Genomic DNA, 122,331 nt, shown 5'->3' on the forward strand with positions numbered 1-122,331 from the left:
CATCATTAACTGCAAGAGGTCAGGGGTTTGTGCTTTGGTTTTTGGATTATTATATTAATTTTCTATTCTGTCACTTGGGGTCTTAGCTCTTTTCCACTTCACTTGGCCCCTTGCCAGGACTACAGTTTCCCTTTCTTAAAATAAACAAATAATGGCAGTTTAAAACTTCAAACTACTAAGCACATGAAGCACATAAGCTTGGTGCTTGATTTTTTTTAAAAAAAATGAATTTTAGTAAGTTTGCTTCAAAATATTTTATTAACAAAAGTCTTATATAAACAATAAAAGGAAAGAAAAGTATGCTTCACAATGAATAATACGCTGAGAGCATTGTGTGATTGTAGTTTCTAATAACAGACTAAAGGGAGAGTTAGAGTAAATATATTCATATACTTTGAAACATTTCAAGGTTAAAAAACATTGTGCCAATTTTTAAGGGCAAAGAAAGCACATAATAAAATAGACTTTAAAAATTACAAATGAAAATCTGTACATCAAGGATATTTTTAAGGCCTTCCCAGGTAAAGGGCACTCACTACGTAAGCCACAGCACTACGTAAAAAGAGATGAAGAACCACCAAGAATGTAACATCACATCAGGTATTGCAAGTCTGGCCCATCTCAGCTTGTAGGATCATCTCTTCTTTTCTCAAGGGGAAAGTGTCAATGAGGTTGAAGAGAGCCATGGGTGTCACTAGGGAGACATAGCGTTCTTTGTCCGTTCCATGCTTATCCACTAGCACCATGCTGAAGGAGTAGAGTGGGATTCGAAGCAACAGTCTGGAATAAATAAAAAAGAAGACTTGGCTGTGTTAAACCCTGACCTCCAAGACTTCTAGGGAGCAACCAGATCCCTCTGGTAATACTTTTCAGAGAAATGTTTGATGCCTTGATGCAATGAAGGAATGAATCATTTTTAGGCCCCCGCCACTCAAACTATGGACCTGGAACTCATAGCATCACTTGAAAACTGGTTCAGAAAGAACTTGTTCACGTCTGACCTTATACCTAACAAATTAGAATCTGTTTTATTAGTACTATTTCCAGATAATTGGTATTCAGAAGAAAAGTTGAGAAATTCTGCTTTAGATTATTGGGGCCTGAAAGATCTCAGACTATGGTACTATAATCCAAAGTTGCTACATAGCATGTAGAACAAGGTTAGATTTTGGGGAGCAGCAATGTCAGAGCAATAACAGTGATGATTATCCATCAAGGGTATTTGACCACTCGGAGAACATTTGCCCATGTCTAAACACACTTTTGGTTGCCCTAAGAAGGGAGTTAGCGACTACTGGTATCTAATTGATAAGTGTAAGACATACTGCTATATTTATCCTACAATACAGGCCAGCTTTCTAAACAGCAAACTCAGCCTCAAGTGTCCAAAGGGCCAAGGTTGAAAAGCCTGAGCAAGGTACACTTGATTAAAGTAACATTCAAAAAAATGATAGCGATGACTATTTCAGGAGTTAAATTAGAACTGTCTGGGCTACACCCAGACATTCCTATCTATTTGACTGTAATTAGTACCACAAATAAGTTTTAAAAGTATTCTGGCATGGTTTCAAATGTGTGGTATTTTTTCAACATATGCATTTCATTTATGTAGATGTTTTATATCAATACCAGCAAGTTGAAATGAGAAAGTCAAGAGGAAAGAAAGCAGACAGCTGAGCCCAGTGAAATAACAAGGCCACCCAATCTCCTCTCTTGCTTTTGTTCCAGCTGAAATGAAACAGGCAGAACAAACTCTGCCATATGAATTTAAAATGAATTTTTCCCCTTATGAATGGTTCCAAGATCTTTTAAAATTGTATAAAGAAAAAGTAGTGAGATGTGTAGGCCAGTCAGAGATAGGGGATGAATTAGAAGAAAACATAATAATATACATGCATGAAAATGCCTTAATTAAACCCATTCATTTTTTATGCTAACTTGAAAAATTAATAAAGATATTATTGCATAAAATATAAACTGACTGCACTTCTCAAAATGCAGTTTCATGAAATGAGGAAATAATTAGTATTTTCCCCAGTGGAAAACTGACTTGCTAATCCATATCTATTGACTAGAAATCCAAAGGAAGATGACTATACTGCCTCCACCAGGCACCCCACAGTCAAAGTATCCGAGGTAAGTTCAAGCACAAGAGGGTTCCGGGAAAGTAGAGGAGTGAGAAACTAAGCAGGGATAGAAGGAGAAAAATGCCAAGTGATGCCATGACTGGACCCTCGAGGAAAGATAGCTGGATGAAACACTGCTCCACGTGGTTTTAGAACAGTTCTGAGGCCCAAATGGCAACCTCCCCGTGCCTATTGCACACATTCTTCATGTGACTCTTGTACCTTGATTAACACAGAATATTAACAAAAAGGGGGGGGGCAACCGCTGTGGGAAAGGAGAAGTGGTCACATCATCAACAGCAACACAAGTGGGTCCCACTGGATCTGAGAGACCACAGACATCTCAGAGGTGGGTGGTAAAGTACCTCATGGATTGTGAGCTTGGTTTGAGGGTGAGGTTCTTAGAATTTCTGAACTACAAGATGACTGTTATCAGATTGGAAGAAACTCTTCCTGGCTCACCTTCCAGGGTGAAAATATTTGAAATAACTATTTTCAAGTCTGAAAATAATATGATTATTAAGGTGATGTCCATTTTGGTTCCTGTCTACTCTGTTCTTCATTTAACAGTTTAAATTACACCAAGAATTTATTATTGTTGTGTATGCATTTATCATGTATGTGTGTATCTGTGTCTACCACCTATTATTGTAAGAAAGTAATTTTAAAAACTGCAACAAATTGTATTTTTATGTATGAATGTGTTTGTGGTATATATGTGTCTGTGTTTGTGCTTGCATGTATGTGGTATGCATATATCATATATGTGCAGGTACATGTACATATGTATGGATGTGGGTGTGGTAGCCCAAGGTTGGCATCAGGAGACTGACTCAATGGCTCTCCATCTTATTCATCAAACTGAGAGCTCTCAGTTGAACTCAGAGCTCACTGACAAGGCTAATCTAGATAGCCAGCTTGCTCCAGAGATCCCTGTCTCTGTCTTCTAAGGCTGGAGTTACAGACAGGCCCACCATGCCATCTTAGACTTACTTAGGTGGCACTAGTGGGACATGGCAGACACTTTGAGAAGCAAGGTCTACCATGAGGATTTTGGGATATTTGGAGGCCTCTCCTCAAAATGGATTATGAAACCCTGGTCTCTTTGTCTCTCTATCTCCTGGCCCTTGATATAAGTAACTTACATGACCATGTGTTCCCTTCATGAGAGGTGACCTTCACTAGAGACTCAAAGCAATAGAGTTTCCCCATCTCTGATTGTAGCCACTAGAATTATGAGCAAAAGAAACAACTGTAGGAGTTGCTTGCCTCTGGTATTTTGATATAACAACAAGAACCTTACTAATACCGTTACTTACTTTTCTTTTCTTTCTTCCTCATTTTCAGAAAACTGAAAGAATGTGTGTGTTTCAGAAGTTAATGCAAAAGATAGTATAGAGAGAAAATAGAAAGTAGAGAGAGAGAGAGAGAGAGAGAGAGAGAGAGAGAGAGAGAGAGAATATGATGCTTGGTTGGAGGAGAAAGAAGAAAACATTAGCAATTTTCCACTGCATAATTCAGTTGAACATGCAGAAACACGTCAATTAGCATGATTATAATACTCCCAGAATAAAGTAATTAAACACTGAAGGTTGCCTGAATCAAATACTGAATAGAAAAAAATCAGGGAACCTGAGCGGGTACAAGAGCATCTATGGTTGATCCAAGTGTATTCACAGGGAATGACATTTAAAGAGAGAACAGCTCCTTACCTGAGCTGCAGAGCTAGAGCTGGAGGCATAATCTTTGCTCTGATCCTGCCGATGAGGGTCGGAAACACTCCCACCAGCTCCACCACTGTGACATGTCGAAGATCCAGGCCACACTGTGCTTGCTGGGGGTGGAAGCAATAGAGGAGGTGTGAGTATAACTAAGGAACTGCAGACTGGCACCCCAGCAATGGTCTTGTGGGTGCTTCTTTGCCCATTCCAAATTGTTCTGAAAACAGTTGAAAAACTAAGTCTAATCTGGTGCCTAGAAAATCTAAGTATCTTCCTAGTGGAATTATACAAAACAGCCGGGCAATGGGATTTTGAAATCCTAAACACAAAGATTACTCTAAGGTACTTCTAGACATGGTGAGACTTTACATGAGTCAAATTTCCTAAAACTCATCCAAGACACTACCCCATCCCCACCCGGAAGTTTCTATTCTCATTCTTATAAGGAATTAAGAAGGTTTTTCAGAGTTCCCCTTTCTTCACTAATTACCCATCCTCCACACACTGCTGCCCTATGCTCCCCATACCCAAACCCCAAGGAAACAAGGAGAAATTTGTAGCGGATGTGGCTCAGTCAACTACACGTTAGGAGGTTTCACAAGGAGTAGCAGTGACAAGCAAAACCAAAAACTTAACAGAAGACAAATACGATGAATCTGATTGAATGGGAAAGGGAAGTTTTAAATCCTGAACTTTTTCAACAGTACTATATGAAGCAATACAATTATTACTAAGTCAACCACGTCCTGGAAGATAAATATGAATGTGTTGGTAAGAAGAAAAATATAAGAATATCTAGATCCAAAATGCCATAGCCAACTAGTTAATCAGGAGTTTAACTGGGGCCTGAGGGAACAGGAATTGGCTAAGGTTGAGGGCTAACAATAGGCCAAATTTGGTCATGAGCCAAGGTTTACTGATACAGAAAAAATGTGAGTTTATGGGTTTATTCATTTTTTCAGAGATAAGGGCTCAAGACATGTGTGGCCAAGCCATGCTGCTATGCCGAGGACCATAATACCAGGTAAGTATATACATTTGCATTTTATGAGGAGCAAGGAGGTTGTGCTGGCTAGTTTTATGTCAACTTGACAAAAAGCTAATGTCATCTGAGAGGAGGAAACCTCAACTATGGAAATTATTTCATAAGAGTGGACAGTATGCAAGCCTGTAGTTTTCTTAATTAGTGATTGATGGGGGAGGGCCCAGCCTATTGTGAGTGGTGCCCTTCTTGGGCTGGTGGTGGTGTAGGCTGTATAAGAAAGTAGGCTGAGCAAATCATGAGGAGGAAGTCAGTAAGCAGCACCCCTCTATGACTTCTACATCAGCTCCTGCCTCCAGGCTCCTGTCCTGCTTGAATTCCTGTCCTGACTTCCCTCAGTGATGGACTATGAATGTGGAAGTGTAAGCCAAATCAACCATTGCTATCTAAGTTGCTTTTTGTCACGGTACTCCAACATAGCCCTAGTAACCCTAATTAAGACAGAGGTAGGTATACAATAGCAGGTAGGGTAAGAGGAATTTATGATACAGATTTAGTGAATTTGGTTCTTATCAAGGTAACCCAAACATTTCATGTGGCTCTTCACAGTTCGTGGGTGACCTGTTCAGATGGTAAAAAATAGTGGGAGAAAGACTTACTAGTCATTGCATTTACACTGATATGAGTAGTAAACTGCTGCCTTTGATTAAACCAAGATCGTTCTAAGAAGAATTAATGAATGAGAGATCCTAGAAAGGAAGTGCAGCAGATCCTGCTTCTTTAGCATTTGGTGAAGTTGACCAACCTCAAGACAAAAGCAGGAAACTTCTAGTATGATCCTTGCAGTTTCTACCTTCCCCCAACATGTTGAGTGTCTCATTGAGTAGCAGCAAAATTCACTTTCAGTAGAGTAGGGGAAATTCCCAGGGAGGGGTATGGTGCCTAGAGGCTCTCGGATGCTTTTTATCTCCTTAGTCAGTCTATCGGGAAGATAACTGATTGATCACCTCCAGTCTATGAATGTGCTGGACAGGATCAGCAAAGCCAATTGTTCTTTGGCTGGGCCTGGACAGCATGTCAATTAAGCTTATTAGCAAAGACAGACAAACCTCGATGGTTGGAGAATGATTGGGTTAACTCTGGGGAGTCAATGTTAATAAGGTTATACACCAGCACCAGAAATGAATGACTGTCTCTAAAGTGCTGGTCCCTTAAACTTGCCCTAAATGGATTAGGCATTGAGTCTGGCCTTTGCTTTTAGTGAACTGCTGGTCTTCTTCCTGTTAGAGGTCTCCCTCCCACCTTAGCTTTGCCACAAGGCCTCACCTGCAGCATCCCCAGCTGCAGTCTGTAGAGAAGGTTTCGAGCTGTGGGTGTGGACACAATGAGAAGTCTCCTTTTCTCGTAAAACTGATCCAGAAGTGCAGCTGCTGTTCTGACACCGACATTGACATTCATCGCTGTAATCAGAAATGGTCACATAAGTTCACCCCGTAAGTTCTGGCTTAGCTTAGCCAGACACACACACAAAAAAAACCCTAAGTAGACCCTGAGATGAGAATTCAAATTTAAGCAGTTGATTTGAGAAGTGAGTTCCTGAAACACCAGGAACAGACAGACGAGGCGCCCTAGCTTTCTCTTGTTGCTGTAACACATCACATTAAACTCAGTGCCTTAGTCTAACAGAAATTCATTGTTCTTTTGATATGGCCATGGAGAACATGAGCCAAGTTTAATTATAGTTCTTCCATGGAAACTGATCAATGACAAACAGCCCTAAATGATTGGCTCAGTACACAAAGCAGCAAACAGTCTGGCCCTGAAAAAGAAATTACAAGAGAAAAATGAGAACACTCTAGGTAGGTTGTATGAACTTGGTGCTAATATTTCAAACAAGGTTAGCTTTAAAATCATTTTTCATTACAATTTTCATCTGGTCAACTACACTGAGTGATAGTTATGTGTCGACTTCTGGACTATTGCTCTGAATGAGACACAGTTCTTATCTCTAACATCACCTTTAGAGCTCACAATCTAGGACAGTCTGGTCAATATAAATAGAATTTACATAAGTGTTCAATTTAAATTTTTCTAATAGCTTCATTAGAAATGTGCAAATAAATGTGACAAGAGTTTTATATGTCAACCCAATATATTCAAATATTTCAACATGTCACCAATACAAAAAGGTAGGGGTGCTTTATATGCTTTATTGTGCTAAGACTTTTTAAATCGGTGTATATTTTACACTGACCACATACCTGAATTTGGATTTATTTCAAGTACTTCATGCCCATATACTGTTAGCAGCTATATAGATTTATGAGATTATTTGACAATATGCTCCAGGCCTCAGTGTCACAAAAAATGGGCATTAAGTTCTTCTCTGAGAAACCTGAGACTTTTCTGTTTTAATATATTAAATAGAAGAGCTTCATCCACCTGCTCTGAATGGGGAGTTAAAGGAGGGGAAAAGGAGGAGATACCAGGGATTCAGACAATGGGAAGCATACAAAAAAAGTTAGTCTAGATTTCACACTCTCAGCCCAACTGCTGTTCATCAGTAAGACTGACTGGCATGCCAGGTGGTGGTCATGCACGCCTTCAATCCCAGCACTCGGGAGGCGGAGGCAGGCGGACCTCAGTGACTCTGAGGCCAGTCTGGTTTACAGAGCTAGTTCCCAGACAGCTAGGGCTGTTACACAGAGAAACCTTGTCTGTCTCGGGGTGGGGGGAACACTGGTACATTTTGAAGGCTGACCGTGTACCAGGAACTGTTCTATTACAACATTCAGTAGATGATCACATTTAAGAGAGGTATGATTTTCCTCATTTTACACAGGAGGAAGGATTTCAAATGCCCAAGATATATATATATATATATATATATATATATATATATATATATATATATATATATATATATATATATGGCGTTCAAGCCAATGATGCAACGCGGGAATTATACTGTCTAAACACAGCTAGCATTGAAAACTCGATCCTCCAGCTGTAAAGTAAGTAAACAGTCTATTGGCTTAATGTCACTAAAGGCTTGCCCTGAGTTCTGGCCTCCGGGTTATTTCTTAGAAGATGTGAAGTGGGGAACCAGAGAACAGACAAAGGCAAGACAAGGAGACAGGTGAGATGAGCTGCAGCATGGGTTTCTCACCTGCTCAGATGAGCAGAGCTGACGCTGAACTTTCGAACGTGTGGGAAATGAAGCTGCTTTTTCCTGCCCTGGAATCAGGGGACGTCAGCTTCTCATGCTACCTGGAGCAAGAACTGCACACATACCTGCACAGCTGGGTTCCGTGCCAGACCAGGCCAGATTGGATTGGCATACCCTGGCGGGACTACCCTGAAGTTCATAGCCACCGATACAGGAGAATTCACAGGTGGCCCCGTAGTTGTCACCGTCACTGGAACACTTCATGTAACCATTGTCTGGGGCATTGAGTTTGCCGCAGCGTCTGACTGTAGGGGACACAAACCCAGAATAGCCTTAGTCCCGAGGCCTCCTTCCTTAAAGTAACCAGAGAAGGTGAGGTTTCTCATGAAGTTATGCAACTAATGAAATGAGTGGGGGGCAAGGAAGACTATTATCTAATGCCCCATTATGGTCACCACCCATACCAATGGCATTCTTGAGATAGATAGCGGCATTAGCCACCTCATGTTATACATGAGGAGCCCGAGCCCCGAATAGTAAATGATACTACCTGTCCAAATCTTGAAACACGAAGTTTTCAAAAACAATTTTCTCAGACAGACCAAAAGAGGGGACTCCTAAGCACTCTGGTTATTTATCGCAGGTACTGGAGATATCAGCTCAGAGACAGAAACATTACTAAGGGGTAGTCTTCTTCGACAGACGGTGGTGGGCTCCTGTGAAGCTAGTCCCATTTCCTACATAACCCACCCATCCTGGCCCCGGTGGTAAGATGAGATGCTTCCATCAGCATCACCAAAGCCTAAGGCAAAGCTGGCAGTAGCTGTGCTACAAGGGGGCATGCAGAACAGTCTGGCTTGGGGGCCTGGCCCCTTCCTTTAACAGTCACAGGAAGCAACGGGCTCACCTCTTACTTTCACTCGAAACTTGCAGGTGCCCTTGTTCTCAGCTCTGTCATGGACTGTGTATTCAATCTTGTGGTCTCCTTCTGGAAAATTCGAGCCTGGAGGGAGGCCTTTTAGAATAACACTTAAGGAAGAAAGCAGAAATACCCAGGATTATGCTTCTGTACCTAAATAGCGGCTGTTGAGTCTGGAGTCTGCTTCACAGGACCAATTGGATCTTAGCTAAGATTCACACTTTTGTTCCTTCGTTTGTTTGTTGCTAAAGGATAGAACGGGGGATTGGGGAACTGAGCCTTCACGTCTTCCTTGCTGGGCAGACAACACAATACTTTATGAGGAAAATTCTTTCAGAGTACAGTTTAGTTGACCATTTGGCAATTTAGGCCTGCAATAGGTACTAGAATGTTCTTTTGCTTTTTCCATCTGGGTCAGTGAAGACCTTTCTGAGCAAATGATAAATTCTCTGTGAATCCTTGACTCTCCTAATACTATGTTAGTAAAAGTAAATTTTTATTGTCTACCTTATAAATCTTACATGTGTCGGGTATGGTTTATTATCTATGATTCAATTGAATACTCATAGAACTCCTATTAGGTAAGTAAAATTCTCCATTTTGCAGGAAAGGAAACCACGGTGACAAAAGGCTAAGGAACTTGACCAAGAATGCATATGTGACTATAACATCTGTCGTCTTAGCTATTTGAGAGCAACGTCAGTTGGTAAAACACAATCAACTGACAGCTTTCGGTTAGTTTTCAACGTATGGAAAACTCACCTATTCACTGTGTCCCCTAGGAGTGGTGATATTTGCTGATAATAGTCATATGAAATAATCGTTGTCACCACTGAGGAAAGCTTTACACATAGGTGGGACACACTTACAAGGCATGTGAACTAAGGAGTCTTTAGAAAGTATCAGACATCCCACCACTCAGAGGTGTCACTTTTGACTTTAGATGCCTTAGCAAATGTAAATTCAGATAAACCAGATAATCTTTCAAGTAGGGGTGATTGCTAATCTCTCTGAGACTATTTCATCATGAAAATAACAGGGGTCATCAAAGGGACTCAAAAGAAACACCTATGTCAGAACTTTTAGACAAAAGAGGTCCCATGGTGATCTGATATTTTACATTTTGAATTTGTTGTACAAGACTTCAACTGTTGCAGAAAGCTAAGAACTGGTTATATGCCAGAAACTGAGTCAGGCACTGTGCAAGACTGTAGTAACAAGTTAAGGATAAAGAGTGCCCAACCCCAAATTATGCCAATTCTGAAGTGATTTTTAAATTTATTTTATGTATGCACATATGCATATAGTATAGACTATATAGACTACCACAGTATATATAGTATAATGTATACGCACTTTATGTGTGTATAGTTAGTTGCTTTTTTCATATGACTTATTTTTAAACTCAATTCCATAAAGTTTCTCCTAGGGATTTTATGATCTGCATATATATCAAGAGTAAATGTTTTTAATAATCAAACTTTATCTTTGAGAAATTACACTTGAAAAAAACCTAATCCTGTTGTTTAAAGAAGAAGATATGCTGGGGATTATTAGAACATGGAAATAAAATATCCTGCTATGAATAAGAGACAATATCTATTACTTGTGAATGTTACATTATTGCTAAAAATTGTGCACAAAAATGCTCTGTCTTGAGCCCTGTAGGAATGACAAGATTCTAGAAATTCTGCTCCTGCCTAATGGCCCAAAATGACATAAGTCAGAAGCATCCTATTGTCCATATATGGAAACTCTCCCAGGAGGGCTAACTGAGTGATAAACTTTAATGCATAGATGAGCATACTGACATAATACAGTAGGGGTCTCCAGGGACATACTGTCAGGGTACATGTCTAAGTAGTACATTAGAACAACATGTGACCGACCTTCACTAATCGTGACTACCCATTGCTTAGCCGGACATCAAACTATGAATGTTGTGGCCCAGAAAAGCCGGCTTGAGGCAGGAAAGAGGTCAGAGGACAGCTTCACTTAGATCACAAGCTTTTCTAAGTGTTTGACATGCTCAAAAGTTTAAAAGCAAGAATGAAAAGTTTGGAAACAGGAACAGGCAACAGACAAGAAATAGAAAAGTTCTGCATCAAACTGTAACCACAGAATAACAAGGAGCACAGCATTTGGCTTAGCATGGGAGGCACAGAAGTCTTCCAAATGGGTATGAGGGCTTAGGAAGGCATGGGGACATGAGAAGGAGCCCTTTCTATAGCCAATGGGAGTGAGTAGATCCCTGAATTAACCACGGCCTTCTTGCCCCTTTATTCACCCTCTTTCTTACTTCCCTCTACCCTCTCTACTTTTCGTCCTGTCTTCCACCAATAAATATTAACTGAGTGCTAACTATGTGCCAGGTACAGTTCTTGCCCTTGGCACTAAGGTTCTGAATGTATTGTAGTAAAGACAGATAATAAAAATCTATAAATGCTATATATTTTATGCTTTTATTTACAAATAAACTATATAGCATGTTAGATGGTGATCAGAGTGACCAGATCTTAAACATAAGTAGAACAGCATAGATACACTCCACTTTGGGTAGTGAATGTCTCACATTTAGGAAATGACAGAACATTTCCTAAGAGACAACATAGACTTGTAATATAGTTCAACACTCATGCTTTCCTATAACATACAAGGAAAAGAGAGAGAGAGAGAGAGAGAGAGAGAGAGAGAGAGAGAGAGAGAGAGAGAAAGAGAGAGAATTCCAGCTGCCAAGTGTCATGTTCAACTTACTCAGTAAGAATGCCATCTGCTGTATCTCTTCCCTCTGGGGTTTCCCAGGACACCCGGACTGTCAGCTTATTTGGTTCAGCAATACGTTCTTTCACACTTGGGCACTTGATTCTCGGAGGTTCCATATCTTGAAAACATAATGCAGTCAAGAAATAATTTGTTGAACTGGTGGTCACCACTCAAAGTCTGACAAACCAAGACCTCTAGACACTGGCCATTTCCAAAGAGATTGCTCACTCTGGATTTCTCTCTCTTTTCACCCTGCCCTTTCTCTCTTGCTGAGTTTTAAAGGCCTTTTAGGACTCACCCACACAAAAACAGACCTGCCATTCTCTCCCATTGCTACATGTGCTGGGTGCATACATCCTAACTCTGCACACTAGACTTGGCACCAGCACAGTTATTCAGCTAAAGCCAGAAGTCATTCAGTTTTAGCGAGCCTGCCCTGATTTAAAGACAGTGTTGTAGTAGGCTAAGCAGAGGTACCAACACTATAACCTACTTTGATTCAACTCAACGCAATAAAACTTTTAAGAGTGCCAACCTTATCCAAGGGTGTCATTTTAATTTGAGGTGAAAGTGAATTTGATGCTAAAAATTTATCAGCATTTACAGTGTATTGGGGTGCTTATTTCACCAAAATTTACAACTATCAGGAGGCAGAGAACAAGACTGTTCTGGATAAGGCAAACTTGAATGTTATGGCTGCGTAATAGAGATACCTCTCTCAGTTTATATATGTCCACACTGAGGCTCACAGGGTTTATGTGCCTTATTTAAGTTACTCCACTCCCTTGCTATCAAGATGGGTTGATAATGAGGACTGGAAAAAAATGAGATGTTAATTCTGTTATGGTTTTTTTCCTCTTTAAGAGACAAGCCACGCCCACTTCTGGCGGCCCCTCCCTGATGCCACCATCTTAGATCACTTACTGTCCTCTCTTGGGGCATGCATGTCTCCCTGCTTCCCCTCTTCTCTGTCCCTTTCCTCCTCTTTTTCTCTTCTCCTTCTTCCCCCACACTCTCTCTCCTTTAAGTAATAAATATCCAATTCTATTCAGTACGATGTGTCTGCCCATGTGCTTTCCTTTTACCCTCCACCTGCACCCCCTTGCTGCGTGGCAGGACTGGCGACCATCCCGCCCTGCTGCAAGCTGCACTCCCAGGACCCGCCACAAGCAAAAAATTCATAAAATTGGTGCCGTGTGCAACTTGGATAGGCACTCCTGCCCAAAACTCATCCCAGGGTCAGGATCCTGAACCAGGTTCTTTTTCCATTCCCACCACCGCCTTCCCGGCGTCAATCAAGCTTCAATCAGCGAGTCTCCCCGTTCTGCTATGGTTGCCTTCCTTTACCGGAATCGTGTTTGGACTGACCCCGGTCAGTCCACCCGTGCGTTAGTACTGCACACTTCTCGTACAGTGTGTTCGACTGGAAACCCGGGGTCCCCTAGTTCCTTATCTTTTTTCCCCATTTCTTCTCTTTCCTTTTTTTTTTCTCCTCTCATCGTAACTGCCACACCAATTTGCATCCTGCCTATATTTCTCCGGAAGACATTCCGATATAGGCCTTGGGTGCCACTGCTTCACAGGTTTTAACGATTCTGGCTCTGGATAGCAACCACCCATGGCGGCTCCCCGGCTTTTAAAATTCCAGCCGGCTTTTCAATTCCAGCCATGGCATGGTGTATTTTTTTTTTGGTTCTAGCCTTTTGCCCCTTCTCTGCGGCTTATGGTATGACATGGCAGCTCAGCAACAGGGCAGATCATGCCTTTAGGTCCCTCTCATTAATCTTAAAATCCTTACAGCTCAAAAATTGCGACTTTTTTCATACAACATGTGGCTGCTGCCATTTTGACTGGGATCAGGTGACTTTATTGCCATCTTGACTGAGGGCCAGGTCAGGTGACCAAATTCCACCATCTTTACTGAAGTTTTACCTGCCGGGTTCTCCAGTGTTAACTTTATTACATGGGTGACCGTACTGCCATCTTGGCTGAGAGCCAGGTCAGGTGACCAAGCTCTCCCACTTTTACTTATGTATATCCTGCCTTGTCCCCTGATTTTCACTAAATTCCTCTTGTTAACTCTGTTACATGTGTTTTGCGCAGTGGCATGCCTTTGATAGGGCCCATCAAAAGCATCTACGTTGCCCAATTCCTGTTCACTCTTTCTGTGTATAATAATTGTTCATTACATCTCATTTCAGACCACAAAGTTAAAATCTCATATTTTAAACTGGTATGTACCTTTAAGTTTCTTAAAATATATTAATCTGTTATCCACCATCGTCAGTTCTGCCATTAACCTTATATTACAAGCAGTTTTTTCCTTCCTTCTGCCTTTTTACAAGTGTAAATCTTACCTGTTAAGAGCCAGTACAGTCAAGCTCAGACCCAACCTTCCAGACAGATCCTATACTGCAGCTATACCTAAAAACAGCTCTCAACTGCTCAAAGATCTGGGGAATATGACATTTAAATATTTAATTATTAAAAAACTTTTCATAACAAAAAGAGACAGGTTGGCTCCTAGCAGCAGCACTCTTATTCCCTCCAAAGAAGACAGAAGACACAGAACAACGTCCATCTGCAGTTCACTTTGACTGCCGAGCACTGACCATTGGGCAAAACTGTCTTTCACCTAAACTAAAGACCTTCAGACATGGACATAATCACTGGAATCAACAGCCTAGCTACTCAGGTCAAGGTAGGCCTGTCTTCCTACAGATTTCTTAGCCCACAGGGTCTTCTGGAGCCTGGCAGGCCTGGCGCTAAACAGCAAAGGTCAAGTGGAACCTTCAGCGACCACAGAGGACCCAAAAAAGAGTAGCTCTGGGTGCCAACCAAGTAAATTCCCTGTCATTTTTTTAATCAGTAACTCAAATAAAATCTTATCCTTCTCAAAGATCTCTGACAGTTTGATAGCTGAGAGGTTTTGCCAGGTTACCTCACCAAATAAATTTCAAATCAAATTTCTCTCTTATGCTGCCTTTCATAGTCTTAAAAATACTTTTCATTATACAAAAACATGCCACAGTCATTATGTGCCTAAAACTTCTGTTTTCACAAACCCAAGGAGTTCTTGTGAGTTCCAGGGAGCCCAATTAAAAAATCCACCTTAAACAGATCAGTTACATCCCCCTCAATTCCCTGGTCCTAAAATTTTTTTTTCCTTAATTTAACTTTGTTCTTTGTTCTGCCAATACCTTAAACAGGATAAGAGACACCAGACATTTCCAGGCCACAGACACCGGTTGGGAGCAAAGAGACCAGCTATGCCAGGGTATGGCCAGCACCCAGCCTTCTCAGGGTTCACACCCCCCAAAGATGATGCCCACAAATAAGCCGGAAGCAGTCTTGAGAATTCGCTGCCCCAATTCCGTTAAACAGTGGTGTCTAATCTCCTGCTTTTTATTATAATAAAGAGCTGGAAATGTTATGGTTTTCGTCTCTTTAAGAGACAAGCCACACCCACTCCCGGAGGCCCCTCCCTGCCTCCACCATCTTAGATCACTTACTGTCCTCTCTTGGGACATGCGCGTCTCCCCGCTTCCCCTCTTCTCTGTCCCTTTCCTCCACTTCTTCTCTTCTCCCTCTTCCCTCCAACTCTCTCCTTTAACTAATAAATATCCAATTCTATTCTGTACGATGTATCTGCCCATGTGCCTTCCTTTTACCCTCTGCCTGCACCTGCTTGCCTCATGGCAGGACTGGCAACCAGCCCGCCCCGCAGCAAGCTGCTCTCCCGGGACCATCCATGAGCGGCTTGCAGCGGGGGCCATGTGGTGGCAGGCAGTGGGCTCTGGGAACAACCCATCCCAGACAGAGATGGCCGCTGGTCCCTGCAAGATCCCTGGAGCGGTTGTTGGTCCTGGGCAGGGAGACGCATGGTGGGCGGGCAGGAGACAGAGACATGGATAGACACAACATGTAGAGTGAGGTTGAATATTTATTCAGGGGGTTATGGAGGGGAAAGGGAAAAGGGGGCAGAGAGGGGGGAGAAAGAGAGAGAGAAGGGGGGAAGCGGGGAGACGGGCGTGGCCTAAGAGAGGACAGTAAGTGACCTAAGATGGTGGAGGCAGGGAGGGGCCGTGGCTTGACTCTTAAAGAGACGAAAACCATAACAAATTCTACATTGGATTGTGTTGCCTGTAATCAAAACTGAAGTAAAGGCACAAAGGGGAAATTTGGAGGTTTATCAGTTCTCCTGATGTCAAGCAGGTAGAGAATGTATTTAAAGACAGCATATGGCAGCCCACTTTGCATCGTTTTACAAACCAGCCAGTAATTGCCTAAATGCTATTACAACTTAGGTAAAAATTTAATGTCCTTTCTGCTACTGAATCACATCTCTCAGAAACTGGATGCATCAAGTAAAACCCTTCACACACTTTCCCCCGCCTCTTACAAGATTCCTCATTTTATGTAGTGTAAGAAATAATGAATACTGAATGGTTTTTCAAATAGTTTTACCTTTATCTATCTAAATTTGCTTTTCTTCTAGGTTATGCTTCAATGGACTGTGAATTTGCAGCCTTATCACACAGATCTTAAGCTGAATAAATATCATATTTCATTGAACATAAGTCACGATAAACTATAAGATGCACCTTAGCTCCAGTGACATTAAAATATGAAAGCTATGCCTTAAGAATAAAATAATGTGTATTTGTCACGATGATATGGAATACAGTTAAATCTACCTGAAGTATCCATTTGTGACTCACTGAGTTCTTAAAAATAATTTTTTGTTACTATTCTAGTTAATAGAAGACATGCTTTAGTAATTCAGGTGAGCATGTCAACATTTTGGGTGAATCAGGTAAGTGTTGAATGTCTGCTGTCCACTTGTCAGAGAGAGTCAGCAATTGCTTTCTAGAAAATATGCTTACAGAGAAGGTAAAGCAAAAGAAGAGAGTTTGAGGATGGTGATTAGGTGGAAGCCCCATGTCTTTCTCCCCAGACCCTGCCCTCTCAGAAAGCCCTCCCCTCAGAAAGTCCGCCATTGGCAGCTCCTCTCCCAGAGATACCAGGGACCACATCAACCGGCTATTTAAAACCCTGCCCATAGATGTGCCATATGTGTCCTCATGTTCTATCCCCTGCCTTCCGGAGGGCCACCCAGGAGTGCTCTGCTTTGCATTGCTCTGTTTATTAAATCTGGATTTATTAATTCTGTCTGATTTGGCTTATTACATCAGTGGTGGAGGAATCCAGCAACCAGGGATTCCATACCTAACAGATGAGTTACTGATTTCTATGTAAAAGTCACACTATTTATGAGTGAAGAGAGATTCTTAGTCTCTGCATCAGGTAAACTAAATGTGGATGATACACTCTCTGTTTTCTTGTGTCAACTAGGTGAGCTGACAATGCAAGCTCACTCCCAAAGTGAGTGATCCAGGAGAGGTGGGGGGAGAGTCTCAGAGCTTCCCAAAGACAGCTTGTGTCTGCCTAACAATGACCAGTAAAAAGTGGCCTAGTTGTTCAGAAGGAGGACTTCTCTAAACATGAAACAAATATAAGGAATACCATATAGGAAGCAATATTTTCTGAACCCCATGTACCTGCCCACCCCAGCCTAAGAGCTCTCTTTGCATCAGTTCATTAAATTTTCACACCTAATGTTAAATACTCAGCAACAAAATAATGCTACTGGCGTTTCCCGTTTGTAAACTGGAAAGTGGGTCCTCTCTTTTGGAAGTTCCTTGTGTTTTGGTATTTTAATACACCATTCCATATTTTTAAAGTTTTCTAAGAACTCAAATGCTCCTCTCTCTCTCTCTCTCTCTCTCTCTCTCTCTCTCTCTCTCTCTCTCTCCCTCCCTCCCTCTGTGTATGTGTGTGTGTGTGTGTGTTGCTGTTGTTATTGGTGACCTGGTGTTTGATTCCAACCTTTCTATGTGTATTCTATGAGATTGTTTACCACAGCTTCCCTATAAATCCCAAAAGAGCATCAGAAAGACTGGATTCTAAAGCCTCCTTAAACAACTGTCCTCTCTGTCAGTTGATAAGATCAGCCTGTGGATGCTGGTGCTCGGGAGAGCTAAGCTTATTGTTCCCCAGTTACTCATGGCCACCATAGCTTCTAATAGTTATGATACATTTCCATGAATGAAACGGAGAATGTTACTATAGAGACATAGTTACTAATCCCCTTGAAGTCCAAATGTCTGCAATGTCAGTTATTGTGTGGAAATCCTCAAGCCTCTGTGAGACTCTTGTTCTTTGTATTCTGTCTCATTCACTGGAGATATTTGACAAATCATGTCCCTTCTCTATATTCCACTTTCATTTCTGAGTAGAAAATGCAATAATCAGATACACTGTGCTGGGCCAACGTTGGCAGCAGAACTATTTACCCAGGAATCTTGAACGTGTGTGTGAAACAAGGAAGAGTCACTGAGACAATGTCTTGGTCAACAACTAACAATAAACTGAAAGATCCTTTGTCAGTTTCAGACTTAGGCTGTTGTGGCAGAGTCTGGCACCTTCAGATTTCCCTAGCTTGGAGGCAGTTGTCACGTAAAGCAATTCAAACAGCTTTAGATCACAGCGGGTGGTAAGAAAAGAGGGGAGGGAGAAGATGGAGATCCAGTCAGAGTCTAGTCAATATAGCTTTCCTGAGTCTAATTGCTTTACATGTGCAGGAGGCTCATCTTGGATCATGCAGGCCCTTAATCATTATCACCTGAGCCACAATGGATCACAAAAAGCAGCCTTTTGCATAGAACGCTGCCCAAACTTCCAACCGACAGTATCTCTTTGGTCAATAATTTAGCAGTCTAAAACCACTGTGTTCCAGGTAGTCTGATGCACACAACGACGAGGGAGACAAATCTAAGAGTTTGAGAACTGGAGGGAAGGTACTGAAAGGGGCTGAAGGGAGGAAAGGTGGAAACTAAACAATTGTATTGCGAATACAAGTATACTTTTTAAAGGAATTTGAAAGTGATGACGGAGGCCAGAAACATCTATTTCCCCGGGCACATGAAGCAAATGACCGCCAAGGACAGAACAAAACTTGTCTTTGAAAACTTGCCCAATTGTTTTTCTTTCTCCAGCCAGAGGACAATCCCTGTGGATGCCTCTGGAAAGTGGTTCCATTTCTTTGGCACTACAAGATTTCAAGGAACTTTCCAAAGAGAGAGAGAGAGAGAGAGAGAGAGAGAGAGAGAGAGAGAGAGAGAGAGAGAGAGAGAGAGAGAGAGAGAGAGAGAGAGAAACAAGAAGGGGAGCAATGCGCAAGCTCCACAACCAAAGGTGCCCGACTAAAAACTCAAAATTTCTATTAGAGAAGGCCACACACTAAAAGTCAGCCTGTTCAGTTGCAGTGGTAAATCATGTGAGACAAAAATGGGACCAGTATTTCCATCAACCAAGTGGTAGTAAAACTGGAATTAGATTCCTGATGGTATGTGTATTTACCAGCCTGGGGAAAAATCATATAAAATAATCTTTAACAATGTACTGGTTCATTTATTCCTACCCCTGCTGATATTTGTAGCAATGGAATAATGACTTGAAGCCCAACAAATATCCCCATGGGCCACTGGTTAAACTAAATCATCAGATGGCAAAATGTTTGCCATCAATTTCTGTATCTTATTTCTCAAAGATATATTTTATTCCAGGTTTTTTAAATTTTATTTTATTATTATTATTATTGGTTTTTCGAGACAGGGTTTCCCTGTAGCTTTAGAACCTGTCCTGGAACCAGCTCTTATAGACCAGGCTGGCCTCGAACTCACAGAGATCCACCTGCCTTTGCCTCCCGAGTGCTGGGATTAAAGGTATGCACCAACACTGCCCAGCTTTATTCCAGGTTTTAACTTACATTATTGAATCACTGTCTACTCTACTCTGCAGAAGTCATAAAAAAGAAAGAGGAATTTTAGCAACCAAGCTGTTTGTATATTGTTCTTTGTTAAAGCAACAAAATGAGTATTCTCTTCATGACAAAAGGCATCTGCTAATTTTTCTTCATCCAAGTTTTTAAAACTGTATTTTTTTTTTCTTGTTTTGGAGGAGGAAAATGTTTTGGTCCATAGCAGAGAGATACGTCTACTTAAAATGAGATCTCTAAGTGAGGATTTGTGTTTACTCTTACTGTCCATTGTTCTATGGAACCAAATAAATAAAAAAATGACAAAAATTAAAATATCTCTGCACACAAGGTAGTTTTAGCGGATGGAGGAAAGGGCTTCTTAACATCTTCATACACCCCCCCCTGCAGCTTACAGTATGCTTTCTCTCCACCTACATGACCCTATTCATTTCGTAAAGAACTGAGCTTGATGTTAGTCTGAGGCAGAGAATGAATTCTGACTTGTGGCACTTACAAATGAGCCAGACCGCAGAACTGGCCACCTTGGAGTCAAAGACGGCCCAGCCTTCCCATTCCCTCCCAGTTTGTAGGAGAACTGGGTTAGCTTTCTCAGCACAGTTTGGGCCAAAATGTGCTGTTGAAGGTTGTGTGGAAACCTGGGAACAACTCAAGCTCCATGTGTCAGTTCCTAAAATAGGCTGAGGCTCTGAGTTATGCTCAAGGAAGCCTGTTCCTGCCAGCACACAAGCAACTTATTAATAAAGCCAAAGAAGTAAATGATAGCATTGGAGCAAAATTCACTGGGGACAAACTCCAGGTTGTCTGTCTCTGAAGGCACAGAAAGCACTGCCTGCTAACTCTGTCTGTCCTTTTCATTCACCTTGGAGCTCCAAGCTCTTGGGTACCCTGTACCCCACTTCCCATTCCCATTGAGTTGCATATACATTTTCATTTCTCCAATACACTTGAAACTTGTCTCAGCAAACGGTAAGATAAATTGCCTGAAATTGGGGTTCATTTCTTACTTCCTTCCCTCTCCCTCTGGGCAAGTTCCAGGGCCATCTGGGCTGGCTTTAGACATGCTTGCTGCTTTTTGAGAACAATCAGCATTTTCTTTCCATTGTTGTGCACAATCTGGAAATCTGAACAATATGTCCCCAGAGTGCTTGCCAAAGCTTGCTTAGCAGAAAGAGCTTTGGGCTTCTCCTCTCCCACACCGTGACCTCTGCTCCTTCCAATACAAGGGAACAGAGATTTGACTGATTTCCTTTGGTTTGTTTTCAAGGGCTAGTTTGCACACAGCAAAGCACAAGAAGATATATACCAAAGGCAGCATCTGTGAGGTGCTCTTCTGCTCTGAACACATGGGCTTAGTAATGTGCATGTCCAGATCTCACCACCACCACTGCCAGCACATTCTGTCTGTCCTCACCAAGGAGGACTTCCCAGCAGTGGAGACGCCACATCTTCAGAGAAAGGTGTGTCCGCCAAATACTTTGGTGGCACTCAGCTTTGTCATATTGTCCCCTTTGGGACCACCACTACATCTTAAAACAATAGCTGTGTAGATTCTTTTGCCGGCTGGGTGCCACACAGGTCTCACTGACATGAGATAGAGGGCAGGAAGGCAGTAGGAGCCATTATATTTCTGGTAGCACCTTCAATGATTATTGGCTGCTCTCCCTTCTCATCCATCACGGTGTCAATAACATGGGAGTGTAGAGTTGTGACCCACACTACCACTTCACTGTTGCTCTTCTAGCCTATGCTCAGCCCTCGTTCACAGAAAAGTGGGGAGTGAGGAGAAGTTGGGGTGAATGTGTTCAAAGAACATTGTATGAAAATCTCAAAGAATTAACAAAATCCACTTAAAAACAATGTGGGGTTTTGTTTTGATGTTCTCCTATGGCAGAGTCTGGCAGCTCCCACAGTTTAGGAATGAATGATCCTCTGTGACAGTGGTTCTCAAGGACTTCAAGAGGAACTTCAGTACAATACCAGCACTTCAGAGACTTGGGCTCCAGTGGCAGTCACTTGAAGAAAACACTGCCCTAGAATTGGCTGTCTCAATGTCTAAAGAAGCACCAGAATCCAAAGATGTATTTTGGTTTTCTACATCTGTGACCATTTCATGATTCTACGTTCCTTGGTCTTTCTCCTGGGGTTGATACAGCCTATCTAAGAACAGTATTTTTGAGTATAAAGATTTTAAACTCCTTCCTAAATTTGAATTCCTAAAGCAGGTTTTCTAACTTTGGCTCACAATGGAATTACCTTTGCTGGCTTTTAGAGAAGCAGATTATTGGGCACAACCTGGACTTTCTAAGCCTGCCTATCTCAGCTGGGCAGGGAATTTGCATTTTCCTTGGGGATTTCTAATGCTGCTTTCAGAGAGTGAGCCTAGCTCACCAGCAGGAATGTCACCTGAGCTGATTTTAGAACCCTATTGACCTCTTCCAACTGCCTTTATGTCATGTTAATTGAATCAGAATCTCTAAGGCAGGTCACGGAAGGTACCCAGCTGGCAATTACAGGTAGCTATGGTGAGAACCCACTGCCCCTAGGCATGTGGTTGTCAATGGAGGGGTAATTTTTCTTCCCCAGAGCCACTGAAAATATCTCTAGAGACATTTCTCATAGCCACGATTAGGTTGGGGCCAGGGCATGGAGACATTGTCTTTAAGTGCTTACTGGGTTAAAATCCAAGAGCACTGTCAGATATCACATGGTACAAAGAGTAAAGGATCACAGAAAAAATTGTCTGACCCCAAATGTCTGCTTTTCCAATGTTCATAAACCTTCTCTTACAGGATGAATTCCCCCAAGCCTGACTCCCAAGACCGACTGCGTTCAAATCTGCATTTTTCTCAAGGTTCCCAGAAAATTCCCAGGCACTGAAAACTTGCGAGGCAGTACATGAGTTTAGGGGCCTTCTATTTGAATACTTGAAACTCCCTAGAGGGTCTCTGAAAATGCAAAGTGCTCTTTGGCCCTACCTCCAGAATTTTCAATTCAAGAGAGTTCCAGTTTCTCATTAGTTCCCAGGGTGACGACAGCAGACCTAGGCACTGACAACAGTCAGCCTAAAGCAGGCTGTCTTGAAGTCAGCTAAGACAGAGGCCAGGTGTCTAGGCTGGGCCTAGGCACTGAGACACTACTGAATGCAATGCTGACTATTTAAATTGTTTCCCTTAATGTATACTATACCAACAAAGACCCACCGCCCCTCTCCCAAGATGTGGCTTCTGAGGTCTGTGACGTTTACTTACCCACACAGGAGGCTGGTGGGCCACTCCAGGTCTTGGTGTCCATACACGTGACTGTCCGCTCCCCTTTCAGTGTATATCCTGGTGAGCAATAGTACTCACAGCGAGAGTTAAAGTAGGCACCGTCGACACACTTAAACCCTCCATTTGCTGGCATGGCAAGGGTAGGGCATCGCTTTTCTGAAAAGAAAAGAATTGAGTATTCAATGTTTCTTAGTTTTTGACCACAAGTTCAGAACCTAGACACTCTGAAAGCATGCAGTGAACAGTTTGCTGCATTATAACACGTGGCATTAAACAATGGCTCCTTATGTGTCATACAGAAGACATGAGGTTTCATATCACAGTAGGTGGCTTTAGTATCCCAGCTGTAACTAGGTCTTAGACTGAATTCCCCAGAAGCAAACCCTGAGAGAAGGATTTGCATGCTATTACTTTTGGAAGAGACTGTTGTCAGGGGAGACCAGTGAAAAAGTCAGATAACAGGAGAATGATGAGGAGAGCGCCAACAAGGGGTGCTGGATAGCAGAGTCAGCCTCAGCTTGCTCCTTCAGGGGTACCCTGGGGGAAGCTGCCAGTTCCCATTCAACCCCCCACACCTGGAACCGCCATTTGTTACTCTATTATTGGACAGAACTGCCGTGGGAGAGCCTTTCCCTTGTAAACGTAAAATAAAATAAAATAAAATAAAATAAAATAAAATAAAATAAAATAAAAGCTGGCTGGTAGTTCACACTGGTGAAGGAGATTCAGGAAACTAACGCAGGACATCCTAGACTACAATAAATAACTACACAACCAGATAAACAAATAAGAAGCGGGTAGAAAAGCAGCAGTAAGGAAGAGTTTTCTACAAGAGGTTTTCTTCTTTCTCTGAAGACAGCAGAAGTGTGGACAAACGTGGCTGTGTCTGGTGACACAGGCCTTCCATCCCAGCTACTTAGGACACAGGCAGGAAAATGGCAAGTTCAAAGCTTGGGCTGGGCTACAAACTGAGATTCCATCAGCCTTTCAAGTTGGTGAGATCCTACCCCAAAATAAGAAGGGTTTTAGTTAGTTAGTTAGTTGGTTCATTAGTTCGTTCGTCCGTTATAATGCTAGGAATAAAGCTGAGTAGCAGATTTGCCCAGCATTTGCCGGGCATAGGCTCACATCCTAGTTCTAGGGTAACACAAAAACAAACAGGCAAAAAAAGAAAACCAATGATAAGGCATTCAGAAGTGGGGGAAGATACCAGGAACTAGGAACAGGATACAGGGAAACCTGGAGAAAGATTGCTAAGTGTATACTACACAGACCCAGTTACATCATCTACACATTCTGAGCCACGTGACTACAGTCCTGAGCTGTAGTTTCCCCAATCATGTCTATCATATACTGTGAAAAAACTTGAATGCATGTTAAAGACTTGGAAAACATTGGGCAATCAATAAGGCATGGCAACTTTGCATAATAAAGTCCCAAACTGGCTTCCCAATGCTGTACCATTCACAGCTTTAATATGGGAGGACTTGTCTTGAAGGTAGTCTGCCTGCCTCCAGAGTTAGCCAGCAAGTCAGGAACTATACAGAGCAGCTTTAAGACATTGCCCCTGCAATACATCAGCTTCTTCCCAGACCCACTCCCTCATCGATTTTCTTTTATTTAATCTATTATCAGGGGCCCCTGGTTTAGGGTCTTCCTTGTACCTAGGACATGGCTTCCACTTCTACCCAGTTACCTCTGTGGTATTCTGACAAGCCCTTGAAGTGTCTTATTTGCTTCTAAATCGCCAGCGACTCTTTGAAATCCTATATTTACTGAACAAGTAACCTGTACTGGGAAAAGTCTCTTGTCCATTCCTCTCCCCCCCCCCCCCCCCCGCCACCACAAAGGGCACCGTACCCTTCCTCAAAAAGATGCACACACCCCTCTGCTATAAAAGAGAAATCAACTGGCTTGAAAACTCCCTCTGTGAAAAGCTTCATATCATAGTCAAACAGCTTTGCCCCGGGAGACTCATCACAGGTCTGGTCTACTTACGTTTGCAGATGACCTTATCCGACCAGCGCTTGTTTGACTGGCAGATCAACTGGGAAGAGCCCTGAAGCTCGTAGCCCTTCCTGCAGCGAATGTCACACCTGGTCCCCAAGGCCGTTTTGTAGTATCCCCCCGGAGGGGCCCTGCAGTACACATCCCCATACTTCACCTTGATGGGGGAGCACCACGGAGTGTCTACAGGCAGAAACAAACGAAGGGAGACATAAGAAGTGACAGGTTTAGACAATGCAGCGCTTCATGCTTACAGTCTCAAACTGGCTACAGTCCAGATTCTGGACTTCCAATGGTGTCCTGGGCACTAGATATCTGTAGATAAGAAGGTAAGGCTGGGAGACTGCGTGTCAGACATAACTAAAGATGAATCCAAGTGCCTTTAATTAGCTGTGTGATGCAGACAAGCTACCTCAACTCTCTGAGTGAGTCCCTGTGCCAATGATAACAGGCAAGTACGATAAGATATAAAAAATTGCCTAGGACAGTGTTGAGCACAAAGTAAATGTTCAATAAGCACTTGTTCCTTCTAGCATGTCCCTTAACATGATATCCTAATCTCTTGGGACTAATTGATGCCATAGCGAGTTTTCACCTTAGCCATCTACGCACAACACAGTGCCAATTAACTGTGACTTCCTCCCAGCGATATGCAGGTTCTCTATAAAGAAAACTATTACTCTTGTTTGCTCATTTGAACTAAGCTACACCAGGGTTCACAACAGAGTTCCATTTTGGCTTACACTAATGGAACTATTGTTCCCCTCTTCTATACATCCCTAGTTAGGCCACATGTAGGTAAGGCAATGACACCCTCCTCAGGTGGAAAATTTGTAGAATGCTTTGATATTGGTCTCATAGTTGCTGTTTTGGTTAATTTTTGTGCACTTGACACAAACTGGAGTCATGGGGAGACAGAGCTTCAATTGAGGAAATGCCTCCATCAGATTGGCCTAGGAAAGTGGTTCTCAACCTTCTTACTGCTGTGACACTTTAACACAGTTCATCACATTGTGGTGACCCCCTAACCATAAAAATACTTTTTCTCACTACTTCTTAACTGCAATTTTGCCACTGTTCTGAATCATAATGTAAATATCGATATGCGACCCCCAAAGGGATCCCAACCCATAGGTTGAGAACAGCTGGCCTATGGACATGCCTTGCTTAATGATTGATGGGAAATGGCCCAGATCACAGGGATGGGTGGTGTCAACTCTGGGCAGGTGTAAAAGAAAGCAAGCTAAGCATGATATGAAGAACAAGCCAGTTAGCAGCGTCCCTGTGTATAGTCTCAGCTTCAGTTCCTGCCTTGGTTTTCCCTGACGATGGACTGTAATCTGTAAGTTAAAAAAAAAAAAAGCCTTTCCTCTGCAAGTTTCTTTGCTCAGTGTTTTATTACAGCAACAGGGAAGCAAACTAGGCCAGCTGGCCAGAGCATACCCAGGATGTCACTAATAATGATGAACTTCTCCCCTGTCTTTGGAAGGTACTCTCTGAGAGCCATGCTAAAGAAGGACAAGACTACCTTCTCAGTTGAGGACTTCCCGCAGCTGCCAGTCTATCAGTTCCCTTCACTATCTGGGGGCCAGCAATAAGCCCCCTCGTCTCAGGGTGGGGGTGGAGTTAATGTTACTTTCCTACAGTTCCCTGGCTCTTCATTTCCCAAAGGCACCTGTGCTGCCAGGAAATGGAGAAAGTTCGCCATCATGTGGCCAGAAAGGAACACAGGCCTTGTTCTGCTCTGCCCAGGAATTCTCTCCTAAGGCCATGTTTCTGATTGCTAGTCAGTCCTGCTAAAGTCCAGGGTTTGGCAACACAACAGTTTTTTACTCTAATGCTTTCAGGTTCCCTTTGGCTAATTTTTTTTATCATATAATGGTTTTCAGAAAGTGTCAAGTGAATCCGAAATTCAAGACTCAGTAACGTTCTTGGAACTCTTTCTTTCTGGAAGACTTTGTACATGCAGTCTTCGTGTACTATGTATATTTATGTTCTGTGTAAGTAAGATCAGTGTGTGCTTTCATGTATCAAAAATTTACATATTTGAATACAGCATGCAATGATCAGATATTTTTCTCCCTCATTTTGACTCTTCAAATTCTTCTATCATTGCTAAACACATTTCCAAAAGTTGGGCTGTTGCCACAGTGTGAAGAAAAAAATCTTGTATTCATTTATGTGCAAAAGACATTTTATTTTTTCTTGCTTTCCAGGATGGATCTTTGGAAAGTGTTTTAACAAGTTAACTAACAGCAATGGGAATGTGCAGGAATGACTTGGATGTAAAGGGTATGTAAGCACTATGGGTTAGTCAAGTAAATTAACAAATGTTTAACATAGAGGCTTTGAGGAAGGAAGATCGTATGCTGTTGAAGACAAGGTTTAGCAAGTAGGCATTCAAGTTGATTAATCAGGAAAGCCTCTGCACCCCTCCGGGTCAATGTCCTGAGAACTCAAGTTTAATAGAGTCTGCAGAGCAGGCAGCACAGTGCGACAGGCTAATGAGGAACTAGTAGTGCACTGCGGACGGGAGCCACAACAGCTGCGCAGACTTAAGTGCAGCATCTGTCAGCTGAGTAAGTGACACAGCACTGACTCGCTTCCTCCTCTCTAGAACCCTTGGTCCCCTCTTCTATTAACAGGGGATAATAATGACACATCACCATGTACCTTCTCCTTCCCTCAATTAGTGCGAATAGATTATGCTATCCCAAGTAAAACCATCAAGGCTGAGTTCCATCCACAGCACTCAAGTAAGTAAATAAAGAAAGACAAATCAATAAATAAGATGTCACATCCTAGGAACCCAATGTATTTTATTTAATCTTTTTCTCTTCTTTTAAATATGATCTAATTCAAATCAGTTATTGGTGATACACTCTGTGCCAGACACTGAGGAGCTTAGTATTCCAGAGCAAAGCTCACAGTTAATCATGGTTGACATCTAACTTTTAGCAGTAATGACACCTAAAAGCTGAAGTGTAACTCTTGAATAGAGCAGTTGTCTAGGATGAGTAAAGTCTGAGGTCCAATCCTTATCATAACAGTAATATGAAGAAGAAAAATCCTTAGCTCTCTATTGCAAAAACTGAAGGTACATAACATGTTTTGGCATATGTGTACATACATATGATGTATAGTGTGATGATTCCTGCCAGCAAGCTATTTAACTGACAACACAGATAATTTATCACTAAAAAAATTTATTCTTCAAAATCCAGGGAAGGTTCTGGGGTAGGCATAATTTTAGGTATATGATCTACTGTGACGTAACTGGGCACAATGTCCTAAGGACATGAGGCAACCCCTACTATAGTCTTTCTACATTGCGTGCATTTTAGGAACGTTTTCAAGTAGGGACTCAAAAAGACCTTTAAAAAACCTTTTGGAAAGTTTTATGAATCAAGGTATCTCCTTACCACAAACATCTGACTAGAACCTTTGTGCTTGATTGGATTACCTAATGCCCAAGACAGTGAGGATAGACATTATTTGACAAGTGAGCTTTTGTGTGCAGAAATCAAAGTAAATGTGGCAATACACCTGGGCATAGGCACCAGTCATTGTTTAGAAAACTTTCCCATTTCTCTGGAAAATTGAAGGACAGTCTTTAGGCAAAGGCTGACCAGAACTATTTTGATTCCCTGATAGCTCAGAAAAGTCACTGCAGTCTAGGGGAGTACTTTGGTTTTATTGCCAGGGTATGGATGAATTTTTGGACCAAATGCCAAAATGGAACTTTACCAGCCTATTTTCTTCAGCATTTTTCTCTACAGTAAGAAGGAGCAGTTTCACATAAAAAGCATTTAAATGTACCTTCGTTTCCACCCTGAGCTCCCTGCCTTCAAGGAAGCAGCAGAAAGAGTATTTGTGGATATACTTACCTGAGCCAGTATAGAAGCATCTGGGTTAGGCTGTATATACCTGCTTGGAGTGGATACTGCTGGAAATGTGTAGAGCTGGGTTGCTTACTATTAAGTTAAAATTCATTAGAGCAACAACACACTTCACCTATCATTTTAGGAGCCATGCTGGGCTCAGAAAGAGCGTGAGATGAGCTCATGAAAATCAAGTTTCTCATTCTCCATTTGCTCTGGACATTAGCAGCACTGAGTGCAGAGTTCACCTTGAGGGGTTTGCTCTGGACAGTTCTAGCTGTAATGTACGAATCAGCCTTGATTTTCACTTTCATCAGCTACAGCTTGCCTTTGCAGAAGTAAGGAGAGTAAAGAAATGTAGGAGAATAAAATGACCACGGGCTGCTGAAAGACAGCATTTCTGGGATGGCTTTTTCTTCCTTTTTTTTTTCCAGAAGGATGAGTGCCTGTGCACATTTATTTTTTAAATATTTATCTTCCTGGACAGATAATTAGAACTCCAATGTGTTGTCTGGTCACTTTATTACATTCTGCTCTGCAAAGCCTTAAAGATAAATTCTCCTGGCATCAGCAGGTCCTTGTCAGCACATAAGCAAAGCGTTCACCTTTATAGAGAGAGTGTGAATACCAGACTCCATCGTCTTCTAGTGGTGAGTCTCCAGATCCTACAATAAAAAAGAACAGAAACTGCAGCAAGAAAAGCCACAAGTATGGGTGCATTATTTCAAAGCATTGCTTTGGAATAATCCATGCAAGGGGTGCTATTAGAACGCAAACCAGAGCAGAAGCTTCGGGTGGCCATTCATGAAGGGACAGGAACCTCTCAGAGTGAACCTGGCTAGGCTATGCTGGCTAAAGCCAATCCAAATGAGCCTCAGGCTGCTTTTGGAATCACATGGGGCCACCTGAAATTATGGAATCAGGAAAGAGAGTCAACTTCACTCTGAGACGATGCCAATGTATAAGAAGCTCATGCCAGAGCAGACGCTGTAAAATGTGTGTGACTCAGACTCAACCCACAGGTCCTCCAGTAGACAAAGACAACCCAGTAGAAGCTAGTGTTTGTAGTACCTGAAATAGGTCCATCTGTTGAATTGAATGTGCACAGAAGTCAAGAAGGGAAGCAAATGTCTTATCTTAGTGACAAAAGAAATAGCTGCCTTGGGACATCTGTCGGAAATGAAGACTGAAATTGAAGACCTGGGTTTTTATTCAGAGTTTATCACCTAACTGAAGCTAAAGTAAATTTCTTAAGGCTTCTTACAACCATCAAAGCCTGTAGGCTCGGAGAAAGAAAAAAGATGGAATTATTTGTAATGAAGTCATTTGGTAGTTAAAGGCAAGTCATTTTGAGCATACTAGATAGTGAGTTCCTATAACTAGTGGATCCTTATCACTTATCCTTATCACTTGAAGCAGTAAGCAAATCTCAGACTTCAATACAAAACTCCTATATTTAAGTACCTCAGTTTGATCACCAGCCCTTAATCCAGCACCGTTTTCGCCACACATTTACTTCCCAGGTACCTTCCACTGAACTAGAAAAAGAATGTCCCTCCTAAGAGATTACTTAAACCTCTGTGCAGGGGGAGCTCATAATTAAATGGCCCTGTTTCACTGCTACTCTTGATGAGAGATGGATAATGTGGAAATAAGATGCGAGGAGTAGAGATCAGCTGAAATGTGACCATTTGGAAAATATTCCCCAGCCAGAGAACGCCATTGCTTTGTCCTGCTCAACTGCAGGTTTCCTCACTTGACCCCAGGCTACCCAGGCTATGCAAAGTTATGGACTTTTCTTGGTTCCATATAAAATAATGAATGAGTGAAGCTGAAACTTAAGAATGCAACCGAGAAACATAAAGCAAAAAAGTCTGGCTTTAGCCCCCTTGATCCAGTCATTTCAATGCTACAACTCTATCCCAAAGAAATAACAAAATTTCATGTAATGCAATCCCCGTCAAAATCCCATCAAACTTCTTCACAGTCCTTGAGGGAACATAATCAAGTTTATATGGCAAAACAAAAAACCTAGGATAGCCAAAACAATCTTATACAATAAAGGAACTTCTGGAGGCACTACCAGACTTCAAACTCTATTACAGAGCAACAGTATTGAAAATACCTTGGTATTGGCATAAGAACAGAGAAGTCAACCTATGGAATCGAATAGAAGACCCGGATATTAACCCACAAACCTATGAACACCTGATTTTCGACAAGGGAGCTAAAGGTATACAATGGAAGAAGGAAAGCATCTTTAACAAATGGTGCTGGCATAACTGGATGTCAACCTGTAGAAGAATGAAAGTAGATCCATATCTGTCACCATGCACAAAAATCAAGTCCAAATGGATTAAAGACATCAACATTAATCTGATCACTTTGAACCTGATAAAAGAGAAAGTGGGAAGTAGTCTACAAGACATAGGCACAGGAGACCACTTCCTAAGTAGAACCCCAGTAGCACAGACAATAAGAGAATCAATGAATAAATGGGACCTCCTGAAACTGAGAAGCTTCTGTAAAGCAAAGGACACTGTCAGTAAGACAAAAAGACTACCTTCTGACTGGGAGAAGATCTTCACCAACCCCTCATCAGACAAAGGTCTGATCTCCAAAATATACAAAGAACTCAAGAAACTAGATACTAAAACACTAATTAACCCAATTAAAAAATGGGGTACTAATCTGAACAGAGAATTCACAACAGATGAACTTCGAATGGCCAAAAGACACTTAAGGTCATGCTCAACCTCCTTAGCGATCAGGGAAATGCAAATCAAAACAACTTTGAGATACTATCTTACACCTGTCAGAATAGATAAACTCAAAAACACCAATGATAGCCTATGCTGGAGAGGATGTGGGGTGAGGGGAACACTCATTAATTGTTGGTGGGAATGCAATCTTGTACAGCCGCTGAGGAAATTAGTGTGGTGGTTTCTCAGGAAACTGGGAGTCAACCTTCCTCAGGTCCCAGCAATTCCATTCTTGGGAATATACCCAAGAGATGCCCTATCATACTACAAAAGCATTTGTTCAACTATGTTCATTGCTGCACTATTTGTAATAGCCAGAACCTCGAAACAACCTAGGTGCCCCTCAATAGAAGAATGGTTAAAGAAGGTGGAACATATACACATTAGAGTTTTACTCCGCAGTAAAAAACAATGACATCTTGAATTTTGCATGCAAATGGATGGAAATAGAAAACACTTTACTGAGTGAGGCAACCCAGACCCAAAAAGAGGAATATGGTATGTACTCACTCATAAGTGGATTCTAACCTTAATTAAAGGTCTTTGATCCTATAATTCGTGATCCTAGAGAAGCTAAATAAAAAGGTGAACCTGAAGAAAATCATCTAGTTATCCTCCTGGATATTGGAAGTAGACAAGACTACCAGGCAAATTTGGGTGCACGGGGGTGGGGGGAGAGTGGAAGTAAGGAAGTAAGGGGAGAGGGCTAGAGAGAAGGGAGAGGGGGAGGACTGGGGATAGCTTGGGGCAATGGGATGGGGGAGGGAGGAAGGATGGTTATGGGAGCAGGGAGGTATATATCTCAACTAAGGGAGCCATTTTAGGATTTGCATGAGACTTGATTCTGGAGGGGTTCCCAGGTCCAAGGATAGGTCCCCAGATTGTTCCCTGGGCAGCAGAGGAGAGGGTGCCTGAACTGGCCTTGGTCCATAACCATACTGATGAATATTTTGCATATCACCATAGAACCTTCATCTGGTGATGATGGATGGAGATCGGATGAGGGTTCCCTCTGATCCTGTCTTCCTTGCTCACGTTCTCCCTTCATCTGCTTCTCATTTGGACCTAGGGAGTTAAGTCCAGTGTTCCAATGTGTGTCTCTGTCTCTGTCTCCATCCATCGCCAGATGAAGGTTCTTTCTTTTCATCATGTATATCATAAAACGACCAGATGTTCAAGGCTTAGAGAACCAGAAACCACAAAGAGGTATTTCACAGTGGCCTGTTTTCAACCACAAATCCTTTGTGGAATAAGTTATCGTGGTGTAAATATCTATGATGAGATGAGCCGCACAAAACCTTGTTTAAGGGCTCTCCCGTTTACAAGCTCTTCTGTTCACTGCTTCTCGATGTTTGGAGGCAGGACGTTTACAAAGCACAGTCCTAGATTCCCCTACTCCTAGACTGGAAGGGAAAGCCTGCATTTTAGAGATTTGGAAGATGAAAAAGGAGGCATCACTCTTTATGTATTTGCTATTATTTGAGAATCTCATCTAAACGTGTAATGTGTTTTGATAAGATCCACCCATCCCCTCCCTTCCAATTCATCCTATATTTTCACTACCATTTTTCTCTTCCAACTTCATGTGATCTCTCCTCCTCCTTCTTCTTCTCCTTCTTTCTTCCCTCCATTCCCCGTTGACTCCATTTAGTGATGCATGCATGTGAATGGGTGAAGGCTCATCTACTGGAAGATGGGCAGCATCTCAGGGGCTGTATCCCTGATAAAAGAACGGAATCTTCCTCTCACAGAAGTTGTGGAATAAAATTTATTTAACCATGTAAAGATGTTTTGCACTCATTTGTGTTGCAGAATAATTGCTTAACTATAATACAGATGTGTTGCTTTTGTTTCTACTGCATTTATTTAACTGTGCAAAGATGTGTTGCTGTTTCACCTTGCCTGCCTAAGGCACCTGATTTGTCTAATAAAAAGCTGAATGGCCAATGGCTAGGTAATAGAGAGATAGATGGGGCTGGCAGGCAGAGAGAAAAGGTAAGACAGACAGACAACCCAGCCAACCAGACACTGAGGAAGCCAGAAAGCAAGGTGGACAGTATATAGATGAGGTAAGCAAGCCTGGGGCAGCACATTGATCGATAGAAATAGGTTAAGTTTTTTTAAAAAAAGCTAGCTAGAAACAAGCCTAAGCTAAGGCTGAGAATTCATAATTAATAATAAGTCTCTGAGTCATGATTTGGGGGGCTGGCAGGAAGTGTGCTAAAGGAACTCATCAATTGTAATAGCACTTCAGCTGGAGAAGAGTCCTCCCTCATCAGTGTTGACTGGATCTCGTGCATGCAGCAGCATCAGAAGTAAGTTCATGTGTGGAACAGCCTTGTAATGTCTCACAAATACTTCTTCACTGCAGACATCAACTATCCTGTGGCTTTGTGGGAGCACGGTCTCCCTGGGCTCTGGGGGGTTTTATATCGACTTGAAATAAGCTAGAATCATCACAGAGGAGGGAACCACAATTGAGAAAATGCCGCCATAAGATTTGGCAATAGGCAATCCTGTAGGGCATTTTCTTAATTAGCGATCAATGGGAGGGCTCAGTCTATTGTGAGTGGTGTCACCCCTGGCCTGGTAGCCCTGGGTTCTATAAGAAAGCAGGTTAAGCACGTCATGGGAAACACGCCAGTAAGCAGCTCCCCTCCATGGCCTCTACATCATTTACTGACTCTAGTTGAATTCCTACCTTCATTGCTTTTAATGATCCAAATGTTATATGGAATTGTGAATAGAATAAACCTCTTCCTCCCAAGTCATTTTTTGTCTTGGTGTTTCATCACAACAATAGTAACCCTAACTAAGACACCCTGTTATACATAGGGTAGCTCTAGTTAAACTCTTTATATAGGTACATACTATGGATAGATTTTACAGTAGTGGGTTTTCATATGACTTTCCAAAAAGTTTTCACATTAGTTATTCTCTCCTTTTATCCCTTCCTCTACCCTGCCTTTCTGTCCCCCATCCTATTTAGTCCCTCCCCCTTTGTACCACTGTATTTTAGCTGTTCCTCTTGAAACTCCCCACTATGGTCCCTTACTATACTCCTGAGTTCTTGAGACACTCCAGTTTCAGCACGCATATCTGAAAATGGTTTATCTCACCCAGAATGATTATTTCCAGCTCCAACCATTTACCTTTAAATGTCATAATTTCATTTGTCTTTATAGCTGAATAGTATTCCACGGGTAAATGTGCCACATTTTTATTTTTCATTCAATAATTGATGGGCATTAGGTTATTTTATTTTTCCAGCCATTGTAAATAGAGCAACAATGAATATATATGGTCAGGTATCTCTGTATTAAGATATAAAGTCCTCTGAGAGTATGGTGGTGATATAAGCAATTGCATGGTTGATATATGTCTAGCTCTTTGAGAAAACTCCACACTGACTCCCATAATGGTTGCATGAGTCTGTACTTCGAGCAGCAGTGAATCAATGCTCTCCTCTCCCTACACCCATGCCAATCTTTGCTGCTCTTTTTCTATCTTAGACATTTGGACTGGAGAAAGATGGAATTTCAATGCATTTTAAGTTTGTGTCACCCTGATAGATAAGGATGGTGAACATTTTTTTTTAAAAAAAAAATAGTTCTTGGCCATTTGTAGTTAAGAACTCTTTTAGTTCTTGGCCCCATATTTTATTGGATCACTTGTTTTCTTGATATTTAGCTGTTTAAGTTCTTTATATAATCTAGACTCTAACCCTCTATCGGATGTAAAGCTTTTTTTTCTCCCATTCTGTAGCTGCCTCTTTGCTCAAATAGTGTCTTTGCTGTCCAGAAGGTTTTAAGTTCTATGAAACCCCATTAGTTAACGGTTGCTCTTCAGGAAGATATTATTCTTTTCCTCAGTGTATATGCAGGAAATTGGCAGCAGTGAGATGCCATATCCCCTGTCCTCTCACCAGCATTGTGGGATGGACAGAATGTGATACTGGCAGTGGTGGCTATCAAAGAAACAAGTTTCCTAACCTTAGCATGACAAGATCATGGTGACCTTTGACCATTGCTACAGATTTTTTGACTTCCCTTATTAGAGTCCATCTGATTTTGTTATTCCTTCCATTTACTTTCCTTTTGCCCAAAATACCTAGTGAGGATTTTGTTCCGTATATTAAACATTGGCAAATATTTAAGCAAACCAACTCAGTGATGTGTGTATGTGTTTCTGCTGCAACAGTTAGGGTTTGAAATGTCCTTTAAGGCCTGTGTGTCTGAAAACCTGGTCCTCAGGGTGGCAAGGTTGGGAAGCTATAAAACTGTCAAGAAATGGAGCCCACTCGGAGGGTCCGTAGGTCATTAGTAGCGGGCCCTTGAAGAAGATTGCAGGACTGTGGGACTCCAGCCCTGCCCCCTCCCCAATTCTTGGATATTATGAAGTGAGGGGCCTTCTCTGCCTCACGTGCTTCTCAATAATATTCTGCCTTGCCCCAGGTCACCAAACAATGGAGGCAGCTGACCATGGACTGAAACTATGAGCTGAGAGAATCCTTTCATGCTTTAAGATGGTCTTTTCTCAAGCATTTTGCCACAGTGAGAGAGAGCTGAGCAGCTCTCTCCGAGTAACTGCTCCCACCTACAAATCTTTTGACAATGTGAGAGGGGACTTTTGTGCGTAGGCTGAGTTAGGATTTTGTTTTCTTTTATTTTTTTAATTCTTCTTTCTTACGTTATATCCCGACTGGAGTTTCCCGTCCCTCCAACTCTCCTTTCCTCCAGATCCACTCCTCCTCTGTTTCCCCCTTTTTTTAAAGGCATGCCGGGGGTGTTTTCCAGTTGGGCCAAGCTGGTGGCTGGGCTTGTTGAAGGACATCAGCTGTGGAATTTGTGATTTGGGCAAAGATTGAAGTCATGGCTGGTCCTGAAAGTGATGCCCAATTCCAGTTCACTGGTATTAAAAAGTACTTCAACTCTTACACACTCACGGGTAGAGTGAATTGTGTTCTGGCCACATATGGAGGCATTGCTTTGCTGCCCCTATACTTCAAGTTAAGGCCTAAAAAACCACCAGCTGTGAAAGCATCATAACTGGGTCTTTCAATGTCTGACCTCATCTGTTAAGTTCCATGCCTGAAGAAGCTGATGTCAACTCATCATGTAATATTCAATTTGTACAATAAATTATGGACCTGGGGGGGAAGGCATGTCTCCCAGTGGTATCAGCCAAACTCAGCATAACAAATACAGTAAGACTAGACATATACCTTCATATCAAGGCTGTAATAGGCAATCCAGTAGGAGAAAATAGGTTCCACAAGCAGGCAAAATAACCAGAGACACCCCTACCCCTACTCCAACAAAGTCTCCAAGCTAAAGAACCATAACCTATATGCAGAGGGTCTAGTGTAGACCCACAGGTTCCATGGTTGCAGCTTCAGTCTCTGTGAGCCCTTATGAGCCCTGCTTAGTTAATACTGTGGACTGCATACTCCTGGTATCCTCCACCTCTCTGGCTCCTACTATCCTTCCTACCCCTTTTCTGTGGGGTTCCCCAACTTCTGTCTAATGTTTGGGTGTGGATCTTTGCATCTGCTCCCATCAGTTGCTTACAGCCTTTTTGATGACTCTTGGGCTAGACAGCAATCTATGAGTATTGCAGAATATCTACAAGTTCTGTGACACCTTTACCTCAGTACATCTTGCAGGCAGGACAGATTGTAGGTGGAAGATTTTGTGGCTGGATTGATGTTCCAGTCTCACTGCTGGGAGTCTTGCCTGGTTATAAAGGTGGCCAGTTCGGGTTCCACATCCGCCATTAATAGTCGCCTTTCCTAGGGTTACCCTCATAGATTGCATGGAATTTCTACTGCACCAGGTTTCTATATCACTGTCCACCCCCGCAATTCCAGTAGTGTCTCCTGGTCCTCTCTCCCTCCATTTGCCATCCCCTCCTTCCTTACTTGATTTCTTCTGTTCCCATCTTTACCTGCCCCTAGTCCACCCACAAAATCTTAAGTGAGGATTTTAAAAGTAATTGAACTTTTCTTCTACTTCCTAACTAGTTTATCCTTTCATGTAACACCCAGATGTTTTCTGACCAACTGAATTCTCTGGGGAAGAGAAATAGCAAACACTGTGAGCCTATGACAGGTATTACTTCGACTACCTGTGCAAGGTTTTACAGTTAATGCGTGGTAAATTGGAGACTCAAATCTAGTTTGTCTGACCTTCAAACCCACCAGGCTATTTTCCTCAAGCCTTACTGCCTTCTACTCTTGCATTTTCACATGCAGGGTGGTGAACTTTGGGATTACTGACAGGCAAGTAGCCTCTTAATTAGTACCCAAGAAAGTACAAAAGGAACAAGATGAGAAGAGCAAGATGAAGGATCTGGGTATGGCAGGATCTGCTGAGCCAATGTTTAGTAGCCACGATCTTATTCCTTCTTTTCACTTTTCTTTTTTGTGCAGTTCTGAGGACCAAATACAAGACCGCTTGCTTACTAGTTGAATGATTGATTGATTCATTCATTCATTCATTCATCCATCCATTCATTCATTCATTCATTTTAATCCTGGAGATAAAACCTAGGGCCTTGTGTATGCTAGGGAAGCATTCTACCAGTGAGTTATATCTTCAATGTTGCTGGTTTTTTTTTAATTTTGAGACAGGATCTTGCTAAATTGTCCAAGTTAACCTTAAATTTGTTCTGTAGCCTGCAGAGACCTTGAACTTACAATCCTCTTGCTTCTGGTGCTTATCAAGCTGCTGGAGTTACAGGCGTGCAGCACCAGACCTGGCTAGTCATTTCTTCTTAACAAAAAATCAGAAGCTGTGTCAGCGCTAAGCTGCCTTTCCCTGGGGAAGAAATCGTGACTCCGTGTGAAAATAGATTGCCCTTTCCAATAATTGCTCAGGAATCATCATGGAAACTAGCATTAGGCAAATGAAAATAATTGTGTTTGTGGAGAATCATACTGTAAGGAAGTTCGTTTCCCATGAGAAAAGACACACTTTCAGAAGGACAACGAAAACAGTTCTGTTAGTGGAGGATCATACTACAAAGATATTCCCCAAGAGAACACACACGTGGAAAAGGACAAGATTCTCATCCCCTTTTTCTCCCTTCCTGTTTTGGAGGGCATTATGTATGAATAATAGTTGCGGCTGCTGCAGCCATTTTGTTAGCATGAAGTGCAGTCTTTTCATCTGAGAATGGTAGAAGAGGTGAGTAAAAAAAAATCCTGAAGTCTATGATGATCTCATTGGCTACTAAATAATCTTTAGACATCAGTGACCTCTGTGCTTATTTTGTCAACAATAAATGCCCTTTCAATCTAAGCCACGATGCACAGCACTGTTTGTTTCTGGCAGTTAATACATCCAAGCTGATACAAACATGAATTGGACTTAATATCTATTGTCAATTTTTAAAAGTTCAAAGAAAATAATTAGTTGTTGCTAACTATTATATTTATTAAATTATTTAAATGTATAAAATTATTAAAATTAGTTGTTGTTCCAAAAACATTTCCAGTGTCTATTCAACCTGAATATGTAGAATATGTTTTATAAAACACCTGATGAGCAGTCTACAAAATAGAGATAGGAAAAGATAAACTCAGTGTGTTCAGGAAGTTGGGCTTACTGAAGCAAAGAAGAATTATACACATTATCTAAAGATTTTCTGCAAGATAAGAAAGGAAGAAAACAGCTGGGCAGTGGTAGCATGGGCCTTTAATCCCAGTACTCGGAAGGCAAATGCAGGCGATCTTTGTGAGTTCAAAGGTAGCCTGGTCTACAGGACAGCTAGGACTGTTACACAGAGAAATTTTGTCTCAAAAAAAAGCAAAAGAAAAAAGAAATGAAGAAAGGAAGGCAGGAATGTAGGAAGGAAGGAAGGAAGGAAGGAAGGAAGGAAGGAAGGAAGGAAGGAAGGAAGGAAGGAAAGAAGGAAGGAAGGAAGGAAGGAAAGAGGGAAAGAAGGAAGAAAAGCAGACAGGGGACAGAGGAAAGGGGGCTTTTCCTCCTAAAGTCTCTACATAAAAGGTGATTCTTATAGAAGTCTCTTAATTGAGGTTTAATGTGACAACAATTTCAGTCTGCATATGGTTCAGATTCCCACTCTTTGGAAAGCAGTCTCCAGTAATTCTTCCACACAAAGGCAAGTTGGCTCAGAAATCAGGAATTCAAAGCCATGGATGATTTTGTCCCTCGGCTATACCTAAAGCCAATTGCGTTTATAGTTCTGCCCTCCTTGCAGTTCTTTTTAAAGGAACTGCTCATAACTTCCCCATAGTTCAAAGAGGGGTCCTCCTGGGCTCATTCCCTTTCACTTGGAATGCCTACATAAATAAAAACCATCGAGGCCTCAAAGTAATGTATTGTTTGTATTGAAACACCATGAGACATCTAGAATTTGGAAAAAGACTACAGTGTTCCTTTCCTCCCTCCATAAGGTTTCTTACTATTCAGTGTGGAGTCAGGAAAGGTTGAGACTGATGGAAAACCTAGCCAGTTTGCTAAAAGAATCCAATCATCCAACATGCTGCATAATCTGAATTGGCAGATGAATTGGTTCTATGTTATGACATCAGTCAAAAGGACTGGATTTATTTCTTTGCTGATTTTGTACTTTGTTCTGCGTTCTTAATATTTTATACTCAGAATTATACTAAAGCCACTGAGAAAATAGATAGAATTCACTGTGTTTTAGGTATGCTTCACTTGATCACCATCACCTGCTCCAGAACCAACCTGAACACATTTTTAGTACATGAACTCACTTTTCTGGAAGAAAAGATGATGACATTAAGTAGAGCTAATAAGGCTCTGTGACATAAAAACAACTAAGAGTCATGTTTTATAGCATTCTTTATTATGACACATGCTAACACATTTTCTGAAGAAGTATGTCATACACCCTTAGTACTAAAGTCTTTTTAGTGTGTGGGATAAGCAAGAAAACATGTTTAAAGCGAGAAGAAGCACAGTATTGTGACCTCTCTAATTCAAGCATCTGGGAAGCTGAGACAGGACAACTGCCAATAGTTCAAGGCCAGCCTGGACACACAGTAAGACCATGTGTCAAGAACCTAACAAATAAGGAAAGAAGCAAAATAAATATTTATTTACATTAGATCAGATTGATTTTGTCTTCACTAGTGATGTCCAGTGACACATTCTATAGTGATGGCAATGGCCTGTATCTGCAGTAACTAATGGGGTAAGCAGTAGCCACATGTGGATACTGGGCACTTTAAATGTAGTCATTATGACCGAGGAAGTGAGTATTTTACTTTCTGTAGTTTGCTAGCCATGCGTAACTGAGGTTCAACAATACTATATGGAAAATTCAAAGACTGTTACCCCAAGGCTTTACAATACACACCATCCTAAATAGCATGATGAAATTATATGGTCTGACCTAGAACCTGAATCATCTTTATCCAGAGTATGCACATTGTTTATAATGTTCGCCCGTTCATCATTCCAGAACTATTGATTTTGAGATCAATTATTATTGTATCATAGTACCTGTGTTCACGTGACCTTATTTTACTTAATGATGGCTTCAAAGCATAGGAGCTGGCAACATGAATATACTAGAGAGACGCTGTAAGGTTTTACTTTTAGTTTAAAAAGTTAGTTTCCAAGGTAAGAAAGAAAAAACATGTATGCTGAGGTCGTGGTGGCCTATAACAGGAACAAATCTTTAATCCATGAAGTCATGAAGGCTGTACTACCTCCAAATGCAGAAGCTACAACCAGAGCTTACGTGCTTAGTCATTTGGCTCATGTCATGTTATCGTGTAGGCATTGGATTGCCTCAAATCATCACTAGAAGTATGAGCAGAGTATGAAATACGTGTTTAAGAAAGACCGTATTTTCATAACCTATTATAATATAGTTGTAATTATTCTTTTAACTTATTATAGTACAGGTATGATTATCTATTTTAAAATTGTTGATCTCTTTGCATAAGTTATACATTGGAAATTTATCACAAGCATGGATATACATGTAAGAACAGTAAATAAAAAGCAAAGATTCAGGCAACCCCTGGGACCATGCTCTCTGCTGATCAGGGGGAAACATATTTGATTAGTTTCTGAACAAAGATCAAGTACAGGACATTGCCAAGGAAACATTATCTAAAGATGAAACCAAGGATGGGGCTGTAGAACTCTTTGTTAAACTAATAAGGTAACACAATGTACCTTTTGCCATACAAAAGTACCATCAATGGGATTAAAGGTAGACCTCAGAACCCTCTAAAAACAGTATTTTGTGACGTTCTCATCTGAATCTCTCCTTTCAAGAAACCAAGAGAGCATCTGTCTAAACCTCAACTACTCCAAAAATATTTCATTGTGTAATATGTTCTTAAAATACTATATTAAAATCAAAGAAGTCATTCTATCCTTTTTTTAACCAGTCTCTAGTTTGATGATTCATAATCACATTTTCTACTTAATTCAGTGAGTATATATTAAAGGACTCTGCTACCTCGTACTTGCAAATGAGCTTCTGGGGAAAATAGCAAAATAAGATGATCATACATTACTAGCATAAAATTTAAAGTATTACATATAGTACAAAAATATTAGCACTATCAAACTTTTCTGTGTGTTTCAAAAATTCTAAACCATCTTATATAATTTACAGTTAAGAAAACTATTTATGTATTCACTCAATTTAATAGTCCGTAGGAAAAGCCACTCAGTCTTCTCTAGTGAAATAAATTGTCAAGGTTTAGTCTCTAGATTCAATGGTAAAATTGGTGTTAAGAGAAAAATGTCTTTCTGGCTCAAGGTTTTAGAATATTTTATTCTCTGAGACTATGGTTTGCTATATGTTTTCATAACTTAAAATTCCTTAGGAAATGGGAGCCCACAAAAAACTTTTATCATGGAACAATATTGTCACTTAGTCTCTTGAATTCTTCTGATTGTTAATGCATGTGAACAGACAAACGTGTGGTGATTTCAATCAAGGGTCAATCTACAAGACTTGTGGACAGAGGGCAGAAGATTCCATCAGTTATTCTCTTTCTTTGTTGCATCTTTGTGTGACTTGGGTATCTGGGTAACTGTAGTCGCGCACAAAGAATTTGGCAATGTTCCTTTTGTTTCTATTTGTATGAAACAATCTGAGTATGAAACAATACTAGCTCTTCTTTGAAATTCTGGTAGAATTCTATGCTAAAACCACCTGGCCTTGGGATTTTTTTTCTGATATTTAGGAACCTGTTCCTCATGTTGGATTTCCTTGCCCAGCCTTGATGAAGGGGGAGGAGCTCGGTCCTGCCTCAACTTGATGTGCCATACTTTGTTCAAGCCCATGGGAGGCCTGCTCCTTTCTGAATGGGTGGGGAGGGGGATAGGTGGGAGTAGGGGAGGGAACAAGAGGAGAGGAGGGAGGGGAAACTGTGATTAGTGTGTAAAATAAATGAAAAAAATGCTAATTAAATTAGAAAAATTGCAGGAGATTCAAATGCATGGAGGACTATTGGGAAATGCCAGTACCTACAAGGCAGACCACCAGACCAGCTCTGCTAAGTTTTTGGCAATGGTTTCCCACAGGAGAGAAACCAGACCAATATGCAAATGTAGATTTCAGAGGAGCAGTGCTTGGCAAAAACAAGCTTTTCAGGCTGTTTGCTTTGCTCTCAGAAAACAGGCCCAGACAAGTATTCACAGAAGCAGAAACTGTAAAGAGTATCTTCCTTGGACAACTTGTTTCTCAGAATCCATGGCACACTAACAGATAAAACCCTGAAGGTAAGGAAACAGAGGGATGCCCATGGGGGAGGATCCTCGTTACACATAGAACATTAGCTTGGCTAATCACAAGGAATAGATGAAGAAATGTTTGCTGATAATGTTTCCATTGAGGGGAGAAGATTCACTGGAATGTTCCAGTGGAACAAGTCCATGTGCCCCTTTTATCTTCTGCTACCACCCCAGGCTCCTCTCCTGCATCAGCATCAACCACAGACTACTTAGTGACTCAAGAATAGTTGTATTGTTGTAGAGAAAAAAAATTAGAAATGGAAGTGTCAGAGCACATAACACAAAACAAGGAAACATGCTGATTTGTGCGCTTGGGGTTGATTTATATAGCCCTCTGCACGGCACAGTTCTGTCTTAGGCCTTTAGTTACATTATCTTCTCCAGCTTTACCAAGATCCATATAAATGTAACTATTCAAGGTGGATATATTGTGAAATAGTCACCACAGCCCAGCTTTAATTAACATCTCCACCAGCCCATGTGGTTCTCATTCAGCATTATGACTAAGACGGCTCGATTTTACACTCGAGACTTTTCTCATGTGAACTGGTAATAATGTATTCACCCTGCCAAAAAGTCAAAATAGCAGTTTACTCCTTCCCATGGGTCTTAGCAAAATGAACTACCAAGATGGTGATTTCAAAGGTTTTTTAAAGATTTATTTATTATGCATAGTGTTCTGTCTGCATGTATGCCCGCAGCCAGAAGAGAGAACCAGATCTCATTACAAATGGTTGCGAGCCACCATGTGGTTGCTGGGAATTGAATTCCAAACCTCTGAAAGAGGAATCAATGCTCTTAATCTCTGAGTCATTTCTCCAGCCCAATTTCAAAAATCTTAAAACTTACAGATTTGTCTAGATAGTTCTCTGTTTCGTTATTCAGAATGGAAGACTCCAAAGATTTGAGAGGAACTTCAGGGGACTGGCTGGTGATGGCTTTGCTTCCACCTGATTGATTCAGGACCTAGAAAATATGTCCCATAGGACATAAGGCTGATACTATGCTTTCTTATCTATCCTTGATCTTTCTCTCTAGTAGGAAACAGTGTCGAGAGACATGGTATTAAGTAACTATTTCTAACTAAATGTATGGCCCAGACTAAAGGAGCTTTCCATTTATGAGTTTCAATTCCCTCCTTTAAAAATGGAATACAAAGGGTGCAGTGTGAATTTCAAATTGCTTTCTCTCAGAACACTCTCATTGTCAGCCTTTGCAGTTGGGAAAATGCTGTAAAATGAATCAATTTGAGCTCCCCTCCTCCAACAAGCAATAAACAACTAGTGTGATGTGCAATTTCCAAAGTCACAACGTTCTTTCATGCAAATGAAAGGTTCTTTCATATACTGCTTCTAAGTTCTCAGTGAAGAAGCCTCGTTCTTTTGGTAGGTGTCATTCAATGACTCAGAAGTCTTCCTGGGAGAGGCAGTGACTCTTAGCTACCTTGTTCATAACTGTATTCTCAGTTCAGAGAATGATCGCAGCATTAATTAAATGAACCTAGTTTTTCTCAATTTATATTTTTTCAAATGCTAAGTGGGTTCATCATTAGTCAGTCCTATCATACATCAAGGGAGTGTCTGAACTTGCTTCTTTGTCCTTGTTTATGATCCACATGAAAGCCAGTCCCCTCCCCTTAGCCTCTTTTCCATTTTATTTATTATAGTACATGAATGCTTTCCCTGCATGCACATATTTATATGAACCATATGTATGCCTGATGCCCACAGAGGTTAGAAGAGAACATCATATTCCTTGGAACTAGAATTATAGGCAGTTGTGAGTCACCATGTGGGTACTGGGAATATAACCTGGGTCCTCTGCAAAAGCAGCAAGTGTTCTTAACAGTGAGTAATTTCTGTACCCTATCTTCTCAATTTCAAAGGAGAGTTCAAAACCTAGTTACTTTAGTTTGCCTTTTTCCAATGATTATAATTAATTTGTGAGGCAGGGACTCCCTAAATGTTAAAGCATTTTTAAACTTACTATGCAGCCCAGGTTGGCCTCAAATTCTTGATCCCCCTGCCACATACGCCACGCTTTAATCAGTCTTTAAAATTCAATTCTCCGGGGGTTCCATTCCCTTGAGATTCTCTGTTTACAATTTTGCTTTAGCCCCGAGCCTATGCTATTTGAGTTTTTCAGAAATCATTTCAAGAGAATATAGGGTCTGTCTCCGCAGGTAAGCATCTAACACTTCAGAGAATATGACAAGGGTTTGCATTGTCTTACAATGAAGTGCCCCTCTCCACAAGAATCCTTCAAAAGGGTTCTTCTTCTCAAGGCGTTAGTGAACACACTACTCATTTGCTCAAGCTGTTTGCTTAGTATCAAAAAAAAGAGACATTCGTCTCCCTCATGAAGGGTGTACTTACAGAAACAGATACTGTATTTAACGTTCAAAAACACTGCCCAAATAAAGCTGTGATGGGTACATAGTTCTTGGCAGTCAATCAGTGCTATAATTTACAAAATTCTGGCACATCATGGCAAAACTGAGAATAACTGGATTGAAGAGACGAAAGGTACTAAGAAAGTAAAGTCAAGTCCCTGTACTGTGTGCCCAGAGTGGTAGGCAGCAGCCCTTAATTGCCAGCTGCAGAGTGATATTTTAATGCAGTAGATTAAATGGTGCAGAGAAAGAGAAGAGACTGTGTGGAAAGATGCTTCCTCCAAATTCCTGAAATGAACGTTATGAAATGCCTGTAAGTGACAGATTACAGCCTCCTTAGCTAAAGGGCATCTAAGACGTTTTTCTGGAATATGACTTAGATTTCACTTGAAGTCTTTCATGAAAGACTTTTAAGAGAGCTCTGCCTGTAGTAAGAGGTAGATGGTTTCTTCTCTGGAAAGTTTCTCTTGTTTGAAAGCATCCATTTTTCAATCAATGTTCTCAAGCTGACAGAATACTGTCTGCTACTGTTTATGACTGTCACTGAGTCTCAAACTGGTGGAAATTTAAAAAGAATGTAGAACTGAACTAATGACAATTTTGGTTTTGAGTGATAATCTGTAGACTCTGTTACGACATCTATCAAGGGAGGTGGGAACACACCATACAATGCCTGGGGCCTCTGCTTTCTAGGTATGATGGGCATCTAATGTGTTTTCTCAAGGGAACATGAATGCTGATGTTTTCTAGAATCACTTTCACGTCAATGAAATCTTGAACAAGGAATTCTCTAAGTAAGAAATTAAAGCACACAGTGAATGGATACTATAATAGGTGGGCCTTTTCTCTCTTCTGATGAACATATACACAAAAATTCTCAAATATGAGCAAAATAGCACTTTTGTTTTATTATAAATTCTTGGTGAAATGGTTGGTTAGTCATCTCCACTGATAAATTTATAGTTTTTGAATCAGAGGAAGGCAGTTACAGGAGGTAATGTGTCCTTCAACACACCAAACTACTAGATTACTTTCACCCATCTCCATGAGATGCAATGAAAAGGAACTACGCTAAAAAGGAATCAATTCCAAAATCAAGACATTAGAAGTCTATTTCAGGTAGTGTAATGAACCACTTGGCCTGTGTTCATAGGAAAAGCTTCTAAAAATCCTGGATAAAAAAATTAAAAGCCTTTTAAATTTTACATTGGTTTGGAAAAATGCACACAGCCAGGGGCCAAAACTTCTAAAGTAGCTGGGCTAGACAGATATTGAGGCTCCCCTTTCACTCTGATAGCAACTGGCAACACACAGCTTTGATTTCCGTGTACTGGTGAGCTCTGGATTATGAAACTCAAGAGACAATTTAAGTCAGTATATTAGAGAAGATCTCCCAGCTTCTCTGGCCTCCCCAGATGCCCAAGTTATTTCACATTTATTGGTTGAAAACATGTAGTTATCAAGTGTTGACAAAGGGTGTCAAGCATTGGACGCGCACACTGGCAGCACAAAATTCAAGTTAATATAATCTCTTCAGTAAACAACTAGCTAAAATCAAAGATATGTATGTACTATGGTCTAGGAAACTCACTCCTTGGTAATTCTGGAAAAGTCCTATGCATTTTACCAAGGAACATCTACTTTGTAAGTTCATAAGACCAACACCAACACAAATGCACATGAGGAGTAACATAGATGAACTATGTATGACATGTGGCCGCGAGAGTTCCCCAAGGAATGTGAATGCTTTGTCTAAGTAACAGCCTCATGCAACAAGATGAGTAAATTCCAAAAAGAGGATTTTAAATGAAAATAAAAATAAATTGAAGAAAAATACAGTCAGTATGATTCCAGTAATACTAAGGTCAAATGCCTGTTTTCAATCACATTTGAAATATAAATATATTTGGCAATAATATAAAGAAAATCAAAAAAAGGTAACAGCAGAAATTAGGATATTGGTTACACGTGAGGAGGCAGGGGAAAGCACAGCATCCAGCCAGGACTAGCAAACACTACAAAGTCATACTTTAGGCTCTTTGGGAGACTATGTTCTAATTAGCAAATAAGCACAGCAGTTTTTGTTGTATTTTTTACCTTATTCATATTATATAAGTTGATTTATAGCTGGGAACATAGGTCAATGGTAGTATACTCATCTAGCACATGTGAGGCCCTTGGTCCAATCCTCAGTGCCACAAATAAAATAGAGACATATTATATAAATATTCTTCTGTTTTGCTTGATGTCTAATTTAAAAAATTAAGTCATGGCCATTTAAATGTCTTTGATTCAAAGAGCTTGCTTGTTAGCTTTGTTTATCATTTGTTTAAAATTATCAGAATTTGTTTCTCGTGAAGTACTTAAGAAGAACCATTTGGGCTTCCAACCAGAAATCCTGTTTGCCGATGAACTTTGAGTCTTAGCTCTGGAAATGCTCTTGGGGATCATCTGATGCATGCACCAACATTAAGGACTGCGAGCGTCCTGATGCAAACCCAAAGTTTGAAAACAATGCAATAGAATCAACTCACAAGCTGCTATCCACAGTTTACTACTGGGACAATCAAAATTTCTTCCTCAAAACACCCCCCAAACTTGCTTGTTTTAATGTATGTGCTAGAAAAAGAGATCAATTAAGAAGAACTCAATAACACTGAGACCACAGGTGGTGACTTTACTTAAATTCAAATTTCTAGTTCCAGGGAAACTACATCTGTAGGCCTGAGAAGTATAAAGAGTCAAAGACCATCGGTGGGTAATTCTCGAAGTTGTTAAAACATGGGGTGTGGGATCTATAGACATAATATTTTCAGTTCAACTCTTGGACTCAACCTGAGAATATATTATTACTCTGAAAATTGAAAGATATTTTTAGAATGGTGATAATTTCAAAATTGTATGGGCTTAAAAAGAGCATGACTAATATATACATACATATAAGTAACATTATACAGGCTTAGAAGGTTAAATTTACATTTAGGAATATAAACATACATGTATGTATGTAACAACAGTTAATGAAAAAAGACAACATGAATTTGAAAGCGAGTAAGGGAGGGTATATTGGAGGGTTTAGAGGAAGAAAAGAGAAGGGAGAAATCATGCAATTATATTATAATCTCAAAAGTAAGAGAAATAAAACTAAAAAAGAACAAATCACAACAAAGTTGTTTATTTCTTTGATCTATTCAACAGAATGCCATGTTTGCTATAGTGCATCCAACATGTGTAAATGTATACTAATCTTTTAAGGAAGTACCGATTGGTGAGTTATATTAGCAGAGAACAATATTTATTTTTACCTTTTTATTGTAAATCACATTGAGAAATACATTTCGTCTTCTGACCCCAAACACGTATAAACTTATACAACTGAAATCTAAGTTTTACAGAACAACACATGAAGCATGATGTTCTTTCATATTGAATTCCATTTGGTCTTGAAAAAGTAATCAATACTCCCTGAACAAAATTCATACCCCATGAATGGGTACTATCCTCTCGGAGGGTATTTTGTAGATTTGCGTAGGTCTATGAATGAAAGAATAAGAACTAGAAAGAGAAAAATAATCTGCAGAAGAAAACTGGAGTGGATATTTTTGTGGTTTTTGTTTCTCCCAAAGTGGACCTTAACTAAAACAAGAAATGTAATATTGGTAGTCCATTTGGGAGGTGATTCTGGAAGCAGAGCAATACAGTAGAGAACATGATAGAAGAAAATGGGAAGCTCATGAAAGCAGTCTCGTGAGCAGGGTATTTTTAGAGGTAACCTGGACTTGGCTTCACTGAGGAAATGCAAAAGACGCAACCCAGGGACATGGGAGTTGAGATGTCTGTCCACTCACTCCTGCCCCTTCTTGGCCCAATCTCCTATTCTTCTGGAACTTTCTGCTGAGCAAGATGTCAAGGCACTGAGAAAAGTCTGGAAAGAAAGCCTCTGAGCCTTGCAAACATCTAAGAGGGAAACCATAAGCAATGTGGGCACTGCCCACCTCAGCTGAGTGAAGATGGTGCAGGGCATTGCTTAAAACCGACAGGCGAACAAATCATCAACGCGCTCCGTCCTTTTAAACACTTAACAAGGAATGCGATAGAAATATAAGCCTCAAACCTTCTATCTTCCTGTTCTTGTTAACCTGTACATGCAATTTAATGTGGGCAGATTTACCTTCATGGACTTTGAAGAGAGAGCTACCCAGGTGATGAAGGTCAAGCAGCTTCTGGGGGAAAAGGAGAAAGCAAAGCAACAGTGAGCTGTAAGAGGACAGAGGCTAAGCTACAGAAGGCTGACTCTTCCGGAACAGAATCAACCACGTGAGATTTTGAGTCACACCTTAAGAAGGAGAGAGACACCATGAAAGATGTTGTAAAGCAAAAAACCAAAAAGCAAAGAAAGAAAAAGGCACCAGGCTTCACACCAAGCATTTATCTCCCCACTTAATTGAAAGGCTGAGGTAGAAAGATTGATCCGGAGTTTGGGGATAGCCTGGACAGCATATCAAGAGTTTGACTTCAAAAACTAACAAGTAAAGGGAAGAAAGTATTCAAAACAAAACACTATGGACTAGATTTTATAACAAGTAAAAAAATAAGTAGTTTATTAAATGCTGAGGAAACTTTAGATCTATGCCCTGTAGAAAATCAGATTTACGAGAACTATAACCACTGTGTTCTGAACTCTTAATGGCCATCCTGTTGCAGGAGATTTGTTTGTGTTTTTGCTCCGAGACCAACAATGGTATTGGACCTTGGTTCGAAGGACTGAGTCCACCTTCAACTGGCCTGAGTAAACTATAGAATTGTCTGACGGACTCAGAGGAAGATAGAGGGACACACAGAGGATATAAGGAGGGTCCCAAAGAGATGTGCAGGCTTTTCAATCAGGAAGGTGGAGAAAAGGGAAGGGATGGATCCCCACCGCTCCGTGGATCTCTCAGGTTTATTGCTAATATTTAATTCCAGAGTTTTGTTTTTAATAAAACAATAAAAAGAAGTCACAATACCATCACAAAGTGAAGCTGCATGTTACAAGGTTTTGAGAACCTCTTGAGCTGCCATCCAAGCTTAATGTACCAGAAAGCATTCTCTGAGGGTGAAGAATGCTGGTGAGAGAGGAGAGGTTGCTGTACTGGGGACAAGAAGGGACTCTAACTCCAAGGTTGACTCTGTGAAGCTCTAGCATCATTGTTTCTCACACAGATGCCAGATTGATTTGTTTGTTGTGAAGAAACAAGCTTTTGGGAGGACATGGTTAGCAGAAAGCTAAAGAAATAACCTAAGTTTCTAAAATATGAGAGAGAGAGAGAGAAAATTAAGTAAAGTATAAGACACCAATAATGGATAATTTCTTCAGCCCCAGAAAGGAGAGAAAGATGTGTGGCTTTCGATCTGCTGGTGATTATAAACAGGCTCCTGTTCCTTGTGTCCTGTGGAGACAGGGAGAGAGGAGAGGTAATACTTGGAGGATACTATCTTCATTTGTCGTGAAATTAAGGTTTAAAAAGGAGAGGGAGAGAGAGAGAAAGCAAGAGGTTTGGGAGCTGTCATTTAGAAAATTAGCTTCAAGTTCCTCATTGCACATGTTGCTGGGAGCCTTGAGTACAGACATGCAGGGAGGAAAGAGAACCAGATGTGCCCTGACTTGTGGAAGCACGGATACTGAATATTAAACAAGTGAGCACCCTGGGGTGGGGGCCAAGATCACCACTTGATTATCACTGTGCCTCTGCTCTGTGGCAGATGTCTCCTCTTAAGTAAGATCCTGTACCATTCATGGCACAAACATGTAGGCGCCAGGAAGGAAACGTGCTCTGGAAAGCAGAATTGAAAAATGGCTGCAGGAGGAAAATGAGTCCTTACGATTGAAGAGAGAGATGACTTGTTGCACAACATAGGACATTAGAAAATCTTTCAATGACATTCAAGTAAAAATCAGGGGTCAGGGTCATAAACCACTGGTCTCCCAGTCTCCCAGCTTTCCCTAACACACTCACCAATGAAATGATCTCTTTTTATGCATTTTCTTTCTACCTGCCCCCATATAGCGTCTTTCTATATAGCTTAAATTGGCTTGGAAGTCTCAATATAAGGGACAGTCTCAACCCTACAATCCTCCTGGCCCAGCCTCTGGAGTGCTGGTGTTGTAGATGTGACCCACCATGCCCAGCTGCCACACTTGCAACACCTTTGTATGGTGCTGGAAAAGGAATTTAGGACTTTGAGCAGTCCGAGTGTGTTAGTTAATTTTCTCTTCACTAGGATAGAACACTTGACAGGTGACTTGACCTTGGCTCACAGTTCCATCAAGATCAATCCATTACGGCAGTACAGGTAACTTTGGTGGCAGTGGCTCCACAGTGTTGGGAGTAGATAACTGCTGCATCTCCTAGTATGGCTGATCAGGGAGCAAAGATAAGACTGGAACCAGGGCTGGGCTAGAATTTTCAAATGTCCACCACTTTTCTAGTAGTAGACTCTCTCACCTCACTCTTAAAGGTTCTATGACCTCCTAAAGCCATACCACAAGCTGAAGAGTTCAGAGGTCAGACATAATGAGGAATATTGTACATTCAAATGTCATAACACAAGGCAAGAACTCTACAACTGAAACATGCCTGCCCACAGCTCTAAACATTCCATTTTCTTTCACAAACATACAAGTCAATACATGAATTTCTAAAATCTGAACATACCCATGTAAAATCACTATAAATAATAAATAGGATGACACCAGGTCCCACCACCAGCATGATTTCTAGCACAACAAATTTATTGCATATACTTCTGAGATCTTGAAAGAAACTTATGAGTGAATCAAAAACTCAGTGAGCAGTTGGGAAATAGCTCAGAAATTACAGGGTTTACTGTGTAAACAGAAAGCATAAAATTTGGATCCCCAGAACTCAGGTAAATGCCACGTAGGCGTGGTGACCTTCCTGCAATTCCAGGCACTAGGAGGGCAGAGACAAGGCACCCCTGAGCAAGCTGGATAGTTAGAGTAGGCTTATCAGCAAGTCTGGGTTCAACTGATAGGCTGCATCAATGAATAAGGCCCAAAACAACCTGCTCACAATACGTGTGCAAGCATACACACTCATGCACTATTCACACACACAAAAAAAAAACTGAGAAAGAAAACACTACCTCACTGTGTTATCCTCTGAAGTGAGATTCTGAGAATGTCACATGGGTTTTTCTCCAAAAATAAGTAGAGTGGGATAAGTAGAGTGGGATACTAAGACAAGCCCCACCAGTTTTCAGAAAGCCGAGTTTGCATATGGAATTGGTACATCCTATTGAATATCTTTATAATTAAGACACGGGCACTGCAACATTTAAAGGGAAAGACTTGATATCAAGAGTGTAACAAGAAAACAGATGAGGAGAGAGATGAGAAAAGTCTTAGATATGAGGTTAGATGGTTAGATGCTGCCTTAGTTACTGTTCTATTGCTGTGAAAAGACACCATGGCCAAGGAAATACTACTTGAATGAGCTATCTAATGGTTTAGAAACACATCTGCATTTGATATACAATCCTTATTCATTTTATGCTTCTTTCATTGTTCAAATATAATGACCTTGTCTTATTAAAAAATGCTTTTGGTGAGATTATGTTCACTTTTCGAAAAAAAAACTTATTTATTTAGTGTGAACATGGATTGCCTGAATTATGTATATGTACCATGTTCATGAAGTGCCTAGGAAGGCCAGAAGAAGGGACAGATTTTCCTGAAGCTGGAGTTGCACATGGTTGTAACCTGCATTATGTGGGTGCTGAGTCCCTTGCAAGAACAGTAAGTGTTCTTAACTACTGAGCACTCCCTCGAGCCTCCAGGACTACATTTACTTTGAGAAACAAATGCATCTTGTGTCTATGCTGGGAACAAATATGCGAACCTCTGGAATTATGACTCCAAAAAGAATTATCTGCCCCTTTTTGGTCTGTGGATTTTTCTTTCTTCTATCATCATAACAGATATATCTTTGAATAGCAGTTTTCTGACAAAGAGCATTCCAATAATTTCTCTGAACTATAATATTCATTAAGCTTCAAGATAAAGGCTTTGCCATCTGAGACACATCTAAGACAAAAGTCATTCATCAAAGTCTAATCATTTTCTGTAGGCAGTAGTTCAAGAATGGTACTGGAAACCTAGTCTAAAGCCCATAGCCTAGGGAGGTCACTGGCCCTAATGGGCAACCTACTTCCATTGCTTTGCTAAGTGTAAATGCTGTCAACTCTTTCTTTCTAAATATTTATTAGACTCTTCTGCTGTGGAACAATGATCTTGTACCCTGTCACTTCTACTGTTTTAATAAAATACTGATTGGCTAGTAGCCAGGCAATAAGTAGAGGTGGGGCAATGAGAACAGAAGAATTCTGGGAAGAGGAAAGATGCAGTCTGCAGTTGTCACCCAAACACAGAGGAAGCAAGATGAGAATGCCTCGCTGATAAAAGGTACCAAGCCATGTGGCTGACAGAGACAAGAATTATGGGTTAATGTAGGATGTAAGAGTTAATAAGAAGCTTGAGCTAATAGACCAACCAGTTTATGATTAATGTAGACCTCTGTGTGTTTCTTTGGGACTGGATGGCTGCAGGACCTGGCAGGACAGAAAACTCTGACAACACCATTCAATTAGTGTTCTCTTTAATGACTGAGAGAAGCTTCTTCTGCAGTGGGCAATAGTGAATGCAGAGACTCGGAACTGGCCAAAGTGCCAAGAATGAGAGACTGTTGAGTGCTCAGCCCTAAATAGGACATCTGTATCAAAACTCCCAAGGCTTAGAGAACAGAATCAGAGAGGGGGTAGAAAAATATGAGAGCCCGAGGATGAGAAGGAGTGCTATGAAATTCTGGCATGAAATACTTGTTACACTATTTAACTCACTACAACTGTGATGAAATTGTACCTGCTCAATATCTGACCTAAACAGGATCAAGTCAGAAAGATAAGTCAGTATTCTCCCCACAATGGGTTAAAGAGAGTGAGAACATGAAGGAGGGAGAGGTGTGTGTTGGAGTGCCCAAGAGGAGTGTGAGGGGAGAATTGGGGTGGATATGATCAACACATTGAATACTTATATGAAATTGTCAAAGAATAAGTAAAAGACATCCAAAATTAAAAATGAAGAAACAAATTTAAAACAAAATACTTAGAAATCCAATAAAATATGTATATTATCTACTTACTGAAACCAAAAAATGCTAGTGAACAATGCACGTCTATCTCTGGTGGCAGGTCCATGGCGTCTCCACTTTGTATGCTTATTACAAACAAACTATGTACACAATACTTGTACAATATATACAAACATACATGCCTAAATAAAATCTCTGTGTGTTCTATTTTTTTTCATTCTAGGAATTTCTGGAATGTTAAGTGTGTGAAGACAAGCCTTTGGGATTCACAGAAAAGGAAAATTGTTTGGAACATAGCAGCTGTTCATCCAGGATGCTTGTTCCAAATTTAGAAACTAGATGAAAAAGGTTGTTTCTTTCTCTTCATATAATCAGCATTCTTACTTAGCACTGAACATTTCATTTAGCATTTGTTTCTAGAAAAAAATATAAAGTAATGCATTTCAGACTTTAACACTAAGTATAAGTGAATTCAAAGAAAAAATTTCAAGGTGATATCAATCTCTTACGTATTAGTAGTACCAGTAGTGATGAGAACACTAAAGCCCTGTGTCATAAGGTCAAAACAATGCAAGTTACTTGAAATGAGAGGACATTAGGTACTTGAGGACAGAAGAAATAGATGAAGGGAGATTTTTTTGGGAGCCCTAGCAACCCAACAGGTTTGGGAAAGAATGGAGGAAGACACCCATATCCTCTTGAGCTTACAGTAAATGGTCTGGTTCAAATTACTAGTGGCCAGTGAGTTCCTGGCTAGCAATTTGTGGATGTGCGTCACATAAATTCTAGTAAGGGAAACATGAAATAGCTAGTCAGCTCTGCAGAGGGATTGATAATGTGCAAATCCTTTCTTGATAGTAATAGTCACACCTTATCTTTGCACTGTATAGTGCAAGTCTGTTTCCAAAAAGAGAAGGTGTCTGTATTCTCAGTTTGGGCAGATGAAAGCTGAAGTTCTATCACCCATGTTCATCCAATTGTTAGTAGGTGAATGATGATAGTCAGCATTTTCTCATATATTCTCTTTTGTGTCTGTTCAAACATTTTGATTTCTTCATAATGGGGTTGCTTATTTCTTGTTATTGACCTTAGATAGCTCTTGGTCCATTTGGGATGAGAGCCCTTTTATCAGATATGTCATTTCAGAATCTTTTTTCCATTCTGAGATCTGTCTCTTCATTCCCTTAGCAATGTTCTCTAAAGAGTAAACAATTGTAATTGAGATGAAGCACATCATTCTCTGTACCTTTATAGACCCTGTTTTAGATATCATATCTGAAAACCCTTTACCTTACTCAGCCTTACAGTTTCTCTGATGTTATCACAAAGTTTTCCAAGGTTCGTTTTTAAGTCTGCAGTCTATTCTTAGTAAAGTGACCACTTAATCTTGTTTTGCCTTGGTAAGGGAAGAGAGAAAATCTGAGGGAAGGGGAGGTGGGTGAGCTAGTACTAGTAACTACAGGGAAATGAACCTTGCATGTTTCAGAGGTGTTCACTGACTCAGTTACATGCTGTGTTCATGAATATATTCCCTGTCTTCATGCTGCATTCTGCCTAATGTGTCTAATACCATTGCTGTGCCAGCCACTTTTCATCACTGTGACAAACTACTTGAGATGAAGAATATGAAAACTGCTTTGGCTCATGGTCTCAGATTTTTCAATCCGTGGCTATTTGGCCACTTAGTGTATGCCAAATGTAACCTTAGTATATGGCTTAGTGGTAAAGCAGAACATCATGGTCAAGAGAGCATGCGTAGAGTCGAGCTGCTCACGTCATGGTGGTCAGGAGCCAGAGTGAGCCCAAGAGAAAAGATAGAGAAATGAGATGTATCATTCAAACGTATGCTTTCAGCGATCCACTTACTTAAAGAAGGCCCCATCTCGTTTCCATCATCTCTCAATAATGCCATCTCACTATGAACTTTTTAATGATTTAATCTACTGACTATGTCAGAAGCTTCATGATTCAGTCACTTCCCAAAAGCCCTACCTCTGAACGTAGCGTTGGGAATCAAGCTTCAACTTATGACTTATGAGGGACTTTTCATATCCAAGCCACAACAGCTGCATGATTAATTTGGAGCCCATTTCTGAATCAGAATATACCCAGAAAACAACCCAGAAAGTTAAACTCCTCTCTCTAATGTGCACCCTGGAGCACAGTTCCTTCAAAGTTGACACCATCAATTTCTCCCACTTGCACTACCTCTTCAGTTTGTTAAGTGTTAGAATCTATCTACTATCACCACCCGCCTAAGACGTGACCTGCCTCATCATTTTCTTTAACTATAAAGTTCAACAAAATTGATTCTGTGTCAAGTCATGATCTATGTTTTACAGCAGAAACCTGACAGGCTTTGCTTTTACTCTATCGAAAAGCTAACTAATACTAATATGTCTGTTTATCCTCCTGAACAGTAGGGAAAAGCAGAGAGATTGGTCTGATCAATGAAAGACTGAAAGAGGTGGGGGTTAGGGAGCTTGGCCATTGCACATTTAGTACCAAACACGTGACTCTTGGATCCAGCATGCCCATAAAAAAATGAGCCTTCCACACTGAGCACTGACCAAACTATAATATCACAAGCAAGTAAATGGTTGTCACTGACTTAAACCACCAAATTTTAGGCAGTTTTTTGCATAATAATAAGAAAAACAACCCTCAAACTTCTACCACAGAAACCCCCATTACACATCTCTATTTAGCAGGTACCAGCTTATCAGCAGAAATAACTTCAGGAGGGAAATCAAATCTCTGGATTGAATTGCAACATAGCCAATGCTGGTCTTCTCCCAAAGCAAGCCTTAAAAGAGGGCACAAGTTGTTTATTTGGGGAGGCAACCCAGAAAACACAATGATGGGCCGACAAACAGAAACAAAGTAGGAAGGGTAGGCCAATAATGCGCAGCTCAAGAGGGTTCCCACTGTGGGCGACTGGAGTTCCATTTTGCTGAGGAATTTCACCCACACTCTTGCACTCAATCACTGCCTTCTGTTAAATTTTCTCCATCAAGAATGCTCCTACAGGTTCATTGTAACTTGATTTCATCAAGGAAAAAATGGCAGTATAGTGGGTGGAGGATGAGAAAGTAATCCTTTTGAAGCATGAACTCTAGAGCTACCTCACCTAGGGCAACGTTCCACCCCCTATTCAAACATTTCTGCAGAAGAGCCCCAGAGGGAAACTCTAGGCAGAGTAGATGCCCCCGCAGTCTCCAAGCACTCTGCTTTCAATTAGCACAGACAATGAAGACAGCATGTGGCTTGTGAAATTTTAACTGTGGCCACATTTTAGATCTTAAAAAAAAAGAAAGTCGAAAGGATAACTTTATAAACGAAGGCATTACTCTAGTCCAAAGGGAAAGAGCACTTTTTTTCCAGTATAGCCTCCTATTGCTTAATAGTTTGAAGGACCAAGTGTGTCTCTGACCATTGTTTAGACCTTAGAAATGAAGGAGGAGCAGGAAAATCACAGGTACCTAAAAGTGAGGATGTCAGCACAAAGCAGGGGCCCTTAACTAATGCCACCTCCTGTTTCTACTAAGGACCGTTTCCAAAGCTCTGAAATCTAACTGTTCCCACTCAACACAGAAGGAAAAAGGCTACCCTTTAAAGTAAAACCAGATGATGGAACAAAAGCAATTTGTGGTGTGTCATATGGTCCTTCAAAGGTTTAACTGTCCACACAGATTGCCAGGGACACAACAAAAATTGAATAAAGGAAGGGAGGCTGCAGCCTTTGAAGAAGGCCATGGGTGGACCAAGGCACTGGCTAAAGACTCATGGTATCTGACAGCTAGTGAGCACAGAGGAGAATGAGAGAGGAGTTGCCTCCTGGACCACACTCCCACCTAAGGTCATCCATCTCACTGGCCTCTGTTTCCTGGCAAATGAGAAGACTGCATGAATTTAGCATCAGTGTTGCTTCACGTGATAATATATTATTTTTTCGCAACCTCTTGCTTCTTTACAAAAAAAATCACACACAGAGAAAAATGTCAAGGAGTTTATACTAAGCTACTCAGAGTGGTGATTTTAGGGGAAAAAATTAAGTCCAGAGGAAAATGAGAGGTGAAGCTACTGCCAGGTTTGCAGGTCTCCAAGAGTTTACACAATAAATATGATTTACTTTTCTTGATCTTTCATGCTGCAACTCAAACTCAGGGCCTTGCAACTGATAGTAAGTGCTCTACCACTGAGCTGAATCTCCAATTTCTCTTTATCACATTTCAAAACATCATTTAAATGTGTTCATTGGAGTTCTACCTTACCTATAGCAGCAAAAGGCCTGTTTGAAAGGTGAGCATAATTTTTCAGACTGCAGGACAAACAAAAGTAAGATATAGCTCAAGTTTTATTTTCTCTCCCAAAAGAAGGATGGAAATGAAATTGATCGGGTGCCTTATCCATTCCCACTGAAAATCAAGGTCCTCATCCCGAACCCTTCTCAGTTGCCCTCTGCAGCCAACCCTCGGAGGAAAATACAGTAACTTCGTGGCTCCTTCCACTTCTCCAGACACCCAAATGACTCGGTGCCACTGGAACTTTCAGACTAAGCAGCAGTGAGGTAGATAAAAACCTACTGCGAGCAAAGAAGAAAGAACATTCACACAAGGTTCTAAGGCTGTAACACCTCTGGCCCTCATAGAGATCCCACACGAGAAGTTCTGGAATGAGGTGAGCTCCAAAGCAAGGCAACCATCTAGCCTGACAGTCACTGCCTGCAGACTAGGACCCTTGCCCACAGGTCAGTACCCTGACAGGATGAATTATGCATAGAAGAACTAGCCCCAGGGCTGTTCCTCAGCCTTCTTCACATTTCAGTACGTAGAAACACACTGTAAAGAACATGTGTTTGGGCCAGGTGGTGGTGGCGCACATCTTTAATCTCAGCACTAAGGAGGCAGAGGCAGGCGGATCTCTGTGAGTTTAAGGCCAGCCTGGTCTGCAGAGTGAGTTCAAGGACATCCAGGGTCACATAAAGAAACTCTGTCTCAAAAACAATAGCAAACAAACAAAAAAATGTATTTACATCAATCATCATTGGAAACTTTTTTCAAACCAAGTGTACATACAAACTGCTTCGGGAGAAGACTCTCCTCAGAGAGATCATTCAACTCAGGTTACTCCTGATGCCTGTTGTGTTCATTTCTACTCAGTACGGCCAGGGTGGTGCTTCCCAAGGTTCTGTCCTAGAACTTAAAAATGAATAAACAGTTCTCATTAAAAACAACATGTGAAACACTAATCGAGTTACATGTTCTGAAAAACTGATTTGAAATTGCCCACATGAAAAATTCTCATACATGACTGCCTAGAAGTACTTGGAGTGTCTGTTAAAACAGATTACTGGACCCTAACATTCCTAGGACCCTGTTTCTGATTCCAAAGTCCCAGGGTGGGGCCTGAGAATTTATACTCTCACATCTCCTTCATATTCATATTCTCACATAGTCTTGGGTGCTGCTACCGGAAGTGGTCTTGGGGTCATGCTTTTAGATTATTCTTTCCAGCCCTCTATCAGAGGGTAACATATTGATGATTGTGAGCAATCCTATATTGTAGAAACTTACTCAGCCTTGTGTTTGGGGCCACTTTGTGTTGCTACAGCCAAACACCAGAGACCAGGGATTGAAAATCAACTTATTTTGGTTGGCAATTCTCGGGGCTGAGAAGTTCAAGGTAGGAAGTTCCTGGTGTTCTAATAATCTCTTCAAAGTCTCACATCCTAACACCACCACAATGGCAACCAAATTTCATCCTGAGTTCTGGAGGGGACAAACTATATTCAGACCTTAGTACTCAGCAGGTCTCTACTTAATGATAATGCAACATACACAAACAGGAGAGACCTATGCACCTCTGGAAAGCACTTCAAAGAAGTGTGTAGAAGACATTAGAGGGCCTTGAGCCATATAACGCAGTAAGATCCTGGAAGGGCAATGGATCTAGAGAAACCAGAGTCTGAAGCCGCCAAACCCTGGCAACATCAAGGCAATCTGTCAACAGGTAACAAAGGCCAGGCCATTTCCGGCTCAGATTAGCACACTGTGACTTAGCCAAAGTCTGAAAATAATACAATGAGACCTTAGTTTCTAGAGAGTTTGAGATATGTGGGTGTTACATTCCCAACCTTAGAAAAGTCAATCTACAGTTATGTGTTCTGTGCCATATAGATTGAGTACAGTGTTACTTATGACAAGATGAGTCCTTAGCTGAGTCTACTGGTGGGGAAGAAGCAAGTCCAAACACGTTTCTCCAAAGCTACCAGAAAAACCTATTTCTCCAGTTACACTTTGAGAAGCCAGACCTTACATTAGGCATTGGCAAACCTTGTAGGCAAATTGCTTTTAGTGTCATAGGACATGATCTCTGTCAAAATGAGTCAGGATAATCTTTATGTCACCAAGTGGACACATACTATACTCAAGAGAATTAATACAGCTGTGTTCCAATGATAGGAAAATAATCATTAATTTTCTTTTGGATATTTTTATCACTTAAAACTTTTGCTCAACTGATGATATGAAAGCAGGAGGGGGCCAAATGCGGCATGCCTGGACCAGTTTGAAGACTGTACCCAAATTAACTATTCCCTACTCCAGATCGTTCTAATTAAAATTCACCAAACTCCCCAACTGAGTCTTCCTATAGACCATTGTTGGACTCATAACCACATGTCCACCCCAAAATAACCTACAAATAACCCTCCTAGGTGCTATTAAACAACTCAGTCATTCTAGCCTTTCCAATTTGTGGAGTTTTCAGGGCCGAGAGTAAGCCAACCAATATGTTCTGTTGACCTCCCCATTGGTCTGCCTTTCACCCGCCCTTCAAGCTGCCACCTCCTCTAACCTCACTGACATTGTTCTATTATGATGGAGGTAATTTCAACCTCAGTCTTTAAGGGCCAGTTGGTTCTAATTATTCTCAGAATAATTAGAATCAAGTCTTGATAGGAGGAGGACCCGCAGCCCTGATTGATGTACATTTTTTCCACTCCCTATTCTTTTCCTCTCCTCTCCCCCTCTCCCTCTTTCTCTTTGCCATTTTCAAAATAGAGGGTTAAACTTAGGACCTTGCATGTGATAGGAAACCTCTTTTGCCCTGAGCCATATCTCCAATTTCCTTTTTGCGTTTTGAGCCAGGGTATCACCAAGTTACCCAGACTAACCTTGGGCTCACTCTGTAGCCCTGGAAGGTCTGAAATTTAGTAATACCCCACTTTAGCTTTCCATGTAGCTGAGGGTACAAAGTGTGCCATTTGACCCAACTTAGTGTGATTTTTTTTTCAAGCCAGTTAAAGTTATTGACTACAAAGGAAAGCTATGCAAGGCCCCTGGTAGCAGTCAATCTAAAGATATGCATTGCTGTTGTTCTGGGTTAGGCCAGGCAAGGGCTGGACTGGTCAGCAGACTTACAAAGAAATACTCAAGGGTCAGAGAGAGAGAGAGAGAGAGAGAGAGAGAGAGAGAGAGAATACCATAAAGTAATCAAGAATCAAGGGTTGAAGGTTTGTGTTTACTCTTGAGTTAGAGGAGGGGAATAGAAAGCTAAAGGTGTCCATCTTTGTCTTGGGAATGTGAAGGCCTTACAAATGCAAGCCCAGAAGATTCAGCGATGAAGTTAAAACCAACCACGAAAAGGGGAGGAGAGGAAGTGAGCCATTGTGTGGTAATACTAAATAGACAAGCCAATCTGTTTTGGCAAAGGTCTGTGCTCAGTCATCACACTGGTGCTCAAATTTCCTTGTCCACAGATGCTCAGCAGGAGCTTGTTAAATGCAGATGCTGATTCAGCGAGTCTTGGGCAAGGCCTACACAGCTGAATTTTTGACTTGTTCCCAGATGACCCAAGGGTGCAAAGATCACGCTGAAATGCAAGCACAGCTTTTTGTTTTATTTTCCCTTTAAATACCCAAGGCTTTAGAAGAATACCAGATCCAAAGCTTTGTCTCATTTGGGGCTAAGCCACTATCATTCAACATAGCTTACGTGTCTGCCCAAGGAGTTTCCCACACCATAATATCCACCAAAAGAGCAACTACGCTCACCACACTAGCCAGCCTTTCTTTTCCCAGTCTCGAGTTCTGAGCCTGCCCTTATTTCTAACTTATCCTAAAGTCTGTCTTTGGATAGAATTCTATGCCTGTGTAACTGGGTATCCTTTTCTACTTCATTGAGAGGTACATTGTGGGCTAGCAGTACTCCTCCAACCAGCAATGAAAGAGCAGACACCATTGGCTTTCTCTGGCCAGTATCCTTTCAGTGTTTGCAGAAAAGACACAGATTTCTCACTCAATATGTGAGGGGACTACTCTGAATGAGCAGCAATCATATGATGCCACTGACTAGAAAAGACAATCAGTGTAGGGTGAGCGATGCTTGAGTTGTACGGATGTTAGACTATACATTACTAGTGGGAAGGTAAAAGGAGGTAGTCATTCTGGATGTGTCAGCCTAGAGTGAGCATATGACCCAGAAGTTCTATTCCTAGGCATTTAGCCAAAAGAAATGACAGCGTATGTCCCCACAAAGGTCTGTACACAAATTTTCACTGCAACCGACTTGTGTATTAACTGATGAACAGGTAAATATAATGGAGTATATTCGTAGAATGGAATAATTATAGGATGGAATCAGGTAACAATAAGGATGAGCCTTGAAAACATGTGCTAAATGACAGTCAAAACTCAACAAAAGACAAGTTTCATGTAACTTCACTTTATAGAGAATGTCACGAATAGGCAAACGCATAGAAACAAGTAGGATAGTGGTTGCCTAGCAGTCAGAGTGATAAGGGTTCAGGCAGTGACAATCAAAGAGTATAAGGTTTCTTGAGGAGGATAATAAAAATGTCCTAAAATTAATGAAGGTGATGGATACAGAACTCTACAAATTTGCTATAACCACTGAAGCACAGTTTAAATGAGTAAATGGTATAGTAGGTGAATTATGTCTCAGTAAAGCTATTAAAATGTCAGCACAAATCAGGTGTGCAACTCAAAACAAGTGGTGTAGAGACAAAGTGTATGAGACCCTGATGTCCTCAAAAGAGATCAAGAACTGGCCTTGGGGCAGGCCATCTCAAAAGACACTGAGAAATACCCAAGTAGTCCAATCTAAGAAGGACGAGTGAGAGTTCACCCAAGGATTCATATAAATAATGATGATGAGTTATTGGCCCATGGGGTCTCAGGAAGTGCTGCCGCATAATCTAGTCTGGATTGCCTAGTTCTTGAGCCCAGAAACGTGTTTAATATATAGTGTTTACACCAAATGTGAATTCAGACGCCGGCCTCCAGGAGCAAGGGCAAGTCACCTCACTGAGCGCTAACTGCAGCTCTAGTCCCAGCCACCTATGTCACTCCAAACACAGCAACTGGCCAGGCCTGAGAGGCACCTCCCTAAAATGCAAAGAACTCCTGTCTGAGCCGCCATGGCAGATTGAACTAGGCAGCCTACTTGGGGGAACCTGAGTAGGAAAGAAAGAAACTGCTGCAGAAATCTAGCTAGAGACTGAGAAACCCATCCAGGTGGGTGTGCTGAAGCTGGCCAGAAGCATTCCCTCCTGGCACATTATACCCTCTTGGAGACAGGTTCCCTGCTAAGCTATGGAACTAGAAAAATTAATAAAACTCTATGTGGGTGAGGGCATTAGATCTACACATAGCTAATACTGAAAGAATATGATCCTGCTACCTAAACAGTTGAGCCAAAATCTGAGAAAAAACAGCATTCTACCACTGTCATTAAGAGGAACCGGAACCTGGGTCTGACAAATACTGAGTCAATAACAGTGGCTAGAGTTCCCATAAGGCTGTGTGGGAGCTGAGTTTTAGAAAATGAGAAATGTGAACAACACCACCACTTCCTCAGCAGTCCACAAAGGGCCCTGAAAACTGTTGGCTTGATTCTCACTCACCCTGTGGCTCCAATTTAACTAGTGTGCTTGAATATTCCTGGAAGCCTGGACCAGGCAGGGTCACTCAGCTCAGCCACCCACACAGTAAATCACAGACCAAGGCCAATATTTAGAGGACACTAGGATTCAACTTCATTGAAGACATGTCCACTAAACACAACTGGAGGGACATTGATGGTGACAGCAGAAAACATCGCATGCTGGTTCATGTGACCAATCACACTACAGGGCACTATGAGAACAGGACAGAAAAACCAATGCAATGATAGTTGAAAGCTAAGCAAAAAGTCTGTCATTGTCCACTCTCTTCATATATAGTCAATATAGTACTGGAAGTTCTAGCTAGAGCAATAAGACAACAAAAGGAATTCAAGGAATTGGAAAGGAGGAAGACAAACTTTTGCTATTTGCAGATGATATGATAGTATATGTAAGTGACTACAAGATTCTATCAGGGAACTCCTACAGCTGATAAACACCTTCAGTGATGTGGCAGGATACAAAATTAACTAAAAAAAAAGTAGCTCTCCTATATAAAAATGATAATCAGTTTGAGAAAGAAATAATGGAAACAACACACTTCACAATAGCCACAAACAATATTATCTTGGGGTAATTCGAACCAAACAAGTGAAAGATCTGTATAACCAGAACTTTAAGTCTTTGAAGAAAGACATTGGAGAAGATACCAGAAGATGGAAAGATCTCCCATGCTCATGAATTGGTAAAATTAGCATAGTAAAAATGGCAATCTTACCAAAACAGTCTATAAATTCAAGGAAATTCCAATCAAAATGCCAACACAATTCTTCAAAGACCTCAAAAGAACAATACTCAACTTCATATGAAAAAAAAACAAAAAACTCAGGATAGCTAAAACAATCCCATATAATAAAGGAACTGCTGGTGTTATCACCATCCCTAATTTCAAGCTCTACTATAGAGCTATAGTAATAAAAACATCATGGCATTGTCATAAAAACAGACACATCAATCAATAGAATAGAATCGAAGACCCTGACGAAAATCCACACACCTATGAACACTGAATTTTTGGCAAAGAGGCAAAAACTATACAATAGGGGAAAAAAGCATCTGCAACAAATTGTGCTGGTATAACTGGATGTTGACATGTAGAAAAATGAAAATAGATCCATATCTAACACCCTACACAAAACTCAAGTCCCAGTGTATCAAAGGCCTCAACACAAACCCAGTTACACTGAACCTCATAGAAGAGAAAATGGAAAGTCGCCTTAAATACATAGGCAGGGGATACAACTTCCTAAATAGAACATGAGTAGCACAGACCCTGAGACTGACAATGAATAAATGGGACCTCCTGAAACTGAGAAGCTTCTGTAAGACAAAGGACACTCTCAATAAGACAAAAGAGCAGCCTACAGAATATGAAAAGATCTTCACAACCCCACATCTGACAGAGAGCTGATTTCCAAACTACATAAAGAACTCAAGAAACTAGACACCAACAAACCAAAAAACCCAGTTAAAACCTGGAGTACATTTTAGTTGTGAGCCTATCTTTTAACATCTTTCCACCCTAACGGGCATACCCACAGAAACAGCTGATCTGAGCTGCTGAGAGCTCACTGACTCTGAACTGATAGTGAAGGAACCTGCAAAGGACCAAACTAGGCCCACCGAATGTGGGGGACAGTTGTATGGGCTGGGGAAGCCATTGACAGTGGGATCAGGATTTTCCATAGTGCTTGAACTGGCATTTTGGAACCCCTTCTTTTTGGAGGGATACCTTGTTCAGCCTAGATATAGGGTGGAGGGCCTCAGTACTGCCTCAGAGTGGTGTGTCAGACTTTGTTGATTCCCACCCTCTCTGAGAAGTAAATGTAGGGTGGGGTGGGTGGAAGATGGGGGAGCGGGAGGAGGGGAGGGAGTGGGAACTGGGATAGATATGTAAAATGAGAAGATTGTTTTTAAAAATAAATTTAATAAAAAAGAATACGAATTGGGGCACAGATCTAAACAGAATTTTCAACAGAAGAGTCTCAAATGTCTGTGATACACTTAAACATTCAACATCCTTAGCCATGTGGGAAATGTAAATCAAAACAACTCTGAGATTCCAACTTACATCTGTCAGAATGGCTAAGCTAAGAGCCAAAACACTGATGCTGGATAGGATGTGGAGTAAGGGGAACACACCTCCACCTCTAGTGAGAGTGCAAACTTGTACAGTCACTTCAGAAATTTATGACAGTTCCTCAGAAAATTGGAAATCAATATACTTCAAGACCCAGCTATACCACTTTTAGGCATGTACAATCATACCACAAGGACACCTGCTCAACTAAATACCCCCTCAATCAAAGAATGGAGAATCACTCAACTGTAAAAGAAAAAAAAACAATGACATCATGAAATTTGCAGGCAAAAAGGATGGTACTAGAAAAAAGTCATCCTGAGTGAGGTAACCCAGACCCAGAAAGATAAACATGGTATGTACTCACTCATAAGTGGATGCTAGCTGCAAAGTAAAGGAAAACCAGGCTGTAATTCAAAGCCCCAGAGAGGCTAGGTAACAAGCATGGCCAAAATATGGAAGCATAAATTTCCCTGGGCAGAGGAACTAGAAGCAATCTCCTGGGGAATTGGCGAGCAGGGAGGATAGGAACATGAGGGATTGGGAAGACTGGGGGCAGGATGGAGGGGGAGAGTAATGAAAAAGATGTCTTGATGGGGGGCATTTTGGGGTTAGGGAGAAACCTGCTGCCAGGGGAACACCCAGGAATCCACAAGGATGACCCCAGCTAAGACTCCTAGCAATCATGGAGAGGGGGCCTGAACCGGCCATCTCCTGTAATCAGATTGGTGACTACCCTAACTATCATCAGAAAGCCTTCATCCAGCAACTGATGGAAACAGATGCAGAGACCCATAGCAGCCAAGCACTGGGTCCAGCTCAGGGGATCCTGTTGAAGAGAGGGAGGAAGGAATGTACAAGCCAGGGGAGTCAAGGTCATCGCGAGGGAACCCACAGAATAAACTAACCTGGAATTATAGGAGCTCACAAACTCTGGATCAACAGCTAGGGGGCCTGCATGAGCTGGTCTAGACTCTCTCTGTATGTGCGACAGTTGTGTAGCTTGGTCTCCTTTTGGGATTCCTAGTAGTGGGATCAGGGCCTGTCCCAAATTCTTAAACTGTCTTCTGGGAACCTATTCCTCATACTGGCTTGCTTTGTCCGGCCTTAATACAAAGGGAGGAGCTTAGTCCCTCCTGAACTTGATATGCCATGCTTTGTTGACACCCGTGGGAGGCCTGCCCCTTTCTGAACAGAAACAGCAGAGGAGTAGATGGGGGGTCAGAGGGGATAGGGGTGATGGGACATGAGTAAAGGAGGGAGGGAGGGGAAACTGCGATCAGAATGTGACATAAATGAAAAAAATTTAATTAATAAAAAGGTTTTTAAACAAATATATATAATTTATAGCTCCAAGTTTCTGGGATTATCCAAGTCATTGGGTCCAAACCCATTTATCTTCTTCCTGGAGAACAAGACACAGAGAACATCCAGTATTAGCTAAGAATTATGGGCGAATGTATCATTTGGATGAGAAACGTTTGCTCCTGAGCTTCCTGAGGCCAAAGTGTATCATGCACTCTTAAGATCCCGGTGCAACCAATTAATATCTAAAGCGCTTGGCGGCTTAGCAGCTTGTGGTGCAAACTTTCCTTTTATGTGAAACTCTCAGAACTTTTAAGCTTCCCAGAGTTTCTAAATCTCTTAGCGTAGTGCCCTAGGTAAATGCCACAAAGATATTTGAAATCGAATAGTTAAGTCTTATTCACAACTACTTCAGACAATCAATATTCCAAATATTGACTCCGTATCCTCCCCCAGATCTCGGGCATTGTGCTAATGAAGGGCAGGGGACAATTTCAATCTATGTTTATATCTTCTTTGTTTGATACTTTATCTTTATTTATCATTATTTTTACTTGTGGCAGGGGCTGCTGGAGTTTGAGCTTAGATCATCAGATGTGCTATATCTTTTTAAGGCACACTAAGCCTAGTCTTGCTTTTTAAATGAGGAGAACTGGAAACTGTATAGCTGGCATTAACTAGAAAGACCACCTCCACCTACTCCTTCGTTGAATAAAAATTCTCCTATTTTGGTAATTTCATCTTTTGTGTACTTATCTGTTTGTTTATTTATTTATTTATTTATTTATTTATTTATTTATTTATTTATTTTGCCTGTTAAGTGTTCATATTTCTCACACAGCTCAGGAAGACAAGAAGATCATCTAGTGAATGGTGGATTTGAATTGGCATAGGAATTTTTTCCCGTGGGGAACATAGCTGCGCAGAGTTCTGATTTCAATTTCAAAATACTCTTAGTGAAGCCCAAAGTCATTCTAATGCAACTGTGGGCCTTTCGCATCACCATCTAGGCAGCAGCATGTCCAAGCATCAGCCTTCATTTCAACATGTGGACCCAGTTACTGCGGGACTCCTCAGTGCTTCCAGGCCCATCACACACTGCATTACAGCATAGGCCACTCTAGGTAACTGTGCCTGGTTCTCCAGAAGACAGTAAACCGCGACAAAGAAGGAACTGCATCCCTTGCTCGGCCCCCTTTTCCAAGCACAGAACCTCTTCATCATTCGTGGCCACTTGATCTAGTAAGTCTCTGAGTATAGCTCAGTTTTCATTAGACAAGGCAGAACCCAATTCTATTTCAGAGCAGAATGTAAACATCCCAGGAGAAGAGCAGCTCCTCTCAGAGCCAAAGGCCCACTAAAGCTGGCCGTCCTGAGATCTTACAGTTAAAGATGGAAAGGCTGGCTCGAGGATCTCCCTACAAACCAGAACTGAAGGAGCAATTATTCATTCTGCTATTTTGTAAGAGAATCTTCAATCTGAATGCTAATCATAACTATGTTACAGTTTGGCAACAGTAAACCTCTTGAAACTCCCTTTGCTTTCAATTACAGGTTTTAGTGTGTTTACTGAAAGGGGAATTGATGTAGCACATATATATATGTGTTTACTAAGAAAACCATTCAACGACTGTGGAAAGATACGGAATGAAGTGGCCAACAAAAATAAATGCAAACTTCAACTCATGCCTACAGTCAGTCTCTCATCTTACAGCCCCCAACAGAGACAGTTATGGCTTCAACCGAGGGTACTCATGAATTTAAAATGAACCTCTGTAGCCAGCAAGCCATAGTTTCTATGTATGTATATTCATGGTGGCACAAAATCCCATTTACCCATGCACCTTTCTTGCAGATCATCAGAGTTTCAGGGTCCATTAAATTTCATAAGCATAAATATCCACCAGCAGTGGATATTCTGCTAAGCAATCTCGGAAATACAGATAAGGATAAAACACAGTACAGATGTAGTTTTTAGGGACTCAGAGGCTAGAAGAGGAGTACATAACTTATATGGCATGGAATGTGTGATAAAAACCACGAAACAGCCACAAGGAACTGTGCTTTTAAAATAAAGACAGGAGGTTTCTCTTTCGGTGATCCAGAAATGATTATAAGAGCTGGAGTGTAACTTAGCCACAGAGCACAGACGTAGCATGTACAAGGCCATGTGCCCCATCCCCATGACTGGGCAGGAAGGGAGGGAGGGAGGGAGGGAGGGAGGGAGGGAGGGAGGGAGGGAGGGAGGGAGGGAGGGAGGGAGGGAGGAAAGGAGAGGTGGAGGGACGGAGGGACAGAGGGACGGAGGGACGGAGGAGGGAGGACAGGTCAGTTAATTTCATCCAAGTGTGGATGTTGTAGATAATGCGGAGAATTTTGAACAGTTGAATGATTGGGTGGGTCACTCCAAGGTGCCGGCAGTGGCATTTACAAAGAAAGAAAACTAAATTGCTATAGGGCCCCGTAGTGTGTATGGACTAGGTTATAGGTACGCAAGAGTGAACACTTGAGAACTGTGCTGGGACCATCTAGCCCCCTGAACATAATGGAGAATCTTCCACATGAGAGTGGATGTGGGAAGCTACTGCTCTAAGTTTTTGCATAGAGGAATATGGGATACAAATTAGTCCAGTTAGGGGCTGGGAAGAGAGCTCAATCACTAAAGTGCTTGCCACATATGAATAAGAATTAGAGTTCAGATCCAAGTATCTACATAAAAAGCCAGGAATGGTGGCACACACTTGCAATCCCAGCACTGTATAAGAGAAGCTAGGGGGATTCCTGTAGCTCTTTGGCCAGTTGGTCTTGCCCAGTTGGTGAGCCCCCATTTTAGTGAGAGACCTTGCCTCAGAGAACAAATGGAAAGAAACAGGGGAAGACACCTGACACTGACTTCTAGCTTCTACAAGAACACACACGCATATACACATATGCACATACCTGCACACATGTACACACACACACACACACACACACATACAGAGTACACTTAAAAGACCAGTATTTGGCTGTCAAAAAGGACAATGAGTTAACTTCAGAGAGACTACCAGTGAAATTGTTATGACCATTATGTAGATGAGAAGGGATGAAGGGATGTACTTTGATTATGGTGCAAGGACTCAGGAGGCAGGAAGGTCTTAAATCAGTGTCTTAATGATGGTTTCTGGTACCTTGTTCAACTCACAAATGTGTGAAATGAGAAGTGGTAACAATTTACTGTGTTGAAGTGTTCTCAACAAAGACAATGCCAAACGAAAATGCCCTCCTCTCTCTAGCATATCCCCTTTTATATTGCAGAGTAATTTTGTCAGTTGATTATATGCTTTAAACACAAATAGAAATCTCTACCCAGTTTCTGGTGAGACCTTAATTGTAGAGCCTGAGCCAGGTGCTCGGCTCCTAACACTTATCTCTAGATGTGGCCATTCTGAAGACTGCTTTGACTGCCATGGTCTGATGTGGCTTTAGGTTTTCCTAACTAACAAAACCATAGTACTTTACCAGTTTCTCCAGTACTAGGAAGACTCACAAAACCTTTCTCCATGGCCACAGCATTCCTTCTCCACCTTCAGCTCTGTTTGCAGGAGGCAGAGTGAACTTCCAAACTCGGAGACATCCAGGGGCTTTCAAGATTCATTTAAGAATAGAATTAATGAAAAGTCCCATTCCTTAAAAGGCTCCAAACACAAACACAGGCAACTTTGCTAGAAGCACTTCATTTGCTTCCTGTGGGTTTCTGTAGACACACAGTCTTTGCTAGACTGCAAAAAATACATCAGAGGCCTGGAAAAGCTGCACCAAATTCATGATTGGAAGAACTCCAGAGAGCTTCTCTGAATAGGAAAGGGAAAGATTTACCCCTTCTCTGATAAATTTGCTATAAGAGCTCAGATAGTTACATAATTAGGGTGTTGATGGGACCCTAAATTCTTTCAGTGGCTCTTTCTGGAGACATAATGTCTACTTACTGAGGGAGTGCCTCTGAGACAACCTTTAAAACCTGTCACCCCACAGCTAATAGTGAACCCAGCTGATGCAATTTGTCTCCAGATGCACAAGTCTAGTGTATTTCCCTTCCCCAGACGTTTTACAATCTCTGACTTGGACTGAAATCCCCTCTGTTGGGATTCAACAGCCCCGGCAGAGCTCATTTCCTAAGACACTCCTTTGAGATGTGCCAAGAGAAGGCTCCAGCTGAATAGTAAGTATTCTTAGTGTAGAAAGCAGGGGTTGAGGTATACAGGAGGGTTTGGAGGGAGGAAAGGGAAACAAAAGGGGTGTGATTATATTATATCAAAAACAAAATAAGTAATTAAAAAAGAAACAGTCTAGAAATATGCTTTTAAAAAAAGGAAAGGGGCTGCAGAGAAATTCTTCCTTAGCGCTAAGAAAAGCCAAATGGCAGATTAGGAATCAACAGAAACAAGGGCAAAGAGAAACCTGGTGACTGAGGGAGAAGGGACCTGTAGGCTGTCCAGCTGAGCCAAGAAAGCGCAGGGCAAGTCCCAAAACATAAGCAGTAGTAAGTACCTGAGCTAGCCAATCTAGGATTCTGTGGGTGTCTGAGGCTGGGCAGCAAGCTAAACTTGGGAAGGGTAGACACTGAGAGAAAGAGGAGAAAAAGCATATGAAAAAGAAAAGGGCGTCTGCGTGGGACAGGCTAGACCAGAAGTTGAAATTCTTTCATTTAGACTGTCTCTTCGCTCTAAGCTCCTTTTAACGCAATTGTTGTCCAGAAGGTGGGAGTGAGGACACCACCATCATAAAATGGCATTTCCCTAGTAATGGAGGAGATAAAGCCTCCTTTGCATTTTGCCCCTAATCATTTCCTTCAGAACTTCAAATTTGCATGCGTCAGCTCAAAGCACGAAGGTTCATGTCTATTAAGTCACATGTCATTCATTCATTCACTCTGAAATATATCCTCTATCTACATCTATCCAGCTCCATAGCTGGGAACTCGCTATCCTTTTATCTCAGTTCCGGAGGTTTCTTCTCAGGCCCCAAGTTTAAACTGCCCATAATGATGTCGAACACATAGGCAAGTATTTGCATACCTTAGCATTTGTGTCACCACTTTTCTAATAAGAGAAAGCTAAAACCTCTGCAAAGATTGACTTCATTCCAAGGTCACAGGGGTGCATGACATGTTACTCTGAAGCTCTCTGTTAACCGAAGACTTCATTGTGAGAACGTTAACTGAAGATTTTTAAACAGATATTTCCAAAGAGAATTTTCCCTTCACTGTAAAAGCCCAGTAAATACCAGGGTCTCCTTAGAAGCTGGAGACCACGCCCTCCAGCACAACCCCAAGCCTTTTCCACTTTCCCTGGTGCTAACCAAGTGCATGCCACATGTCACCGCTGTCAGTTGGCACTTCTCCCTCAGAGCAGCAAACTTTCTCGGAATTCCAGAGTATGGAGCCGGGGCGGGGGTGGGGGGGGTGGAGTAGAGTTTGGGGCGGGGGGGGGCACAGGACAGCGGATGCATGAAGGCTCCTCCTCGGGCTGGCGAAATTTTGGCAGCTCCAGAGGCAACCAAGATATGGCTCTTTCCAAAAATAAGCTGCCTGACCCAGAGGGCTGACAGCCATCAAAACTTTAAGAGGCAGAAATAAATGAATAAAATAAAGCAACTCGGTGTGGTGAGAAAGAAGCAAATGAGCCTGTGTCCAAACTTTCCCGTCGTAGCCTTCAAGAGGGTTTGCTTTAAACCTCGGAGCCCTGGGAGCAGAAGGTGCTCAGGCTCGGTTCCGGGCGCTGCATGATCGGATAGTACTCCCTCTCATGGGAGCCCCACTCTCTTTACCCGCTCCCTGGGACCGTGAAAGCTGAGTTCAGAGTAAACAAAGGGCGCCCCCACACCTCCCTCCCACTGTTCCGAGCCACGGTGTCAGCAGAGGACTCCGAGGTTCCTAGATGTCCCGCTGGGGAGACACCCCCACCTCTAACTCCTACCTGGGAAGCCCCTGCTCGGCTGAACGAGCAGCAGCAGCAGGAGCAGAAGCAGCATCAGCGCTGGAGGCAGCACAGGCCGGAGTCCCGGACTCCCCATGGCAAGCCGGCGCTTCTCTCGCTGAGCCCGCTGTGCAGGGCACTTAAGGGGCGGGAGGAGGCCAGGAGACCAAGGGTCTGTGAAGTGAGCCAGAGGCGTTAAGGCCAGGCTGGAAAACTCCTCCTCGGCCTCCTTCTTTCCCTCCCATCCCGTCTGGGGCCTGCCCCCCTTCCTCCTCCTCCTCCTCCCTGGAACAGAGTGGATCAGGGCTCCACGCCCCACCATTTGCCCACCCCTTCTTTTTGTTCCATTCTTTCTGGAAGCCCGGCTGTTCCTCTCGGAGCCAGAGGTCTCCAGCGAGAGGCCCCAGAAACCCATGACATCCAAAAGTATCTTTTGCTTCATTTGCATTCCCCTCAGCTCCAATACACAAGCTAGTGTCTCCATGACCTCAGGGTTCGGACCCTTAGAACGAATCCACGCATGCTCAAGGCTGAAGTCCCTATGGGTCACATAGAATAAAAGACAACCCAGGAGTTCACAGTTGCCCTCTGAAGCTGGATACCATGGCCACATTTGTGAGTTGACACTCACGGCTATGCCCAAAGTTTACTATTATGCCCCCTGTATCAGGAAGAAACCAGCAGCCACTCACAAACTTGTTATGGTCAGACCTGGGTTTGGAACCAAGGTGTGTGGTTCCACCAGCGTCAAGGCCCGTACTACAGGGTTTTACGTTTTCCTTTTGCAAAAGAATGAATCAAGGCCGAGGCCTGGTGACCGTCTCTTCTATGCTGCCTTTTAGAATGGGATTTAAGGGTCAGCTGACAGGGCACACAAGGCCCAGAAAGTTCTCAGCCTACCTACAACCTCACAGATTTCCGTCGGAGTTTCCTGAATTCAGACCCATTCATCTCCAGTGTTGTAAACCACCCCCAAGAACTGCAGGGCTAGTCCAGAGACCCCACCCTGTGGGAAGGCATGGATACATTCTGGCATCAGAATAGGGTTTCTAGGCTGCTCCCAGGATGAATATGGTTTCTTTGAGGCTTTTGTGGAAGACAAAATCCAGCTAGTTGCCATTGGGATCAAAGAGCTATGTGACTAGACAAGAATCTATTGCAGAACTACATCTTTCTCCTTGTCACGATGGTCCCTTTGCTAGGCCAAGGTCTTTGGGAGCAATGACCCAGAAGATTTTTCCTTTTATTTTGTCTTTCTTTCTTTCTTTCTTTCTTTCTTTCTTTCTTTCTTTCTTTCTTTCTTCCTTCCTTCCTTCCTTCCTTCCTTCCTTCCTTCCTTCCTTCTTCCTTCTTCCTCTTCCTTCTTTCCTTCCTTTATGTTTTTTGGGGGTGGGGTTTTCAAGAGGGCCTTTCCCATTTCTCACTAAAGCCCCAAACTTGGGCTTTCATATTGCCCTCTCCAGTATTTGAGAAAACTTCTTCCTACCTACTTTGGGTTTTGCTGTCGATGCTACTTCTTTCAGTAAGCTTCGAGTTGGAAGATATGGGAAAAGTTGAACCCTTCTGTAACGTCTCTCAGACCAGACTCTTCAGAAAGTAGTTGCCATTCCTGTCACAGACTGGCAGAAACCCAAGGGAGCTTTATTATAACACTATTTAAGATACTAGTCTGGATCAATGAAATCAGAATCCTCAGGGATGTGAGACAATGCCTGAGCTGGTGTACCTGTTCAGTCTTCACTGCTCAGTGGCACTGGTTTAGGACTAGGAGAACTTCGTGACTAGGCTTTCTCAAGCTGGGTGATATTGACATTTGGGTGAAGGCTTCTTTCCTGGAAGGGCTTCCTGGGGCATTAAAGGGTAAATAGCAGTATGCTCAGCACCAACACACCAATGCCAGGACCAAACCCCATCCCCCAACTATCATCATAAGACATTATCAAATGTCCCCCATATCAGAAATTGCTACCAGTGAAGAACAATTTTTCTAGGTCCACAAGCAAGAGTTAATGTGCATCCCAAATTTCAGATATGAGTTAGCCTTGTCCGGTGGCCTTCTTTTCTGATATGACCACTAAAGTGAGGTCTCTTCAGGAAGATCAGCATTCATTGAGAAGGAATATCTGGCTCTCTCCTATCACCTGAATCTGTCTTAGCCATGGGAAAGGAAATACTAAGTGGTCAGAATCACTCAGCTTAGCCAGATGTGGTGATGGCAGGAAGATCACAAATTTGAGGCCAATGTGGACTCCATAGGGAGACCCTGTCTCTTACATTGTTATCCAGACCAAATTATAATTAGATTTTCAGTAACTATTATTGTTGATGCTGCTGTTATTATTATTATTTTGACAGACGGGAGGTGAGGAAGTGAGTTTATGAACCCATATAACACTATCTTGATAGACAATGCAATAGTTAAGTAAGTTCATAATCTGTTAAATAAGTTATAGAATAATGAGTTGGTTAAATGAAAAAGAGCCACCCAGACAGTGCCAGATGGACCCTGCATTACTACTAGTGAATGTGGTCTGCAACATGAAGCTAAGAGGGCAATAAATAACCTTCAGATACTTGCACTGCAGGAATGCAGGACTGACTGGAAACCTCAAAACATAAAAAGGCAAATATGATTTGAGATTTCAAAAAGCAACCATACATGAAAAATTCAAGAATCTTTAGAAATCAAGTGTTTTTCTCCATCAAGCATTTAAAGAGGTGTGTATAAAGTCTTTATTTAGCAATATGCATAGCAGCAAAATTTTAGTGGTTTCTATACATATCAATATCCCTTAATAGGAAAATAATTTTATTAATTATGAGTATTTATGTGATTAAATACCAGGTGACCTTTAAAAAAATGAACAAGATGCCTATGTACTTATATGAAATGCCCTCAAGATATCCTGCACAATGAAATATCAAGGAGAAAATAAGGCTTTTATTAGACTGACATTTGTGGTATGAGAAAAGTAGGATAACAAACTACAATATGGGGAAGGCAGAGTAGAAAGGATGGATACTATTAAAAAATTCTTCATACTGTTGAAATGTTTAAGCAGATGATATTTCTTTTTCATCATTAGGAAAACAAATAATTGAAAATGTTTTTGAAAATACACAGCTAACATGATCATGTGCACCTAAAATCTCAGCCCTCAGAAGGCTGCTGCAAGAGGATTATGAGTATAAGACCATTCTGGGCAACATATGGCCCCTGTCTAGGTGGGGAAAAGGACCTTTACAGTATTAACAGCAACACTGTAGCAGAGTTACACACAAGAAAACTTTAAGACACCTCAGGAGTATGAAGACAAATGTCCTGTCTTCTGAAGAATTCTCTAGCCCTGGGCAAAGTGGCAGAGGGAGTGAGAAAGAAACACAGACATCAGGATCTGGCAGACACGACAGTCATCTGCAGTGTCAGGAGGCAGAATTCAACAACAGTCATGTTCCCTGGCCCATAGCAGAATGGGTCACATTGAAGAACAAAGGGAATAGATTGCCAAGATTCACTCCCCATTTTTTCCTTGAACTTGTCCACTCAGAGATAGCATTGGAGGAGAACCTGACACTAATCCACATACTGCAGGAAAGGGGTGCCTACAAAAGTCAAAATCAAAGCCAGATCTTCCCTATTCCATCCAGTCTTCCATACCTCCTCATTTCCGCATTCTCTTAAATCAGATCTTTGATTCCTCCTCCCTTTCCACATCTTTTCATGATAAATGGATGGTAAGAAAAATTTAAGTGACTTGTCCACCTTTCCTTAGAAAATGCATTGTCATGATGGTAAAAACCAGGAACTTCTCCTTGATTTCCATCACATTCAGGTCTACCATAACAATCCTTTATTTTGTTTTATAGTACTTCTTTGTATACAAACCCAAAACATTGGCTCTTATTGGAATAAATGGAAAACCAAGTATAAAGCCATAAGAGGAATTTGCCATTTTTATGATTTTTTAAAAATGTTGGGAAGTCCCCAGCGGCAGTAGGCAGACAGCGGACTCTGGGAGCAGCCAGTCCCAGGCAGAGAAGGCTGCCGGTTCCTGAGCAGTGGCTGGTCCCAGGCAGGGAGACACATGGCGGGTGGGCAGGAGACAGAGACATGGATAGACACAACATGTAGAGTGAGGTTGAATATTTATTCAGGGGGTTATGGAGGGGGAAGGAAGAAGGGGAGCAGAGAGAGAGAGAAGAGGAGAAAGAGACATAAGAGGAGAAAGAGACAGAAAAGGGGGGAAGAGGAGAGACGTGTGCGCGTGCTCATGCGCCAAGAGGGGACAGACAGAATCTAAGATGGAGGGAGAAGGGCAGGGGTCGCGGGGGGGGGGGAGTGGGTGTGGCTTGTCTCTTAAAGAGACAAAAACCATAACAGCCATGATATGTTGGATTGATATTTGGCGAAAATTATTGGGCATGGGAAATAGTTTTCTGGCTATAGCAGATCAGTTTCTTGCTAACTAACAGTGTTTACTACATATGTCATAAAAATTTACTGTTAACTGATAGGATGTCTTAACTTTTGATTTTAGTATGTTTTAGTTAAATATCCATGGCCAGATTCTTTAACTGAATACATCTGAGAGACAAATTGTTTAATGGATCTGCCATATAAAATAAAATATGATGTACAATTAAAAATGAATATTTTTAAATTAGATTTCTCAGATATCGAATGACTATCAAATTGTTGTGGCAGGTTCTAAAGTCTTACTCTATGTCTCTATACTTATTGCAGTTAGTACAGGATCCTTCAGAAAGCAGCACCTATAAAAACTGCAAACTGTGTTAGACTTTCCAAGAACAAAGAATAGAAGTACAAGGTGATTTGACATGTGCCTACTGGAACTGTGATGAAAGAATACAAGATTGGGCGAGTTAGATTAGTATTGGGCTTATTGGTTTCTGTTTCAAAACCCTGTTCTGAGACAGCTCTGGTGAGAATGCCCAAAGGCAAGCACAAAGTAATTAAGGACATCTAAGGGTAAGGCCTGTTTACAATCTTCTGGCTAAAAAGACTTCTCTTCTCTGATACTTAGAATGACCTACCACAAGAAACAGAGAATATGCCTACTCTGAAGATTCAAAAGAAAGCAGATCTGTGATATAAAAATAAACCACAGAAAAGCAGAGAGAGCAGACACATTTCAGAACGCGTTGATTTGATGTTTTTGTAAAGATTGAAAAAAAAAATTTTTTTATAAAGGACAAAGAGGAAAGCACACAAAGAAAAGAGAAATAAAAGAAGGTAAAATTTAAAAAAAAAAGTAAGCAACTTTTGGTGGTAGCTGGCTTTTGCTTCGAAGCCATCATTGGTACCCTTATGACCAAAGGAGGTTGAATATCTGGAAAATGGACAACTTTTCTTCTACCTCAAAGAGAACTGATGTTTCAGGGCAAATTGCCATCTTTCAACAATATTTGGAAAGACAGGTAAGTCAGAGAATCACAGCTGAAATCTGAAACAGAAGGCATGTAGTGGCCATAATTTAAATGACAAATTGAAAATTTGCTGGGAACTTAATGTGGGATAAAGTGAGAAAAAAGCGCTCCAATGGAGTCATAGCAATTGCCCCTCAGACTGGTGTGGACTTTACCTTCAGGAGTCCTGCCACAGTTCTAAGATGAAGGTCTAAGAGAAAGCCTTTCTGCTCTGGTGTTGGGGCCAAATTATGCAGGCCTGTATTCCACACTGTCAGGTAGTCAGAGAATCTGAGCACCCTACATGGCATAATCTGCACCTTCCACACAGAAGGTAGTCACCTTGCTCATTGATAGTAAAACAACCTGCCACCATCCTAACAAGTGGCCAGGATATGCTAATGCCATTCTGCTCCTTCTATTGTAATTTAGGAGGTCACATAGACAGGATATGATCTAAGTCACACACACACACACACAATCTAGGAAACAATGCTAATGAAGTTTGTGTTACCTGCCCCCCTCAGTTTACCTTGATATAAAAAGTGTTTAGAAAACAAACACAGGTGATTTCAGGATTTGAATAATCTCTGAAACTCCCTCCTGATACTGTCATGTGAATAGTGTCTTCATTTATTCTCACACCTCCACTCTGGTACGAGAAATGATTTATGTCTGGGCTGGTCCCTGGAACTCCAGCAGAGGGAAGAAAAGACTGAGCATTCCAAGTGTTCGGAGATGACTCTATGGAAAAGGAGAAAGACTCACTCAATCGCAAGCTTACTCCATCTAGGGAAGGGCACATTCCTGCTTTCAGGTCTCTTACTAACATCTTAGATTACCCAAAGAGAAAAAACAGAACAAAATCTAAGAAACACTTGTGAAGGTTAGAGCCCAAGGACACAGACACACTAAAAGTCTCAGATTTAACCTTTAGAGGACAAATCACATGCCCTCCTCATACCTTCGCACCACAGCAGAAGGACAACAGCACAATGTGTATAGATTTCAGCTGAGCTGGCAAAAGAGTGAGAAAGTTAAGGGAAGCACAAAGTCAAACAGGGAGACAAAAAAATGGAAAGTAAAAGAAGAAAGCATTCAATGTCAGTGGCTACAGCAAACATTGACCATGGTCCGTGTTCTAGGCAGTCAGGGCCTTTCCACTTAGTGACTGATGTCAGGGCTTCTCTTAGTAAGTACATTCCTGTAGACTGCTTCACCTCTACAGCAGAGGATGTGCTTTGTAATTTTAATAACACAAAAACATTTTCTATGTCACATAACATAACATAAACATAGGAGTAGTTTCAGGAAGAAACGGTAAAGAGAGCCACTCCAGAATTCTGCCTCCCAGTCAGCTCAGTAGAGCATACAGGTTGAAAATGTATGCTAATAGTCTTCTCATGGAACCAATCTGTATGTATTCCCAAACTTATACCTAAGAGATCTAGAGGAGTACTTAAAGAAATAGAGAGACACATTGTCTCTGTGGGTGAAGAGAGAGTAAAGATGAGCTGGCCCGAGTAGACTTTGATTGCTTTTCCAAAACAAACTTCTTCAACCACAGATCCTTTAAAGCCTTGTCATAAGTGCGAATACATAAATTATTCTGGGTAGATAATAGAACTTGGGTCCCAAGTTGTAATTAGTAAGGTCAGCCCAGGTACCAGATAGATGGACACTTGCTCAGGGATCTTTAAAATAGAAGCTGCTATGTGAACACCCTTCGCTTTCTTTTTTAACTGTAATCCAGGAAACTCTGGTTTTAAATGGGTGGGACTTTTGTATAGGCCGGGATGCAAGGCGCCTGGTCGTTGGGGTGCATATGACCCAGCAGGCACAGTGCTAGAATAGGCAAACTGATGCATTTTAAAGTGTATGGCTCAGCCATAGGCCTTCAGGTTATACAGACTCAGCTGTCTATGACAAGTAAAATATTGTTAAGCTGGCCAAGCCATAAAACCATGCATGCATAGCTTCACTCCGGCATCCAGTGGAAGAGGCATAGGTGGTCTGAGACTCTAGTAGGCCTGGAGGGCACAAGTTAAATGATTGGAAGCTCTAGCAGGCCCGAGGCACAAGTAAATTGCATAAAGAAGTAGCTCTCTGCTCATGGCCTCTACTTCTGCTCTATAGAGTTCAAGTGATGAACTGACCGGAGGTGAGAGTGTCAATCATGGTTTATAGGTGTTTCTGTATGACTTAACGCACTTAGAGTAGCAGCATTTATATCCCTATACAGCATTTCTGAGAGACAAGCACTATTGTGAGTACCTGCCTGGTCATTTGAATGGACACTTAAGCTAAATATGAATTGACCATTTCTATCCATAAAACTTCTGCCAAAACTACCATTTATAAACTGATAGACTAAGAATACCTTGTTCGCTGTCATCCTCTACAGAACAGAACCTGCATATCAAACTCAAACTCAAATCACAACAAATGAAATTCAGTCATGGGCCATGTTCATATAAGGGTTTTATCATTTTATCGTATTCTTCATTACCCTGGATTCATAGATGCAGACTGGTCCTCTGAAGACATAGTTTCAGCATGAGATAGAGGCCATCGCCTTACAGGCCTGGACAATGTCTTCCCAGATGTTTTAAGTTAGAATTCTATGCTGCTTCCAATATTCATAAATCTAGGAGGCCAGGTTGAAAACGGGAGAGTTACCATGTCAGTGCATGGTGCATTCCTTGAATCTGAGAGATGGAGGCAGGAAGACTTTCAAGTTGCAGGCCAGAAGGAGCTGCATAAAGGAACACTGTTGAGAAAAGAGAAATAAAGGAAGTAAAGGGGAAGGAAGAGAGAAAAAATAGGAGTGATGTCTTTCCCTATTACCTTTAGTGATCTGCTAGCAAAATGTACCTTCCCATAGCTGCCAGTCAAGAGATTGTAGTTTCAAAGGGATCAACACAAATTCCATGAAAGTTGAGACTGTTGCCTGGCCACTCTAGGTACAGCATAGCTTTGAATTAACAAGCAGGAAAGAAAGTTGTTGTCTGGATGGGGTGCTTAAGGCTACCAAAGATATATCAGATTGCAATTATCACACAATAGGTGTATAACACAACATGCCTGGAATATAGGAAATTCTCAATTGTGTCTCTTAATAATGCCATGTCGTATATTAAAATCAATGGAAAATTATAATTCAACTCAGGCAAGACTGCTAATATTTCTAGAACTTTCAGGAACAATATTTTGGGTCTATCCATCAAAGAAAAAAACAATGAACACCTGAGGTCCTTACTGAAAACAAAGAGAATAAGAGGAAGGGGAATACGGGAAGAACACACTTGCTGATATCATCTACAAGCTTATGAGTATTGTAGAAATGAGAAATATCATACTTGTGTTTCTTCCTTGGTTTAATGCAAACATATTTACGTATATAGTAGCCAGATACTTTTATTTTCTTTCAATTTTCATCACTTATTATTTATCACAAATAAAATCTAAGGAAGCCTTCTTAAGACATTACAACTTAAATATGCAAGGGACAGGATATCAAAGGAAAAGTCTGAATCAGCATGGAAAAAAATGAGCATGACTCAAAGATAAAAATGAACTTTGTAATCCCTTTCGGGGAAGGAGAATTTTTTCTCAGTTGTATAAGGAAGAAATGAATCAGGCAGCAGAAGGGCCTAATATTGTCTTTGTTCAGAGATTACCTGTATGTTTAGATGTGAATGGACTCCAGGTTGACTCGGGTGAACTTCAATGGTTTTCTAACGTATTAACTTGTTTAAGCTGAGGTCCATTTCCCAGAATTCACTCTCTTGTTTGTTTCCCATTGGGATCAGCCACAGGGGAGATTTCCAGGGATTTTGAAGTGCACACGTTCCTGCTCTGCTTAATCATCACCTCCTTGGCATGAAATAACAGCTGGGCCTGCAAACGACCGCCCTTTCCTCCATAGATTCTCCTGCAGTGGCTCAGACTTCTAGACCACACTAAGACAAAACACAATCCCACTTCTGCTAGATGTCCTCACCGCTAAGGTCAGAAATGAGAAATGTCGTGATTGCCATTTCTTCCCTGTGGCATCCCAACTCTTCCTTGTTCGTTCTGGCTTGTTCTGGATCTCCTCCACTTTAGATTGTCCTTTCTGCCCCACTGTTTGTCCCCTCATCTTCAAGCTTCAGCCATGAAAATATTCAGCGCCATTGGCCATACAGAGGCCTGCTCAGCCAGTTGTCACAGTTCTGTGAAAGCAGTTAACACATCCACATTAGACTGGCTCCGTGTACTTCTTATGATTGTGCTTGTCTGGCCGGTTTTGTACTGAAGTCATTCAGGAGCCAGCCCCGAGGAAAAATGCATTTAATTTTACACATGTCAATATTACAATGCAAGTGGAACAACCATGCGGGGCTATCTAGGAAAACAGACCGACTGAAATTCAGTAGAAGAATGGGGAAAGGTCAGAGATTTGAAATGTTTGATATGAAGGTCGCAGCTGTCCTAATCATAGTGCACACGATCCTTGAAAATGTTGGGGGAAAAGTAGGCTAGTCAGACCGGAAAGGTATGACGAGGACTAATTTCTTCATCTCAGTGGTGGTGAGACATCTGAATCTCATATCAGTTTGGCCCCAGGTATGACCTGAAGAAATATGTCCAAGAGAACATGACTCAGGACAAAGGACATATGGGAGTATGATCTAGGGCCAGAAAGGATAAAAGAAAAATAAAATGAAGGAATGTAGGCTAAATGCCTTCTTCATTAAAGACTGAGCACTGTAACTCCAAAGACTTCATTCAACTTAGGTTGTAATTTGGTTTATAGCATAGTTACTCCTCTTTCTTATCAGAATAGCAGTAAAACAAGAGGTCAAAACACTTCAGGGGCAGAAATAGCTTAATATGGTAATGAGGAAATAATTTGTGCCCTTGAGGCTATGAACTTAAAAAGGACTTTTATGCACACAGACTTATCTCAAAGATATGTCTCAACACAAATAACATTATTGATTTGCACATCCCCCAGAAAGACACACACACACACATACACAAACACCATTTCTAGGTCTAACGGGATTGGCTCCGGCGTCTACGGAAGTACTAGACAAGCCGGGACAGACAGTTGAAAGGATACAGCCTTCTGCAGGATGGCAGCTCCACCATCTTCAGTTGGCAGCCTAAACTCCCCGCTCTTCCTAAACTTTGCTAATTCTGGTGATTCTTTGGTTCATCCCTGGGGGCTTAGTATTTTGGAATGGTGATTCATCCATGAAGGGCTTGCTGGAAGTAACAAACTTTATGACAAAGAAAGATGATTTGGAGGAGATGGAAAAATTTGGTGTCCCTTTGTGTAATCAGTTCAAAAGTCAGCATCACTGCTGGGTCTTACACTAGAAAATTCATCCTAAAATATTTAAAGGGACTTCCAGCTGCAACAACAGGTAACATACATCCCCGTTTACTCCATCCTCTTGCTTCCTCTGTATGCTACTCATGCTTGCGTGCATGGCTTTTCTCTTTCTTTTCCTAAAAACTTTCCTTGGCTGTGGAATATCTCTGACTCATTGGGACGTCCTCAGGGAAGACAGGACACAGAAATACTGCGGTTTGGCCAGAGTTCTGAGGGGTAAAGCCAAGTGCAAAACTGAAGCCAAGTTAAAAAACAATGAGTTAATAGTCCTTCATGGCTTTGCATCACATTGTTAATGATAACTAATCAAATGCTTCATTTAGCCAAATCCTGTGGGACTTTTTGTTCCCAGTGTTTTCCAAGGATCAGTCTTTCTCTGGTCCTAATAAAGAGCCAAAGCAAAGTTGATGCATGGAACGGTTGCATGATTTGCACAGAGTTGAACACACTGAAGCCAAATAAAGATTTTGAGTGATTGTTGTTGGCATGCTGTAGAATATTTTTCAAATAGCTGCCTAAAGTTTCCATAATTTTCTCTAAATCCAACCTCTGCCCATGGTGACTATGGGTCCAAATTACATTTGTCTGTATGACATAAGATCCCCATTTTCCTCATGCTCCCTTCTTTTAAAAAGGAATATACCATGATGTCTGTAGGTCATATGATCTAATATTGTGAAATCCAATGTTCAATATATATCTTATTCTCAATGGGTTATATAATACATCTCTCTCTCTCTCACACACACACACACGTGTGTGTGTGTGTGTGTGTGTGTGTGTGTGTGTGTGTGTGACAATCTCATTGCTCAGTTTATCTTCAACTACACCCAAAGCAGTCCAAACTCCCTGTTTTTGTTGTGAAAGACTGTCTTTAGAATATGGCATGGCCATTGGTTTCTTGATCTCTCAGCAGCTGTGAATACCTGCACAAAATTGGGTCCATTAGCATGTCCTCATGGAGGGGAAAGGAACTCAAAAGGTCTTGTTTCTCCCCGAGGATCTACAAGCGGCTAACCAGTTGCCAGGGAAGGAAGATATTTTTCTCAGTGGTATAGCCACTCCCAATTTTTCTAGGCTTCTGCAAACAGTTCCTCATGAATGCTTTTAAAAATAACCGTAATTAAACTCACCAAGTTGGACTTGAGTTGAATTGTTTCTTTGGTCTGTCATTAGTACCTGGTCTGAGATGAGTACACATCTGTTCATTTCCTCAGGAAAAGTTGGCACAATAACTTATACATCATATTCCTAAGGGGAAAGACTTATGATATGATCTGTATACTGTTGACCCCACTGGAAATAGTTTAATCATCACTCTTATAATACCTCTTGAGAGCATTAATGTAGCTACCAAAGTTTCTTCCCTTCTCTCCTGGCGATTCGCAGGGCCGTGTGACCTCCGGCTTCCTGGAGACTCTGCACTAGCTCTGGCTTGAGGGGATAACTTAGCTAGAACCTGGTTCTCTTTGTTATGGTGATTCGACTTGTATTCAAGGTCTTAGCAGTGGGCCGATAGCCTGCCTCCCCTAGCTGACCCTGCCCGAGGCACCGGGAAGGCTTTAATCTTCCCTACTGCTCCTGGATGGGAGGAAGCCTTGCATTTTCGATTCTTCTAGCCCACTGGTATAAATACCTGACTTGAGTTTAATAAAGTGGCCATTTACTCTTGTAGATGAGCCAAGTCTCTTTTGTGTGTGTCTCTGTTTTCAACCCTCAGGACAATCGTCCCTTCTCGTGGGCCCGAGTTCAGGAAGCGCGCAGCCTGGGTCGGGCATGAGTATCCATTTGGAAGTGCGGACTCTTACACATTAACCATTGAGAACAACTTAGCACTGCTAGCAATATGATCATCTTTAAGCTGTCAGTAAAGCAAAGTATACTATTTATCCTCTCTGTATTCTTTTTGGCAAGCCATCATTCTCTGGAAAAAAAACATCAAAAGTATTGTACAAGAAAGACTCTCTATATTCTCTTTCCATTATCTTATCCACACTTATGCCATTAATTACTAGTTAGACATCACACACTCACAAAATGTATAGTTAGGCTGGCATCTGTGTTCTTGATTCTACTGATTATATTCATTTTGATTGTTTAAACTTGCCTCTAACTCCATGTATACTGAACCTCAACATTTCTTTTCTTTTGTTTGTTTGTTTTGTTTTTTTATTTATGTATTTTATTAAAAATTTCCACTTCCTTGTCACCTCCCTTTTCTCTCCCCCTCCCCTCTTCCCTCTCCCTCTCCAGTTCTAAGAGCAGTCAGGGTTCCCTGCCCCGTGGGAAGTCCAAGGTCCTCCCCACTCCATCCAGGTCTATAAAGGTGAGCATCCAAACAAACCAGCCTCCCACAAAGCCAGTCCATGCAGTTGAATCAAAACCCACTGCCATTGTCCTTGGCTTCTCAGTCAGCCTTCATTGACAGCCACATTCAGAGAGTTCGGTTTGATCACATGCTCCATCACTCCCAGTCCAGCTGGCCTTGGTGAGCTCCCATTAGATCAATCCCATTGTCTCAGTGGGTGGATGCACCCCTCACAGTCCCGACTTCCTTCCTCATGTTCTCCCTCCTTCTGCTCCTCATTTGGACCTTGGGAACTCAGACCAGTGCTCCAATGTGGGTCTCTGTCTCTATTTCCATCCATCGCCAGATGAAAGTTCTATGGTGGGGACCTCTCCTAGGACCTGGGAACCCCTCTAGAGTCAAGTCTCTTGCAAACCCTAAAATGGCTCCCTTAATTAAGATATTTACTTCCCTGCTCCCAAATCCACCCTTCCTCCATCCCACCCATCCCATTCTCCCAAGCTCTCCCCAATCCTCCCCTTCTCCCTTTTCTCTACCCATCTGCCCTTATACCCACCCCACCCCCACCCCCGTGCACCCAACTTTTGCCTGGCAATCTTGTCTACTTCCAGTATCCAGGAGGATCACTATATGATTTTCTTTGGCGAACCTCAACATTTCAAATCTACTTTTTTCTGTGTCTCTACGGTTGGCACTACAATCCACCCTTGACTTCCGCCTTCCACTCATCCCACTCATCAACCCATCTGTAAGTCCCGTTGATTTTTCTTCCTTACAGTGCTTGAGTTCAGCTGTGTCTCTCTATCTTCTTTGCAACTCATTTAGCCAATGCTAGCTCCAATCTTGTCTCACCTTAAGTGCCATCCATGGCCACCTAAGTGCTTCTCTGCATCCATTCCTGCTCCTTCTGCAACCTCAGTATACTCTCCACTTGGTATAATCAGAGTCACTGGCCAGCTTAGGACTCTGATTTGTCCTAATGAATAATCTTTATGAATTAAAGAAAAAAACTCTGGACATAGGCAAGAAAGTTCTGTTTAACCTGGACTCTGGGTACCCACTATACACCACCAACTTGCCTCACCCATCCTCTCCATCTCTGTACCGCACCTTCCTACTGTTCTGTGGGCTGTTCCGTTCTGTCTGAGGTCTTTGAAAATATTTTGTCTCTTTTCCCTCTTCCTTTTTATGTGTAATATCTCCTTGTCTTCAGATCTTATCTTAAATTAAACTTCAGAAAACTTTCCCTGACCCTAGCAGGATCATTCTAGTTTGCCATATGCTGTGTATTTTCCAAAGTGACTGTAGTAATCAGAATTCCTTATGCTCTACTTACTATGTGCCATTGCCACTCATCTTATACAGGGTTGCCCTATTCTTTTCTTATTAAGACATAGGAGTAAGAAAACACTCAAGATTACCTTAACTTCAATCATTGTTCCACTGCAAAGACAAGAAAGGTTATGTGCAAAAATTGTCCAAGGAAGCCAAAGTGACCTACAGTCAAGAAATGATCAGTGTTGTTTAAATTTTGAATTGATTCATACACAGCACTAGAAAAGCAAAATTCCTGGTTTGTAGCATGAATCTATTTGTACAAACTATTTGAACTATCATAGTGTTTGCTTCTTTGCATTTCCCAATGGGCTGAATTGTTTGGATACAAATGGAGACAGTGTCCCACTTATTTATCATTGTCTTTGTACTCAGAATCAGTGAAGAGAACATATGGTAGGTACTCAAAACTATATTACTTACTGATTTAATTATTAATTATATTGTTTGTATGAGTTCTGAAAAACTCTTCCACAGGAAAACTTGTAATAACAGTTCAAATACAACTAGTTATGTAATTCTTAATATGTATTTGATATGGCATTTTTCACAAAAAATGCTAATGACTCAAAACATATTGCATAGTCACATGCAAAAGCAATTTGAGAAAACCATAAAACTACATACCGACTCTGAGCCTGGGCTGTGGGCTCATCCGGGCAGGGGCAGTTCCTGTGCTCTGAGAGCCTGCCTGACAGGCAGGCCCTGAATCACCTCAGCCACATTCCTGGCCAGCAAGAGACAGTGATCTTCTAGCAGACATCCATTGGAGGAGGGGTGAGTTGCTCCTGGCCCGAGGACTTCGGCTAGGAGGAATTCAGACTTTCCCCACCCCCCTCGACTTTCTGGTTGCCCTGCAGTGGTGGCTATACCCTGCTGAGCTCTCCCGAATCCCATCCCAGCCCTCATCCAGGTACACCTCCCTCTCTTTCTCCCCTCCCCCTGGGGCCACAAGATCTCCCCAGAGCTGCTCCCTGGCACTCTGAGCCTGGGCTGTGGGCTCAGCCGGGCAGGGGCAGTTCCTGTGCTCTGAGAGACTGCCTGACAGGCAGGCCCTGAATCACCTCAGCCACATTCCTGGCCAGCAAGAGACAGTGATCTTCTAGCAGACATTTATTGGAGGAGGGGTGAGTTGCTCCTGGCCCGAGGACTTCGGCTAGGAGGAATTCAGACTTTCTCCACCCCCCTCGACTTTCTGGTTGCCCTGCAGTGGTGGCTATACCCTGCTGAGCTCTCCCGAATCCCATCCCAGCCCTCATCCAGGTACACCTCCCTCTCTTTCTCCCCTCCCCCTGGGGCCACAAGATCTCCCCACAGCTGCTCCCTTGCATGCTGGGACGGGGCTGTGAGTGCAACCCGCCACAAGGGAGTGCCTGTGTTTCAATACACTGCCTGAAAAAAGATAGACATTCTCTCAGTGAAGTCCCTGCTCAACAAGGGAACCTGACCTGGTACCAGAAGATCCAATATAGAGCAGTTGAAGGAAAAGATGGGCAGACGCCAAGGCAAGAACTCCTCCAACAATCTAAAAAACAACATGAAATCACCAGATCCCAACGACCCTACAATAGGACTTGATCCTCTTAATTCAGAAGAATTGGAAAAAATGCCATGATGAAAGCAATAGAGTCCCTTAAACAGGATATGAATAATCCCCTTAAAGAACTGGATGAGAAGTACAACAAAAGGATTGAAGAAATGAGTAAAGAAATGGATGAGAAATATAACAAAAAGTTTGAAGAAATGAGTAAATCCGTGAATGATACACTGGGAAACCAAGAAAAAACAATCAAACAGGTAATGGAAACAGTTCAAGAATTGAAAACTGAAATGGAGGCAATGAAGAAAACACAAAACGAGGGCCGGCTGGATATGGAAAATCTAGGTAAACGAACAGAGACTACAGAATCAAGCATAACCAATAGGATACAAGAGATGGAAGAACGAATCTCAGAGTCTGAAGATACCATAGAGAAAATAAATGCTCAGATCAAAGAAATCAGCAAATCCAACAAATTCTCATCACAAAACATTCAAGAAATCTGGGGCACAATAAAAAAACCAAATCTAAGAATAATAGGGATTGAAGAAGGAGAAGAACTGCAGATCAAAGGCCCAGAAAATATATTCAACAAAATTATAGAAGAAAACTTTCCCAACTTAAAGAATGATATTCCTATGAAGGTTCAAGAAGCATACAGAACACCGAATAGACTTGATCAAAAAAACACATCCCCTCGCCATATAATAATCAAAACACAAAACATACAGATTAAAGAAAGAATATTAAGACCTGCAAAGGAAAAAGGTCAAGTAACTTATAAAGGTAAATCGATCAGACTTACACCAGACTTCTCTATGGAGACCATGAAGGCCAGAAGGTCCTGGATAGAGGTACTGCAGAAATTAAGAGACCATGGATGCAAACCCAGACTACTATACCCAGCCAAGCTATCATTCACTGTCAATGGAGAAAACAAAATATTCCAGGATAAGAACAAATTTAAACAATTCGTAGCTACAAACCCAGCCTTACAGAAAGTAATAGAAGGAAAATCGCAACCCAAGGAATCCAACATCGCCAACACTGCCTACAATAACTCAAACATCTAGCGACCCTTCACGAGCTTAACTCAAAGAAGGGACACATACAAACTCTATTAAACAAACAAACAAAAAAATCATAATAGCCAGAGTCAACAACCACTGGTCATTAATATCACTTAATATTAATGGACTCAATTCACCTATAAAAAGGCACAGACTAAGAGATTGGATACGAAAACAGGATCCAACATTCTGCTGTTTACAAGAAACACACCTCAACCACAAAGACAGACATCTACTCAGAGTAAAGGGTTGGGAAAAGGTTTTTCAAGCAAACAGACCTAAGAAACAAGCAGGTGTAGCCATTCTAATTTCCAACAAAATTGACTTCAAACTAAAATCAATCAGAAGAGATGGAGACGGACATTTTATACTCATAACAGGAACAATTCACCAGGAGGAAGTCTCAATCCTGAATATCTATGCCCCTAATATAAAGCCTCCTACGTATGTAAAAGATACACTTCTAGAACTCAAGGCAGTCATCAATCCACAGACACTAATAGCAGGAGACTTCAACACTCCTCTCTCACCAATGGACAGGTCAATCAGACAGAAACCCAGCAGAGAATTAAGAGAATTATTAGAGGTATTGAATCAAATGGACTTAACAGACATCTATAGAACATTCCACCCAAATAGGAAAGAATATACCTTCTTCTCTGCAGCTCATGGAACCGTCTCGAAAATTGACCACATACTCGGTAACAAAGCAAACTTCCACAGATACAAAAAAATATTAGTAACCACCTGTGTCTTATCAGACTACCATGGATTAAAGTTAGAATTCAACAACAGTGCTACCCCCAGGATGCCAACAAATTCATGGAAGTTGAACAGTCAACTACTGAATCACCCCTGGGTCAAGGAAGAAATAAAGAAAGAAATTAAAGTCTTCCTTGAATTTAATGAAAATAAAGACACAACATACTCAAACCTATGGGACACTATGAAAGCAGTGCTAAGAGGAAAGTTCATAGCACTAAGTGCCCAATTAAAGAAAACGGAGAAAGCACACATTGGAGACTTAACAGCACACTTGAAAGCTCTAGAAAAAAAAGAAGCTGATACACCCAGGAGGTCTAGAAGACTGGAAATAATCAAACTGAGGGCTGAAATCAACAAAATAGAAACACAGAAAACAATCCAAAGAATCAATGAATCAAAAAGCTGGTTCTTGGAGAAAATCAACAAGATTGACAAACCCTTATCCAAACTAATCAAACGGCAGAGAGAGAACTTGCAAATTAATAAGGTCAGAAATGAAAAGGGGGACATAACCACAGACATAGAGGAAATTCAGAGAATCATTAGATCTTACTACGAAAATTTATATGCCACAAAGTTGGAAAATGTAAAAGAAATGGACATTTTTTTAGATAAGTACCATATACCAAAGTTGAACCAAGACCAGCTGAACAATCTAAATAGACCTGTCAGTCGTGAAGAATTAGAAGCAGTTATCAAAAATCTCCCTACCAAAAAAAGTCCTGGACCAGATGGTTTCAATGCAGAATTCTACCAGAACTTCCAGGAAGAGATAATACCTATACTCCTTAATGTATTTCACAATATAGAAACAGAAGAGTCATTGCCAAACTCTTTTTATGAAGCTACAGTTACCCTGATACCAAAACCACACAAAGACACAACCAAGAAAGAGAATTACAGACCAATCTCACTCATGAACATTGACGCAAAAATACTCAATAAAATACTGGCAAACCGAATCCAAGAATACATTAGAAAAATCATCCATTATGATCAAGTGGGCTTCATCCCAGAGATGCAGGGTTGGTTCAACATACGCAAATCTATCAATGTAATCCATCATATAAATAAACTGAAAGAAAAAAACCATATGATCATTTCATTGGATGCTGAGAAAGCATTTGACAAAATTCAACACCCCTTTATGATAAGGGTGTTGGAGAGATTGGGTTTACGAGGATCATACCTGAATATAATAAAAGCAATATATAGCACACCGACAGCTACCATCAAATTGAACAGAGAGAAACTCAAAGCCATTCCACTAAAATCAGGAATACGACAAGGCTGTCCACTCTCTCCATACCTCTTCAATATAGTGCTTGAAGTTCTAGCAATAGCAATAAGACAACATAAGGGAATCAAGGGGATTCGAATTGGAAACTTTCGTTATTTGCAGACGATATGATAGTATACATAAGCGACCCCAAAAACTCTACCAAAGAACTCCTACAGTTGATAAACACCTTTAGTAATGTGGCAGGATACAAGATCAACTCCAAAAAATCGGTTGCCCTCCTATACACAAAGGACAAAGAAGCAGAGAGGGAAATCAGAGAAACATCACCTTTCATGATAGCCACAAATAGCATAAAATATCTTGGGGTAACTCTAACCAAGGAAGTGAAAGACCTATTTGACAAGAACTTTAAGTCCTTGAAGAAAGAAATTGAGGAGGATACCAGAAAATGGAAAGACCTCCCCTGCTCTTGGATTGGGAGAATCAACATAGTAAAAATGGCAATTCTACCAAAAGCAATCTATAGATTCAATGCAATTCCCATCAAAATCCCACCAAACTTCTTCACAGACCTTGAGAGAACAATAATCAAGTTTATATGGCAAAACAAAAAACCCAGGATAGCCAAAACAATCTTATACAATAAAGGAACTTCTGGAGGCATTACCATCCCTGACTTCAAACTCTATTACAGAGCAACAATGTTGAAAACAGCTTGGTATTGGCATAACAACAGAGAAGTCGACCTATGGAATCGAATAGAAGACCCGGATATTAACCCACAAATTTATGAACACCTGATTTTTGACAAGGGAGCTAAAGGTATACAATGGAAGAAGGATAGCATCTTTAACAAATGGTGCTGGCATAACTGGATGTCAACCTGTAGAAAAATGAAAATAGATCCATATCTATCACCATGCACAAAACTCAGGTCCAAATGGATTAAAGACATCAACATTAATCCGTCCACTTTGAACCTGATAGAAGAGAAAGTGGGAAGTAGTCTACAAGATATAGGCACAGGAGACCACTTCCTAAGTAGAACCCCAGGAGTGCAGACAATAAGAGAAACAATGAATAAATGGGACCTCCTGAAACTGAGAAGCTTCTGTAAAGCAAAGGACACTGTCAGTAAGACAAAAAGGCTACCTTCCGACTGGGAGAAGATCTTCACCAACCCCTCATCAGACAAAGGTCTGATCTCCAAAATATACAAAGAACTCAAGAAACTAGACACTAAAACCCTAATTAACCCAATGAAAAAATGGGGTACTGATCTGAACAGAGAATTCACAACAGATGAATTTCGAATGGCCAAAAGGCACTTAAGGTCATGCTCAACCTCCTTAGCGATCAGGGAAATGCAAATCAAAACAACTTTGAGATATCATCTTACACCTGTCAGAATAGCCAAACTCAAAAACACCACTGATAGCCTATGCTGGAGAGGATGTGGAATGAGGGGAACACTCATCCATTGTTGGTGGGAAAGCAAACTTGTGCAGCCACTGTGGAAATCAGTGTGGCGGTTTCTCAGGAAACTGGGAGTCAACCTCCCTCAGGACCCAGCAATTCCACTCTTGGGAATATACCCTAGAGATTCCCTAACATACTGCAAAAGCATTTGTTCAACTATGTTCATAGCAGCACTATTTGTAATAGCCAGAACATGGAAGCAGCCTAGGTGCCCCTCAATAGAAGAATGGTTAAAAAAGGTGTGGAACATATACACATTAGAGTTTTACTCAGCGGTAAAAAACAATGACATCTTGAATTTTGCATGCAAATGGATGGAAATAGAAAACGCTTTACTGAGTGAGGTAAGCCAGACCCAAAAAGAGGAACACGGTATGTATTCACTCATAAGTGGATTCTAACCATAATTAAAGGTCTTTGAGCCTATTATTCGTGATCCTAGAGAAGCAAAATAAGAAGATGAACCTGATGAAGATTATTTAGCTATCCGCCAGGAGGTAGGAAATAGACAAGAGTCCCAGGTAACCTCAGGTGCATGGGGGGGGGGGTGGTGGGAGGGTTGTTGGAAGGGGAGACGGTTAGAAAGAAGGGAGTAGGGGAGGAATGGGCAAAGCTCGGTGGACCGGGATGTGGGGGAGGGAGGAAGGATGAATATGGGATCAGGGAAGAATATAGTTCAACTAAGGGAGTCATTTTTGGGATTACAGGAGACTTGATTATATATGGGATCCCAGGTCCAAGGAGAGATCCCCAGATTGTTCTCTGGACAGAGGAGAGGGTGCCTGAACTGGCCTTGGCCCATAACCATACTGATGAATATTTTGCTTATCACCATAGATCCTTCATCTGGAGATGGATGACGATACAGACAGAGACCCACATTGGAGCACCGGACTGAGCCCCCCAAGGTCCAAATGAGGAGCAGAAGGTCGAAGAAAATGAAAAAAGAAATAAGGACTGCGAGGGATGCTATCACCCACTGATACAAGGGGACGGATCTAATGAGAGCTTACCAACGCCAGTTGGACTGGGACTGAACGAGCACGTGATCCAACCAGATTCTCTGAATGTGGCCGGATTCTCTGAATGTGGCTAGCCCGGAGTCTTTCTGAAAAGCCATTGACAATGACACTGGGACTTGTTTCCTCTGCATATACTGGATTTTGGGGATCCAGTCTGTTTGGATTCTCACCTTCCTGGACCTGGAGGGAGGGGGAGGAGCTTGAACTTCCCACAGGGCAGGAAACCCAGTCTGCCCTTAGGGACGAAGAGGGAGGAGGAGAGGGAGTGGGGGGAGTAGGAGGGTGTTGGGAGGTGGGGCGAAAATGGAAACTTTTATAATTTAATAAAATTACTTTAAAAAAAAACTACATACCAAGAACTATCTCGTAGTGGTATTTCACTCTGGTGTTTCATATGTGGAATGTTTCAATAATTTTCCAAGAATAATTGGTATTCATGCATCCTACAGTTACTGTTGTTGTGTCTTGAATGTTTGTACTTCTCCAAAATGCATGTGTTGAAATGCTAAGCACCAAGGCAATGATAGTAAGAAATAAAAATCGTGGGAGATAATTTAGGTGATTAGATCCTTCATGAATGGGATATGTGCCTTTGTGAGAGAGGACTGAGAGAGCAATTTCGCTCCTTCTAACATACACTGCAATGAGTTGGCACCATCTATAAATGATCAATCCCTCACCAGAAGCAAGTTGCCTGGCACCTTCATCTCAGATTCTTTGGCATCTAGCACTATGAAAACTAAATTTATGTCACTTATGCATTACTTACTTTATTATATTTTGCTATATAACCCTAAATGTATTAAGGTACTTGTTTAATTTGGGGGCTAGAAATTAATGAATTAATTATTGGAGTATATGTTAAAGGTTTTGATGTTAAACTGGTGTGCAAATTATCTTAACCCGACAGTGGCTAAATGTTCGTTGCTCATGGGAGTGAAAACTTGCACAACCACTTTGGAAGTCAATGTGACAGTTCCTTAGAAAACTGGAGATCAACCTATCACAAGACCCAGCTCTACGACAGTTGCATGGAGGACCCACTTGTTCGTCCCGGCTGCCTGACTAGCTTAGCCCTGAAATAACCACACAGAGATTGTATTAATTAAAACACTGCTTGGCCCATTTGCTCTAGCCTCTTATTGGCTAACCCTCATATCTTGATTTAACCCATTTCTATTAATTTGTATATCACCACGTGGCAGTGGTTTACAGGGAAAGATTTAGCATGTCTGACTCTGGCATCTCCATGGTGGCTCTCTCTTACTCTGCTTTCTTCCTCCCAGAATTCACTTCTGTCTACTCCGCCTACCTAAGTTCTGCCCTATCAAAAAAAAGGCCAAGGCAGTTTCTTTATTTGTTAACCAATGAAAGTAACACATAAACAGAAGGACCTCCTACTCCATACTACTCTTGGGCATATACCCAAAGGATGATCCACCAAACCATAAGGACATTTGCTCAACTATATTCATCGCAGCTTTATTTGTAGTACTCAGAATCTACAAACTGAGGAAATAATAAGGAAAATGTGGTACAATTACACAATGGAGTATTACTCAGCTATTAAACAAAAGGAATACAAGGAAATTTGGAGACAAATGAATGGAAATAGAAAAAAAAATCATCCTGAGTGAGGTAACCCAGACTGAGAAAAACAAAGATGGTATGCACTTACTTATAAGTAGATATTAGCTGTAAAATAAAGGGTAACCATGCTATAATCCATTGACCCAGAGAGACTAGGGAACAGGTAATAAGGAGAGTCAATGGGGACACACCCATATTTCCCTGGGAAGGGGAAATTGAAGAGATTTCATCAGTGGACTGAGGGCAGGTCGGAATGGGAATATGAGTTGTCAGGTTCGTGTGGACAGAGGGGCAGAGTGCTAAGGGGCATTTCAGGGTCGGTGGAAGCCTGATGCAGGGGACTCTCCCAGGAATCTACAAGGATGGCCCCAGCTTAGACTCCTAGCAATAGTGGATAAATAGTCTGTATTGATCTCCTGGGACCAGATTGGTGCCTGGCCTAATTGACGCCAGAGAGCCTTCATACAGTAACTGTTGGGGGCAGATGCAGAGACCCATAGCTGAATATCATGAGGAGTTTGGGAACCCTAAAGAGGAGGAGCAGAAAGGAATGCAAGAGCCAGAGGGGTCAAGGACGCCACGGAAAGGCTCACACAGGAAATTAACCTGGGCTCATAGGGGTTCACAGAGACTGAACCTACAACCAGGGATCCTGCATGAGGCTGACCTAGGCATATATGTTACAGTTGTACAGCTTGGTCCTCTTATGGTTTATAACAGTGGGAACAGGGGCTGTCTCACTTACAGGTTTTTGGGACCCTACTCTTCATACTGGGTCACCTTGCTCAGACTTAATACATGGGGAGGTGCTTAGTCTTACTGCAACTTGACATGCCGTGTTTTATTGACAATTATAGGAGTCATGCCCTTTCCTGGATAAAGATGGAAAAGGAGGGGATTGGGAGGTGGGAGAGGGAAATTGGGAAGAGGAACTGGGAGGCATGAGACCAGCATGTAAAATAAATAGATGAATTTTTGAAAAAGGAAAATAATAATGATAAAGTGATTTTAGTCAAGATCATCAGTCCAATATTAGGTAACTAAGGAAACATACATAGACTGGGGAGAAGAAAGGGAAAATACAAAGATCATTTTGATGACCTCAGCCAAATCTAGTTTATGGCAGTATATGTTGTACAATGATCATGTCTTTGCTTGTATTTGAAACTACCAAAGAAAATAAACAATAGATTCATTCTTCTAGAAACTATTTTAAGTGACTGCTATAATAGAGATGTATTTGGTTATAGTCATGTGCCTTTTTCAAATGTTTCCCCCTTCTTTTTAGAAAACGCTCTCCATATTATCAAAAAATATGGTGATATGGGAGCCCAGATTTATCCCTCTCCAAACTGTAAAAGCTAAAAACTTTTCTCTTTTTCTTATTTTTATTTAAAAAATTACTTTTCATTTTTTATACAAACCCCAGTTCCCCCTCCCTCACCTTCTCCTACACCACCACCTCACCCATTCCCATCCCCTATCCACTCCTCAGAGGGGATAAGGCCTTCCTTAGGGAGTCAACAAGGTCTGGCATACCAAGTTGAGGCAGGAGCAAGTTCTTCCCTCCATATCAAGATTGAGCAAGGTATCCCACCATAGTGAATGGGCTCCAAAAAGCTAGTCCGTGCACCTGGGATAGATCCCAGTACCACTGCCCAGGGAGCCCCCAACAGATCAAGCCACATAACTGTCACCCACATTCAGAGGGTCTAGTTCAGTCCCACAAAGGTTCTCCAGCTGTCAGTCCAGAGTCTGTGAGCTCCCACTAGCTTGGGTCAGCTGTCTGTGTGGTTCTCCCCATCATGCTTTCTCAGGAATACACAAGGATGACCCCAGCTAAGACTCCTAGCAGTAGTGGAGAGGGTGTTTGAAGGGGCCAGATCCTTCAATCAGGTTAGTGACTACCATAATTGTCATCATAGAACCTACATCTAGTAACTGATGGAAGCAGATGCAGTGATTCACAGTCAAGCACTAGGCTGAGCTTCTGGAGTTCAGTTGAAGAGAGGGAAGAGTGGTCAGATGAACTGAAGAGTCCAAGAATAAGAATATAAAATTATGGATTCCATAAATAAGAATGTAGAAATAAAAAAATATAAAATTGTAAGCCTAGGAGAATGACAGCAGACTCTTACAGTTTAAGGATTAACTATCAACAGTGGGTTACTTTGTTTTACAACCAATAGCTCTATCTGCAAGTCTGAAGTAGCCCTCTGCAAACTGAGGGTCAGCTCTGCAAACTGAAAGTCAGCCCTAAGATAACACCCTGACCACCCGTGATCAACAGCGGATATGAACCGAGTTAACCTTCAAGTGGCGGAGTGTATGTGACCCTACAGCTGTGCATTTCCCATACCCTTCCCCACTATGCGAAGCTGGCAGTGTCAGGGGAAGTGCAGAGCTTTGGTAAACACTACAAGAGAATCCCAGAGAGAAACAATGGACTAAAGAAAAACATGAGTTTAACTGAAAAACTCTGTTAATGAAAATTGTAAAATAGGCAATTTCTTTTTTTTTTTTGAAAGTAATTTTATTAAATTATAAAAGTTTCCATTTCTGTCCCTCTTCCCAACACCCTCCCACTCCCCCCACTCCCTCTCCTCCTCCCTCTCCATCCCTTAGGGCAGTCAGGGTTTCCTGCCCTGTGGGAAGTTCAAGTTCCTCCCCCCTCCCTCCAGGTCCAGGAAGGTGAGTATCCAAACAGACTGGATCCCCAAAATCCAGTATATGCAGAGGAAACAAGTCCCAGTGTCATAGTCAATGGTTTTTCAGAAAGACTTCGGGCCAGCCACATTCAGAGAATCCCGCCAAATTCCGAGAATCTGGTTAGATCACGTCCTTGTTCAGTCCCAGTCCAACTGGCCTTGGTAAACTCTCATTAGATCCGTCCCCTTGTATCAGTGGGTGATAGCATCCTTCGCAGTCCTGATTTCCTTTTTCATGTTCTTCCTCCTTCTGCTCCTCATTTGGACATTGGGGGACTCAATCCGGTGCTCCAATGTGGGTCTCCGTCTGTATCGCCATCCATCGTCGGATGAAGGTTCCCTCTGATCTTGCCTTCCTTGCTCATGTTCTCTTTCCTTCTGCTCCTCATTTGGACCTTGGGGGGCTCAGTTCGGTGCTTCAATGTGGGTCTCTGTCTGTATCGCCGTCCTTCGCCAGATGAAGGATCTATGGTGATAAGCAAAATATTCATCAGTATGGTTATGGGCCAAGGCCGGTTCAGGCACCCTCTCCTCTGTCCAGAGAACAATCTGGGGATCTCTCCTTGGACCTGGGATCCCATATATAATCAAGTCTCCTGTAAACCCTAAAATGACTCCCTTAGTTGAAATATATTCTTCCCTGATCCCATATTCATCCTTCCTTCCTCCCCCCCCATCCCAGGCCACAGAGCTTTCCCCATTCCTCCCCTACTCCCTTCTCTTTAACCCTCTCCCCTTCCAACAACCCTCCCACCCCCCCCCCCCCATGCACCCGAGGTTACCTGGGACTCTTGTCTATTTCCTACCTCCTGGCGGATAGCTAAATAATCTTCATCAGGCTCATCTTCTTATTTAGCTTCTCTAGGGTCACGAATAATAGGCTCAAAGACCTTTAATTATGGTTAGAATCCACTTATGAGTGAATACATACCGTGTTCCTCTTTTTGGGTCTGGCTTACCTCAGTCAGTAAAGCATTTTCTATTTCCATCCATTTGCATGCAAAATTCAAGATGTCATTGTTTTTTACCGCTGAGTAAAACTCTAATGTGTATATGTTCCACACCTTTTTTAACCATTCTTCTATTGAGGGGCACCTAGGCTGTTTCCAGGTTCTGGCTATTACAAATAGTGCTGCTATGAACATAGTAGAACAAATGCTTTTGTAGTATGTTAGGGAATCTCTAGGGTATATTCCCAAGAGTGGGGAGGCGTTACCATCCCTGACTTCAAACTCTATTACAGAGCTACAGTATTGAAAACAGCTTGGTATTGGCATAAGAACAGAGAAGTCGACCTATGGAATCGAATAGAAGACCCAGATATTAACCCACAAACCTATGAACACCTAATTTTCGACAAGGGAGCTAAAGATATACAATGGAAGAAGGAAAGCATCTTTAACAAATGGTGCTGGCATAACTGGATGTCAACCTGTAAAAGAATGAAAGTAGATCCATATCTATCACCATGCACAAAACTCAGCTCTAAATGGATTAAAGACATCAACATTAATCCGTCCACTTTGAACCTGATAGAAGAGAAAGTGGGAAGTAGTCTACAAGATATAGGCACAGGAGGCCTCTTCCTAAGTAGGACCCCAGTAGCACAGACAATAAGAGAAACAATGAAAAAATGGGATCTACTGAAAATGAGAAGCTTCTGTAAAGCAAAGGACACTGTCAGTAAGACAAAAAGGCTGCCTTCTGACTGGGAGAAGATCTTCACCAACCCCTCATCAGACAAAGGTCTGATCTCCAAAATATACAAAGAACTCAAGAAACTAGACACTAAAACTCTAATTAACCCAATTAAAAAATGGGGTACTGAACTGAACAGAGAATTCACAACAGATGAACTTCGAATGGCCAAAAGACACTTAAGGTCATGCTCAACCTCCTTAGTGATCAGGGAAATGCAAATCAAAACCACTTTGAGATACCATCTTACACCTGTCAGAATAGCTAAAGTCAAAAACACCAACGATAGCCTATGCTGGAGAGGATGTGGGGTGAGGGGAACACTCATCCATTGTTGGTGGGAATGCAAACTTGTGCAGCCACTGTAGAAATCAGTGTGGCGGTTTCTCAGGAAATAAGCAATTTCTATCTGAGTTTTACCTTGAGATTGTAAAAATTCCCTTGTTCATGCCTAATGCTTGCTGCTTCTTGCTATAAAATGGGGAAGTTCAGAAACTGGCCTTTGCCACAGCCTCACAAGTCCATCTCTGGCTGTGGCCTCAGCTAGCTGATGAGTTTTATGTGCCCAATGAAGATTTAGTTTTTTAGTTTTTAATTTTTTCCTGGAATAAAGTTTACTTATGGTTTACTAGACCATTGGTGGTCTATCCCCATCTTTATGCAACCCCTGTGGACCCAACATTTTGGTGGCCCATACAAGAAAGTGCAAACCTTGTTCTGAGGGAACACCCTGGTCTCTGACAAACTCTATTATTCTGGTTTCTACCAATTAGCAAGTTTCTGGGTTTATCTGGCATCTGGTGTCTAGATAATCTGTGTAGGGGTGGGGTGGGGCTCAAATGAGATCTATCAGACGTGTTTCTAATCTCTGAGCCAGAGGAAAATGAGGGATGCTCCAATTCCTCTTCTGGCCAAAGGGTTACAACCCTTTGGGACTGGTACATGCTCACGTAACCCCAAGTACGGTGTTTCCCCTTCTGTGTCTGCTGGCTTTATGACTCCTCGTTTTTGTTTTCTTGTTGTCCTTTTTGTTGTCAGTCTCCTTGTTGTGGCTATATGTGAAGTAATTTTTACTATGGGAAAAGCTTCTTCTAAACCTAAGCTCCCCTGAACCTTGTTCTTTCTCATTTTCAGGGCTTCAAGGAGGTTGCTGCAGACTCTGCAGCTCTCTATATTGGGGCCTGGTGCTACCTCCTGATCTAGTCCCCTTCATGGCTAAAACCTCTTCTTCCTTCTTCTTTTTCCTTCCTCAGAGAATGAAACTTATTCCTTTGGTCTCTGGTCCCTTTAAGGGACAAGCCACGCCCACTCCCGGCGACCCCTGACCTCTCCCCACCATCTTGGACTCATTCTTACTGTTCTCTCTCTTGACTGTGCTCACGTGTCTCTCTGTCTCCTTTAAGTAATAAATGTTCAGCTTTATGTCTATTTACTGTGTCTTTTTACCTGCCGCCTGCTCACATGGCCGCTTGGGTGGCTCTCCCGGCCGCATGGCAGGACCAGCCTGGCCAGGATGAGCCTAAACCACCATGTGTCTGCCACTAGCTGGTGGGACCAGCCCGCCCCACTGCAAGCCGCTCTCCTGGGACCCGCCACAAGCAGCTCGGAACCCACTGGGCCCCGCGGCTGCTCTATGGGGAATCTTCCAGCATATTTTTAAAGTATAAAAGAAACTAACATTCATCCTGTCCTATCAAAGAAGTCAAAAGAAAAAGGCAATGGATCTAATACTCCCACAACCTTGCTTGTACTTGCTGATCTTAAGAGGAACTTTTCCCTCCCCCATATAACTCTCTGCTTTGTAGATGGGCTAGGAGCCCCCCCCTCTAAGAGAGCACAGCTGTTGACTCTACTTCTGCCTCGCTTTCCTCTAAGCCTCCTGTTTCCCTGCAGAGCACCTCTGCCTCACCTGAGCCTTCTGGGACAGGGAAGCTGCCAGGATGGCAGTGCCTACTGTTCTCCCTCTTCGCACTCTGGAATCCCCCCCCCCACAGGAGGGATGGGGTGAAAACACAGCCAAGAGTAGAGAGTAGCTAAAGGTCTATTGCCAGATTTTCATAGGTAGTCTCTGAGCAGCTGCTAGGCAGCTCACAAATTTGTTTAAGGTAAGTCAGGTAGTGCAGGGGAAAGGATGAGCCACCGGTAACATTTCTTGAGCGTTTCATAGAAGTTTATCGCACCTACAGTCCATTGAAGCTGGAGGCTCCCGACAACCAGATGGCAGTCAATCTGACTCTCATCAACCAACCAACCCCAGATATCAAGAGGAAGAAACTTCAGCAGCCCAAAGGACTTAAAGAGAAAAATCTGACTGAACTGATTGCTATAGTCACTAAGGTTTATAACAACAGAGAAACACCCAAGAATAAGCAAACTCAAGGGCTGGCAAAAGTTTTACTAACAGTTAAGATCTAGGGCCCTGAGGGGCAAAGGGAACCTAGACTGTACCACATAATCAACGAGAGAGGAGATAATAAAGGTCATGAACACCCCTTCTTCAAAATGAATCGATGCGTTTATTGCAAGGAAAAGGGCTATTGGAAAAGGAATGTCCACAAACAGAGAAAGGACAAAAGGGCCTAGAATAGGCAGATTCAGATGACTGAAGGAGACATGGTCTGAAGCCTCTCCTCAAGCCTTGCGTAACCCTAAAAGTAGAGGGGCAACCTGTTGATTTCTTGGTGAACACTGGTGCTCACCATCCAATGTTAAAGACTCCGCTGGATCCTCTATCAGACAAACAGGGATGGCCCTACAATCATGGACCACAAAACGGAATGTGGATTTGGAAAGGAAGAAAGTTACACATTCCTTCATAGTTATTCCTGAATGCCCTTACCTCCTCTTGGGAAGAGATTTATTGGCTAAGGTAAAAGTCCAAACTCATTTCTTTGGGAAGGGGGCGATAATCTCCCCATGGCCTGAAGTCTATGCCTTATGCCTGGACCTAGAAGAAGAATACAGGTTCTTTTCACAGACTCTTACTTTATCTCTCCTGGTTGAACTCCAGAGCTCCATCCCAGGAGTATGAAGAGAGACTAACTCACTGGGGCTAACAATCCAAGAGCCCCAGTTGTAGTTGCTTTAAAAGCCAATGCCCAACAGGTCACAGTGAGGCAGTACCTTATGACCCCAGAGGTCAAGTTGGTCATTACTAAACATATTAATTGGCTACTGGAGCACAGAATCCTGGTGCCTTGCCCATCTCCATGGAACGCCCCGCTTCTGCCAGTTAAGAAGACAGGGACCAATGACTATTATTAACCAGTACAAGATCTTAGAGAGATTAACAAATGGGTTAAAAACATTTACGCTATGGTTTCCAACCGCTATAATCTCCTAACTCCCTTTTTCCAGAGCTCCAATCATATTCAGTTCTTCAACCTAACCCTTGAAGCCAAGAACCAACCACTCTTTGCCTTCAAATGGCATGACCCAGACGAGGGCTTCAGTGGACAGCTCACCTGGACCTGCCTGCCACAAAAGGACACTTCTGAGTCAAAGAAAATTAAAGAAGCTCCTGAGACACTCACGGTTTAAGATTTTCAACATGAATCAATTGGTGGAAGACTGTGTGACTCAATGCCTCCCCTAACAGGCTACTAACTGACAGAAGAAGGAACCCTCTCAAAATAAGAGAGAGAGGAACTTTCCCCGGAGTCCACTGGGAAGTGAATTTCACTGAGGTATGACCTGTCAAATATGGGTATAGATAGCTCCTAGTTTTGATAGATACCTTTTCCAGATGGATTAAAGTTTTCCTCACTTTGAAAGAAACAACATCAACAGTAGTTAAGAAGATGATGAACTCATTCCAAGCTATGGACTTCCCTTCATGATAGGGTCAGATACCAGGCTATCTTTCATCTCCAAGGTAACTCAAGATTTTAGTTAAGGTATTGGAGACCAATTAGAAATTACGTTGTGCATACCATCCTCTAAGTTCGGACATTAAAGGAGGCTTTAAGTTAACACTAATAACTGGTGATGACTGGACAGTCCTCCTATCTACCTCGAGTATGGAACACCCCCTACTATTGTGGGTTAACACCCTATGAGATTATGTTTAACAGATCCCCTCACTTGGTCTCCAGACTCCCCTCAGAAGTTATGCCTAAAATGTCAGGATATAAGTTTCTTTCTTTCTTTTTTTATTGATATTTATTGAGATCTACATTTTCTCTGCTCCCCTCCCAGCCTCTCCCCTCCCCTTTCAACCCTCCCCAAGGTCCCCATGCTCCCAATTTACTCAGGAGATCTTGTCTTTTTCTACTTTCTACTTCCCATGTAGATTAGATCTATGTCTCTCTTAGTGTCCACATTGTTGTCTAAATTCTCTGGGATTGTGGTTTGTAGGCTGGCTTTCTTTGCTTTATGTTTAAAAACCACCTATGAGTAAGTACATGTAATGATTGTCTTTCTGTGTCTGGGTTACCTCATTCAAAATAATGTTTTCTAGCTCCATCCATTTGCCTGCAAAATTCAAGTTGTCATTATTTTTTCTGCTGTGTAGTACTCCATTGTGTAAATGTACCACATTTTCCTTATCCATTCTTCAGTCAAGGGGCATTTAAGTTGTTTCCCACATTCTGGCTATGACAAACAAAGCTGCTATGAACATGGTTGAGCACATGCCCTTATGGTACGATCCTTTGGATATATACCGAAAAGTGGTATTGCTGGGTCTTGAGGAAGGTTGTTTCCTAATTTTCTGAGAATTCACCACACTGACATTCAAAGGGGCTGTACCAGCTTGCATTTCCACCAGCAATGCAAAAGTATTCCCTTTACCCCACAACCTCTCCAGCATAAGTTGTCATCAGTGTTTTTGATCTTGGCCATTCTTTCAGGTGTAAAATGGAATCTCAGAGTTGTTTTGATTTGCATTTCTCTGATGACTAAGGATGTTAAACATTTCCTTAAGTGTCTTTCAGCCATTTTAGAATTCTCTGTTGAGAGTTCTCTGTTTAGGTTTGTACTCCAATTTTTTATTGGATTATTTGTTCTTTTGATGACCAATTTCCTGAGATCTTTGAATATTTTGGAGATCAGACCTCTGTCTGATGTGGGGTTAGTGAAGATCTTTTCCCATTCTGTAGGCTGTCATTTTGTTTTGTTGATCGTGTCCTTTGCTTTACAGAAGCTTTTCAATTTCAGGAGGTCCCATTTATTATTTCTCTCAGTGTCTGTGCTACAAGGGTATATTTAGGAAGTGGTTTCCTGTGCGTTCAAGTGTACTTTCCACTTTCTCTTCTTTTTAAAAGGTTCAGTGTGGCTGGCTTTATGTTGCGGTCTTTGATCAATTTGGACTTGAGTTTTGTGCATGGTGATAGACATGGGTCTATTTTCATTCTTCTACATGTTGATATCCAGTTATGCCAGCACCACTTGTTAAATATGCTTTCTTTTTTTTCATTTTTTTTGTTTCCTTGTCAAAAATCAGGTGTTCGAAGATGTGTGGGTTGATTATCCGGGTCTTCTATTCGGTTCCATTGACCTCCTGTCTGTTCTTATGCCAATACCAGGCTGTTTTCAGTACTGTAGCTCTGTAGTAGAGTTTGAAGTCAGGGATTGTGATGCCTCCAGAAGTTCTTTTATTGTACAGGATTTTTTGGGCTATCCTGGGTTTTTTGCTTTTCCATAAGAAGTTGAGTACCGTTCTTTCAAGGTCTTTGAAGAATTTTGCTGGGATTTTGATGGGCATTGCATTGAATTTGTAGATTGCTTTTGGTAAGATTGCCATTTCTATGTATGTTAATTCTACCTACCAAAGAGCATGGGAGATCTTTCCACTTTCTGCTGTCTTCTTCAATTTCTTTCTTCAAAGATTTAAAGTTCTTCTCATACAAGTCTTCCACTTGTTTGGTTAGAGTTACTCCGAGATATTTTATGCTGTTTGTGGCTATTGTGAAAGGTGTTGATTCTCTGATTTTTTCCCCAGCCCTTTTATCATCTGTGTATAGGAGGGCTACTGACTTTTTTGAGTTAATCTTGTATCCTGCTACATTGCTGAAAGTGTTTATGAGTTGTAGACGTTCCTTGGTAGAATTTTTGGGATCACTTATGAAAACTATCATATCATCAGCAAACAGTGAGAGTTTGTTTTATTTTGTTTTTTGTTGTTTTTTTGTTTTTCGAGACAGGGTTTCTCTGTGGCTTTGGAGCCTGTTCTGGAACTAGCTATTGTAGACCAGGCTGGACTCAAACTCACAGAGATCCACCTGCCTTTGTCTCCTAAGTACTGGAATTAAAAGCATGTGCCACCACCACCTGGCAAGAGTTTGACTTCTTCTTTTCCAATTTGTATCCCCTTGATCTCCTTTTGGTGTCTTATTGCTCTAACTAGGACCTCAAGATCTATATTGAATAGATATGGAGAGAGTGGACAACCTTGTCTTGTTCTTGATTTCAGTGGAATCACTGGGAGTTTCTCTCCATTTAATTTGATGTTGGCTGTTGGCTTGCTGTGTATTGCCTTAATTATGTTTAGGTATGTTCCCTTGTATCCCTGCTCTCTCCAAGACATGAAGGGATGTTGTATTTTGTCAAATGCTTTTTCGGCATCTAATGAGATAATTATGTGGTTTTTATTTTTCAGCTTGTTTATATACTGGATGACATTGACAGATTTTTGTATGTTGAACCATTCCTGCATCTCTGGGATGAAGCCGACTTGATCATGGTGGATGATGGTTCTGATATGTTCTTGGATTCGATTTGCCAGTATTTTATTTAGTATTTTTGCATCAATGTTCATGAGTAAGATTGATCTGTAATTCTCTTTCTTAGTAATGTCTTTCTGTGGTTTGGGTATCAGGGTAATTGTAGCCTCATAAAAAGAGTTTGGCAATATTCCTTCTGTTTCTATTGTGTGGAATAATTTGAGGAGTGATGATATTATTTCTTCTTTGAAAGTCTTGTAGAATTTTGTGCTGAAACCATCTGGTCCTGGGATTTTTTTGGTTGGGAGACTTTTGATGACTGTTTCTATTTCTTCAGCAGTTATAGGTTTGTTTAATTTGCTTATCTGGTCTTGATTTAATTTTGTTAAGTGATATTTATCCAGAAAGTTGTCAATTTCCTTTAAGTTTTCCAATTTTGTGGAGTACAGGTTTTCAAAATATGACCGGATGAATCTCTGTATTTCCTCCATGTCTGTTGTTATGTTCCCCTTTTCATTTCTGATTTTGTTAATTTGGATATTTTCTCTCTGTATTTTGGTTAGTTTGTCTATTTTGTTAATTTTTTCAAAGAACCAGCTCTTTGTCTCATTGATTCTTTGTATTGTTTTCTTTGTTTCTATTTTGTTAATTTCAGCTCTCAATTTGATTATTTCCTGGTGCCTAGTTCTCTTAGGTGAGTTTGCTATTTTTGTTCTAAAGTTTTCAATTGTTCTACTAATTCACTAGTGTGGGATTTTTCTAGCTTCTTTATGTAGGTGTTTAGTGCTATGAACTTTCCTCTGCTTTCATTGTGTCCCATAAATTTGGGTATGTTTTGTGGTCATTTTCATTGAATTTTAGGAAGCCATTAATTTCTCCCATTATTTCTTCCTTGACCCATTGATGGTTCAAGTGAACATTGTTTAATTTCCATGCGTTTGTGGGTTTTCTGGAATTAGTATTGCTGTTGACTTCTAGTTTTATACCACGGTAATCTGATAAGGCACATTAGGTTAGTCTAATTTTTTTGTATTTATTTAGGTTTGTTTTGTTACCAAGTATGTGTTCAATTTTTGAGAAGGTTCCATGAGGTATTGAGAAGAAGGTATTTTTTTTTCTGTTTGGATGGAATATTCTATAGATATCTGTTAAGTCCATTACATTACATCTGTTAGTTCCCTTATTTCTCTGTTCATTTTTTGTCTCATTGACCTGTCCAGTGCTGAGAGGGGAGTGTTGAAGTCTCCCACTATTAGTGTGTGGGGTTTAATATATGATTTAAGCTTTAGACGTGTTTCTTTCACATATGAGGGTACCCTTGTATTTGGGGCATAGAAGTTCAGCATTGAAATTTTCTCTTGATGGATTTTTCCTGTGACTGATATGAAATGACCTTCGTTGTCTCTTTTGACTGATTTTAGCTTGAAGTCTATTTTGTTAGATATTAGGATAGTTACACCCATTTGTTTCTTAGGTCCATTTGATTGATATATTTTTTCCCAACCCTTTACTCTGAGATGATGTCTATCTTTGAGGTTGAGGTGTGTTTCTTCTATGCAGAAGAAAGATGGATTATGTTTTCATATCCAATGTGTTAGGCTGTGCCTTTTTATAGGTGAGTTGAGTCCATTTACATTAGGGGATATTAATGACCAGTGATTGCCATTAATTTAGTTAACTTAGTTTTCATCATTGGTGATGCTAATTTGTGCGTTGTTTTCTTCTTTGGGATTTGCTGTTATGAGATCATCAATTGCCTGTGTTTTTGTTGGTATAGCCTTAGGTTAGAATTTTCCTTCTAGTATATTGTATAGGGCTGGGTTTGTGGCTAGGTATTGGTGAAATATAGAATTGTCATAGAATATCTTGTTTTGGCCTTCTATGGTGATTGACAGTTTTGCTGGGTATAGTAATCTGGGCTTGCATCCATGGTCTCTTAATGTCTGTATAATAATGCTTGACAATGACCTTCTGGGTTTCATCATCTCCAATGAGAAGTCAAGTGTAATTCTGATAAGTCTTCCTTTATATGTTACTTAGCCTTTTTCCTTTGCAGCTCTTAATATTCTTTCTTTACTCTGTATGTTTAATGTTTTGATTATTATTTGGAGAGAGGACTTTTGATTTGCATCCAGTCTATTTGGTGTTCTGTAAGCTTCTTATATCTTCATAAGCATATCTTTCTGTAGGCTGGGAAAGTTTTCTTATATGATTTTGTTAAATATATTTTCTGTGCTTTTGAGTTGAACAACTTCTTCTTCTATACCTATTATTTTTAGATTTGGTCTTTTCATGGTGTCCTATTGAGAAGACCTCCACCCATCTGCCCTCACAGCTACCCTGCCTGCTTCGAGGAATCTCCGTTGCGGCCAGGTCAAGCTGTTCCCAGGCCAGCATAATCACCCTGAGATTAGATGGGTCCCTGATGATGAGAAAACAGGATACCTATAGTCAGATACCTAGAGGTCAGCCTTCGGCCAACAGGAAGACAAAAAGGGAACAGGGAGCCCAGAGTATGCTGAAATGAGCCTTAACTGATTCCCATATATTCAAGATAAATAGACAACCCTGTAACCATATATTTCCCTGACCTGCCCCTAACCTGACCTCATCTCTTATCTGAAATATATTTCCCTGACCTGCCCCTAACCTAATCCCATCATTTTATCTGAAATAACCACTGAGAATGCATCCGCTTCTGTAAACCCGCTTCTTGCTATATAATCAACCCCGAATTCAGTCCGGCATGTGCAGTCATCCGAAGGCTGTTGTGTCCGCCAGGCACCTGTGTGAATAAACTACCTCTTGCTTTTGCATCCAGTGTGGACTAGTCTTGGTTCTTGGGCGTCGTGGTCCCCGAAGGGAAAACACCCTAGCCGGGAGTCCTTCACTATATTTCCTGGACATTTTGTATAAGATTTTGTTAGATTTAATGTTTTCTTTAACTGATGAGTCTATGTCCTCTATGGTATCTTCAGCACTTGAGATTTTCTCTTCCATCTCTTGTATTCTGCTGTTCATGATTGTGTTTGTGGTTCCTGATCTTTTTCTCATGATTTCTGTTTCTATAATTCCTTCGTCTATTGTTTTCTTTATTGTTTCTATTTCAGCTTTCAAGTCCTGAAGTTTCTTTTATATGTTTGATTTCTTTTTCTTGGTTTTCTTTAAGTGATTTGCTGATATCTTCCAGTTTTTTGTTTGCCTTTTCCTTAATTTCTTTAAGAGAATTTCTCATTTCATCTTTAAGACTTTCAAAAATTCTCTTGAATTTTTTTATGTCATTTTCTTCTGGTTCATCCATTTTTGGTTGTTTATGTCTTGCTGTTGTGGGTTTTTTAGGTTTTACTGGTGTTGTGTTGCTCTTTGTGGTGTAACATGTGATCTTACCTTTTCTATTCATCGTTTCCTTTAATAGGTGTGGTTAGGGCTGTCTGAGATTCTGTTGAATAATCTTTTAGGTGCCAGTGAATCCAAAGCTCAAATGGTTGTTCCTTGTGGTAAAGTCAGTGTCACAGTTCTAGTTACCCAGTTGGTTACTCTGTGATCCTGGAGATAGCTCAGCACTCCTGTGCCTTGCTCTTATCATTTACAGTTTGCTATCTCAGGCCTACTTTGGCCTAGGCTGCTGGCTTTGCCCTATTTCTGTAAATCCTAGTCTGGATCCCCTCCTGCAGAAGTCCCTGCCTTGGAGTTGAACCTGTTCTGGTAGAGATCGCTGACTCTGGATCTGGTGGCTGGGTCAATCCTGATCTGCCAGTATCCTGGGACTGCAGCAGCTTCCGGGACTGGATTTGGTGGAGCTTGTTTCCTCAGGCCTTTTATGTCCTAGGTGTCTCATTGGAGCCACTCCTGTGGAATGTGTTGCCTAAGGTGGAGTTCCTTGCCTTGGGCCAAATGTGGCCTAGGTTATCAGCTTTGACCTCTATCTGTAAATCCTGGTCTGAATTCCCTTCTGTAGAAGTCCCTGGGTTGGAGTTGGACCTGGAAAGTTTTATGGCTCCATTCTACTGCCTCAGAAGTCCCAGGCCCAGGTGTGCCCAGACCCACAGAGGACCTGCTTACTTTCTCAGAGGTCCCAGATTCATGCTCAGACCCGCAGAAGTTCCAGGCTCCTGCCTATACTCTTTGATGTCCCAGACCAATTCCCGAACCCATGGATGTCCTGGCTCAGGCCTATTCCCTCTGAGGACCCAGACTCACACCTGGTCTGGCCAAGATGTCTGACTCCTGCCTGTTCCTTCAGAAGTCCCCCTGTTCTGAATATAAGTCTCTTAAGTCTATCTAGGATCTCCAGACTATCCAGGATGATGTCTTCCCACTCCTGAAACACATCTATGAGGTGCCACCTGCCAAACCTCACTGCTATAAGTCACATGTGAATCTACCATTCACATATCAAGACCACTCCTGATGGAAGATTGGACAGTGCAGATATCAAATAAAACCTTCACACACCCCAAAAATCCATTAAAGATAAGACTAAATGTGTTCAAGCTAATGTGATTTACATATGCCTAGTTCCCTCTCAATGCCCTGTCCTATTAGCCTTTGTTTCAGTCAAATCTCAGAGCAGCTTCAATCTTTTTGGTGCCAACCTGGGACTGTGAGGGGCTCCCTCTTAGAATGTTGATAAGGACTCCAGAGTAGCTGTTTGGGCAACCAGCAAGTAAGTCTCTGTTGTTGTTTAAATCATTAACTCAGAAAAAAATTATTTCTTTCAGAACTCTGAGGCTGTTTGATGTCTAATAGTTTTGCCAGCTTAAAAGCAACAACCAAGGCTTCAGCTGCCTTCTCGGTTGTCTGAAAGTTTCAGGTCACAGGTCTTACACTCTTAGAGCCAATAAAATGTCTAGACATAGTTCATCTTGCTACCAGACTTAAGAAGAGAGAGAGAGAGAGAGAGAGAGAGAGAGAGAGAGAGACTCACAAAACAGATTTTAATATAATTTCTTGCCATTTCTTTGTTTAAAGGAACTTACTTTACATGACTGTTCTCAGTGGTCAGCCAACTGTACCTACTGGTAAAGTAAATAAAATATGTTTTATGAGGCAAAGCTTAAGATGTGAGGATCTAAAAATGTATGAGGGTCTAAAAAGTGTTTTAAAGTATGCAAAGGAAAGTTATTAAGGTATGTAAATGCAAGTTATAAAGGTCTGAGAATAAGAACGTTTCAGGGTACAAGAAAGTGACTTGAGGTGTGTAAATGCAAATTACGAACATCTTGGGATGAAAAGTCTTAAGTGCTAATGAAGAGAAAGTGAATTGAGAAGTTTATAAGAATGAAACATATTCCAGATTTATCTCATTATGCTACTGTTATATTTAAGACTCCAAAATTTCATAGTCTTGACATTAATTGGCAAAATTAATAAAGTTCTGGCAGAGTACTACCACTATCATCATATTCACAAGCTCAAGATTTCAAATTCCCTTTGGTTGTTTCCAAACTATGAACATCAAAGATGCTTTTCATTGTGCAGAAAACATCTATCATAATTTTCTGTATAAAAAATGTTAATGAGATGTGGGATTCCCCTCTGCATGTTGTGAATATACTTTGCTGCCATTGGTTAATAAAGAAGCTGCTTTTGGCCAATGGCTTAACAGAGTAAAGCCAGGCTGATAATCTGAACAGAGATGTAAAGAGAGAGTAAGCAGAGTCAAGGAGATGTGATATAGCTGCTAATGGAGACAGATGCCACCAGAACCTTGTTGGTAAATTATGAGCCTCGTGGTAATACACAGAAGAAAAGAAATGGGTTAATTTAAGATTTAAGAGCTAGCTAAAAATATGCTTAGCCTATTGGCCAAACAGTGTGGTAATTAATATAGTTTCTATGTGATTATTTGGGTCTGTGCTGCCAGGAACAAATGAGAGGCCTCTTGTCTACATTAATGTTTTCAACCAGATCCATTTCTGACATGAGTTTACTGCCATTTCTACAATGTAAATTTCAGTACATATTATAAACGGGGATATTAATGTATCTAAAACTTATATCTTTTCAAAAAAATCATATAAGATGTAGAAAAACCAAGGAAGTACCGAGACTTAAATCCACTTCTCACAAATCAAAATGACTCCAGGTAATTAAAACCTAAAATTCCCATTCTGTCTATACCTAAGGAAGATTGAAAGATTTATGGCAGCGTGACCCTGGCAGGCCCCCTGGCATGTGAGAGACTGTGGCAGATGGGAAACAGACAGATATGCCACACAGAGAGAGCATGAGTATAGAGTTTATTTAATGGGTAAGGGGATTATGGAGTTAAGAGATAAGTAGAGAGAGAGAAAGAGAAGAGAAGGGGGAAGGGGAGAGGCAGTAGTTACCTTTCAGAAGAGGGACAGACAGAGATAGACAGAAAGGATGAAGAGAAGGCAGGAGATCAGCTAGCCTTGGGAAGGTGGAGATTGGGGTGGACAGAACTTATCTCTTAAAGGGACAGGGTACCCAGGTGACAGGGAAGGTAGGCAAAATGATAACATTTCTGTCTTTCTCTTATAAAAAGGCAGGGAGTTAAGCATGGCAGGTTAAAGAGATTGGGGACATCAGGATCTCAAGACTGCTTTCTGCTTACTTGTGGATGTTGAGTCTGGGGGGGGGGGGCGGTGAGAAATCTGGGTGCTGGTTATATTCTTGGGTAGCTGATTGCTTTACTTCTGTCCTGGATTTGTGGTATGGAACTGTCTGGTTGGTGGTCTCTTAGACCTGGCAAGGTGTTGGCAGAGCAGAGGACAAGATTAAATTTTGGAAGAAAAAAAATTTTTCTTTAGGTCTTGGTAATTGAAGAGGAGGGTGGGTGTCAGGACCAGGGGATTGAGAGAGGGATATATCTGACCTGTTTAATCCTTTAATTCAGCTCCCTGGAACTCACACACTTTAGTAACTTGCATTTGTAAATCTTAAAACACCATTTTGGTTTGAACTTTTGTATCTTAAAACACCTTTTATTTAGAACATGGTAAGAAGTTGTGCTGAAAGTGGCATTACCTCTCAGCTGTCAACTGCATTAGAGATCTTTGAGAAGGATAAACCTTTACTTGAGTTACTGATTAAAAATGATAGAGAACTTACTCAATTGGCTACCTAGAGCCACTCCTCAGGGATCTCCATGGTTGTTGAGGGCAGGGACTTTTAGGACTGCATTTGTCTTTTTCTGTCTAGTTCAGGGCCTGCCAGGTTTTAGAAGATCCTATGTGTTAGGAAATCTGTAGGAAGATAAGTCTACCTTGCCCTGAGCAGCTAGGCCATTGACTCCACTTCCTTTATCCACTGTCTGGAGATCTTCAGGAGTTTAGATGAAAGACAGTTTTCCCAGTGGTTAGTGCTTTCACATGAAGAAGTAAATTGCAAATGGATGTTTTCTCTACTCATTCTGTGCCTATTCTGTGCCCATCTGTCTTCTGTCTTCTTTGGAGAAGGGCTACTGCTGCTAGGAGCCAACCTGTTTGTCTGTTATGAAAAGTCTTTTAATAATTAAACACTTAAATGTCATATTCCTCAGATCTCTGAGCACTTGAGGGCTGTTTATTGGGTATATATTTAAAGTTATGACTACAGTATAGAATCTGCCTGCAGAGCTGGACTGAAGCTTGACTGGTAAGATTTATTCTTATGAAAGACAAAGAAGAAAAAGCTATTTGCAATAAAAGCTTAACAATGGAACTGGCAATAGTGAAGAACAGCTTGCAGGAAAGGCTGTAGGTTAGCTTTTGTTAATCTGAAATATATTTTTATAGAATATTTTTTAAAGCAGAGTTGGACTACATATATAAAATTTTGTAAGAGATTAAAAGTACATACCAATCTAAAATATTTGAGATATTGCTTTCTTAGTCTGGAATGAGATACAATGAACTAACTATTTAAAACATTTAACAGTAAGTATATATATATTTACATACAGTTGAATTTAAGTTCTGTGTAAAGTAAAATAAAAAGTGAGCGAGGAAACCTGGCCATTTTATTGGGAAAATCGAGTTGTTGCGGGGGAGGAGATGCAGGTGGTTCACTGCGTGTAAGGAACACCTTGGTGAACCATCGTGAACCAAGGTGAACCATCATGCAAATACACCAAATGTAATAGAGCATAAAAGTAATTTTTAAAAGCATAAAGCAGGTCATGTGGAAAACCTGTTGCTGGCACCATTTGGCTAGGGGAAGAACTTCACAAGTCGGTGGCGCCTCCCTTTCCTAAGCTCAAACAAAATGGCAGGTGGTTGCCCACGTGTTGTAACTCTTTATATTTTACTGTCCTCTGGTAGAAGTTAGAAATGTATATGGTTTTGTCAGCCTGTTTCCCACTGGTGAGGCAGAAAAAGAAATGACTGGCTCCACAAGATAATGGGAGCTGAGAAAGTGCCATAGCCCAAGAGGCACTAGGCTCAAAGGGAACCATATCCCAAAAAGGTTTCATAGATCTGCGAGGGACCCTGGGCCGGAAAAACAAATGCAACTCTCAGCGAGTACAATGGTAGGACAGAGCCTGAGAGAACTTTGTTCATGGGAAGTGCCGGAGGTGATCTTACCAATTGTCCCAGCAGAAGGATGGGAAGTTGGGAAATGGCCTGGTAGTAGGTCCAGGTCCAGGATTTTCACTTGCCTTGAACCTTGTACCCACAACACAGCAGTGGCAGAATCGGGGATCTGTGAAGGAAAGTGTTGTTGTTTAATGCTGATATGTTACCTGGCAGGCTCACAGAGCAGCTGCTAGTCCAACAAGGACAGCTGTGGGTCCCTGCAAGATCTCCAGGGTGGCAGGTTGGTCCCACCATGCGGCCGGGTGAGTCAGGTGGGCGGGTGTGGTGTATAAAAGGCTCATAGTAAAGAGACGTAAGGCTAAGCATAGGGTAAACATTTATTACTTAAAAAAGAAGGAGAGAAAGAAAGGCAGAAATAGAAAAGAGGACAGAGAGAGGAAAACACGTGTGCACACGCCAAGAGACGGGGATAGAAGAGAGAGAGTTAAGATGGCGACCAGGAGGTCAGAAGTGGCTGGGAGTGGGCGTGGCATGCCCTTAAAGGGACCAGAGCAAAAGAATAACAGAAAGAGATTCTGCCACCATCCTTTATGCCACCTAGCCCTTTCCCTAACATCCAGTCTCCCTTTCTTTACTAACATAATTCCCTTGTTTTAGCCAGGTACTAGGTTTCTCAACTCAGGATGATATTTCACACTTCTTTGAAATTTGATGTGTTCATGAGATTAATTTTTGCTTTTTGTAGGTAAGCAAAAGTATGCTACTTCTAAGGTGTCACTCCACAAAGGAAGTTCATGTGTGTTCCTGAGTGTTTCCCTTTATCCTTGGCTAGATCATAATGGGTGATAGACAGCTTGCCTTGCAAATAGAAAGGGATGGCCTACATTGAGGATCTCAGGGTAGCTTTACTAGGCTTATACCATTTATGGATGATCTGCTACAGGAAAAAAGTCTTGAATAAGCAACTAAACAGAGTGTGATAGTTTTTTGTTTTTTTGTTTTTTTGTCAGCCTGACACAAGTTATTCACTTTCGATGAGGTACCTTCCATTAAGAGAATGCCTCCATCATATTGGCCTGTGGCAAGCCTGTAGGGCATTTCTTGATTCATGATTGAAATGGGAGAGTCCAGATCATTGGGAGTGGTGCTACCTCTGGGCAGGTGGTCCTGGGGTGTATAGGAATCAAACTAGTGGTCAGGAGGAGCAAGCCAGGAAGAAGCACACCTCTGTGGCCTCTTCACGAACTCCTGCCTCCAGAGTCTTGCCTTGAGTTCCTGCCCTCATTTCCCTCAGCGATGAAGTGTGACCTAGGAACTGTAAGCTGAAATAAACCCTTTCCTCCCCAAGTTGCTTTTCTGACATGGTGTTTATCACACCAACAGAAACCTAACTAAGACACAGTGGACCTCTTTTGATGCACAAGCCATATTCCTAAGACAGTTTCCAATATAATCTCAGTCTTAAAAAAATAAAAAAATTATCTTGCATGAGTGATAAATTAATACTAATAGCATAAATATCAAAAATTCAAATATCTATAGGCTTTTGTAGTCCAAATATTGGTGGATATAAACAGTTCTGCAGCCAAGAGAAACTGCCGCAGACACTGGAATATTTATGGTGGAAGACAGGAAGAATCATGGTATTTGAATTTCCATAAGATGAAGGAACCATTTTTATCTTGGATCTACTCTAGAATTATTTCCCTGCCAAAGCCAAACTTGGATAAAGTCCTTTACAAATGTCAAGCAGAAGCCATAGGAGGAGAAAAGTGAGTTTCCACTGAATAGAGAAGAGAGTCATAGCTCAAGCAATGAGATATTTTCCGAGATGCATGATAAAAGTGAGGCCTTTTGGCAGAGCCCTGTAGGGGAGAAACCAACATAATCATGTGACTGCTAAACCATTAGAGATTAAAGCAAGCTTTGAGTAATTTTGAATGTGTGCATAACTTCTTATACATTTTCAGAAAGACCTAATGTTCTTTTTTAAATTTTCTTAAATTGTTCATGTGTCTGGTGCATCCACACAAATGCATAGAGTTTGTTTGACTCTGCATTCCTGAGAAAGCCAGAAGAGGACACTGGACATCCCACTCCGTCACTCCCAGCCCTGCTGGTTTAAGATAGGATCTCTCACTATTTCTGGGGCTCAGCTAGTGGACAACAAGCCCTAGTGGCACTCATGTCTCTGTTCTCTACTGTGTTTGAGTTAAAGGCAAGTGCAGTCATACGTGGATTTTTTTTTTACATTTATGATGCAGATTTAAACTTAGGTCTTGATTTCAAATTGCACAATAAGTTCTCGAGCTGTTGAACTAGATACTTAATGAATCTATGTGTTCTTATGCATTTCTGAATGCTCTTGCAGTTAAATGGAACCGCACAAATGGTTCTGATGCTAAAAGCCTTTCCATAAAGAAAACTCCAAACCCAATTGACTTTATTCATGAATTATACCTATTATTTAAGGAAGAATTTGAATTCTCGCAGACTTTAAAAACTGAAGAGGGAAGACTATTTCTCCGTTCATAATAGGAGGCCAGAATAATTTTGATAGCAAAAGACATTACTTAGAAAAAATCATTATCAATTTACCTTATGAAAGTACCCATAAAGCTTTTTAATTTTTTGGAAATTAAGTAAAATATTTAATGTAAAAATGAATCATCATGGCCAATTGGAGTTTACTTTAGGAATAAAAATGAATTTTGTCATTCATTACTTAATCAAGATAATTCCCTATAATAAAGAAGTAATCTATGCTATCAACACATGCATATCATTATATTCCTGGTAAGACAGGTCAGCAAGCTAAGAATAGAATGAAACTTCAATCTAGCAAAAACACCATACTTGAAAAAAATCATTTTTTTTCTGTACTGGTTAGGTTTTTGTCAACTCAAAACTAAGTAGAGTCACTTGGGAAGAGAAAACATATATTGAAAAATTGCTTCCATCATACTGGTCTGTGAGCATGTCTGTGGGGCATTCTTCTGGTTAATCATTAAGGTATGAGGGCCCAACCCACTGTTGGTACTACCCCTGGGCACATGGTCCTGGGATGCACAAAAAATTAGCATGAAGAGCAAACCAGTAGGCAGCACTTCCCCATGGTCTCTGTTCCAGGTTCCTGCTTTGGCTTCCATCCCTGATTTCTCTTCATAATGGACAATAAGCTATAAGCTGAAATGAGCTCTTTCCTCCACAAGCTGCTTTTGGTCATGGTGTTTTGTTCAACTTCTTAAGAGTCTCCTCTTGTTGTTTTTCTGTAAATTTGTATTATAAGTTTTAGCAAAAGAAATCGGGTAAGAAAGGAAAATTAAATCCTTTCAGAGTAAGAAGAGTAAAGTGAACCTGACTACCCAAAGATAACATGATTGTTTCTGTAAAAAATCCACAGGAACCCACGAAAATGTATTTAGAACTAGTAAGTTCTCTATAATGTACTTTCAGTTAGGAATGTACATCTAAAATGGTACCTCCTTCAACAACACAAAAATACTAAGACATGGAAAATCAATAAATGTTGCTGAAATTAAAGTTCATTGGTCAGAAGATTCAAATTTCTATTCATTCAACAGAATCTAATAAAACTCAATGAATTTTTTTTGGGTAGAAGTTCACAAAGCATTACTATATGGAACATAGAAATACCTAGCACAAAAAATGGTTTAAATGAATAACACCTTGTAACTTCAAGATTTATTAAAACTACATTCATGAAGGTAGTGGGGGTGTTGAAATAAAGATAGTAAATGAACCAGTGAAACAGAATAGCAAATTCAGATATATGCACAGGTATGAGTATAGTCAATTGCTTTCTGACAAAGATACAGTAAAACAAGGTTAATGTTTTCAACAAATGATGCTAGAATAATTATGCAGCTTCACCAATAATAAACAAACACCTTGACCCATATCTGGAATAGAACAGAGGAGAACATCTTTCTCGGACTGGGATAGGAAAAGATTCTAGATATGGCACAAGACATGTGACCCATAAAAGAAAAAATGGTAAAGGAACTTCATCAAAATGATTTTTTTTTCTCTTCAAATGATGTCTTCGAAGAATGAGAAAGTAAAGCGTAGAGGGGGAGGACATTTTTACAATCGCATACCCAGCACATATGAACGACTGTCAAAACCAAGCACACGGAAATAAACAGATTTTCCAGCCGAACTCAAAATAAATGGGGAAGATAGACACAGAAACAGTGTCCAGCGTTGTTGGAGAAATTCACATTAAAACCATAATGATGCATCAATGCATACCTACAGCATTCATATTTACAATGACTAAAATGTAAAATAGTGGTCAGCTTTAAGAACTGTTGGTGAACATATGGCTGAAATGAAATCCTCATCCACTACTATGAACAAGGTCAAATGGCACAGCTGATAGAGCTAGACAATTTCATAAAAAGTGAACACACATGTGTTTACCATGTGATCTAGCCAATCCATGCACAGTAATTATTTTGAATGAATGAAGTTGCACAGAAAGGGGCACATACTGTCTGATTCCATCTGCATGTATTCAAGAATATGCAAATGAATCTACAGTCTGAAATCTTTTCAGCGATTGCTAAGGGAAAGAGATGAAGAGGCTTAGAAAAGGTTACAAAGAGTTGAAAGTAAACTTTGAGCAGTGATGAAGCTTGGACAAAATATAAAAACATATGCCAAAATTTGATAAAAACTGTGCATTTCAAATACTTCTGTTATATTTATTCAAATTGTACTTCAGTAAAGCATCCCCCCCTAAATAGTATAAAATGCAGAATAAAAGTGTAGGTATCTTAAAACTTTTTATTTGTATAAAGCTTCTGGGGATAGAAATATGAAGATGATTCTTTATCATCTGCTGGATTTCATCACTATTGTGTATATATAATGAAAAATATTATACATATTGTATCTGTACTCATAGTGAGAGAGATTATATCTACTCATTATATGGAGGAACAAAAGGGGAGGGAGAGATCGAGAGAGAGAGAGAGAGAGAGAGAGAGAGACAGAGACAGAGAGAGAGACAGAGAGAGAGACAGAGAGAGAGACAGAGAGAGAGACAGAGAGAGAGAGAGAGAAACAAAACCAGCAAAATGTGCCAGATCTATGAACTGTATCTCTCTAAAATGACCAAGAACATGACTAGTATGAGAAATTCAATACATATATCACCCAAGTCTAATCACATTTCAGCACATTTCGAACATGAGTGGGTTAATGTTGAAGTGTGCTGATGTTAACGTGTGTGTAAGTGTGTGTACATGTGTGCACTTGTGTGTGGAAGTCAGAAGTCAAACTCAGATGTCGTTCCTCAGGAACCTACATCTGTTTTTGAGCCTGTCTGATACAAATGAACAGAGCTTACATATGTCTTGGTTTTTGGTCTCTGCTCTCTCGTCCGCCCCCTTAGTAGCCAGTGTCTCACAGCATCATGCTGCTAGAGGCACTGGCCCCTCCCCCACTCCCTCAAGACCATACTTCCTAACCCCCTCTGGTGGAGCAACAGTCTTTTCCCTCCCTTTCCCAATTCGGAGGTTCAAGGTCAACTTCCACCTTACC

General features: G+C 41.3%; 1 protein-coding gene and 1 pseudogene across 2 annotated transcripts; one reads left to right on the top strand and one right to left on the bottom strand.

Moving 5' to 3' along the window:
• Positions 1-239: 239 nt before the first annotated feature.
• Srpx (sushi repeat containing protein X-linked) lies at positions 240-74,373 on the bottom strand. 2 transcript variants are annotated; one of them, XM_087902757.1, is made up of 10 exons: positions 74,048-74,373; positions 29,286-29,345; positions 24,791-24,982; positions 22,772-22,948; positions 11,672-11,798; positions 8,906-9,027; positions 8,124-8,303; positions 6,156-6,289; positions 3,839-3,960; positions 240-780 (listed from the first exon to the last, which is right to left on the bottom strand). In XM_087902757.1, the coding sequence occupies exons 1-10, from the start codon at positions 74,367-74,369 to the stop codon at positions 597-599; spliced, it is 1,620 nt and encodes a 539-aa protein (XP_087758883.1). In that variant the 5' UTR covers positions 74,370-74,373; the 3' UTR covers positions 240-596. The 2 variants fall into 2 exon arrangements, with proteins under 2 accessions (XP_087758883.1, XP_087758884.1); XM_087902758.1 differs by lacking the exon at positions 29,286-29,345.
• LOC125417947 (ATP synthase F(0) complex subunit k, mitochondrial pseudogene) lies at positions 36,309-36,588 on the top strand (annotated as a pseudogene).
• Positions 74,374-122,331: the final 47,958 nt, after the last annotated feature.

Source organism: Myodes glareolus, chromosome X, assembly GCF_982192425.1.
Source record: "Myodes glareolus chromosome X, mMyoGla1.1, whole genome shotgun sequence".
NCBI classification, from domain to species: Eukaryota; Metazoa; Chordata; class Mammalia; order Rodentia; family Cricetidae; genus Myodes; species Myodes glareolus.

Coding starts and splice junctions, on each gene's coding strand:
- Srpx (XM_087902757.1), bottom strand. CDS start 74,369: ATGGTGGGGCGTGGAGCCCTGATCCACTCTGTTCCAGGGAGGAGGAGG. Junction 24,983..29,285: donor TTCACACTCTCTCTATAAAG/GTGAACGCTTTG, acceptor TTCTGCCTGTAG/ACACTCCGTGGTGCTCCCCC. Junction 9,028..11,671: donor GCAGATGGCATTCTTACTGA/GTAAGTTGAACA, acceptor TTCTTCCTTAAG/TGTTATTCTAAAAGGCCTCC.